At 33.4% G+C, this 144,179-nt stretch overlaps 1 protein-coding gene across 1 annotated transcript; it reads left to right on the top strand.

The window, feature by feature from the left end:
* Positions 1-49,901: 49,901 nt before the first annotated feature.
* On the top strand, positions 49,902-118,081 carry LOC129219130 (transcription factor SUM-1-like). The gene is made up of 3 exons (XM_054853450.1): positions 49,902-50,561; positions 94,140-94,215; positions 117,948-118,081. Exons 1-3 carry the CDS (start codon positions 49,902-49,904, stop codon positions 118,079-118,081), a joined length of 870 nt encoding a protein of 289 aa, XP_054709425.1.
* The last annotated feature ends 26,098 nt before the right edge of the window (positions 118,082-144,179 follow it).

Genomic DNA, 144,179 nt, shown 5'->3' with positions numbered 1-144,179 from the left:
AACACGCTTTTGTAGCAAAATGAACTAAAAAGTAAAAAATAATCTTTGAATGATAAGTATATAAAGTAATTGACCAAACATTTAATTTTAATGTAACGCAAAAAAGCGTGGGGGGCTTCTTAGCAGTTGTCCAGAATTTTTTCCATCTGTTATCCATGCAAAAATGTAAATAGACTTATAGTAACTTGTTTGTTCATTTTGCTACAAAAGCGTGTTTTTATTTTTTTTTTTTTTACTTTTTTAAACTATTATTTTATTTTAATTCATTTTGTGTCGAAGCAGCACCAAAAGTCTTTAGTCGGCAAAATCACCATTTTTGGGGACCTTTAATTCTTTTAGAGGCATTGATACTGTTTTATAACAATTGAGAATACTTCAGTAGAATACAAAAAGGAATCTTGCCTTTGTAGCAAATAAGATTTTACTGTTAATTTTTCAAAAAACTTGTTGACATCTCTAAAATAATAAGACGCACATTTGTTCTAGTAAACAAATAGGATGTTCTCTTTCGATGTTATTATCGTTGGAAAAGCTTTGTGCTACATGATATTCAAAAATTCGTTCAAATAAATATTTATCTAATATGTTCAAACCAAACCAAACACGGTGGTGCAACTGCCAATGGGTTCCAATGCTTAATGTGCTCATCTCAGTTTTCCTAACCAAGGGCTTTGGGGTTTAAGAGCAGATTCCGGTTAGGTGATCAAGATAACGTGGAACCCCCAGGGTTTAGTTCCCAAGCACGCTTGGTACTCATTTTATCTATCCATTGAAGAGATGAACGAGTGAGTCGTCCGTGCTCAACCCGGGAATCGAATCCGGATCTGCCGCGTGGAAGCGCAAAGTGCTGCCACTGAGTTTAATCCATCTAATAGGGTCTGGTGGGGGGTAAGTGGTGCGTATGCATAAGCATATACTCGTGTGGGCACGTATATAGACGCATTCACATAAATGCACCAATAAATACGTATATGAGTATCTGCAAGTATTTTTTATCTATACAGATATACATTCAACTTTACACGTATATACTCGCTTTTACTCGTATATATACGAAGAGTTATATACTCAGATAGACACGTATATACGCGTACGTACTCGAGTAGACACTTACATACAAGCATATGATATGCAAGTATATAGGGTGAGTTTAAACTCTTGGACAAATTACTAAAAGGTGTTAAAGGGGAGGATAAGAAGAAAAAATCATTTGGAACATATGGTCACAAACATAATGCTGACGCGCTACATGCACGCAAAGCGAGAAACTGATGAATGCGAATCAGGTAACAAATTTATTGCACAAAGACAATTTTACACAACATTTTAGGTCTTAAAGCAATTGATGAAATTTGCGGCCTGCAGCTGTAATCATGCGCCGCAATCACAAAACAGTCTCTGTTGCAATAACGAGACTTTTCATCAGTCGCTGCGCCTTTGTTGCGATGCGTGTATTAGAGCTACTACAGGTCGTAACTTTTAACAACTGCTCTAAATATTTCTTGAAAACTAAAATGTTCGGTAAAACCATCTTTGTGCAACAAAGTATCCTGTTTGACGGACCTGTTTTGCATCCATCAGTTTCTGACTTTGTGTGCATGTAGCGCGTCAGCGAGCATAAGTTCCTTATGATTCTTTGCGTCTTATCCTCCCCTCTCACACTCCTTAGATTTTTGCCCAAGAACTTGTATTCACTCTGTAGGCATACATGTATATAAACGTATATACTCGTGTATACATACATATACTGGTGTATACGCGTAAATGTACGTATATACGTCTATACAGGTGTTTACATGTCTACATACGTATATACTCCATAGGCGGATTTACGGGGGTGCTAGGGGGTGCGCCGCACCCCCAACAATTTTGGTTGGATTTTCAAAGAAAATTTAAATGATATATATTTTATCAGGAGAAAATACATATTTCTCCTCAGGAATTTTGTAAAACAACTTATATTTTTCTACAGCTAAATGCAAGTTAATTTACTTGAAAGCAAGCCCAAAAATAGAATAATAGGCAGCTTATTGTGAGACCCGGTCACCACACATCGCCAGTGCGAATAAAATTGTGCTACACGAATTAAAAAGAAGTATTTCACCATTAAAAAAAGAAATTTGATAAATAATTACATAAATCAAATAAAAACATTCCTTTAATTATTTTTCAGTACTGTATTATATGATAATTTTATATTGTGTAATTTGGTATTTATTGGTATATTATTACAATTTTCTTTTTCTTTGAAACAATCATGGCTAATAAAGTCAAAAAATATGGCTATTGTGATGTACTTCCTCAAAAACGATATAAAGTCCCATCATTCCAGTAAATCATTCCACACACATCATTCCAGTAAACAGTACAATAAAATCACTCTGAAATCAACTAAAAACCTACGTTTCCACTGTAAAATTTCAAAATCTTCTGAAGGGGGTGGGGCAGTGCTATCACTGAGTTCCGCTACTAAAATAAGTTGCTTTTGTTGCCTTTAATATGAATAATAGTCTCTAAAATGGCTACCAGACACAGAAAATAATTTCTAAAATAGTCTCCTATTTTAAAAAAAAAAGCATTTATATCATTTTAATGCCATGAAGTGGGACAGACCAACGTGGGGTAAATTTTCTCCAAACAACCTTTAAAAAGGAAAACTTCAAAAAATATTTTCCAAATTTTAGCCCAACCCTGAATAAACACTAGAGAGAAACCAGTACCGACACATTCTAACATATTTTTTTCACTGTTTGACTGTTAATATTAAAGACAACAGTAAAAGACTGACTGTATAAAAAGAACTCGAAGCGTCACATTCATTTTTCCGATCGAAAGAAAATTTGCTCTCGTTTAAAAAAAAAATGAATGTATAGTACGAATAAAAGAAATTAAGAACCAAAAAACAATAATTAAAAAAAAAAAAAAAAAAAAGAAGTACATTGAAACCTGTGTAAGTTGACCACTTGCGGTGCACTCAACTTAAACAGGTGGTCAACTATCAGAGGTTGATTTATATGATAAGGGCTATTTCCGTGCCTGAAAAAAGCGGTCAACTTAGACAGGTGGTCAACTTATAAGGGTGGTCAACTTCGCACGTTTTACTGTAGTTCAGAAACAGAAATCACGATTGCAAAAACTAATCCTTTACAAAAATCGCACTCACAAAAACGATACCGTTATGAAAATTGCGATCTTTTACGATCGCGAAGAAACTTGACGAAACTTTTTTTATACAAAAAAATAAATTTCACATTTTTTCTGTTCGTGAATGTTTTATTACATTTCATTTTCCCACTTTTTAAAACGATTGTTTTGAAATATTAAATGCGGTAAAGTTTTTCCCTTTTTTCCCGTGGTAACTTAGGGGGTAAACTTAAAAGTGATTTTTTAATTTTTTTTACAAATTTTTTCTCCTAGGAGAAAAAAAAAACTAGGTTTTTTACGAATTTTAGTTACACTTACTAAAATAGTCGCTGTATTTTACAACTGATTGCAAAATACTCGCTTTTGTCATCAAAATAGTCGCCTTTGCCTTCAAAATAGCAGCTTTAGTCGCCAGTTGCAGTGTGGTATCCCTTCCCCATCCCCTGTATTGCAATGGCGTAGCTATACAGTTTCTGTCGCCCTGGGCGGTTCCTCTATTTGCCACCTTTTCATTGAGACATATCTAATACATTAAAGCATTGAAAATTATCGTTCAAAATATAAAACTTCATTTAAGGCAGCAAAGGGAAACTAATTTAATCCGCATTCGTCCTACAAAAATAAAAGGGGCGGGATCAGGCATCTATCTCGGAGAAATACTCTGAATTTACATCAAAAATTGCAGTTAAAAGTAACTTTTGGGGGAATGGGGTTCTTTACCGAACCTTTATCAAAACTGAAGTCAGTTTAAGCCTTTGGGGACGATGGAGAGTCAGCTTTTATTCCATAACAAAGTTCCAATAATTTGCTTTCCCTGCATTAATTCAGCACTGGCAAAGAAACATATATTATAGAAATATATTTGATATTTATATACATAAACAGATGTTATATTTCAGAAAGATATTCAATGTTACATATTTGAATATTTTCCGAAATTTAAGTTTTAAAAATACAATTTAAGTGTTGCTTTACAATTTAAGAACATTAAGTGAATGAGGAAGGTTCAAGGGCTCACTAAAGAAATATTTCAACTTTGAACACTGAAATGACCGTTCAGTCATACCAAAACCTTAAATTTCAAAGGGGGTTTTTTTTCTTTGCCTCCAGTATTAGATTTAAAGTATGATTCCCTTATTTGATTTGTTTTTCACACCAAAAGTGCTGAATCGCCGCCCCGAAAAGTACGCCGCCCCTGGCGGACCACCCTCTCCGCCCCTCCCTAGCTACGCCACTTCTATATTGGTTGCACCCCCAGAATTCACAGCCTAAATCCGCCTATGATATACTCGTGCTTCCATATATATATATATACGTGAGTAGACACGTACAAACACGCACTGGATGTATCCACGAATTAACTCGTGTATACCCGTATATGTATGTATGTACACTGATATATGCGCATATGCGTCTACTATACACGTACAAGCTCAGGTATGCACGTATATACTCGAGATAAAAGTGCATACACGCATATGATGTGAGTATACACGTGTATACTCGTGTAGACACGCATACACTCCTGTAGGTAACCACGTATACATGCTTATATACTCTTGCATACACGTATATACTTCAGTAGAAACGTGCATGCATATATTTGATGTACGCATGTATCTACTCATTAAGAACGTGTTTACTCATGTTTACACAACACATATATACTCCTGTATACACACATATACCTGTGCATATAATTGTAACTATAAAAATAACCTAAATATACAAATATTAGGATTATTTATAATGGTTTTGCATCTATTTTTAACCATGACCTCTTTACTCCATTCTATGACCACTTTCCCCCACCCCATGGGGTAAAGTGGTCATAAATACATTGGAAAATGAAAGTGTTATAAAACTACTTAAATCAATATTTTTATCCCTAAAATTCAATGTACCTTAATATTCTTTAATAATGCAATGCAAAATAACAACAAAAAAAGTTGAAGTGTTTAAAGAATTTATTGTATTTTTTATCCACCTAAGCTGAAAACTAACGATTTTATGACCACTTTACGCCACCAGACCCATATGTTCTAACAGTCTCGATCTAATTGTCCATTCAATATGTTCAAGTAATTAAAAAAAGTTATTCTCACTTCAATTTAAAAATCCCACTTAAAAAATCCTCAACTTTGGTCAAGTAAATCCCCTGTTACTTTTTTCCCTGGCGTGAATCCTGCTTCTGGTAAAGCAGCTAGTTTTACTTTTGTCTTTTCTTTCCTTCTCAAAACGTGAAAATGCTCGATGGAATTGCTTTGGCGAACCATTTTCTACAATGCTAAATATTTGGTGAAAATACGATCGACTAAATTTGAGTCGTTTCTTCTGATTTTGAATGCGTAAAATAGGGTTGTAGACGATTTAAAAATAAAACCCCCAGGTTGGCGTCTCATTACTTTAGGGTTCATGTAACTCATACTTTAGGGTTTAACATACTGGTCTCTGGATATGTTGATTGCTCAATGGTCGGCGAAATGTTTACTGTAACGTGGATCAAAAAGTTCGATGATAGTTCGTTCTTGGGATGGAAAAGAACAATTACTGAAGAACGAGAACTCCACCCACGTTATCCTGTTCTCTAGTTTCAACAAATCAAGACATTGAAATGAAATTATTTTATTCTTTACTAAAAAGTAGTGTTAAAGCTTTTCCAGAAATCCTAAAAAATAAGAAGCAAAGGGAAATTGCTTGTTGTTCAAAAGCTCGTCACCTTTGAAAGTAAATACCTGCGTAACTATTAAAGCTGCGTCAAAAGTAAAACACCTTCATGAAAGTGATTTTACTTTTTATGATTTATTAACCGATGATTTTGTTAGCACGTAAGTTTCTTTTGAGATATTAATGGAAAATCTGACAGAAAAAAAAGCATACCTAAAATCCAAGTTAGTGACGTGTCTCCTTGATGTTACCTTAATATGCTTAGGAACCCTGGGTGGGGTGGGGGGGGGGGGCAATAATGGAAGTAAGGAGTGGTGGGGGAGATCACTACAGTCAACTGAATTGATAAAACCGGCGACGGAATTTCTTTCAGCCGAATTTCCTTCAGCTTTATTGAGTATAGCTTTTTCATTTTAGGTTTAAGGTAAAAATTTATTTATTATTTTATCTGATATATTTTGCATTCATTCTGTGGCTATAAGAGAGCCCCACAGAACGTGTTCGTATCTTAAATGAGTCTTTTCTGAGTTTTTCAGGCAAACGTACCAAAAAAAAAAAAAAAAAATCATTCCACTCTGAGGATGAGTTTTCTAGTGGTTCCAGACGCGTTGTCATGGAAAGGGAGGGTCGTAACCTGACTTTTCTTTCGGGGAGGGTTTTACCAAACACATTTGTTGAGAGATCTTTATAATAAACAAAAAGCATCATTTTTTTAAAAAGGGGCAGCCAACTTCATTTTTAAAATTTAAAATAAAAAAAAAAAACCTTATAGCAAGTCTTTGAGTGAAAATCAAAAATTTCAGTATTAAAAACAAGAGGAGGGTTTCCAACATTTTGGGTTGAAATAAGTAAGTGAGAATGTAGCTAGTTGATTTCAGGACTTCAATTCCGAAAGATTTCCAGGGGAGAACCCCCGAATCCGACTAAGGAATTTTTTTGAGTGGTTAAAAGACTGTCCCATTGGAGGGGGGGGGGGGAGAGCTGCATCCTGTCCCTGCAAGCATGGTTCTACCGTAGGCAGCTTGTACGGAGGGGCAAAGGGACCCAGTGGCGGATCCAGCCGATTGTTTTGGGAGGGGCCATCCGAAATTTTTGAACAAACTCCCCAGGACCGAATTTAGCTCCATGCCGCCACTAGGCAAATTTGAAATCTGTCGTCCCCTCCCCCCCTAAAAGAATCCCTAAAAAATATCCTTGACTCAAAAAAAAAAAACGTAAAAAAGTGTTCCCCAGGTTCAAACTGTCACAGTTATGAAGAAATGAAGGCGTTTCACATTCTGAGGCTCCCCGATGAAATGATCACAGTGATCTCCAGAAAAATTTTTTATTCGGCAAATTTTGCTGACGATTCAGCAAACACCATGATTGAAAAGCATTTGACTTTTAGAAGATGTGTGAAAGTAATCATTATTAAATTACATGAAAAATTTGTCTCTTCTGTGGAAAATGAAAGAATGCTAATATTTTACTTTCAAGAATAACAATTTAATTCAAAAAATGTGCATTATTATAGCAAATTTGCCGCCGCTAAAAAGTTTGCCGTCCTAGGCAGCTGCCTACTCTGCCTATTGGGAGATTGGGCCCTGATAACTCCCAGGAAATTTTATTAAAATGATGTTTTAAAACTCAATTTTCGGGGTATCGAGACATTCGGTGAGGGGGTGGATTTAGGAATCTCCCTCGAAAATGTTTCAAAATTTAAATTTCCGTGTAATTTTTGAAAATTAGGAAACTAAAAACGCATTTTGTCTATTTTTGATGTACGGAGAAAGGAAATGTTTCGGGTGCTGACCACAAAATACTTTTTGAAAATAAAGCTTAGAAACCAAAATAGTCTATCATTATACATTGAGAAGTTAGAAGAGGAAGGGTGCTCTTCTAACTCTTCAGCTGCCCAGCCTAAAAATGCATCTTTAGGTAATGTTTGCTTACATTAAAGGAAGTGTGAAGGTGCTTAGAATCCTTCCTTCCTTCCTGGAAATATTTTGCCTTTGAGGCTCTAAAAATTCGATTTTTAACTATATTTATACATATTTTAGAAAGGGATGGCAGATTCGTGAGCTCCTCTAATAAACCTCCTTTTAAAGCTATCATCACGATATATACTACGGAGGGAGGGGGGTCCTATCAAAACTCTTTTGTAATTGAAGTTCCAAAAAAAATTCATTAAAGTTGCTTTTAAGCAAGTTAAGTGATAAGGGCTGGATAAGCTAGTTTCCGCTGACATTTTTTCCCAGTAAACACTTAAAATGCAATTTTTTGCTACATATCAAGGCATTTGTGTAAGGGCATGGGAAAAGGGGGTTCTCCTCCTATTTCGAAATTAAAGTCGTAAAAACGAAAATTTAGGCGCTCTTTGGTCTTGTGAACAATAGGTATACTCTGAGAACGGCAGCATTTGCAGATCGTTCAAGTGTCTGTAGTTGGAGTCAAGAAATGATGTAAAAGATGGAGAAAATTTTTGGAAATATAAGTTTTGTTTTGAGAATAGGGATATAAGGTATCTCCCAATTTAGGTCTATACTTCTTTTTCAGTAAAATACATGTGTTAAATTTTGTTATCTTCTCATAATATTTTTTTTTCCTTAAAAAAATTCCTACAATCACAAGGCTTTGGGAGGGGCCATGGCCCCCATGGCCCCCCTCTAGATCCGCCCCTGAAGGGACCCTCACTTCCAAATCCTAAAAGTAAGGGGGCCTTGCCTTTCCACTTTTTTAAGTTTCTCAGCTTAGAAAAGTGGAGGGGCAACGATCGATTTAGGATTAACGATTGATTGAAAGAAAAGGGATACAGTTGAACGATTCACGTGTTTAAAAAAGGAAGAATTGATTATTGTTTCATAAAAATTAAAATAGGTTTTTGCACTGGGGAACAAGGACCCTGTCCTGTGGCTACAGTGACTCTCGGTGTCGATTTTTGTAGCCGTGTCTCCTATTTTTTAGAAAAGACATTGAATCAATACTGACATTAAAATCGAATAATATTGCCCAATTTTTCAAAACAATGTTAGCATTAGAGGAGGCGCCAACCCAACATCCCCCCTACTCGTATATCTACTTTGACCCCCACTTTTTTGATGCACCAACTGCCTACGGATTCTGCACAGGGGCGCCCCAGAATTTTTGGGAGGGGGAGAATTCTCTGTTAGCCGAATAGAACTCCAATTTTTGAAGATTTATGATAATTTTGCTGAATGTAATTCCAAATTTCACCGAATGATAAGAATTTTGCAAAATAGAACTGCAAATTTTGTCGAACCGTCAGACAAAATTTGTCGAATAAAGAAATTTTTGGAAGATCACGGTGACCTCCCGTTCCCGTGACCTCCCATCCATTCCCATTGGTACGTCTCAGTCGCATGCGATCCACAGGTTGCTAACCCAACCCTGCTTAAGATCCACATTTATTATCTTATTTCTCTAATAGATGGCGCTACCGGCAAAAGTTTAACAGAGTTTTGAATTAATAGCGACTGGGGCTCCTTCGGATGAAAGAGGGGATTAAAAAAAAAAGTCCTCCTGGAGACCACAGAAACTTGAACTCAGGATTAAACATGCACACATGCACAGCAGAATTATTGAATGGGGTATTTTAATTACTACTTATTACTTTAATTTAAAGCAATACATTTTCTCAATAAATGTTACATGAATCAGAAAATGCAATGTAAATTCAATTGAATGTATCATACGTCCTTTTCGCATTTTGCCCTCTGTCTGTTAACCTTGAAAAGTTATTCACATTTTATCTGTATAGCCATGGACGCAGCCCGCTGCTAGGCTGTACACATGCGCCTTACTAGCTTATGAAAAATAAATAGTTTTACTATTTAACATTAATGTTTGCGTCTGCGGCTCTCCATGTCTAAAAGATCCAGTAACATCTACATTAGGGTGTAATGAAAGAACGAAAGTCGTTTTTTCAAGTCGCACACTCTCTTATATTTTTCTTTTTAGGTCAAAATAATTTTACAAAAAGTTTCAAAAATTTGAACAACGGCAACCCGTGCTGACTTGTGTAAACCAGCCCTGCCCTGTGTAATAGGCCGAATAGAAAGAAGTTTTTATTTTTGCAGTTCGAAATTTCATGTTGATAAAACGTTGCCCCTACAGCCCCACATATACCACAAAAATATTTATTCAAATTAACACATATTTAGGTGACCAAGCATGAGGCCTAAAATTTATAATGTTCTTCAAAAAACTGATTTTTTCGATTTATCTTTTTTAAAAAATACATATATATTTTAATAAAATATCAAGTTCGGAAATCAATAGCGGCCACATTTTCAAATCATCATTTGCAAATGAATAGAAAAAATAATGTACTAAAAATGAAAAATGTAACTTTAAAATTGAAAAAATCAATATCTCGAGAGCTATGTGGGAGACTTAAATCTTGCAAGATAGCAAAAATTGTTATCTAACGCTAATTATCGACTCTACTTTTTATATTTTTCAGCTTGATAACTTCTTAAAAATTGCTTTACGCTTTTAAAGAAATATGTAGAAAAAAATCAATTTGTAGAAGAAAACTACAACTTTTTGGTCTCTTGTTGGACACCTAAATATTTTTTGATTTGGATAAATATTTTTGTGGTACATTTAGGGCTACGGGGGCAACGTTTTATCAACATGAAGTTTCGCCCCCCCCCCCATTTTTGATTTGGTCTAGTACACAGTGCTGGTTCACACTTTTAGGCGCAAGTCGGCACGGGTTACCGTTGTTCAAATTACATGAAACAATTTTTACAATTGTTTGGACCTAACAGGAAAAATATAAGAGGTGCGACCCGAAAAATCGACTTTCATTTTTTTTTTAAGGATACCCTAACCTACATGCTTCAAATTTGGAATAAAACTTTGGATCTCGCGGATTTGCATATTGGATAATGTTTTTCCTTTTAGGTTTTAAATTAGTTTCTTTTTTGTAATTAATTTTTTAAGCTAAAATTTCACGCAAATTGCTCTTTGAGGGAATAAAAGATTTCCCACATCCCTTAATACTCTAATTCATTCGAAGGAGCTTTTTTTTTTTTTTTTTGCCCAAGATGAAGTATGCTCCAATTTTCTCAATTACAGTACACTCCCAATTATCCGTGAGCAGATTATTCGCGAGTAATCGACAATCAGGAACAAGTATTTTCGCAACAAAAAGCAAATACCAATGGCTGTTTTTTTTTTTGTCAAAAAATTGTGAATTCAAACTTAGTTGTTTTTGTTTTATTTATTTATTTGCTTATTTATTTATTTATACATTGCGCTTTCTTCATCGTGCATAGATTTTTTTTTTTATTGATGTTACGTTCTGTTGGGCAAAAATACAAATCATTTTTGTTGTACTGTTTTTATTTTCACTGTTTGTATAGAAAGTATTATGCATTAATACAGCCAAGTTTTTGAAGAAGAACAACTTTTACCTTATTAGTCCCTCATTTAAGCCTTTTCGGCTTATTCGCGATTTTTACTATCCGCGGATAATCGGTAGTCATGAAAAATAGAACATGAAAAATAAGGGTCTCAAATTCAGCGGAAATCTTGGGCTGAACTTAGTTTAAGCAAGGAGCTAAAGAGTTGCTACAGTGTTACTGGAGACCATGAATACGAAAATTACCTTTCAAACGTACAAAACTGCCAGTCTGCGATGCGCAGGAACCCCTTGGCAGATATAGCTGTGTGAAATTTTGTTCGAGTTAGTTTGGTTTCTCTTCGAAGCTTTTTGTCAAAAAGCATTTTGTTTTCTGCGTATTTTCATCAAGTTCTTGTTTCCTTCAGGTGGGAACGGGATTTAAATATTGTTCTAATTATAGTTAGCTCTTTCTTTATATTCTGTTTTCTACGAAAGGGGAAGTAGGATTTGAATTTGTAACTGTAAATTGTAGGATAAAGCGTATTTTTATCTGATTCTTCCTGACGGATGGTTTAAATATTCTCTAACTGTAACTAAATAAGATTACTAAGCCATCTTTGGGTGTTGATGAGCGCTAGCGAGCAAGTGGCGGATCCCCCTAGTTTATGCTAAAAACATTAAATTCATTTTAAGCCTCCCCATTGGACAAACTACAAAATACACCATGAAAAATATTGAAAGCGATGTCCATGAGCTTTGGCATGGCGTGCACTTTCACACTAGGATGGGCTCAGAAACACTTAAAAAAAAAAAAAAAAAAAAAAAAAAATCGATGATGGATAGAGCGGAAAGGGCGCCATTGGTGGCGCAAAGTGCACATACAAAATTTTAATTTTTTTGTACAATTTCTTGATCTGCCGCAATTGGGTTGAAGCTTCGACCAAATGATGTTTTTGATATTTTCAGCAAAATTAGTAAAAAAAAAAAAAATGTTTTATATTTACGATGTTTGGTAGCGCGGAAAAGGTGCCATTAATGGCACTAAATCCTCATAAAAAAATTCGAGGTGTATGGTATAATTTCTTCTTTTGCCAGAACTGCGTAGAAGTTTTAGCAATTTCTTGTTTTTTTCAAAGTTTTTAATAAACTTTGTCGAAACTTAAAACAATTTTTTCGTCCTATTTATCTGAAATAATTATACATTTTGTTACATATGATGCATTTTTAGACGCTTGGTATGTTGTAATTTAACTACTTATTGCTTATTAACTTAAAAATTTGAAATATGCTATTAGAGAACTTTGTGCTCGCACCCCCAACAGAGAGTTTTATCTTCACTGCTTTAGGCAATAAAAGCTTTTCTCGATTTGAATTTCTTCATTTTAGAGCTTTTATTTCTACTACAGTTTCACTAAAATGAAAGCATCTCCTCCTTTATAAACACTCGAATTTATCGATCCTTATTTCTTCTTTCGATTACGGCATATGTTTTCAATTAATATTCATAACAATGTTTTTATATCTTAATTTTTGTCAGTTCCCATTGCACCGTTGTGAAGTCTCAAGTTTGCCATATTATTTACTAGTCTAGATCCCTTTGCGTACCCTAGTCGTTTATTTAGGCGAATCATACAGGCATATTAGTTCATATTACGAAAAGTGTGAGAGATCGTAAAGCTTCTTTGGGTTTCTAGGTACATAAGTGCAAACAAATAGTTTTGTAAGTAGCTGTGAGTCATCTAGACTACGTAATAAGCCCTGGTTGGCTGCCTTGATACTCTGGAGAGCATAGTGTCTTCAAACTCTGGAGGGCACAGTCCAGTTGAAACAGTTTCAGAACTATCAATTACGTCTTTTTGATCTATATATGCTGATATTTTCAATATTTTCCTTTTCTTTAACCCATTCAACATGACAGAGATAACCTAGGATGGTAGACTGTTAAAGCTACAGGTCGCATTTGGCACCTTTCAAGGGACCGAAATTTCACTTTCAGCTAGGGTGAAAAACTGGCATCCTCAATCCAACGTGCAGCAGGAGTGAAAGATGAAACCATGAACCCCCCCCCCCCCCCGTGTGTGTGCGGTTTTGAATACAATTGTGCTCTATTTATTGCTCTGATTTATGATATACGAAGTCTTGGTACGTTTTTCACATTGAATTCAGTTCTGATTATAACACATTGTTTAAGGCATTTGAACACATTTCAGATTTTCCAACATAGTTTAGAAGTGTGAATGACTTCAATCCCTCTTTACGCTCTCTAACTCCTATACATCCACTTGGATTGCTCAGTAATTTAAATCATACCGACATTTACTACAGCAGGATTACAGCAATGTGAACTTTTTAACATTAAAAATCAAAACAAATTTTTAACGATCTATTCATTCTAACATAGGGACAGTAGCGTAAGTTCAAATTTTCGCCCCCCCCCTGCAAAATATGATTTTGGACCTCCTCCTAAAATTGTATCAATCTATTCTTTTAGTACGACCACGAAGTCCATTTTATCATCATGAAGGTCAAAACACTGGGGATGGGAGGGTCGCAAAGTTTGGTGCACTTCGAATTTTTTTCCGTCTTATATGTATACACCTAGCTGCATGGCTCTGCGTTGCACGGTCTACCTCAAAAATATACGTATATTCGGCGTTCCAAGCATTTTATGTTATGACATAAATTTTCCCGTTTTCATAACATTTTTTAATTGCTGCTCCGCACCTATTAGTCATAGCATAATGTCATATAGCCTATAGCTTTCCTCAATAAATAGACTATTCAACACAAAAATAATTTTTGAATTCGAACCAGTAGTTACTGAGATTAGCCGCGTTCAAACAAACGAATTCTTCAGCTTTATATAATTAGTTAATAATTAATTCATCAATAAGAAAAATAAGACAATGATAAGTTTTTTTTTTTTGCAACTCATCTTTAGCATCGTTTATAATCTTCTCTGAAATTCAGGTAGAACTTAGCTCGATTTTGAGGAACCTCGAGATTTGCCCAAGCATTTTATATTGTGATTATAAATATTCCCGTTTTCATAACATTTTTTATTGCTGCTCCTCCTCCTATTAGTCATTACGTGATGTTATATAGCCTATAGCCTTTCTCAATGAATGGACTATTCACACACAAAAAGAATTTTACTTGAATGAACTTTACTTATTACTTGAATATGAGCGCAGAAATCAAGAGAATTCGTCTCATACAGGGTCGTCATTTAATTTTTTTTTACCGGTGGGAGAGAGGGGGGGGGGGGGACAAAGGGTGTATATTTTTTATCGGGAAACAGAAAAACATGCCCACTTTTATGTAAAACTCGCCAGCAGAATTTCTTCCAGCAGTTTGCGAAGCTAATTTAAAATCCCAAAGATAATCTGGAAGAAAAACCGATACTAGTTTAATAGTTAAATCTAAACAAGCACCGAGAAATATTTAAAAATAATTTGCTTAACCTTAAAAATACGCGGGCTCATGTGCAGGAAAAAAAACGGCATTTGCCTTGAATGCGTAATATGCAAAAGCTCCATCCAAAAACTGCAGGTTGTATTTTTTTTTCTTTTTCAAAAACGTGAAAATGCTTGGTAGATTTTCTTTTGTATCCCATCTCCCACGACGCTGAATGTTTGTTGTAAATACAAGGAAGAAAGTACGATTTGCTAAATTTTTGAGTCTTTTTTTTTTCTGATTTTCGTTGGAGAGGCGGGGACGTGAAATGCGCTTGTAGATACGATAAAAAATAAAACCCACCGCATGGCGTCTCATAATTATAGGGTTCCAATCGCCGATCTGTGGTCGGCGAAATATGCTTTCAAATCTATTGGACGTGGATTTAAAAAAAAAAAAAGGAGGGGGGGGGGGGAATAGCGACTCTGGTCTTGGAATGTTTCAGCAGAACAGTGACAGAAGAACATTAATGGTTATTCTCCGCAAAGGGAATCCTAAAAAAAGGAGGTGAAGGGAAATTGTTATTCAGAAATTCATCAACTTCGAATGTAAATATACCTGCGCAACTACTGAAACTGCAGAGAAAAAACGCCTTTACGAAAGTAATTTTTCCCGTTAGTTTTTGCAACCGTTGATTTAGCTAGTTCTTGAAGTATAATTAAAGAATTGAAAAAAAAAAAAAAAAAAAAAAATTGTATACCTAACATCTAAGTTGATAGCGGGTTTCCTTGACATCAGCTTGGAATGCTTAAGAAACATGGGGGGGGGGGGGGGGGGGGAATTACGGATGAAGGAGAGGTGGGGGCGATTGTAATCCCGAAATGAATTGAAAAAAACCAGTAGTAAAAATTCTTGCAGCAGTCTGCAACGCACATTAAAAAAACCAAAGATAGTCTGCAAAATGAACCGACATTAGATTAACTGTAAAAATCTAATTCAGCACCGAACAATGCTTTAAAAATAAGATGTTAAAGTTAAGAGCCACTAGAACATGCTACCAGTGCATTATATGACAGAAAATACGTACAAATCTTTGCTGGCTGAAATGTTAGATTATTTTTAATTAAAAAACATCCTTTTTTTTTTTGCCTCAGCTAAGAAATAGCCGACAGAACCCATGAATCTGCAGCATCTCGCTTTTTCTGCAACCGGCTGTAAAAAACATTAATTTTTGAAATCTTGGTGTTACAATTAACCCCCCCTGATCACGCTAAATGACGGGTATGCTTTCATATGACTAGAAAAACGTTAGCTGCATGAAATTACTTGTAAATTCAACTTTTGTACAGGAATAGGGAGGTCAGGGGGGTTTCACCCTGAAAACCCCAAAATTTATGTTCTAAAAACGCAGTTTTTAGACTATCTTTGGTTATGTGAAGAAGAAAGGTTCAATGGCATTTAACTTCCAAAACGCAATTTTAGAAGATCTTTGATGATGTTAAAAGAAGTGTTTCTGGGGTCCCGGAAATACCACAAAAATTTCCCTCCTAAAAACGCAATTTAGCCCACCTTTGATGACGATAGACTGAGAGGAAGGTTGGAAAATCCCGCTCCGGAATTTTTTAAATCGAAGTTTCAAAAAAGTAATTTGAGTAATTCTCTCTCTTTCCATTTTAATTTCAATCTGAAACAAATTTTTGCTGCCCATGTATTTTTTTTTCCGGTTTGCTGTGCTTTTTGTAATGATATTATGTGCTTTAACAGAAATGTTAACATTCCGGCTGGCGCTGTAAAGCTATCACGTTTATTTTTAAACTGAGACTTGACATGGGTTTCAATAATGTAGCAAATATTTTTGGTTTCCTTAAATAAATAAGTAAATATGTAGCGTACATTTCGGCGGTCTTTTGTTAGGTAATCTTAATAAAACACACAGATTCTCAGATATTTCTAAATAATATTTTAAAATTGCATGTAGTTTTTAACTTTACAGAAAAAAAATCGTGTTTTTCTTCATTTCCTCCCTCAATCATTTTTTTTTGCTCGTTCAATTTCCCCTTTCTCCTTTTCCTTTTTAAAATTTTATGTCTGTAAAAATCCCCCCCCCCCACTTTTTTTACACCAATAAATCGAATTTGAGGCCATTTTTTAAAAATGGCGGAGTGAGTCTGATGTACGGAAAAGTTTATAATAAAAGGAATAAAACTGAAGCTCAAAAATTTTAAGGCCCCTTTCGACTTCGGACCCGCGCCGCGTTGCTGGGTCTTGCGGTACGTAGTTACGCCACTGCATAGGAAAAGCATGGGTAAGAGAAATCAGAAAAAAATAGAAATAAAAGCTAAGATACTACAATCGATTCTTACAATGACAGCAGCGAAAAATATTAAAGTAAACACGATATGAAATTCGTGAGTCTTCATTCAAATACAGAGAGAGATTTCTTTATCAAACGGGGTTCTTCTTTTTTTGTTTTAAACCTTTGCTCCTCAGCTAATTATGACTGCATTGAGCTGAAAAAGAAATTGTAAACACTGAATGGCTGCGTCTGTTTAAAATGTGCTAAGGAAGAACTGGACTTCAGGACATCTCCTCATGGACTTCATCCTTAATAGTAATTCCAACACCCTCTACACCAGGCCAATGAAAACTCTCCATTTCTATTCGTTCTTGCAACAGTATTTTTTTTTGTCTTTTAATTTGTATCCTCAACTTCCAACAGTAGTTAGACCTACATAATACTTTATGGTTTACTTTGATGTAAGTTTATCAAATACATAATCCCCAGCTTCAGCAGTTTTTGTAGCTGAACTATCAATTCCTACTAGGTCATCATAATTGTTCCTGTATTTCACAAATACAAATGTTCAATCAAGATTGCTTTTGATTTTAAAATCCCCATTATTATAGGGGGACCCACTAAACCCATATAGAGGGGACCCGCTTACCCTTTATAGCAAAAATTTACGGGGTAAATGAGACCCCTCCTCTTAAAACACTTGCTAATAATATTTTATACAAAGCTTCTTGTAGCTGTATGAATTTTTAGTTAATCTATACGTAAAGAATTAATCATCATAAAAAATAATAAAAACTAACCTGGAAACACTTCTTTGAAAAATGGTGTTTGAACTCGGAAAAAAAAAAAATTCTTCTGAATTTTTTTTTTAACTAAGTGCTATGACCTAGAAAAAATTTCACGAAACCCAAATATATGCAGAACCAATCACTGTGATGAATCTTAAAATGATCAGTGCAAAAAAAAGTTTGAAAATTTTGTCCATAGTTCAGCTTCAGGGGGCTGACCCACTCACTCCAGTGATCCACTTCCCCCAACTAATCCTACATAAATTTGAAAGAATAAAAAAAACTGGAATTTTTCGATTTAAATCGCATTTTATAAAAATTTAAATCTGATTTTTTTCTAAAATGAACCCCGAATTATCTGGCATGCCTTAAAATTCGAAAATTTCCGCCATGCTGGTCAATCTAACGGCATGTCGGCTCTTTTCGGCTAGTTAGCTAAAGAGGGGTAATGCAGTAAATTGATTGCGTGGAAAATTGAATATGTGTATTGTATTTATTTTTATGCATGGAAAAGTGAATAACACAACTAAGAATTTATTTTCAAATATTTCCTATATTTGCATCAATATTTATTTTATAAACGAACTGAGTTAGACCAACTTAAATATACATAATTGATGTTCGGATTGCTGATAAACGTAAAAACTAGACTGTAGCTGATAGAAAATTTTTAAGCTGTAAAAAAAGTAGTTGTGTTCGTAGCTAATTAAAATTTTATAATTTGAATCTACAAATTATAAAATTTCTATATACAAACTACAATTAATTTTAAATGAAAATTAAACACACACCACTCACACACGCACGCCCACAAACATAAATTTATTTGTAGTTTTAAAGTTTTTACTTCTGTCGGCACTACCATGACTGCTATTTTTTTTATTTCTTTATTTTTTTTTATTTTATTGATGGAGTACTAGGAAGCAGTGTGAGGTACACAGCAGACTTTTATTTACATTTTTCACAAGTTGACGAACAGGCGAATTTGGAGTTCGAAAGCAATTATTTTTGGATTCCGACATTGTTAACACAAATATCTTTTCTCAATATTCCAACAAAAAATGTACAGTGACCAAGTAAAACGTTTTTGTAATTTAAATTTATAAATTTTCTGTTTACATTAAATGATTTACTGTTTCCGCTTGTTTCCAAACCTATCTGGGCCGATTCAAGTGATGTCCTGAAATGTAAACACGAAATTGCTGTCCTATGCTCAGAGGTCGATAGCATGTCGAATTCACGCCTCATTACTTCCGGACTACTGTTTATACAAATGAAATAAGGTGACCCGGGTCTCACGTTATCGATCGGTAATGCAATTTATTGTATTTTGTTCGGAAAACAATTTACGGAATCTTCTGAAGATAAGAATAGAAACAGCAATGTAGGCAATAATAGGATATGGAGTTAATAATTTAAATGCAGAATTTTTCCTTTTTCATTTCTGAAATTGACATCAGACAGCGTTGAGGAAGACTAAGAGTGTTACCTATGTTTTTTGAGCGAAATAAATTTGCATGTTGCCGAAACCATCCCATTCTGGTAGAAAAAGAAAAAAAAAGTAAAAATTAATTTGAACTTTGACATCTTGAATTCAAATTATGTTTTTCGCAGTCACGAGTGTGTGTGTATCTAGGCGTGTGTGTTTGTGTGTGGGGGGTATGTGTATGTATGTGTAGGCATGTGCGTGTGTGGGTAGTTGTATGTATGTGTAGGTGTGTGTGTATGTGTAGCTGTCTGTATGTATGCGTGTATGTAATAGAAACAGCAATGTAGGCAGTAATAGGATATGGAGTTAATAATTTAAATGCAGAATTTTTCCTTTTTCATTTCTGAAATTGATATCAGACAGCGTTGAGGAAGACTAAGAGTTACCTATGTTTTTTGAGTGAAATAAATTTGCATGTTGCCGAAACCATCCCATTCTGGTAGAAAAAGAAAAAAAAAGTAAAAATTAATTTGAACTTTGACATCTTGAATTCAAATTATGTTTTTCGCAATCACGAGTGTGTGTGCATGTAGGCGTGTGTGTTTGTGTGTGTGTGGGGGGTATGTGTAGGTGTGTGTGTGTGTTTGTATGTGTGTATGTGTAGGTGTCTGTATGTATGCGTGTATGTAATAGAAACAGCAATGTAGGCAGTAATAGGATATGGAGTTAATAATTTAAATGCAGAATTTTTCCTTTTTCATTTCTGAAATTGACATCAGACAGCGTTGAGGAAGACTAAGAGTGTTACCTATGTTTTTGAGCGAAATAAATTTGCATGTTGTCAAAACCATCCCATTCTGGTAGAAAAAGAGAGAAAAAAAAGGTAAAAATTAATTTGAACTTTGACATCTTGAATTCAAATTATGTTTTTCGCAGTCACGATTGTGTGTGTATCTAGGCGTGTGTGTTTGTGTGTGTGGGGGGGGGGATGTTTCTTTGTGTGTGGGGGGTATGTTATGTATGTGTAGGCATGTGCGTGTGTGGGTAGTTGTATGTATGTGTAGGTGTGTGTGTATGTGTAGGTGTCTGTATGTGTGCGTGTATGTGTGTAGTTGTGTGTATGTGTGTTTGTGTGGGGGTATTTATGTATGGGTAGTTGTGTGTGTGTAGGTGTATGTGTGTGTAGTTGTGTGTATTTGTGTTTGTGTGGGGGTTATGTGTATGTATGGGTAGTTGGTGTGTATGTGTAGGTGTGTGTATATGTTTGTGTGTGTATGTGTAGGTGTCTATGTATGCGTGTATGTGTATGTATGGGTAGTTGTGTGTATGTGTAGGTGTGTGTATGTGTGTTTGTGTTTACGTGTAGGTGTATGTATGTATGCGTGTATGTGTTTGTGTGTGTAGGTGTATGTGTGAGTGTAGGCAAGTAAGGGACGCAACCTGGAGACGGTTTTCGCTGGAGGAGCAGCATCGTGAGACGGCCGGCCGACGGTGGTGCTGCAGAGGGAGGCGGGGGGAAAATAAAATCATAGGAATTCAAAACTGTCCAGTGAGAACAAGAAGCAATCGTGATTGCTCAAAAACTCGAGTAATTATGAGCTTATCCTCAGGTGTACTATACTTCAATAGATAGAGAAAATAATAATCAACAGAAGAAAAAAAAGGGACCATGGGCTTAGTTATAAACAGATTTGCATTTACTACAATATTTTTTGATAACCAAAATCCCTTTAAATTAACATATCCCAAGTCTGTTTTCGAAAATTTGAGGTGTTATAGAACTGTCTGAACATTGACTCGCTATTTTAACCAAGGACTATTAAAAGGTTTATAAAACAAAATATACACAATGTACTTGTTAAATCATAATTTTTTAGCTCTAACCCTGGAATGACTTAAAAAAAAATGGCGTGGGACATAATTTTCCCCGCTCTCAATATTGCCCGAAAGTGATGCACAGAAGTGAGAACTCTAATGGGTCCTAAACCCCCCTTCCTATAACTATTGAATATTTTTTTGAATAATTATAATCCTACTTATTTTTCACGTAAAATAATTCCAAACAAAGGTAACAATAGTTTTAATGTTAATACAGTCGAGTCCCGACTTACGCGAGGGATGCGTTCCAAGACTCCTCGAGTAAGTTGAAATCTCGCGTTGTCGAAAAATATATGCATACACATTTTTTAAAGCATACCAAATACATTTAGGCACTTATAAACACCCCTCAAACTGCTCTAAAGCATTCCTTAACCATTACAGTTTCTTCCATAAAGAACTGAACTTTTACTGTATTTAAAAAATAAAAAACTGTTACTCAACATGAAATACTTAAGATGCACAAAATGAATGACCAATGGGAATAAAAGATAAAATAAAACAACACGGTACGCACTGCGTGCAATAAAATTAAAATGATGCACAAAATAGTACTATACAGTAGATACAGTAGCAATATTTACGATTAAAAAAATGAGGATACTAGTGATGATTTGATGAGGATACTAGTGATGATCTGATCTCCAAGATTAGATCGTTATTCTTATCTAATACATTTTTAAATACGCTTCACCTTTTATTTAAAACGTTTTAATTTGTGGCTACATCTCCTCTACCTGATCTTTTTATTAATCCACAATGCAAGAGCGCGCGTAGCTTCCATTTTCATAATTTTTACTTTGCTAGACTGCTCTGCAAGCTTCAATATTGAAACTAAGTTCTTAACTTTTACGGACATCTTTTTTGTTTTGACTTTTAATTGTACATATGGAAGATTCACTCATACTTATTGTCGCGCTACCTTCGACGTTTTGTAATTGTTTAAGCATATCGAGAATCTTAGCCTTTTTAACTTTTTTTATCAGAAACTTTCTTTTTCTTCACATTTTCAAACTTTAGATGAAGGTGACACTAAGGTGCCATTATGGTTATTTGATGCACTAGACTAGTTTGGCGTGGGAACTTTGGCTGTCAGTGATGCTCAAAGGGACGTAATAACATTCACGATATCAATATTTAGTAGCCAATAACGAAGCTGATACTTCCTTCTAAAAAAATGTATGTTGTGGGCGAAAAATTCGCGTTAACTCTAAAATTCGTTACTCGTGAAAAATTCGCGTTATAGCCATTTCGCGTAAGTCGGATCGCGTTGTAGCGGGAGTCGACTGTAAATGAAAAAATGAAGTTTCTCTTTTCAAAACTGAATTGCTCGGGAAGATAAAATATCCTCTAGTTCTCAGGACTGAACTATATTCATTTGCTTCCTATTGTTCTCTGTAGCGTATTTTTGTGAGAATTTTTTGTCTTTTCTCCCTATTTTGCTAACAAATGAGGCCAAAAGTTATCTCAATGATGAATTTTATCATCAAGTTATACTTATAAAACTTATAAAACTAGGCAAGACTTACAAAACAAAGACTTATAAAACTTTTGCTCACTCTTCTTATAACGGATTGCACAATGCAAAAGATCCTTTTCGACTTAGAGGGATAGGTGGGGAAAAACCATCCATCGGCAGTCTCATGACTGCCAATTTTTTTGACTAGCCCAGGTTAAACACTGCAACCGATTCGTGCTTATTAGTCGCACTTCTCTCGAACACAAACATTCTCTCCGAATCTTTGTTTAGAAATTGAAGTTGTCGGGTTGTTGTTGAAAGCGCAGGGGCATATGAGAGGGTAAAAACAATTAAAGAGTACATTTCCCTTACCATGACCAAACTTTTTTTTGCAAAAGATTTCTTACAAATGACCAGTCAATTCTGAGAACAGGTAAGACCGTTTTGCCCACCAAGGGGAGGGGGGGGTCATGGCGCAGATAGCGCCATTGAAATTTTTAGGGGGGTTCTTGCTTTTGGGGGGTTGCTATATTTAGGGGGGTGCTCCCTCGATATTAGGGGGTGGGGGTGGCACCCCTGCTTAAGAGCTAAATCGCGGGTTAGTCTTCCACCTTTTTCAATGACGGTCAGACCTTCCCGTTTCTCCCACTCGCGCTTTGCAATAATCAACGGAAGGAGGAGCGGGAAAGCGTTCTTGTTTGTCGCGTTGCATTTGCGGCGTTTTAGCTTCTTTAATGATTCAGATAGTTCCTCGGGAATTTTGGGTACATGTTTAGCTCGCAGGGTGGAAATAATTTAACCCGCTTCGTTTACAAATACGTATTGTTACTCATTTATTTCTATATTTAAAACTAATTAAATTCATTTTGTCTTTCAACCTTATGAAGCTTGAACTTTTCTTCTATTTTAAGTTAAAAAAAAAGATAAAAAAGAAAAATTAATTTGAATTTTGTCATCTTGAATTCAAATTATGTTTTTCGCAATCACGAGTGTGTGTTTGTATGTGTGTGTGTGTGGGGGGGGTATGTGTGTATCTGTAGGCATGTGTTTGTGTCTGTGTGCAGTCATGAGTGTGTGGGTAGTTGTGTGTATGAGTGTTTGTGTGCGTGGGGGCGGGGTATGTGTATGTGTGTGTAAGCATATGTGTTTGTGTCTGTGTGCAGGCATGAATGTGTGGGCAGTTGTGTGTATTTGTGTGTATGTGTAGGTGTCTGTATGCATGCGTGTGTGTATGTGTTTGTGTGTGTGTAGGTGCGTGTATGTATGTGTGTATGTGTAGGATATGGACGCAACCTGGAGACGGTTTTCGATAGAGGAGCAGCATTGTGAGGCCGGCCGCCGCGACGGGTGGTGCTGGCAGAGGGTGGCGCCGCGCAGGTGGGAAAAATGATAGCACGCCAAAAACAGTCAAATGAAAGCAATAAGCAATCGTGATTGCTCAAAAAAAAAAAAACACACACACACACACACAAATATTTAAAAAAACAAATTGATCTCGGATTCAATACCCTTTACGCTTATTTGAAGTGTATTCATACGAAGTTTAATCCTATTCTCTCAAAACAGAATCTTTGTGATGTTTTACCCCATCCTATTTTAATATTAAATATTGAACGAGTAATTGAATTTATTTATTTTTCATTTTATTTTCATCATCATTATTACTATATTCATTCATTCATTCATTTATTTTTTGCCGCATAGTTTGGAAAAATATTGTATTTGCGGGTAAGTTATTTATCCTGCATGTTTTGAGCCATCAAATATTTAAATTATACCACAAACCCGTTCTAAATTAAATAATGAGTAGAAATTATAAATTAGTAATGATAATAGAACTCATTATTTTATCAAATTCAAGTGCAGATTGATCATACGAAAAATAATTTTTAGACATTATAATAATGCATTTTTAGCTTTTACTGCATAATTGCAGAAAAGTGTAATTTAACGAAATCTGCTTTTTAAACATAAATATAATCTGTACCTTTTTCTCTTAAAATTCCACATTTTTATACTTTCATGTATAATTTTGTAAAATGTTTTTTGTGCAGCATTTCGCAAGATTTTTTTATACTTAATTTTATCGTACTAAAAGTGGAGAAGGAACAACTTGCCCCTTCTTGGGGCTAGTTGTTCCGCGGGTGGGGCAAGTTGTTCCGATATTAACACGACCAATGTTTAACGATGATGATTTCGAGATGAACATCGTTTCGAGACTAGTAATTTGTTAAAGGTATAATTTGTGATAAAAAATTTTTTTTTGAGTAAAAAGAAGTGTTTATTTAAAGGCTATAATAAGCAATACTGTCCGAATAATCAGATGTTTTTTTTTAAACTTAAAACAAACTAAACTTATTTTAAATTTTAGCATTGATAATTTGTATTTAAAGGCAAAATGATTGCCTTTTAAGTACAAAACAACTACATATATGCATTAAGGCACAGTTAATAAGTACAGTAACATTATAATATATTAACATGGTAAAATATAGTAAAAATAGAATAATTTAGAAAATTTAAATAAAATATTTAACAGCTTTTGTAGCTAATAAGCTTTGATAACTAATTCAGTCTGCAATCATAACAGAAATCTATTTTTGACTATAACTGATACGATACTTTGCAGACGATCCATAAACGAGGTTAGTGCAAATGATAACAATGAACTCCGAATTATTCGTAGGCGGATATTGTTATTGCGGATGTATTTATTTATTGTTTATTTATTTATTTTTGTGCTTATAAATTACTGAATATAGAAAATACTCATTTTAACTTAACATGTACAAGATCTATTCTTAAACATTACGATTTCTTTCTTCCCAAAGACATCAAGACTCTCCTCGGTCACCGAAATCTGACTAGCTGAAACCCAATTTTTTTCATCTACACTCCATATGCCTGTAAATGAGTGACCGAGCCAGTTTTGCTAGAAAAAATTCTCCTGATTTACACTTACTTGTGTTTTTAATTTACGCCTCCGATAGTGAGAGTCCTCCACAAATTTGATTTAGGCTAAACTCACAAAGGAGCAGCTACAGTATCTGGCTATCACGAAGGCCAAGCAGGTAAAGCCCATAGACAGATCCACTTGCGTAGGATATGATCTGTTTAATGAGACATCTGCCTTGTCTGAGCAGTTTTGAACTGTTTTACCTCTTTGGCAACTGTCTTAAATCACCGTAAAGTGGCGCAATCAACACATTTCGCAAATTTCATATTTTCATATGAAAGTATGAAAGATATTTTGGTCTTCAAAAATTTCATATTCTTCTATCTGTCTATAAGAGGACGACCAAATATTTTCAATGAATCACCGGTGAGCGCCGACATTCTCCAATTTCTATATTTCTCGGTAACAAATATATACATATAATATTTATATGTGTTTTTTTTTTTTACTACACAGTCGCTATAGATAAATAGGGGCAAGGAGTTAGTTCCTTGTGACCAGTTGTTCCTCGGAACAACTTGCCCCACAAAGAAGGAACAACTAGCCCCACAAGCACAAGTCTTTGAAAAAATAAATTATAGGTTTGATAACGAAACGTAAATCGTTTCAGCGCAGTATTTTAGATTGCACAATAGATATTTGCATAGAAACACCAAAAGAACTAAACACTATCATTTAAATTTCGTGAAAAAGACCAAAAAGTTCAAAAACGAAAATATTTACAAAAGTGGATCAGTGATGCACGTGCTCAGCTTTTAATATACCGGACGCCGCTGGTCTGGCTAATATGGTGGCCATCGGTGCGCTGCAACATTCCATTTTACCAGATATTTACAAAATACATTTATCCTTTTTCTTCATTGAGTTATTTCAAAGGGAACAACTTACACGTGGAACTTTTAGCTCCACGCTCCCCTATTTTAAAAAAATTGAGTGAAAAATAAAATATCAAATTCATTAAATTACAGAGGATATACGTTAATTTTCGATTTTCCGCCGGATACCCTCTAGTACAACCCTGCCTGAACATTAACGATATTTTTCAATCATTTAGTTTGAATCACTGCTGTAGTCGTAAATACTATACTCAGTGGCGTATCTAGCATAGGTGACACCCGGAGCGGTAATTTGTGATGTCACCTCCCCTTCTTACAAACGCAAAATTTTTAATTTTCCATGCAAACAGTAAAAAAAGAAAAAAACGTAAGGAGGTGTATGAAATTTATGTCCCCTTCATTATTTTAAACGTTTCTCAAACACGGGTGTATTGAAAATTTGAACCTAATCCTGAGTTTAGTATTCATTCTATAATGTGGGATTCAGTAACAACTACATTAGTGTTTTTAAGAGAATTTTAATTCTTTTTGTAAAACTTGCCCTAGACGCATATGTGCAGAACGTCGATAGGTCAAAAAAGTAAGGAGGTGTATGAAATTTATGTCCCTTTCATTATTTTAAACGTTTCTCAAACACGGGTGTATTGAAAATATGAACCTAATCCTGAGTTTAGTATTCATTCCATAATGTGGGGTGGGAAAGAGGGGAGCCGAGGATTTCTCCCCGGGAAATTTTCATATTTGAGGCCCCTAGTTTCAAAACCGGATACTTGTAGGAGCGGACAAAAGCTCAACTTGTAAAAAGTCCGGTTTTAAAACTGAGGCAGACCTTCCCGCCCCATTTCAAGGGAGAAAGAAGCGGTTTTTGAACCTAATATTGAGCAGGCAAATAGGCCTTATGATTCTCTACAAGATAAAAAAAAAAAAAAAGAAAATCGAATTTTTTGCAAGTACTATCCGGTTTTGAAACTAGGGGCCTCATTTCTAGTCTTAAAAACGCATATTTTAGCTTCATATTTTTAGAAACTTGCAACTCCTTTTAGGTTGTCAGCTCGCAGATGGGTATCACCCGAGGCGGACCGACCCCCCCCCCCCCCGTAGCGACGCCACTGAGTACTGTACACAAAGTTTTTAAAACGAGAGGGTATTCGCTTGAACTTTGGAAGGAAGATGATGGGTGACAGTTTAAAATGTAAAAACTAGGAGCCATTTTTTTTTTTAAATTTTTTACGAAAAAATATTTTGAAAAGCATTTGTCTGTAAACTTTGGTTTACTTATAATACGTAAGGAAAAATAAATGATGAGGATTGAATCAGAAGAGGAGACACATGTCTATCAGCTTTTGCAGGGCGATATTCTTTTTATGTTCATCTTCAAAAAAAAAAAAAAAAAAAAATCATTTGTCTGAAATATAAAATTTTAAATTCATCAAAATGCAGAGAGTATACGTTTATTTCCGAGAGAAACCTGAAGGTTAACTCGGTTATACCGCCGTATACCCTTAAATGCAACCCTGCCTGAACATTATCGCTCCTTTTTATTTGTAGTTTAAATGCCGTAGGAGTTAGTCAGATGCAGATTTTCTTCCCTCCCCAAACTATCCAAACGCGCATTCCAAAGTTTTTCGGAAGAGAATGGGTGAGTGCGGGAGAGTAAACAAACCTTTCTTTCCAATCAGATCATCTCTTCCGCGCATGCGCTGCACCGCGTCTCGCCATCGAGGTAGACCATCTAATCCCGCGCAAATTTGTCCAACGAACATCGAAACTCCGCCGCATCACACCATATGTGCTCTTCGTGCTCCCCGGAAAAAGGAGTCTCGCGCACTTCAGTGAAAGATCGAGCGGTGGTTTGACAAGAGTCCTGATACTTGCAGTCGTAGCGTACGGATACTTGAAGATTGATTATGGCAACTCGAATGAAATCACAGATTTTCGCTTAAGATTTTCAGGTAAGTGTAAGATGTTCCCTTTTTTGAGGAGTTGGATAAAATATTATTTTGAGGTAAGCAGAATTTTGTAGCCGTTTTTTTTAGTTCGGCTCGGGCCTTAGATAAAAAGGATTACTATTTTCTCAGGTGAGATTTTTTCTGTATGTGATTATTGCGACTTTGTTTGAAATGTGTGAAAAGAGATAGTTTAAAAAAGTAGGTTAGTAGGTTGTCATGAGGAAAATGTCACACGTTTATTTGAGTAACATTAAGCTGTGAAAATATCGCATTTGTTTACGTAACATTATTTATTCAAAACATCACATTTATGTTTGAAATGTGTGAAAAGATAGTTTAAAAAAGTAGGTTGTCATGAGGAAAATGTCACACGTTTATTTGAGTAACATTAAGCTGTGAAAATATCGCATTTGTTTACGTAACATTATTTATTCAAAACATCACATTTATTTATGTAGCATTAAGTTGTGAAAGTAGCACATTTATTTAAGTAACATTGCTAAGTTGTGAAAATATCATATATTTGAATGACATTAGGTTGTGAATTTTCTTTTTCATTTATTTATGTATTTTTCTATTTTGTTTGAAATTGATTGCATTTCTTGATATTGTATTTGTTATTCATGTTTTTAGTCCACATCATGCCTCTGATTTTAGATGAGAGGTTGCATAAAAAAATGCATTTCAAATCTCTTAATAAATGGGGGGGGGGGAGACACATGCTCATATATTAAATCTGTCAAAGCATAACCATGAGAGTTTTTCAGATTTTCGCATAAGACTTTAGAATGTCATTCATTATTTCAAAATTTAGTTGGTACTCAGTAGTGTTGTGCAGTAGGTAGGAAAAGGGCAGTAACTACAAATTTTTATTTTATATACATGTTTTGCAATTTCGTCATCTATTATACGTTAGCTTTATTGTACAAGCTTGCTTATTTTATTTCCGCTGAAAACAAAAAAGGAAAAAAAAAATCGCCAAAAAAAACAAAAAGAAAGTCTGATTCCAACATTTTCTTATTGTTAGTATTGAATTCAAAAAAGCATTTCTTCAAATATCTCGAAAACTCATTTTCGCAGATTCTGCCATTTGCCTGCTCACGGTAGTAATGCATTCTAATTAAATGAAAAGTAAATGAAAAAATACAATTTATTACTTTAATTTGTATTTTATTTAGCTTGGCTTTTGTTTTTTACACTTAATCATTTGTCTTAAAACTGCTAGCTAAAAACCGTCATTTAGGCTGATTGGTTACACTGTACTGTATGTTCTCAGTAGCGTAACTAGGGGTTGACAGGAGTGGTTCTCGGCAGGGGCGCAGCAGCCAGGGGGGGGGGATTTCAACTAATCAAAAAAAAGTAAGCTTTTTTTTATCATAAAATTTGAAAAATGCTTTAAAAAGATGAAAAAATGAAAAAAAAAAAAAAAAAAACTCGCAAGAAAAAGAGCTAGAGACACATACATCACATTTCCTGAGAAGGAACATTGGGCATCATTGAAAACAATTCTAAAAAAGAAAATTCGAAAAAAAAATGCAATGCTGCCTCCTATTTGTTGAATCAACTAATCAAAATGTTCCAAAGAAAAAAAAAATTGGAGGTCACAGTGACCTCCGGTGACTTCCCATGTGGGCGACCCGGGGGTGGGGGCGCAATTTCTTCAGTTCGCCAGGGGCGCTAGACCCCATAGTTAGGCTATTGTATACTCTACTTTTTCTTTGCACGCAACCAATCCAAATGACGACTCTTTAACGGGCAGTTATAATTTTTATTATAATTTTTAATTTTTTTTTTTAAATGTCAATTTTTATATATTTTGCAAAATTTCAAAGGGCTGGCGGGGGTTTAAATATATTTTGACTTCCAAAAAAATTTTTGCACGGACATTTGACGCCAATAAACAACTTTTCCCACCACAGGCGATTTTGATTTAAAAAAAAAAAAGTAAAATTCACCCACCCTACTGTATAGCAACACCTACCAGAGCTACTAGTACCACCTCTTATCCTGAAACGGAGGAAGGTTCTCCTGCCATTTGTAATCTCCAAATTTTAATATATCACGCTTACTTCTCTTTGCTTCTCAGCCTCATATAGAAGTTTAGGATTTTCAATTTAAGTCAGGGGTGCCCCCCCAAAGCAAGATTCCCCCCCCCAATAAGGAAAAAATACCACTCAAAACATCCCACTAAAAATTCCATGACCCCCCTCTCTAGGTGGGCTCCCCTGATTTAAGGTAATCAATCTAGTTGATCAAAGTAATGCTACTCGCATGTATTTTTGTGCTCAATTGGCGAAACATTTACAGCTGTATACATCAGCCGATTAGAACCTCTGCCAGACATCCGAACCGTCGATTTAAGCTTTCTGATCGGGTGAAGACGACTAAAAAGCGGTGGATCGGATGTCTGACTAAGGCTTTAATCGGTAGGTCCATTAAAGTTTATGTAACTTTAAATTTAAAATGAAAACTGAAAGTATCGTTTTGAGAAACGAAGATCAAAATGTTACGTTGCTGCATCGGAATGATAATGGATTTTATTTTCTACTAGTGGTATCCGCACGGCTTTTCCCGTAGTAGAAAATTAAAGGTCTTTTGGTTCGCCTGTATTTTTACAAATGAGGCAGTGAGAAGCAAAGGGATGCAAGTGGACATTTTGAAGTTTTGAGTAAAACGCGTTTAAAGATGAGATCCTAGGTAGGCTTTCATTCAAAATTTTTTTCTAAATCAAGCTGTATACCGGAACCTACCAGGGCTACTACTACTATATCTTGCCCCAAGATAGAGGAGGGGTTCACCTACCATTTGTACTGGTTATCTCCAAATTTTAAATTTTGCCACTTGCATCGCTTTGCTTTTCACTGTCTCAAATAATGTGTGGTGAATTTCTCGCCAATTGGCTTGCCCATGTTACGGTTCCACATTATGATAACTTGGTAATTTACTCATCCATCTTATGATAATTTTGCTCGGGAAAATGTTCTTAAAATTGGAATAGAAAAAAAAAATCGAATTTTCGAAAAATTGCTTCGAGGTGCACACCCCCATGCTACAAACTAATTTTGTACCAAATTTCATAAAAATCGGCCGAATGGTCTAGGCGCTATGCGCGTCACAGAGATCCAGACATCCTGATAGAGAGAGATCCAGACAGAGAGACTTTGAGCTTTATTATTAGTAAAGAAAAAAGAGCAATTAGGAAGTTATTTTTAAAAGCAAAACAACAAATTTCAATTTGAAATGGAGTTTTCTTAACTATTCAGTGGTTGATTTTCCATGTCGCAATAGGGAAGGAACCCTTACGGCATTAGAGCCCAAAAGGGATTCTAAATGACGCAAGAAAAATGTCAACGTCAGACCCAGGGGCCCCCAAATGCATCGCGACCGTCGCAATACGACGAGCACCCTACAGTAATCCGCAGCAGCTAACATTAACATTTTTAAAGGGATTTTATTTACATCCCGGGTGACACCCAAAGTGGGTTAAAGAGCTTATAAAAAATAAAAACTTCAATTCTTAAATTACCTTGCAATTATATCTAAAACTACCTATAATTTATGAATTTCTGCGAAAACAGAGCACTATATTTGCGATGAGGAAGTAGTTACATTTGCGTTTAGGGCAAATTTTGTAGAAAATGCATTGATCCCCTTTCAATTTGCCCTTTCGTTACACCACAAAAAAAGAGTTGCTTCTGAAAATTGTCAAAAAAAAAAAAAAAAAAAAAACATCATGATTACGGAAAACATTAAAAACTTTTTTTTGGAGGTGGCGCAACAAATTACCGCCCCGATTGACACCAGTGCTGGGAACGTCACTGGCTATGAGTTAATGGAAAATGAGTGGAACCACGGTTTTCTTATTATAGCTAGTTAAAACTTAGACAAAGAATGATTTACGCGATCTTCAGGTACTTAAAAGCTTTCTATATAAACAAGTGTAAACAATGAATTGATCAACCATGTTCACCTTCATATGGGCAAGTAACATTATTTGCAGCAAATTTTCAGCAAAAACTTCATGCACGTACTTCGGAATAAGTACAAGTAACGCTTTCGGACTGTATTTTCAACAGACTAAAGCACTGCGCGTATGCGATTTTCAATGGAATTAGTTGAATTTGTTAACGCACGCGTACAAGACAAAACTAATTGATCACATTCATCTACTTATACGAAATCTGCAGAGTTAATAAATTATAAAATATGAGCATTTTTACATGCTTGAAGGGATAAGTACTCTCTCCTTCCGAAAATCTGTGAATTACAAAGACAAAAAATGTCAAAAATGAAAAAAAGCAAAAATAAAAGTTGATATTTTGATTAGAGGAGAGTCGGTTTATTTTCATCCTATAATTTTAAGTGAAACAATGCGGGATTTTCAGTGAAATTTAAATGCCTTGCTTTTTTTAGAGATAGTATAAGAAGGAGCTTCACAAAATTCAAATAAATGTTCCCTTGTCAGAAAAATAAATCACCTGCCGCTCATGATGCTTGCTACCGCGATGGCAGAAAAAAGAATGAGTAGTTTCTGTCACTTAAAAAGCTGCCGATCCCGCACCCTAATCTATCACATCTCCTTTACATCTTACTTAGCTTTCCTACGATCATCTTCATATTGTATTTATGTGATTGCCTTCACTTCTGAGAGTCACTGTATAAATTGAGCGTCGAAACGCATTGTATTTCGAAAGGAGAAATTATTTTCTTCACAACATAATTTTTGATGAGACGATAAGGGGCTGTCCATAAATGAAGTCACAATTTCACCATTTTGCACAAACCCCCAGCTGTAACAAAGTAGATAGGTTAATGTCACTTCACCTTACCTCCTCCCTCCCTTCGTCTCATGTCATGTTATTTTTTGTTAACATATTCTTATAAAAAAGCGTAATGTCACACTTCTTGTTACCTCTCCCTCTTCTTTGTCACAAAGTGTCCCAATTTCGCAAAATTTATCCCCCCTGAAAAGGTAACATCATTTTGTGGACAACCCCCAAAATGATTTTAAAAGTGATGTTTAAGAAAGCCCTGGGATATAATATAAGATACAATGAAAGGAACATACCATCCTGTAGGCAGGCCAATGATTCGCTGGTATTAAACGTACCCCTAAAGGTGCGTAGCAGAATTTTTTTGGGATACGCAAGGGTGCAACCAGGAGGATGTTTAGCGTGAAATTCAAAAATCCTTAGGCTATACTCGCAAATACTTTCTAAGTGTCTATAATTTCTTATAGACATTAATAAAGTCCTTTAAATTTTTAGTAAAGCCAAAAATACCCAGGCACTTCAAAAAAAAAATTTTTTTTCGACTTTTTCGAGAAATACCAGCAGAATGTTCTGTAACTTTTCTGACGTAATAATATATAATCTAACTGTTTAGGGGAGCATGTTTCCCTTCCAAAGATGTTCAAGGATTCTTTATCTCCAACTGTCACGACGTCTGAAGTATGCATAGGCAGAATCATTTAAGCTTGAATCTAACATAATTCGACTTTTGGAGCAAAACGATCGTGTATTTAGTACCATATATTCACGACCTTAAAACTTTAACCTCTACTCAAGGGCCAATTAGTTAAAATTTGAGAGGAAAGAAGCTTCACTTTTTCTTATGACAATACTACTACTAATACATCCTGAAAGTTAAGTGAAATTGAAGGTGTCAACTATCAGGCTCCTGTAAACTTTGTCCAGCTTTAAAAACAAAATGACTCTTAATGATTAAGCTTATAATTTTTGAGAAATATATCTAATTACCTAAATTTGTTAAGCGTAACGTGTAAGTCATTTTGATGCCAAAAGGAAAAGTTGTATAGCATTATACAAGAGATAACATAATAATGATCACCACTTAGTCTAGGGATTCGGAGTCGAAGTCGGACTGATTTTGAGATAAAAGAGGTGGAGTCGGGATTTGAAGGTTTAAAATTCCAGGAGTCGGAGTCGGTCATTTTCCCTCAAAGTTCACAACTGTGCCAGAGATTACGATGGATTCAGATTGCTTTCGGGGTAAAGGAATCGGAGTCGAATGCTCTTAAATACCCGGAGTCGGAGCTGGAGTTGGTCATTTTCCCCCTGCCTCCATAGCCCTGACTGTGAAGTGACTTACTTCGAAAAGATTGATGCTTCAATGATGATGAGAGTTTACGTTCCTCAAAATACATTAGAACAACAAGTATTCAAAACTCTTTCAAACGAAAACTCGTTTAACCGAAGTCGGTTTTCTTGAAATTCATTTTTGGTAAGTGAACTACACTACTGGCCATTAAAATTGCTACACCAGGGAAAAATGCAAATAGCAAAGTAATATTTATTGGACACATTTATAATGTTGGAAATAACAAATGATTAAATTTTCAAGAAATTTGGGTGAATAGATCCTGAGAAATTAGTACCTAGAACTACTACCTCTGTCAGCAATAACAGTGCTTATACGCCTGGGCATTGAGTCATACAGAGAGTGGATGGCATGTACAGGTACAGACACTCATGAAGCTTCAACACGATGCCACAATTCATCGACCGTAGTGGCTGGCGTTTGCTGACGAGCTAGTTGTTCAGCAACCATTGACCAGACGTTTTCTATTGGTGAAAGATCTGGAGAACGTGCTGGCCAGGGCATCAGTCGAACATTTTCCGCATCAAGGAAAGCCTGCACAATACCAGCCACATGCGATCGTGCATTATCCTGCTGAAACGTAGAGTTTCGTAGGGGTCGAATAAAGGGTAGTGCCACGGGTCGTAACGCATCGGAAATGTAACGCTAACTGTTCATAGTGCCGTCAATGTGAACAAGAGGTGACCGAGATGTGTATCCAATGGCACCCCACACTATCACGCCAGGGGCCATCAGTATGACAATGCCGAATGCACGCTGCCAGTGTGCGTTCACCACGATACCGCCAAACACGGATGCGACCATCATGATGTTGTAAGCAGAATCTGGATTCATCAGAAAAAATGACGTCTCGCCATTGGTACACCCAGGTTCGTCGCTGATCACACCATTAAAGGCGCTTCTGTCTGTGATGCAGTGTCAATGGTAGTCGCAGCCATGGTCTCAGAGCTGACAGTCCATGCTGCTGTAAACGTCGCCGAACTGTTCGTGCAGACACTTGTTGTCTTGCAAATGACCCCATTTCTTGACTCAAGGCTCGTGACGTGGCTGTACGATTCACTATGGCTATGCGGATAACATGCCTGTCCTCTCAGCTGCTAGTGATTACTGGCCGTTGAAAACCAGCACGGCGATCTGTATTACCATCCTGAACCCATTGATTCCATATTCTGCGAACTGTCATTGGATCTCGACCGACGCGAGCAGCTATACTGCGGTAGGATAAACCGCAATCCCGATAGGCTACAATTCGACCTCTATCAAAGACAGAAACGAGCTAGTACACATTTCTTCTTCTTACACGAGGCATCACAACAATTTTCCAACACGCAACAACGTTCAAATTGAATTTGCACGTGAGAAATTGACTGTACAATTTCCTCATTTAAACACTTTGTAGGTGTCGCTGCCGGCGCCTACGTTGTCTGAATGCGCTGAAAAGCTAATCATTTGCATATAACATCATCTTCTTCCTGTCGTTAAAATTTCATGTCTGTACCATGTCACTTTCTTGGTGTAGCAATTTTAATGGCCAGTAGTGTATTAAGACCACCGGAAGCAACCATTTCTGTTTTTGGAGTCAAATTATTTAACTATTAATAACACTTCTCTCACTTCATCTCTCTCGCCCCCTCACCCAAAATCCATCAGTAAAATTTTTTTTAACACTTTAAATAACTCTAGTTTTCCGATTGCGGTTACATTCGGAAGCGTTCGAATGTAAAAATAAAGTATTTCTGTATTAAATAATTATTTCTTCATTATGTATTCATGTTTTCAATGAAATAACACAAAAGTAAATTAAAGAAAGAAGGTGAAACTTACACGACCCCTTAACAATCATTTTAAGCGTCCTTTTATCCGGAAATTTCAGTTTACGGAAGGTGGTCCCGTCCCGATCACTTCGTTTCATCGAGGTTCGACTGCAATCGTCTTGGTTCTTTCGCGTTTTTTGAAACTAATATATATTTTATTAATATATATGGAGTTTGTATTTCTCAGTTTCTCATGTTGGTATTTCTGGTAATTCTCAGCGTGTTTCACATGGCGGAGTTTTAGAAATTTAATCAAACCTGTGTTGTTTTATCTTTAGTTCTCACAATGTTTTTTTTTTAGAATGCGCCATCTTTGAAATGCAGCACACCAAGTGTTCTGCTTTGCAAATATTCCTTCAATAAAAACAAAAATCAGTTGTTTTTATACATTTTTTAACAGTTTGATTAACGACTGGTTGAGCAGTCCCAACTAGAAAAGTACAGTATCTGAAAATTTTGAGGGTGGAAAAAAAAAATCTGGTTTTCCGGGGGAGAAATGTCTCCTCGAAAACATTCAAAAATTAATTTTTTACTGATAAAAATACATAAAAGTATAGTTATATTTTCTTAGAAAACTTCTTTAAAAATATGCTATTTTGTTTTCCTTCTTAGCAGGAATATACAAAACACTTATACTTAAAAATAAATAAATAAATAAATAAATAAATTGCTTTTCTGTTGTCTGCAGAACTTTTCTTGTTCAAAACGCCAACAAATTTTAATACGTATGTGAGTACATATTTACACACTCAAGCATTCATATTCCCATGATGAGAGCCTGCTTGGTTTTGTGGAAACATAAAACGGCTCGATCCCCTGTGCTTTTACGATTTTTTAGCATAGTATCTCGAGATGTCAGGAAGTAAAAATTTTGGTTTTCAAATGCGAAAGAATTATTCAAACATGATTTAACATTTTTCAAACTTAGTTTTCCTTCGAAGTTTGCTCCCTACTAAGGGTCGGTGAACCACAGTAGGGGAAGCCCTGTAATAGAGCAAGATTTTCAGTCTACTTCATTTTTCTGTAGTAAAATAGATTACAAAGGCTAAAGCAGAGCCTTTTTTACTGCTGGAAGCTCCATTTAAATTAGGCATTAAAGAAGACCGCACATACTAATAAACCTACAAACGCAAATTTTGTGATTACTATTTTTTTTGCAGAATTGTATCGCTTTTGCATCATGGAAAAATAATAGGAAAACCCATTAAGACGGTTATTTATTATTTAACATAAAGAGCTGCAATAAAATACATTTTTTATTTACATAACGGTAATAACTTGTTACCTTTTATTTTAAAAAGTAAAATAAAATAAATGAAAAAAAACTAAGATTTCAACATTACTTCAATTAAAAACAATAAAATACAAACACTTAATATAAAAATATTTCTGAGAAATTTATTTAAATTAAAAAGTTATTAATTAGAAAAATGAGAATTTAAGTCAAAAAAAAAAAAAAAAAAACTACAGGAAGCAATAATCTGTTAAATAATTTTAAAATCCGATAAGAAATTTAGTGAATTATTGCTTTTGTCCCTGGCTTAAAGGAACTTTATTTTCTTACTAGAGATGAAAAATTTGCAGAAAGTTTGAGGCGGTGAAAAAACATTTTTTTTTTTCCAATTTGTTTCTAGAAAAATGGGGGAAAAATAAAAAAATTACTTTTTGAAAATTAGAATGTAGTTTATTAGTTAGATTTTCTAGGAACAGATATGTATGCACCAAACTTTTAAACTTATTTGAAAAATTAGCCAGTAGCTTTCTTTGTTCAAAACCCCAAAAATTTTTCAAATATTCTAAATTATTCAGTAGTTAATTTTAAACAAGATGTGGTTCTTGTAAATAGTTCAATGTATTTTTTCGACGATGTTTTTCATTTTTTGTAAGTTGTGAAATTTCAAACAAAAAATGCTTTTTTTAATTTTTGAGTTACATGCATATATATATATATATATAATATGTGTGTGTGGTGTGTGTGTATACATATATGCACACCCATTAAATGAAAATATATTTAAATTTTTACTTAAACATTTCCACTAATTAATAATATTGATATACTAATTTCTGTTATTTGTATACATAACAGTTTTAGTGAGTAAAGCAGCAAATGACACTTTGGTGTATAGGGAAATTAATTTACCGAACAGCTTGCATTATCACAGTTAGTGTTTTTATGTGTGATACTAAACGTAAATAACTTTTTAAAAAAAAAAGCATTGTAAATTTCTGAATTTATTACTTTGCGTTAGAAATATTAAAATTCTCAATTTTTCCCAAGAGGAAATAAACGAAGAAAAAAAATCGCCCCCCCCCCAAATTTCCGGTTTCTTTTTCTGGCAGTTCCCATCTCTAGTTCTCTTTTTAGGCCGACAACAGACAATATTTTGACACGGATACAATTTCTTATTTTGAGCACAAGCTGCATCATATTATGTGTAACAATTTAATTTATTTTCAAATTGTGGCTATTTGTAGAGTTAAACATTAATGATAATACAAAAAATCAACTTTTGTAAAGGTCGCACGAGAAACCTATGAAGGCAGCATAAGGCCTCAGCACACGTTCCCCACCTCTGGGCTCAGAAGTGTCCTGCCCCCCAAGAGCAAGGGCATATCCCCCAAATATCATACCGCCATATAAGACCGCCAGAATGGTAGTTTTCCCAACAGAGAAAAATATCCCTCAAGCCCCCAGTCCTTGCTTAAAAATTTCAATGGCGCAGTCTGCGACTTGACCCCTCCTAGGTGGGCACACCTGTCTGAGCAAGAGGGTAAAAATAATACTTAACTATAAAATAAATAAATACTTTTGTACTTAAAAGTAAAAATAATGAATTACAGTTTAAAAAACACAATGTTTGCAAAAATGTCTTTTTGTCACATGTCTTTACATCTACTAGCTCACTTTTTTTGCATTGAAAAGGACGCTTCCTGTAACTTGCAACTCTAAAACAGTGACCAGGGGCGTACACAGAAATTTTGTGGCCCATCACAAATGACTTTTTCGGGTCCCCCTTCATATCGTTTATCCTTACTTCCCGTATATACATTCACTCCTCATTTTAAAAATCCCGGGCCCCCTTCAGGTTCTGGCCCGGGCCAACCGCTGGTAATTTTCCCACTCTGTGCGCGCCCCAGCACGTGACTGCAATGTTTTGCGAAGTTTGTGCTTTTATAATGTTGCTGTTTACAGTTTTGATACACAACTCCATTTCATGGGGAAAACATTTTACTTTGCATGTTGCTAATTAGCACGTATTTTGTACATTTTATCCAACCTTTAAAATTTCAGCTGAAAACTGAAAATCTTGGAGGTCAAATAAACGATTGTTTTGAAATGACGTGAACTACAAAATTTGGGAAATTTTTTTAGGGTAGAGTAGATAATTTTCTAAGGTTTCTATGATAGTAATAACAGTCTGCCAATTTTCCAATCACCAATTTTCGGATTGGTTTGAGGAATGACCGAAGAACAATTGCGACTGGGTAGAGAATTTTCATCCATTCGGTTTACATATGAGAAAATTTCTTTGGAAAAGTTTTTTTTTTCAAGAGAGCTTTTTTTCTTTTGGGTACTAACTATACGATAAAAAATATTTTATCTGTCATGCAGTTCTTCTAAATCTATACTTTATATTGGATCCTCTCCAGATCAACGCAGAGTTTTTGTGGTACCTGGTGATTAAAAGATGCTTTAAATTTTAAAGCGTTTCAAAACGTTGAAGTTTAAATTTAGATCACAAAATGTGAATAAATTCAAACTCAAAGCTGCTTCTACAAATTAAATTTTGTATCTATGAAGACACAATTCGATTGGTGATTCAGTTTTTGCAGTTCAGCAAAAATTTCAAGGACACCCAGGAATAAAAAAACTGTTGCGCAGTCGTTGAATTTCAAGCAGTCTCAGAGTTTATTCTTACTCTTGTGCCTCTTGGTTTTTTTATTTTGTTACCGCGCTCTCTATTGGCAATCATTTCTTTTGGAAAGTGAAGATGTTCCGTTTCAAAAAAAAGAGAGCATTAAGCTCTATGCAAGTTTGAATGAAATGTATGAAAAAACAAATTTACAAACTAATTTCAAATTAGGAAAAAGTAATGCTTCAAAAGGGTTGTAGGCAACAGAAGTAGCTGTCCGTTAGCAGCTATGACTTGCAATAAGATTAATGGTTTTAAAAAGACTCGTGATCTTCACTGGGGATGGATAAATTGACTGGGATCTGCTTAGTCGGGATCAGAGCTTGCTTTGGTATTTGTTGGTATTTTGGAATGAACTTCGATTAAACGCTGCTTCAGCAGAGGGAGATCTTCTGCTTGAATGAAGTAATAAGTCTACTGTTAACAATTTTTGCATTTCAGCAGATTTCGAGGACATGCAAAAATCAAGCTCAGCTCTGATCTGATGAAGCTTGTTGAATTTAAGGCTCATCTTATTTTATTTTCGCTCTTTTTCTTCGTTATTCTTATTTTTATTGCTGTCGCTTCTTGTTGGCAACTGTTTCTTTTGAGAGGAAGCAAAACTCCGTTTGAAGAAAAGAGTTCTCGAAAGTCGACGCGAGAAGCCTGAATGAAATGTCTGAAAAAATAATTAGCTCCACTAAAACAACTCATTTTTTTAACTCCCCTCTGAATCAACGTTTTAAATGAAAACAAAGAAAAGCCATTTGTATATATCTGAATGCTCATTAAAATGAATTGGATATCAAAGTGTTGGAACGACAAATGCTCTACTGTTTGAACATCAAGAATTGCTTAACTTGACGTTTAAGTCCCAAAACTTTTTTCTTTCTGGAGAACATCCACAATGGAAATAAATGCCGGCTATTATTCAATGACAAACAATGATGAGATCATTAAATGCAATCTAATTTGTATGGTTGTCTGTGAATGCGACGACTGAAGAACTTACTGTTCTTACGATGGCATAGCAGGCAAGAAATTTATTTATGTATGTTTTCAGTGCAAGTAAAGCGTGGTTGACATACCTTTAAGCTATTTCGTTTGAAATATTCAGAAACTTAGATAAATGAAATTTTGAAAACAAATATGTGAACACAATTTCTGCTCAGCTGATTCGCTTAATACAATCTTGTAATTTTGAAGCTGCATTTAAACTTATGTTTGCCAAAGATAACAGCATCTTAAGAATTTCCCTTAACTACAAGCAGCGGGTACTAATATAAAACCATCGTTGATAATATATATTAATTTAAATACGACTTACCACACAATTCTTTAATTTTCCTCTCTCGTTAATTGTTCAAAACGTAATTCATTTTACTAACATTGATTCAGACATTTACGCAGTTAAAACCGTTGTGGCGTTATGAACGATGTTGATTTTAAAATCGTCATTGATTGATAGGTTCATGAAGAAACGTATAGTATTGCGTGAAATTTTATTTTGCTGCGTAACATTAGAAACTAAAATTAGAAATGTAAAAATCTGTATCTATTAAATATCTCTTACTCTCTCCCCCACCTTCACCTTTGATTACAATAAAACTTTTATTACTGAGCAATAAAATTCAAAATATAACATTAATTGTTTTTCAAAGTTTTATTAGGGCTTCTTTTTCTTTTCAACTTTTCAGTCATATTTTAAATGTTTATTTTACACTAGGCAGGAAACAAAGTATTTACATCGTTCAACGACCGCATACTTTTTACCCCCTGACTCCATCGACAGCTAATTTCTGTTGGGCTGACGTGAGAGAATCGTTCTGTCGAGTATAAATAACGAGTTATTACCAATTACTTCTGGCTGAGCAAGATTTTGCTGTCTTGTTACAAGTTGCTGATGGCGTCTACTTCGCGTGATGAACAAGTATATGTATTCAGTCATAGATGGTACCATTTGGATATTATATAGCAGTTGACAATCTATTGTCGATATTATATACATAAATGCATATTGCAAGCTGAAGATTCAGCTGTTGTCGGCACTACGTTTGTTTTATATGAAACAAAACTTGATTGCCGACGACAGTTTGCATCTTAGCATCACTGCTAAATATATTTTATATGCAATGCATTTCGTTGAAAGTTGTGGAACAATAATTTCCGTTGAGAAGAGCTCTTAAATGAAGCGTGCTGGCACAAAATCTTTGATAATCAAAAAAATACTGCAATATAGACGCAGTTAATGTTTTTAATTTTGCGCTTTTAACGTCTGTTGAATGTTTGTGATATTTATAGGGTAGGTAATCGTAGTTTAAATTAAGCTACTAGCAAATGACACTGATGACGCTACTGAAATCTAAATAGAATTCTATCACCTATGTGTACAAGCGGAGAAAAAATGCTTGAAAAATGATTCGAAGTTGTCTTCACTCCTATTGCATTTGATGAAATAGGTCTGGTTGATACAAAAAACTAGTTTTCGACTCGTTTGATGATATTGATTTGACTTTTTACTGAGGGATGAGAGCGGCTTATAACCAAAAGCATCCTTCACTGACGAAAACTTGATGCATTGGCTGCTCGTGGATCGAGTCCAAATGGTAAATTCTTCCTACGCTTTAACAGCAACAGCGCGCAAAGAAACGAGTTCATCATAAAAAAGTGCCAAGGATTTTTTTTACAATGTTCCCTTCTTTTTAGAAAGCGGAAATCTTAATTTGTTTTAGGATAATTTGGCTCTTGCTTCGGAAGGTATGTCCCCCCTTAGTAAAAAAAAATCAGAAAAAATTGCATTAAGTTAAGACGATGGAGGTCGTAAAGATCGGTCAGCAAAAAACAAGCGATTTCGAAAACCAGTTCCTTTACGATAGCAAATAGCAAAAATTGTTTTCTTAACTCACTTTAATTTGTGGATTTATCTTTATTTTTAATTTTTGAGAAACAACAAAAAGTATAATGTATTTTGCATCAAGTATAGTAGATTTCTTCTTGCTTATCCAATTAAAATGCTTTGGTTATGAACACGGTTACGAAATGCTCAAAATGTAATATTTTAGAACATATAAGTGATATTAAAAATAGAAGTAAATAAGCATAAGCTAAAATGAGGTTCGTAAAATGTCAGACTCTGCATACTTACATAATTTAAAGTTGATTTTTATTTTATTCGACTTTGAAGAATGCTCTGTAAATTGTAAGTTTGAAGCATACAGGGAATTAACTAGACATTGATGTCCAGTTTTTCTACAAATATTATTCTTCTGTCAATCACTATACGGGTCATTCCACGTCAATTCACCCAGTCATTCATTCGCTAAGCCTAATCTGTATGCATATGTACATTTTTTTAATCAGTTGTCTCTGACACAGAAATCATTCAACCTGTTCGAAATTTCACATAATTTTTGAAACGAGGTAATGTGTGCATCACATGACTTCCTTTTACACCAATTTAATGTTATTTCCCCATTAATGGCAATTTTAATGTGATTCAAAATATCATCAACAGTAGCCAAATTAAAACCAAATTAAAAAAAAAAATTGCCAAATTTGTCGCCAATTTGGCGACAAAACTTGGCGACCAAAAGACTGGTGACATATCGCCAAGTGTCCGCCAAATTATAACACCACTTGAGTTTGCATCGAAATTAACAATGATTTCCCTCCAAAAAGCAGCAAAAGACCCCTTTAGAAACACCCGAATGCAACCAAAACGGGAGGCGCACAACTAGACTCCACTAGGAGTCTACGTACCAAATTTCAATTTTCTAGGACATACCGTTCTTGAGTTATACGACATACATACGCACATATACAAACGTCACGAGAAAACTCGTTGTAATTACCGTTGGCTCTCTGTTTAACGACTTTCAAGGGACCACAAAAAATCGTCCTTAAGTAGAAAGCGTCCTTAGATAGAATGCTTTTAACACTGTAGTGGACCACTGGGACAGTGAAAACCAGTCGTTAAATAGAGAAAGTCGTTAAATAGAGCGTCTTTAAACAGAGAGCCAACTGTAACTCGTTAATCGTCAAAATGGATATTTCGGCCGTCTATACGTTTTTAGGTATATATGCACGTGTGGTCGGGTTGAAAAAAAAAAACTCAACACTCATTCGTGGGCAAAATGGAAATTAAGGTCGATTTCTGAATGAAAATTTTTTCGCGAATACAATACTTCCCTTTTTGTAACAGGAAGTAAAAAGAATGAGGATTTAATAAAAAATTATTTGTAACTTGGAATTTTTTAAATTATTTTAATAGAAGATAAGTAAAACATGACAAGCAGTTTTTTTTTTTTTTTTGTGAAAAACATAAAGTTGACAAAGGTGGATTTTTTCATAAGAAGCAGAGGTGCTATTTAATAATGTAGATATTTAATTTAAAGATAAAAATGTCTTCTATCGTTGCAAAGAAAAAAATCATGGCTAATTTTATTTTTGATTCATAATATGAAATAGATGCATATCTGTAATGTTCGAAAAGGTGTTACCAGGAGACTGTGTAACAAACACCATATAAAGTACGAAATATAAAATGTTTAAAGTTCAAAGTGAACATGATTTTCGGAATTTTATTGATCATTAATTCGTAATTAGTCGAGTAGGATAATTTTGCAGGTAATAAAGCAGTCGCCGAGGTGTACCTGCACTACCGTGTGAAGGTAAAGTGCAGTATGTGGAGAAATAAGGTTTTGAGATACTTGAAGAAACGCGTTTTGGATTCCGCACTAATAACAGGAGAATGTTAAAATTCGACGGTTTTCTTCGTGCTTAATTTTCAACCAAATGAGCAAGCTTGCACAATAAAGCTAAAGTGCAAAAGATGAAAAAATGCAAATGAATATGAAGATAAGTAATCAGTAAGTCGTGATATAAGGTAGTGAGAAGCAAAGAAACGTAAAAGTGCATTATCAAGTTTTTAGTTTAACGCATTTAAAGTTCAGGTCCTAGGTAGGTTATTCATTGATAAGTTTTTCTAAATCATGCTGTAATAGCAGCACTTACCATGGCTACTAGTACTATCTCTTGCCCCAAAACAGAGAAGAGGTTCCCCTACCATGTGCACTGGTTGCCTCCAAATTTTTAGTTTTGGCACTTACATCCCTTCGCATCTTACTGTCTCATAAGTACTTTGAATTTATGGAACATTTACTGTCAAAAACTATGATTTTCACAAGTATATGAAATCGGGGAACTTCTTTATTTTCTAACCTGTTTCTCGGCATGTCATCCGAGGCTGTTATGAGATAGAATCCTGGTTGGTGCCTAATAAGTTGATATATCACAAAGTTGTCACCAAATGGTCAAGTCCATAATCAACTGTCTAATAGGCAGTTTACAGTTTTTTTTGTACCAGCTGTATCTAGCACTTACACTCCAAATACTAGTATTAGTACTAATCAGGCCACGTTCAACACAGGCAATAAATAATTTTCCCTTATTTTCAGTTAGCTTTGATTTCATTAAAACTAACAAAATGAAAATTAGAGATTCTGCATAGGGATATTGAACCGTAACTGGGCTATTCATTACTCGTTCATCGTATATGGTATAAATTAGTTTTCAAATAATCTTGCATGGTTGACTGATTCGTTTCTGACAGTTAACTATGCCCACACACTGTAAAAAAAAAAAAAAAACTGGAAACGTTTCTAAATATATGAGGCAGCAGCAGTTCATGACATTTTCAAAAACGTTTCTCAGTATTTCGGAATCTGCTTTCTGTGATTTTCAAAAACATCTCCGTGTATTCTCGGAATCCTCTGTCTGTAATTTTCGAAAATGTTTGAGAGTGTGTCGGAAACCTTTTTCTGTAATTAAAAAAATATCTCCGAGTATTTTGAAAATCGTTTTCTGCATTATTCAGAAGCTTTTTGGAGCATTTTAGATAATTCTCAAAAACGTTTTTGAAATTTACATGCACCGTAGCTGCCCTATAGATTGAGAAACGGTTCAGAAATTTTCTCACAGTACCTTAAGTGAGCTATTCATTATCGGTCCATTTAACCGAATATTAGTACACAATACACGCTGTAAAAAATCCGGAAACGTTTTTGAATATATGGGGCAGCTGCGGTTCATAAAAATTTCAAAAACATTTCTCAGTATTTTGGAATCCGCTTTCTGTAATTTCCAAAAACATCTCCGTGTATTTCGGAATCCTCTTTGTGTACAATTTGAACAGGTTTCCGAGTGGGTCGGAAACCTTTTTCTGTAATTTTAAAAAACGTTTCCAAGTATTTTGGAAATTGGTTTCTGCATTATTCAGAAGTTTTTTGGAGTATTTTAGATAACCTTCAAAAACTTTTCTGAAATTTACCTGCACCGTTGCTGGCCCAAAAATTTAGATACGAAAAAATTACCTGAAGTTTGTTAAAAGAAAAAAGTAAGTATCAAAATGTATAAAAAGTACACAGATGGAAACACTATTTAACCCCGCCCCCCTGTCAAAGGCAGTAGTTCATTCATAAAATGCTATGAAGAGCTTTCTCTAAAAGAAAGCAAACCCCTAAAAATGTCAATGGCACAGTCTGTGCCGTAAATTCCCCCCATATGTAGGGGAAAGGGGGGCACATGCGAACATGATAGGTTTTTACAAGGATAACATGACATATATACCCAAGTATCTCATTATTTTAAACATGACCTGACCCATTTCTTAAGCACACAGTGAAAATCAGATTTGAGTATAGTGAAGCACCGTTTATACGTTTCTCTTTTATACGTTTTTATCAATTATACGTTTTTTAAATTGGTCCCTGTAGAGTCTAATACGCATTAACCTATTATACGTTTTTTCATTTGTACGCTTTTTTCATACAGTCCCTTCAAAAACGTATAAACGGTGCTTCTGATAAAAGTCGCGTGGAAAGACGTTGAGGACATAGAGAAGATCCATGCAATTTAAAGGAAAATAAATCTAACATTAAATAATTAATAATACTTACCTGCGTCATGAACGAATGAAAATAATAAAACAATCCGAACTTCTCTTAATGCGTTTTAGTATGAAATAATCTTGCCGCAAATAATTTTAAAATGTTTCGTACTCACGAAACGAAATACGTTGAACTAAGCTATGAAAATTTAGTTTTCGTAGTTGTTTTATGCGTCACAAAAAAAGAAAATAATATCGTAGTATACTACTTGTGCATTCTTAGTTTCCATCACATCCTTCACGGATTCACAGTTCTCAAGAAATCCGATTTTAGATCAAACAAAAGTAAACTAAGGATACACACATAGTGAATTCATCTGAAGTTAATACTGACGGCGCTTCCGTCTTTAAATTTCTTTCTGTTTTGCTTCCGTTAGGTTTCCGGGAAAAAACACCATATTTCAGAAACGTTTCTGAGCTATTGTGTAACGTGCTTTTGAACAGAGGTTTCTGGTATTTTCAAAAAAGGAACTCCATATTTCAAATAAGTTTCTGAAATTTGTTGCAGTGTAGCTCAAACTCGCTTTTATAGTTCTCTTTTTACATCCTTCACACGTTATATATTATGTTATTTAATTTGAAAATGTGATGGCAAAGTATTCCCTTTTTTTTGTAACAATATCAGTAAAACTTCTTCACACCCTAACGAAGTAATAAGCAAATACTAAAATAATTGAAGAAAATCCACGCAAAGCGTATTTTTAGGCAACAGAAAGAATAACTGCTTGTCACAACTGGTAGAGATTTACATTTCGAGCAAATTCTGTACAATAGGATGTCTCGAAAGTTTGAAATGACAGCATAGAGAAAACCTGTAACAACAATGAAAACAATTCTGTTTTTCCAAGCTGTCACACACAATTTGACATCGCGTAGCATTCAGGCCACATCGTGTAACAACGTATGACGACATACTCTGATATCGCTCAGAATCGTGCTGCTTACTATAACATACAACGAATACATACAATATTACGTTACATCGTTTGATAGAGAAAGACATCACATGGTATTAAGTAATTTTGTGTGGAATACAAGAGCAGAGTATGACATCGCGTAATTTCGTAAGACACGCTTTGGCCTTGACGATGCAGAGTTTGACAAAGAAAAAAAAAAGAAATGAGACAGGAAATAAAATTATGGAGTTAGGTTCAATAGAAGTAGGAAGAAAAATTTTTGAAAATAATGCGGAAGGGTTGCATGTAAATCACCAAATACTGGTTAAAAGAAAGGACTGTGTCCCCTAATTTGTGCTTTTCGTGCTACATTTATTGTATTAACTTTTGTGTGAAATTCATTGGCATAAATCTTCCCGAAGTCTTAAATATGTATAGTTTTTCAAAATGTATTGCAAAAATCTTCATATTGAAAGATCTTTTCCTTTGTTTCTTGTCATGTAATTATTTTATGTTCGCAGTTTTAAACTTCATTCTTTAGTGCTTCCAACGTTAGTGTTACAAAAATTTATTTTAAAATTCGAAAGTCTTACAAAATTTCAAATTCTGCTATGTGAACTTTTCTTTCTTCAATCTCAACCGTACATGTGTTAATTTGAAAATGAGTCATGTAGGTTATTATTTTGTCAAATTCAATACACGTGTATTTCGAAGTTTGCTGATTACATTCAATATTTATGATTTCCAGGTCTGCCATTAAAGAAGCCATGGTTGCCGAGATGCGCAGTTATTTGCACAATGGTGAAAACCATACATCTGGATCTGAGCCTGTTCCGATGTATACACCAACTACTTCCGTCCCTTTGTCGCCTCCCAGTGGTCAGAGCCCACCTGCTCCTACTATACAAGGAGAAAAGACATGTTCAGAAGAAAGTTTAAATACTTGTCCTGAAATTTCAGCTTGTGCAGCTTCTTCAAGGAACTGCTCAACTGATTCTGCACGCATGTTTAACGAAATGACTCGTGTAAATGAGCTTCGAAATCAATTTAAAGTACCAGAGCAATACTATTCACGGAATATCTATTCTTCTCAATTGGAACAGCCTTATATACCCAGAGCCCATACATTTAGCACTACTAGTTCCTCATACGAAACTTTTTACAACTGTGGTAGTAATATTTCGTCCAATCCACTCAGTTTCAGTCAAAATAACTACAAAGAAGGAATGAAACCAAAGATATTTTCTGAGCTTACACCTGAATCTGCAAACAAAACATACACCGAGCTTAATCATTATTGTGCAACAAAACCAATTTACAGCACATCCAACTTTTACAGCAACATTAGTGCTCCATCACATTCCTTATCCTCCAATGTTGAGCAATTTTCAAGTTATTCCCACTCAAATTTTGATTCATTAACACCTATTCAATCTCATCATGCTGTATCTGAGAAACCTGTAGATTTTGTTAAAAGTGCTTCAGCGTCCTATTCAAATTTGAACACAAGCTCTCTTTTAAAATGTTCGTATCTTGATGGTGGAAAATCTGCCGGTGAAAATTTCAATTCTTTGCTCAATTTGAGCAAAGATATTGCAGTTCCCTCTGGTTGCAACTACCAACATGATGAAAGAATTCCAGAATTAAACGAAAAAACTGTTTCAACTAGAGTAGAGAATTGTTTTGTTGCAGAAAATGATGTTGTTCGATATAAATACAGTGGTTATGATCAAAAACCTGATAATCAAAACAGCGATTTTGCCAACGATGTGAAACTATGCAAGAAGCGTAAAATTTTTCCAAGCCATCAAAACAGCAAAACAAAATCTGATCCTAACATTCCTCTTAAAAATGCCGATAAAAGTAACGCTAAGCATTTTCAAATTAACAAAGTATTTCCATGTGATGGAAAATTTTCTTTTGACAAGAAAGAAACCAAACTAACAGTTACAGAAGGATCAGCCATCTCCCCAAAAAACAAACTCGCTTCACAGCAAACATTTTTACCAAACGAAGAATGTGCATCGAATTTTCAATCAAGAAATTCTCACAGTGGCCTAGATAACAACAATTTCCGCGAAATGTGGCCAAGTGATCCCAGTAACGATTTCAAGAAATCAGAAGGCAAGAAAAAGTCCGGAAATCAAAAGTACGTTGGAAAGGAACCTGAATTCAAATCGCATTCTTTCAGTGATAACGAAAGCAAAACGATATGTTCCCCTGGTACCCTAAACGATGGCAGTTCGAAATCAAACGATGTCGTGAACAGTGATTATTCTTCAGACGGGGATGAGGGATGTTCCTCTGCGGCTTCTACCCTCAGCATGTTCCGCAGTCCTTCCCCATCTACTTGCACCGGTCTCCCAACCGGTGATTCTCCCGTGGATTTACGGCGTGCGGTTGGCGACGCGACCGATGAGCAACATGTACCTCATGTCTTTGCACCAGGCCAGCAAGCCCAACCTAGGCGATGCTTGCTTTGGGCCTGTAAAGCCTGTAAGAGGAAATCTGTGGTCGTAGACCGCAGGAAGGCTGCTACCATGAGAGAAAGGCGACGGTTGAGAAAGGTGAACGAAGCTTTCGAGACGCTGAAGAGGCGGACAAATCATAATCCAAATCAGAGACTACCTAAAGTTGAGATCTTGAGGAATGCTATTGAATACATCGAAGGATTGGAGGAGCTATTGCATGGGTCTTCTAGTCGAGAGGGAGATTGTGATAGCAGCGGCAGTGACTATGGGGTAAGTGTCGAGTTTTTATTATTTTTATTATATCGAATTGAATTTAGTTTTAATAATATTTGAAACTGTCATTTTATGACTCATTCGGCTTAACAATATATTTTTAAATTTGAAGCCATCAGATATATACGTACAGTTTCAGATTTACCATGTCGCAATTGCAAAGTGCTCCGACCATAGTGTCCCCGAAGGGGATTCAAAAATGCACATGAAAAATCTTCTCAGTTATTCTGTAATAGCTAATGGGCCCCTCAAAATTGCATAGCGATGGGCCCCCAAATCAGTAAGTTCGCCACTGGGTTCAGAAATAAATTTCTGTTGTTTTAAATTTGATACCGAAAATGGTTTTACACAACTAATGTATGTCATTCCAAAACGTATTTTCGTTTCAAATGTTTTTTTTTCTGGAATAGAGGATTATTTTTAAAAAGTCAAGTCATTAAATTTTTATCTTAAAATAAATTGTTAATGGTGACATCTGCCCCAATTGTTCAATTAACGACAACCAAAATGTCAAAGCTGGTTCTTTCAGAAAATATCCTCATGTGTTTCTGAATTACATGGAATCCCTTCTTCAGTGCAATTAAATGGAATTATGTAACAAAAATACTGAAATCTTAATTGCAAATTTGATCATTATTAAGAAGAATTTTTCCAGTTGTAAGGTCAAACCAGTTTTAGTTAAACAACGCTATTAGTTTTAAGATTTCAAAGCTGATTTAACAATTTTTATTTCATTGAAACGAACATTAAAAAAGTTAATATTAGTTTTGATAGTGTTAGTAACATTTTTTACACTAATGCATTTTCATTTCATTTTATCTTATTTAAATGAAACTAAATATTGAAAAAAATCTGTATTTTGTCATTCCTTGATATTTGTTTTGAATTCTCTGGGATCGCCTAGGCAGTAAAACACTTAATCAACACTGAAAAAGGTTTTAAATGACAGCATGGGCTTTCTGATTAAACGAAATCCCAAGATCGAAAATAAAGTTTCTGCTGAACTTGATATTTTATACTTCAACATAGTAAATGTAGAAATACATAATATTGCTAGTTACTAAGCAGGCGTGAATGATTTTATGTATTTCATACTCTTTTTAACAACAATTTTCCAAAAGAATCTCATATTAAAATGAGTATCCTTGCATATCTGCTAATTTAGCTTTTTTTTTTTTTTTTTTTTACAAAAAATTTAATGGTTTTCGATTTTTTCAAATAATAAAAAACGAAATCATTCTATAGAATAATGTGTAGTAGTTTTTAAAATATTAATGAAAACTAAAGTAACTTCCTATTTTAATAAATCATTAGAAAAAATGCTTCTTTACACTTGTAATCCTTATCATGCAATATTTCTTTTTCGACATTACACTTTTTGGAATAAATAAACTGTAAACTACAAGACAAAAACTGGATTCATAAATTGCCGTCGCTCTGAAGTTTCATCCCGCTGATAGATATATTTTTTAAACTTTCAACATAATTTAATATTTTTGCAATTTATTTATTTAGCTCTGAATGGGCTTTATGTGGGCACTTGCAGGCTTTGCGTACATGTTGAACCAAATCTTTCTATAAACTTCAGTTTTGTGTTTTATTGGTTCCTTGTTAGACACAGGATGTTGCTGTTCTAGAAATTTCTTGACTGTGCATATTTAAACTACGCTGAAAATTTTCTAAATTGTCTGAATTAAATTGCAGTGACAATTAACAGATATATTTGGTGCATTCTCACCGGCTCAAATATTGTAATTGTCATTATGATTTTCCTTCCAATTGGTGCTTGTTTTGAAAGAAATGAAAAATAATAACCATTAAAAGGCTAAAATGTATCAACGAAACACAAAATGATTGTAGTTAAGATCAACAAAATGTTTAAAAAAAAAGGCCTCGTTTACTAGTCCATTAATTTTTAGAATTGTGTTGCGTAGTTTTGATTTTGAATAATAATAATAATAATAATAAAACGATTCGGTAAGTTTTAAAATTGAAGGGCTGATGGCAAGAATGTGATATGCCACATGAGGGAATTTTTCAGTAAGTAAAAATTCTATACTATGCAATACTAAAACCAGACATGAGGCAGTGAGAAGCAAAGAGATGCAAGTGGACATTTTCAAGTTTTGAGTAAAACGCCTTTAAAGATAAGGTCCTAGTAGGCCTTCATTGAAAAGTTTTTATAAATCATGCTGTATAAAAGAACCTACCTAGGCGTCTAGTACTATATCTTACCCCAAGACAGAGGAGAGGTTCACCTACCATTTGTACTGGTTATCTCCACATTTTTAATTTTGCCACTTACATCCCTTTGCTTCTCACTGCCGCATATGTTTTTCTCCAACTAACATAATCCATTGTCATGTTTGTTTCAATTTTATTCATGAGAAACAAAAATTTTGATCAAAAAGTCACTCCTTGAGGCTTGTTACATTTCTGCCAAGAGCCCTTCAATTATAAAATGATTTTGCGATTTGGGAAGTGAAGGCGAAAAAACCATTTTTTTTCCAACTTTTCGGTGCACAAATGTTGTCATACGCTTTTTCAGGAATTGAGGAAACTTTTTATTCTTTAAACTTTTACTTGCTTCGGGATATAAATATTCTAGTGAAGCCCTACACTGTATCCTGAAGCAAACACCTTTTTTTGCATTGATAAAAAGGGTTTCTTGCAACATTGAGCCTGAAACATGTATATGGCATTTCTTTTGCCACTTTGTGTCACTATACATTTAGTTTCCGCTCAAAGGCAGCGTTTGCTACTTAAAGTTGTAGTTGTTAATGTTTGAGTCGCTAAAAAATAACTTACTAACTTTAGCAGCGTAAGCAGGAGTACTTTCAGCGTAAATTGTTTCAAATTGAACTTTTTTTAAGTAAACGCAAAAGATCATTGTACTGAACTAAGCAGCTCGAGATGTTAAAATTTTTTCCTTTAAAATATGTTTTCATCAATAATAATAATGATTAAAGTAATAAGAAGCACAGACACACCGTAGAAAATGCAGAAAAATTTCGCAAACAAAACAGTACAAAAACTGAATGCATGAAATGGTCAAAAAAACTTGATCATGGAATTTTTCTGTATTTTCTATGATTTGGCTTAAATAACTGAAAGGACGGTTGAAAACCAGAAGCTTATTGTGATTTTTTTTCTCACGTAGGTTGTACAACGCATGTCGAAAACGAAGTTACATAAAAATCCAACGGTTCAATATTAAAATAACATATCAATATTCAAAATAACGTTTCAAAACGAACATGCAATATAATCGATAAAGCGACAGATATAATCAGGGGTGTTCCCATAGGGTATACTCCATTTTCGCCGCATACTCTCAATTTTTTTTAGACATTATGTATATGATCGCATATATTGTGCATAATTGATTACTGGGAGTTTTTCCTCAGCAAAATTGATGGGAACATCACTGGATATAATGATAGGGAAGATTCAAGTGATTTGAAAAATACCACTATAATTTATTGAGTTTAACAGCAATTTATAACGACATTACAAATTGACTGTATCCGCTCTTTTATAACTCGGGTTTACACTGTTACTTATCTTTACATTAACGATTACTTAATAATGCTTAAAATAAAACTTCTTGAAAGAAGATATATTTAAACATAACATTCCCAATCTTTAACAAAATAATCAAAGTAACAAACTCAGAAACGAAAATACATCTAAACATTCCTCTTTTTCTCCTAAAACTCCTTTGAATATAAATAATCGTAAAATGCATGATCTTTTGCATTTGAAATCAAATACTTCTTCCCTGTCAGTTTCTATTGGCGAAATTCGGTTTAATGATGTCAGTTGTGGAAAAAATGTTTTTCGGTAATTGAGTCTGGCTGTGTTTGTTTTGCTACTGCAGCAGAAATAAATTCCCATTAGCTTCTGTATTTGCCCCTCGGTAATGCCGCCGATGTTAGTTATTTTTGGCCCCGTTACTAATTCAACCCCTCCTTCGTCGTGAGATACTACGGGGACCGAGATATATTTTGGGGTATGATAAATCGTAAACTCACGGGAATTCACTAGACGCTGCTATCACGGCCACTTTGTTACCTGCTCCTTCATTTCTATCTTTTCTTCACTTTTTTTGTGTCACCTTTGTTTCTGTACATCAGAATGATTGAATACCTGTTAACTCATTTTAGCGCAGATGCATTCAGTGATAAAAACAATGCTGGGTAAACTATTTAGGCTAACAGTATTAAAACAACGTTTAAAATTCTAACAGCAATACGATTGCAGACAAGTGTTTCAAGGTTTCAAGCAGTTCCTTTTTCAGCGCAAAGAATTGAGCTTATGGATGAAAAAACACCTGAAAGCCGGATATCGGATATCATTTTTGTTTCTGTGCATCAGAATGGTTGAATACCTGTTAACTCATTTTAGCGCAGATTTCATTCACTCATTTTGCACATGCAAAAACAATGCTGGGTAAACTATTTAGGCTAAAAGTATCAAAACAACGTTTAAAATTCTAACAGCAATACGATTGCAGACAAGTGTTTCAAGCAACTCCTTTTTCAGCGCAAAGAATTGAGCTTATAGATAAAAAAACACCCGAAAGCCGGATATCATTTTTGTTTCTGTGCATCAAAATGCTTGATTGCCTGTTAACTCATTTTAGCGCAGATGTATTCAGTGATAAAAACAATGCTGGGTAAACTGTTTAGGCTAAAAGTATTAAAACAACTTTATAAATTCAAACAGCAATACGATTGCAGACAAGTGTTTCAAAGTTTCAAGCAGTTCCTTTTTCAGCGCAAAGAAATGAGCTTATGGATGAAAAAACATCCGACAGCCGGATATCGAATATCATTTTTGTTTCTGTGCATCAGAATGGTTGAATGCCTGTTAACTAATTTTAGCGCAGTTGCATTCAGTGATAAAAACAATGCAGAGTCAACTATTCAGGCTATAAATATTAAAACAAAGCAATAGCAATACAATAGGAGACAAGTGTCTTAAGGTTATGGAAATTAAGCTTACAGTTAGGTGTAAAGAAATTAGCTTATGGATGAAAAAACATCTTACAGACGAATATCGGATGTTTTTTTTAGACATCCGACATCTTCTAAGAATTAAGAGGTTAATGGGGGAAAAAAAAAAAAAACAAAACAAAAAGAAAAACGAAAGCGTGAAGAAAAGGGGGAATATTAGGAAAAATACCAATTTGACTACGGAAGTTTTCAATTTTTAAGGCTTTAAAAAATAAAATAAAAAGGGTATTTTAACTACACATTAGTTTCAGATTGTTTTGAAAATTAGTTGTAAGGTCAAGGTGAACATTTATCACCATTTCATAGGGGATGTATTTTTTGACTACTGTATAAAAAATAATGAATTTGAAGCATATTTTAAGAAATTAATTTAACTTTAATACATGAAAAAGTTTGATAGGAAAAACAATGCATTTAAGCTGATCTTTGCGTTACAAAAATCAACTGAAACTTATTACCCAAAGAAATAATTGTGAAAAAACATCAGTAAGTCAAGTCAGCTAAGTCAACCAGGGGCCCGACTTGGCTTCCTACAGCCCGGCGAATAAGCGAGATAATAGTGACGCATCATTAAAATGTCATAATTTAGAAGAACATTTTTTTAGAACTGTGAGCATATAGACTGTTAATTTAGGCTACTAAAACCAACCAATAAACATATTATCATAAGTGTTATGATTTAAAACAAAATCCCTTAAGCATTCCCATAACTGGTCATTTACCTTACTAGAAAATCTCTAAGAAACTGTAATTTCATAAAATTTTCCTGTAAATGATACAGTTTCTTCTTAAGTAACGTTGTAAGATTACTGAAAAAGAAACTGTATCGGTTACTAGAAAGTTTTATGGAATCTCAGTTTCTTATAGATTTTCTAGTAGTTACTGCAGTATTTTTTAAAGTCGAGATGAAATTCATAATGGTGTTACTGATACATCAATTAAATATGGATTGCTTAGAGAAAAAGCCTTAACATTTTAAGACTTTAAATTAGTCAATCAAGTGAGTTTAACTAAAATGATGGAAATAAAATAGAGAGAACAAAAATGCATAATTACAGTCTGTTTCTAAAATCCAGGGGAGGGGAGGCGGGGAGAACAGGCCCAAATGACAGGCCTGTTCTCTAGGGCTATGTACTTGATTTAAACTCAGGTTAGCTAAAATAGTAGAAACGGTTGAAAACTAGAAAACGAAATTTCCTGAACATTCCCAAATGATTTTTTGATCGTTTAAGGGGGTCCGGGACACAAAAATCCTCAAATTTAGCAATTTTTTTTTATAATTGGAAAAATTGCTCCGTTTTTTTCTGCTTAAGAGGACGTTTGAATCTTGTTTCTACCTTAAATAGAACGAAAGTTATAGTTATTTTTGTTGCATGCATCTAACGAATGTGTACATAACTTTAAAACTTTAAACGCGTTTTTCTCCATGATGCAATTTTTCCCGATTTCTTGCATTCAAACTCTTATAAGTCAGGAACCGATAGAGATAAAGTAATGAAACTTGGAGCATATCTTTTTCAAGCAATTTACTTTAATTTTTGTTCGGCGATTTTGAAAAAAAAAAACGTTTACTGCAAAAATTATGATTTTTTTTAAAAAAAGTATCTTCGAATTTTTCGAAATTTTTCTTCAAATATTTTTTATTTTTTTATTGAATCAATATTTTTAAAATTGCCGAATAAAAATTAAAGCTTAGATATTTGCATACTTTTTTGAAAAAAAAATTGAAAATTGACCAACAATATTTTGAGTTATAGCAATTTAAAGCAACCCCATTTTTTTTGAAAAAAACTAATTAAATTTAAATAAAAAAATATTTTTTTTCATATTTATTTTATGATTTTGCTTATTAAATAAATGATGAATCAGTTTAAAAAATTTCAAAACTCTAAAGTACATAATAAAAAATTTTTCAAAATGTGTCCCGGACCCCCTTAAGTAGAGATGAAATAAATGACTATATTTATGATAGTAAAAAAAGTGCACCAGATAGGTGCAGAACAATACTAAAGTAGCCAGGCTTTATTGTAACCTTTAAAAAAAGAATAAAGTAAAATGGTAAAAATTAAGGTTATTGAGAAAATAAATGAGTCAACGGATATTGTATATGTGTGTGTGTCAATTCTTTTGTTGTGGTAAAAATGGTTAAGACATAGTTAGATTCACCATATTTAAATGCAAATAAACTAATATAACTACAGTCGAGTCCCGACTTACGCGAGGGATGCGTTCGAAGACACCTCGCGTAAGTCGGAATTTCGCGTTGTGGGAACAAGTTATTTTTAGTAACGTTTTATAAGCATACCCAATTGTTTCAGACGTTTGTAAACACCTCTCATATTGTTTCAAACCATTTATTAACTATATATTGCAGTATCTTTTACAAAGAACCGTCCTTTTCTGTATTTTAGAAAAAGCGTTATTATTTGACATAAAATTCTGTAATTTAGCACAAAATCAATGATTAACGGGGGAGAGAAACTTAAAATAAAGCAGTATGGTATTTACAGTATGTACACTACAGCATTATTATAGCACTTAACAGTATAGATATAGTAAATATATTTATAATTTAAAAAATGAAGAAGGTTTTTGCAGCGCGATCAGAATGTTATCAGAATGTATTTTATCAACGTTCATATGTAAAATGAAAAAAAAAAAGTTAAGAATCGGAGCGGTTATTTGTATAAACTAAAGTAAAGCGTTGTTTGTTTAGACTAATACAGTGAGTGAACTTCCGCTTTCAGTGATGCTAAAGGGATGAAAGTCCATTCACAAAACCAATATTTAGTGTCAACGAAGCCCATTCTAACTCTCCGCCGCTCTTTTCCGAAAAATTTCATGTTGCAGGCGAGTAATTTGTGTCCATACTAAAAAATTCATTACTCATGAAAAACTCGCGTTATAGCCATTTCGCGTAAGTAGGATCGCGTTGTAGCGGGATCCGACTGTATATTATTTGCTTTCCTTTTGAATTGCCCCCTTGTTCCCAATAGAGTGGAAATTTTCAGCATAAGGCATTTTGGCCAATAAACCTGCCTGATGAAAGCTCAAAATAACAAAGTTTAATGCTCTTTTTTGGCAGACAGCACTCTTAAAAACTTTTTGACTCAAATTGTGTTTTCGTTTGAGGACATCTAGCTTTTTATACTTTTTCAGCCAACATACACAGCGGCTTACACAGTTGGCTGAAAAAAAGAAAAAGAAAGAGGGGGGGGGGGAGGCTAGTGGGCCTCGAACGAAGCCACTATGCCTCAAAGGGTTAAGAATGATTGTTCTCTCGTAGATATATTTAATAAATATCTTTCTGAAAAAAAAAATACAGAAATCAATGATGTAATATAAATAGATAGGCTTGCTTAATTTCTGGAGTGTTCAACCGGGACACCAGAATGTTCCGCTCCTCCCAGCGTCGGGATATTCAAAAGGGTATATATTGATGGCTGGGTTTCAAATTGTTTTACAGAGTATTTCATTAATGCTATGAATAAATAGTTAATAATTATGAACCTAAACCATTAGGGGCAATAATAAATGGCACGAGCAGGTAAAATATCTCATTTCTTAGATGTTAATATTTATAAGTTACTTAAATAAGAACAAAGACTTTGAATGAGGAAAATAAATTGAGCAATATTTACATGTTAGAGAAAGGGGAGCACATGTGAACATAGTATGTTTTACTAAGATAACTTGAAGCAAAAAATCGTGAAAAATTCTCAACTAATGCAAGTACCAGTCCTATCACTTGGCCAAAATATTAGAGTCATGAGCCAGGTATGTTTATGAGGCGATAACTTCATTGTTTTATCAGGTATTGTATATAATTTTATCATCGTATTCTTCACGTGAAAAGATATTTTAAACAAACTAATAATCTAAACTTTATTATTGCAAACCATTGTGTGAACATTCACGAAAATTTATGACAATATTTATTATTTTTTTTAAATTAAGAATTCTTTGTTTTCGCAAGTTAGTTTTAAGGCAGATGATTCGCATTAATTTAAAAACCTTACTTTCAGTTTTTGTATTATTAAAGTGGAAATATAAATGCTACGAAATTAATCCAATTAAATTGTAGTTGATGTTTCATTTTTTTGTATTTTGGATGTATAAGTCATTTATCGATTTACACTACTTATTTTTAATTTTAATCATTAATCATCATTATTATTATTAGCTTGTATTTGACAGTTCAAAAATGTTCTTAAATGATTAAATGATTACTGTGAATTTTGGTCTAGCATTAAAACATTTTTTAGAGTTGATTATACAGGTTGATGTACCAACATTACAAAGTTTGATGCGTTAAAACATCGATGTTTTTTGGTCGATGTATCAATACCATCGATGGTTTAAATTTGAACATCGATATTTCAAAACATCCATGTTTTTTGGGTCGATGTATCAATACCATCGACGATTTAGATTTGAACATCGATGTTTTTTCATTGATATCGCACCTTTAGTATACATATACCTTGTGTTGTTTGGAATGTTTATCGATAAAACTTCTTGTCCATATTCTAGTCGAACTATTCATGAGTCAAGTATGCAAAAATTCTAAAAACTAATCCACTTTCGAGAGATTCGTTAATACCGCTTTGATTTGGCTGCATTTTGTTGAAGAGTTGGGCAATGAATCATCTTAGGGCTCTTTCTTGTTAAAATTAAGTTCAAGGTACAAATTAGGACAAAACTCTTCTACCATGACAATAGGGACATTGACCTTTCTTTGGTATCATTTACCTTTTCTCATCTATTAAGGAATAGGTGTCAAGTTTGACAGTGGAGGAGGTGATTAGAGGATAATGTTAATATTATAAAGAGAGGATTGTAGGGTTGTTGAAATTAAAATCCAACTATACAATGAGCTATGTCAAATCGCTGACCGTAAAGATAAACTGAAAATATTATGCTTTACTAAATTGGTTAATTATTTTTTAAAGAAACTTTGAACTTTCGAACAATTTAAAGAAACACGATTGTAAAAAAGAAAATGTAAAAAAATGTGCCGAAATCGATTCGTGAAAAAAATATAACTAACAAAAATGGGCTGTAATTATTACTCAAAACCGTAAAAATAACAAAAAACACCATTTTAAAACTAATACTGTGTTTTTAATCGACAATTTAAAAAAAAGGAATATTTTTTCGTGTATCTTTTTTTTTTTTTTTTGTTTTTTTTGTTACGTAATTAAGGTGCAGGGGAAAACCTTTTAAAAACTCTGCGTAGAAAATCCTTGAGCAATGGCAAATTCTCGAGTAATGGCAGTACCAGTCCAACCCCTTGGGCACATTTTTAGAGTAGTGAGACATTTTATGTTTCTGTGGTGGAAACTTCTTTGTTTGAGCAGGTGTTGTATTTAATTTTATCAGTCTTTTATTTATGAAAACATGTTTCATACTAATTGTTAAGTTAAACTTAATCATTGCAAACCACTGTATAAATATTCAAGTAAATTTATGACAATGTTTATTTTTTTTTTACTTAACTAACAATTATTCATTTTTGTAAGTAAGTTCTAAAGTAGATGGTAGGACACTTGTGAACACAACATCTAGGGGCACAAATATGAGCAGTTCCCAAACCCTCTCCGCAATATTAATGTAAGCGCAGGATATTATGTGTTAAAAAAAGTATAAATATTTATAATTATCATTGCTCTATAATCAGTAGGTAAATTTATTGTCAATTATCTTTATTATTATCATTATTATATTATTGTTATTATTATTAAATATTTATTTCTTTTTATTATTTTTAATTTTTAATTTTTTTACAACTAAATAGTTGGTCAACAATTTAGTGTTATTTTATACAAGCAGTAAAAATACAAAGTATTTACATTTTAATTAAAAACTGAAGTTTGAGATAATTTTAAAATACATTATCATACTCTGTAGGAACATTAAAAGCAATATATAATAAAAATAATATTTACATAATAAACTATTATTTTTACCAAATAGTCGTATAAGTTGTTTCTTGTCCATCCAGTGATCACAGTATAGGTTGCAAAACATTCAATGAAATCGGCATTTACGAACGTGTTTCTGATTAAAGAACTTTTCTTTGAAATATGATGCTTGTCCTGCATTTTTAATCGTGTTTGTATGTGCCTCAGGCCTGTTCACATGTTCTTCCCTATAGGGGCACAGTTGAACAGTTGGAGACATTTTTTAAAAATACAAAAAGATAAATAAAGAATTTTTAAAACCTTCAAAAAATTCCGAACACAAAGTAAAGACGTCATGGGGACATTTTTACTCCGAGATATTGATAGTATTTTTAGAAAGAAAAAATGGAAAAACTATTCACATGTGCCTCTCGTTCCTCTACTTTTCATTGGCTAAGACTTGTTGTTAGAAAGTCTTCGTTGGTTATAAACTTTTTGTAAAACTTCTCCAGCTAATCCGATCCGATATTAATTGTACATGCCATTGAAACAAATGACAAAATAATTATCCTTAGTAATACTTCACAGTTAATTATTTTCAGACGTTTTTAGTCATCTGTAACCAAATTTGTCTTTTACCGGGAAGTGACGTAAAACGGTCAGGACATCGGGATTTCGTTTGAAAACCGATGCATCTAGCAAGCGTATATATAAATGATATATTAATAAGGTGCAAAGATAAAAACGAACTTTAAGATTAAAACACACTCAGAAAGAGTAGTGGAAAATTCCTAGAAAGACCCCAGAACCTGATGAAGAGAAAATGACAGCTATTTTAGAAATGTAACTGTATAATTTGCTCGACAAAATTTTTGGCTTTTGGGAATCATAAAGCTCCAAGGATATCACACGCAATTGAAATTTTAACATATATTTCAAGATTAATTCCTGATGTATCCTAGAAAACCAGTATTTTATGCGAACAGTAAAAGAAAAATGTTATTTGGAACTAGGATAAAGTGCCTGAAAATTCTTAATGAACTAAACGCTTATTAGTAAACGAACCTGTCTTTTGATATTATAAATACAATTATTATGTCTGCATTCGAGACCAGATGGACTCGGTGAAATCTTACTACAAAATAATTTTCCATTAAAAAATGCTTTAAAACATTACTATTTTTTTAAATTTTAAGCATGTCTTTTTAGTTTGTGCTTTGTTACAGAACAAATATGAACCCTTTGAAAAGAAGAATTGATAGAAAATTACATTCTTTACTCAGTGCATTTGGTGCATACAAATGAAAATGGTGGCAGAATTTCTTATAATTTAATTTTACATCTCTTAAAAAATGTGATTTCAGCAGTTTTTTTTCGCAGGCCCGTCATTTCGAATTTTTCCATGTGAGGAGAGGGAGGGGGGGGGGAGCTACTCAATACAAATTTTTAAAAACCACAAAAGTCACGACATTTATATGTAAATACATTAATTTCTAAAAGTCAGAGGGGCATTTGCGCCCCCTCCCATTTGGTGGGCTTGTTTTTTCGCTAGCCCAAAAATTATTTTAAGCAAAAATACCCTCTCTGCTGTTGCATTAGGACCAAGCAAATATAAAATATGGTCAATAGTTATGCGTAATTTCGTACGGTTTGAATTATAATGCTTCAATAATTTTATAAAGCGTAATAGAAAATTCCAATACGCATAATAGAAAACGCTTAAACAATTCTCCACACACACACACACACACACACACACACACACAAAACAGCATTACGCAGCTCTGGGTGGACAACGGAGAAGGCTACCTCAAAACGGGATTTATCCGGTTTAAAACGGGATGTATGGTCACCTTAGTTATGCACCATCTTAGAATTAGTTATTTTTATTGTTATCTGAAAAAATGGATAGGTAACTTAAATCCTTACGCATTATTTTAAGCAATTCTAACGTAGCGCAATACCGATGTCCGAAGTAGTAAGTAATTCGGATTTTTTTAATGGGCATTCGAACTTGACTCATGATCTGTTTAAATCTTACTTCTCTAACAGAAAGTATTTAATTAAGAAAAGTTTTTGCTTGAAAATTGACTTCGAGAGGGGAAAAAAATCGTGACATAGTTTCCTATTAAAAATGTTAGACACAAATGGCTCCAAGGAAATTAATCGGTAAAAAATATTTTTCTGCTTAATAACTCATTACTGGGTATGGAAATACGTGTACATGAAACGAAATAAGTCAAATGAGTGTTTTCAATTTAATCTAACGCTTAGTCAGTGCACTCGGCAAAATTGTATCTGCTTCCACAATTTTGCCGAGTAATGCGGAAATACAGAAGTAAAGCTTCTCTCATTGGATTTTTGCATGATTAGTTCTGGAATTCGCTTGCAAAGCTTTAGATACAAATTACACGCGGTTGGTCAGTTTCATATAATACACGCATTTGTTTAAAGCGTATTGACTAAAAAAGATAAAAAATAAAAACATTTTTAACTGGTCTGAAAACCACGTGTTTAAACGTGGTTTTATATCTGATACATAATATTGATTTTATATCTGATACAATGAGTTCGGTAGATTTTGCTGAGAATTTTACTTATCTTATTTGAAGAACAAAAAGATGCTACTTTACAATTTCAAATCATATAAAAATAACCTTTAACTTGCTTGCGTCATGAGTTTTGGTCTTAACATAGGAATTTGATTTTCTTAGAGCTTTCTCGAATCATTAGAGAAGCGGATTATCCGAAAAGGGAATCCATTTCTTGGTTATTACAGATAATCCGCTTCCGAATAACGGATTGTTCTGTAACCATTAAAGCTGTTGTGCATGGGTTTGCAAACATTCTTGAACAACTGCGTTTTATGTTATAACCGAAACATGAAAACATTCGTCATTAGTCCGTTTGTTAAAAATTAAGGGTCTAGTTTTCGTCCTACTTTCGTTAAACGTTTTCCATCATTACCAAACCGTTTTATGTTTCGCTTTCCCTGTGCCAAATACATTAATATTTATACTTCCGTGGGTAGGTGAAGGGCAGTAACTGCAAAATTTTCATTTATTTATTTATTTATTTTTTTTTTTTTTGCATTTTTGTCATCTGTAGTACGTTAGCTTTATTGTACAAGCTTGCTTATTTAGTTTCAGCTGAAAAAAAGGCGCGGGAAAAAAAAGTCTAATTCCAACATTACCCTATTGTTAGTATTGAATCCAACAGTCATTTCTTCAAATATCTCGAAAACTCATTTCTGCAGATACTGCCGTTTACCTCGCCACGGCAGAATAGTTATACTGCCGGGGGCAGGTAAAGGACAGTGACTGCAAATTTTCCATTTTTTTTTTCACTTTTGTTATCCATTGTACGTTAGCGCTATTGTACAAACTTGTTTATTTAGTTTCCACTAAAAAACAAAAAAGCGAAATAATTGTCATATTCCAGCATTTCCTTATTGTTAGTATTGAATCTATAACGCGTTTCTTCAAATAACTGGAAACTCATTTATGCAGATACTGCCGTTTACCTGCCAAAGGCAGTATAAACCTTAAAACTCTCAAACATAGGAATGGACAAATGTAATTGTACTTAAAAATATAAAGGATTTGCAATAGAGCTTAAAAATCACAAAACTTGCTAAATAAATAAATTAGTTAAAATAGAAAATATATTAATTAGAATAAATAACTAAATAAATTAATAAACCTTCACAAGAGTTTTGCTCGGATAAATTCACGCCCATAAGCTCACATCTTTTAGTTTTGAAAAAGAAGTGCCCTGTAATTCCGAAATACGTGAATTAATTCTCCTTTTTGTAAATTTTGTACTTCTTTGTTGTGTTATCATTTTTATGTTTAAAAATACTTGATTCGCTCACGACTAATGATGACTTAGATCGTATTCAACGCATCTTAAAGACCTAACGTATATAATATAAACATATTAATGCAAAAGATACACGTTTGAAAATTACTGTGGGATTTTTAAGTAATGAGTGTTCTGTTTGCGTAATTTTTCATCTTTTTGCATTCGTTTTCTCCAGGAAATGAGAAATAGAGTAACAGAAACTCATATCAGTTTATAAGCTCCCGGTGTACCATCATTAGTTCCGTATGCTCCAAACTTACACAAGGGTAGCATTCTCACGAGGTGGAAGTTGGCAGGAACTTTTCACACCACTGTTATGATAAGGGAATGCTGCTCACCAGATGGATATAATTAGCTTATCGTTAGATTTTTGAGAGTTGGTTCTATACATAATTTTGCCTCTTATCTCATGTCACAAATTGTAAATTAGAGTTAAAAAAGTAACACTTGTTTTCTCTGCTTTTTTTTCGTCTTATCAGAAATGGTTGAAGAAAGGCGAGGGAAAAAAAGTTTACGATTTGATGTTGTGTAAGACACGCTATGGGGGTAGTTATGAAAATAACAGTTCAAGTAAAGAAAAAATTTTTGACAAATAATCATAGAGAATGATAAGTGCTTGTTTATGCAAACCTGTGAGGGGAAGGATTAATTAGAAAGGGTTAGTGACACTTCTTTTGCTACTTTGTTGCACATTAGATGCAGGCACTTTACGTTAAAAATCGTGGCTTATCAGTTATGCATCTGAAGTGCTTTACAATTAGAAAATTGATGATGAATCATAAGGAATGATAAGTGCTTGTTTATGTAAAACTATGGTGTGAAGGATTAATTAGAAAGGGTTAGTGACACTTATTTTGCTACTTTGTTGCACATTAGGTGAAGGAACTTTGCGTTAAAAATTGTAGCTTGTCAATTACGCATTTGAAGTGCTTTATACTAAGAAAATTGATAGATAAATCTTAAAAAAGGATAAGTGCTTGTTTATGTAAAACTGTGATGTGCAGGATTAGTTAGAAAGGGTTAGTGACACTTCTTTTGCTACTTTGCTACACATTAAGTGCAGGAACTTTACGTTAAAAACTTTAGCTTATCAGTTATGCATCTGAAGTGCTTTGAAATAAAGAACATTGACTAATTTAACCAGCATGTTGATACAATTATTTTTTATTCAAACTGCTCAAAAATAAATTGTATCTTTGAACGCTCCTTTTGGTGCTTTGAGAGTGAAATTTAAACTCGCAGCGAGAGGGCTGATTGAGGGATGTCATAAATTAGAGCTGTTGGAAAAGTTTTAAACTAAAAGAACCGAATTTTCGATGTTTTGTGTTCCAAACTTTTTTTTTCTTTAGATAGCACCCTTTTGTCCTCGTCTTTGCGATATTTCTAATCGCCATACTACGGATGCCCGTTCAACACTAAAAATATTTATTTTGCATTTCTTGGAATAGTAAATGAATGGAATTAAGACGAAGTCTGATAACTCCGTGAATATTTATATTTTGATGATGAAATTGATACATTTTAATATTGTTAATATATATGATAAGTTTTCAAAAAGTGAGTCACCACGTTTGAAAGTTTGGGACGCAGTCGTTTAAGGCTACATTTGAGTAACTGAAGTTTTTTCAATAAAGTAAAGATAGTTCAAAAACAATTTAGGCTTCTTTGTCCAGAAGTTTTAATAATTCTGTTGATTCTCTTAGTGCAACAGCTATTGATAAATAAAAGCCAGTTAGTAAAATCTTTTTAAGTTCCACTGGTAGGCTCTTTAATGCGTTGACTTAAACTAACCTCATCAGCACCTGTTAGAACTGGTTAATGTCCCAAATATTATGGGTACATAAGGCTTTAGTTGGAGTTAGTATTTTAATAGTTAAGATATTCTACCAAAAGGAATATAGTTTTCATCTAGTCTTATATATTGCTGTAATACATCCTTATGATAATACATCAAACTCCCAATTATCCGCAGAATAGGAAGGCACAGTAACTGCGGATAAGCAAATCCGCGGATATTTTGCAAAACAGGTAAAAAAAGCGATACTAGAGTATATGCAATTGCATAAAAAATTCAATAACACTTGTTTACATTTAAACTATAGCTAAAACGAAAAGAGCGTAAGTAAAAATGTGTGCAGAAGCTAAAAAAGAATCTTGTATTGCAAACGGATTACACACATATAAACTCTGCAAACCGCTTCACTTATTAAACGGATCAAGCTAGAGTACACCAAAAACTTATAAAGAGGGGGGGGGGGGGCGGAGGAGTATTTCGAAGGAAGCTGGTCCGGTCATTCGTTTACGTGTGTTAGTAGTGTAGGTCTAAAATTCAGTAAGTATTGAAGACCTAAAGCAGTAAGCTTTGTAGATTTAAAAATCAGTAAGCATAGTAGATCTAAAGTAGTAAGTAGTGTAGGATTAAAAATCAAATTTTAACTAGTGAAGTTTCTCTGACCTTGGGAGGTTTGATGTCATTGGAAGTAATAGGAATGCTTTATAAAAATTATTAAACAAAAACAAAAAATCCGACTGCGTAAAAACCAAAAAAACTAAAAAGAAAAATGTATAAGCCCAGTAGTTTAGAATTTTACTAAGTATTACTAAACTACTCCATTGAAATAGTTTTATAATCGATACACACATAAGACAAATCATAAAATCAAAAGCAGAATAGAAGCATCAACAGTCAGGGCCATTCAAATTTTACGGGGCTCCTTGATTTTGAAAGGAATGGGACCTGACTGTTGATCTTTCTATTCTGCTTTTGAATTTATGATTTGTCTTATCTGTGTACGATTATAAAACTATTTCAATGGTGTAGTTATTCAGTAGTATTTAATAACATTTTAAACTACTGGGCTTACACATTTTTATTTTAGTTTTTTTTTTTTTTGGTTTTTACGCAGTCGGGTTTTTTGTTTTTATTTAATAATTTTTTATTTTACACTTTTTAGTTAATTTTTATTGACTTAGTTATTGTGATTATACGACGGCATATTTCGCAATCTTGTCATTTCTTCGAGAGAGTTTGTATCGTGAGGTTTATTAAGTAACTTGCGGTCGTCTAAACTACTGATAATTAGTCCCTCTAGGAGCCTTACTCGGCTTAAAGCTACATGTGTTTGACCTTCTGCAAAAATGCGCGAACTTAAGTCAATCACAGCTCACAGTGGTTGGAAGCAGCGCGCTACAAGTAGCGACGCTGCTGTAGTAGCTACATTTTTAGTAGTTTGTAGCGTAGCGCACTACTTTAAAAAAAAAAAAGTAGTGTAGTGAGTAGTTCGATACAAAAAAATACTAATTTGTTGCGATTTCTGGAAACTATTTTTTAATAAAGTTTTTTTTCCTAAAGAAGCAATTAGGATCAAACGAATTTGACTCGTGCAAATCTTACGCGAGTACATCAGCGGATGCAATGAGAAATAAGACACATAAAAATACGAGATGATCTCAAGCATATCATTTTGACGCCATACGTTCTATCTGTTTGACGTCATTAGCTCGTTTGCAATCGTAATTTTCATATTTCGCCAAAATTTGTATTGAATAGAGCTTGACTTAAAAAGAACAGTATATGAATTAGCCATAACAGTTATTAACTCCATTGTTTTTTCTGGCTGCTGAGAATGTCCCGTGGATGAACGTCTTAAATTTCAAGGAGATAATTGATCTAATACTCTAAAAGCACTTATTTTCGCCAAAATGAAGATACCGGTGATTTTGTGAGTTAAAAATTTCGTGAATTTTATATGAACAGACCTAAAGTTGAAAAACAAAAATATTTCATGAAGCTTAAATTTTCGTAATTACGACGGGCACGCGAAAATAAGTGCTTCTATAGTATTCACCAAATAAGGAAGTCACTGTAAATGTTATAGAAGAGGATGATATTGAATTGCCCTGGCCGGCTTACAATGAATACGAGCATTACAGTGAGTCCGTTATCATACATAAGAGTATGATAACGGGCATTTTTGAAAAAAAGAAAGAAATAATGGATAATTCTTAGTAATATTCCATATTCAGATCAGCGCTTCCTAGATGAGCTAATTTATCAATCTAAACCTTTTTTCGTTCAATCCTCTTATGGTGTGTGTGTTTGTATTAGGGTGTCCCCCAAAAGTCGAAAGCTGGTTTTTCAAGTCACACACCCTTTTATATTTCTTTTACGTCAAAACAATTGCAAAAAAATTTCATAAAATTTGAACAACGGCAACCAGTGCCAAAAGAAAATACTTTTTTTAGAAACACAAAATTTCTGTTGATAAAGCGTTGCCCCCATACACCGCATGCACTACAAGAACATTAATTCAAATTAAAAAACATTAAGGCATCCCACCCTTGGACTAAAATTTATAACTTTCTTCAAAAAATTGATTTTGTTCGATACATATTTTTAAAAATGTATGGTAAATTTTACGAAATTATCAAATTTAAAAATATCAACAGTAAAGTAGGTAATTAGCGTTAAACAGAAATTTTTGCTCTCCTGCAATATTGAAGTCTCCCACATAGTAGTCAAAAATATGGTTTTTCAAGGTTAAGTTAAATTTTTCATTTTAAACATATTATTTTTTTATTATTCATTTGCAAATGTTGATCTGAAAATGTGTTCGCTAATTTTGAACTTGATATTTTATTTAAATTTATGTGTAGGTCTTTCTCCAGAAAACGTAACTTTTGAATACAAATATTTTTCAATTTCGAAACCGTTTGTTTTCTTTTTTTTTTTATTCTTACATGATAGTGTTACATACTAGAAGTAATCAGAAACAATGGCCCAGCTAAGTTCCAATTATTTTACTCATAAATAAAAATTAATAAAAAATGCCTTGTTCACGGAAATAAAAAAAAAGAAAAACCTTTTAATATTTAAAAATTGAGACCAATTTAATATCAAAGTAATTTTGTTAATTGTGCAAACAATCAGCTATTTTAATGATTAGTGGGAATATAATATTAAGCTCTCTTAATTAAAGTACGTCTTAGTTAGTAGTTTCAAATGTATGTTAAAAAATAGTATTTAGTAAATTTGAGGATATACTGGCAATTTATATTTTTGGTAGATAGCCTATTGTTGATGTATTTCCTCTCCATCATTTATTTTCTCCTCAGAAATAATGACATTGATAAGGTTTGTCACGGTGTTGAGGAATTTTCCATAAATATAGGCATAATAGATACATTTTTCAGGGATTTTTTTCTTCGTTGCTACAATCTGCACATGTTAAGCACATGAAAACATGTTCACTTCTTTTTTTACATTAATTTACATCCCTGAAATTCAAGTTCATGGAGGTGAGAAGTCAGAATAATCACACTAAGTTTTTAAAGCAAAATCTGTCTTCTTGTTTTTCGACAAAAATCTCATAACTTCAACTATGGTTAAAAATAAACAAGGGAGCTCCATTGCATCATCATGGAAAATAAAATTTGATGTCATTACTGGGTCATTCCATGTGAAATGAGCAAATCAGCTGTGGCTGACTTGTCACAGATTTCAACGAAATTTTTTATTTAGGTAAACCATGCATATCTATGAGGAAATGCAAAGTATGGAAGTTTAAAAACTGTTTGTTGCTTTGTTATTAAAATTAGAAGTTGATGCTTACGCTAAGTCTAAACTTTTAGAGTTCATTGCTGCAAGTTTGTGACTCAATAACTCCATAAGTTATAAACGTACACTTAAAAAATAAATATGTCCGCATTTTATAAACATATTTCTATTGGGAAAATGCAAAGTAAAATTTATTCGGATCTTTTTTTGAATCTGAGATATTAACAAAGATTGAAATTTTGCCAATTTACTTCAGATTTCAAATCACTCTTCTAGCTCTTTTAATGAAAAAATAACAGTAAAAATGATTCAGATTGAAAAACTATCTAGAACTAACTATCTGCTCTAATTTAGTAATTGTTTATGAATTTCTTGATGACGAAATCGTACTTCAAAAAATCGAAAATTTCCGAAAATTTCATTTTTTTCTCTATTTCAGATGTTTTTTTGAAGATGAGGGAATGTTCTAAATTTATTCAATTTATTTTACGTAACATATTGAAGTGTCTTTTAGATTCTACTAAATTTTAATCATTGGTATCAGCGTATTTTTTTCACTAGAGTAACTTGAACTAAGGTAAAATTTCATTAGTTACTTCTTTTTATTGTAAGTTTAGCAAAACTAACCATTTCTTTCGTGTTTCATTTTCACAAAAGCATGTTTATGATGTACTTGCCGAAATGTACATTTTTAAAAAATTGAACTTGCTTTTGCATCATTTAGTCGTTTATCTAGTTCTTTGAATTCTCGTAATTTCACATTAAGGTCAATCCACACAGGTTCCATACAGTTTAAACTACACATTCATGTTCAAATCTTTCTAAGTTATCAATTTAAAATAATTATTTTGAAAATTACAATATGTTTAATAATGTATTATATAGGGCACACTATACGTAATTTAAGAAGGTGCAATGAAGGTTTCACTTTTTATTTCTGTTTTAGTGTGTGAATTGACTAGCACAATTGCTCAATTTCAAAGACCTGTATCTTTTTTACAAACCAAATACAAAAAACAATATGTATAGCATGTATTGTACTTGAATGGAATATTCAATTAGCCAAGAAACTTTATTTTTAATTCCATCCCCTTTTGGTTTACATGGGTCTAAAAATGTCATTTTTGTTATTTTTCTGATTTTTGAAGGGGCTATAATCTATAAAGGGTACACAAACACACAGCAACAGTTACATATTCTTTTTAGCATGGTTCCAGTGATTAGTTTCTGCCATATTTCATTTTGTGTTTACGTCCCCTACGCGAGTTATCCCCCTTTGAAATGAGTAAAATTTTTACATTTAACCTGAAACTTTGACCTGTTGCCGTTATTTTAATTATTAATTTACAGCTACGTAACTCAGCACGTAAGACTATCAATTTATGCACTTTAACATCAAAGAGTTAAATTAACTGTCATAAATGTAATTCAAATAGATTTTGGCCAAAATGCAAAGGTCTAAAAGTCCCATTTTTGATTACGAAAGTCACTTTTGATGACCTCCAAAAAACCAAAGGTCCAGTTGAGAGCAAAAATAAAGTGGTTTTAAACATCTTTCATATGCAGCTTTTAGGGATGTGAATTTCAGAAACATTAAAAATGGTCGAGCGCACCCATCCGTCGAACCTGTATGGATTGACCTATAAAACACAAAGAAAAATGCTATTTTTTTGAATTTTATTTTACGTTTCGAATTTAAAAACCAGTTTCGAGTTTCTTCAATAAAATAGTAGAAACACAACTCTATATTCTTGTAAAATTTTAAAGTTGTCTGAATTTTCCCTTATTTGAATTTTTGTGTCTATGTGAAGGGGAAAATCATCATTTTACAAAATGTCACTAAGTTTAAAACTGATTTTGATGACAAAGGAGTTAAAATACAACTTTAAAAGTACGGTATTTCTTTTATGATACTTAGCACCTTATTGGGTATAAATTTCATTCAAGCTAATGCATTCCTTAAAGATTGAGATTAAAAAATAAAATGCTTAATTATGGGAAAACTGAAATATTTTCAGTTTTTGAAACTCAGTTAAAAGTTAACTATAATAACTTTGAAAATTTTACTGATATCAGATTAATTGCCCTACTCCATAGATTGCAACAACATATAACTTTTATGTTTTCATTAAATAGTTAATAAGATACAAGACTTCAAAAAGACAACATTTAGCATTTATGAGAATGCTGTTCAATTTGACCAATTTTCAATCGCATGTAACTATTCAAATAAAAAATATTAAGCAAAAATATTTTAGATACTTTTATATAGGCATAAAAGGAACCTGTATACCAAGTTTCATAAAAATCTGTTACCATGCGGCCACCACTTTTTTGCGAATTTTGCTCATTTTGTATGGAATGACCCTACTGCCACGTGTTAATGAGTAACGGCATTTTGTGTTTAGGTAACGGAGGTGATAATTTATTGTGACATGACTCCTTGTCCTACTAAAACGAACTAAAACACAATATTAAAAAATTAAATATACTTAAACAATTAGTATTTGAGAAACTTATGAAAGGAAAAATAAATAAGTATATACTTTTAATTAAACAAGTTATTAAGCAACATAAACAGTCACACCAGGTTTGTGACAAGCCACGGAGGTGAAAATTCACATGTTGTGAACCAAAAATATACTAAAATAAAAATTATCATTAAAACATTGTTGGCAGGTTTAAGTAGATATATTTTTGATGAAATTAAAAATCATTGTTAAATGAATTGTTCCTTAAAATTTTTACTGTAAAAGCCGTGTGACAGAACAGTTACACTTTTTGAAGAATGACCCAAGTTTTTAAAAGATACATAGGAAAAAAAATCAATTTTTTGAAGAAAATAAGCCAAGGGTATCTAAATGTTTTTAAATTTGAATAAATATTTTTGTAGTACATGTGGGTAGTGGGGCATAGACTATAGGAGCAACGTTTTATCAACAGAAATTTCGAGTTTTAAAAAAAAGTTTCTTTTTTTTATCGATTTGGCCTAGCATACAAGTGCTGGTTTAAACTTTCAGACGCAAGTCGGCACGGGTTGCCGTTGTTCAAATTATATGAAACATTTTTTTTAAATTGTTTGATATAACAAGAAAAATATACAGGTAAGAGGGTATGCGACTTGAAAAATCGACTTTAATTTTTTATGGGACACCTAGACCCACTTAATTTTTTATTTATTTTCCTTTTTTTTTCGAAAATTAGCGAAGTAGCGACTACATTTCAAAAGTAGTTTGTAATTGCTACATTTAAAAAAAAGTAGTTGTAGTTAACTACATTAGTAAGCAAGTAGTTGTAGTTCGCTACAAAAACAATGTAGCTTTTCCAACCACTGGCCCCAAGGTACCTCACCTAGTGGGGCAAGTTGGAACGCTGTAATAACTTTTTATATTTTTATTAAAATTTAATTTGATGAAATAATGGAGAAAAATAAAATTTAATAGAAGCCAAAATGTCTACATTAAATGTTGAGTTACGTTTGTTGAAAATTGATTTGAAAATCAAAGTTCTGAAAATCATTATTTAAAAAGCGTCCCAAGGTGCCCCTGCCCCACCTTGCCCTAATATATCATGAGAAGAAAGTAAGTGCAATAAGTAAGTACGTCTTTTTTTAAAATTTTGATTTAAAAAATTGTCAAACTTACACGTTTTCCCAACACAATTAGTGTCTTTATCAGGTTTAATGATTCTATTTTTACCAACCGCGCTTTAGTATAGATCGTGTTTCTTTATTGCTTCCTGATAAAGCAATAATAATAAGAGGCCAATGCAAGGAATGATAGTCGTCAATATAAGCCTTCTTTGGCAAATCCGCTTCTATCCTTTGAAAGTACTATGAATCACAACAACATCATTTAATCGCATTCAAAAAAAAATTAAAACTTTTGAATTCAAAACTGTTGTAATATCTACACATGTGGCAGTGAGAAGCAAACGGATGCAAGTGGCAAAATTAAAAATTTGGAGATAACCAGTACAAATGATAGGTGAACCTCTTCTCCGTGTACTAGTAGCACTAGTAGGTGCTGCTGTATAGCATGATTTAGAAAAATAAATCAACGAAAGCCTACCTAGGACGCAATCTTTATACGCGTTTCACTCAAAACTTGAAAATGTCCACTTACACCCCTTTGCTTCTCACTGTCTCATTTCGTGATGTCGGAAAAATTGTCTCCCAATTAGTAAATTAATACCTAACTATTTTTATTCGTATATAAAACATTTTGTCGTGCCAAGAAAAATTTTCTATGTGGCAATTCTGCTACTCGTGTTGGCTGAATGCCGAATATATTTAGGCATCTGTGAGCATTGAGCGTGAGAAACTAAAATGCAGTTTCCAATTCTAATGAATCAAGTTAAAATTTTATCCTTCTAGACCACCCGCATGAGTTTCAAACGTGCTCATTTTTACGTCCTACCCGAATTCCTCTGTCTCCTAACTCAGCTGCCATAAGCACAAAAATCGCGATCCTCCCTCTCTTCCAGATGTAACGAACCAAAAATATGGGTCACAGATCATTCTTTGGATACCCGTGTCTGCCATAGCTGCAGTATAAATATGTTTGAAAGCGTATTCTTATTAAACGAGATGCTACAAGACAGTGCTAAAGATATTAATATGGCTAATGTGTGAGATATTCTGGATTCTTCGACGGAAAAGAATCATGCCAAGATTGTTAGTCTCCATAAGTCGAATAATCTTCTTGATTCATGAAACTAAATGTGATATACATGCAATATACACCAGACAGCATGGATATCAAATCCTGAGACTGCAGTTTCGTTCTTATTAGAATTCCTCAGTCGGGAATAGTGAATAACCGAGCTGGAGGCAGATGTCATCTGCCTCCAGCAGCAGCCAATGAGATGGCAGATGTTATTAAAATCTGACAGCTAAATGTGATGTCTTTAATCTGTCAGGAAAGGTTGTCGTATTTAAGTTTCCATGTTGTTTTACTTAGTCAGATTTTAATATCAACTTAGCTTTCGAAAACTTAAGTTAGCTAACAATGCTGCTTAGTCTGATGGCTGCTTAAAACTAAGAAGCAAGTTCCTGAAAATATAGATGCTTATTTAATCATTTCAATAGAAATTAAGGTATCTTTATAAAACTGAACTAGCTTAAAATAATCTGCAAACAACTGTTAAAATATAGGAATTGATTGCAAATTTTAAAACCATATAGCTCAACCTAGCTCGTTTATATCTACGAGATATCTTGAATTATTAATGCTAACTTAAACTTTTAGCTTACTGTCACTCTGTTATCTTATATCTAGTTGTTCGGGAATTTCATGTCATAAATTTCATTGGAGAAATTGGCAAAACCGTAGCTTTAAGCTTTCAAGTGAAATTAAAAGACAGACATTTCTGAGATAAAAATTAGTCAGTATTGTCCGTTTTTCAGGAGAAGGTACTTCGCCCCGCCTCCTCGAATGCAGCGTTCCATTTTACGCAGGTGTGATCGGTAAGAAATCCACGCGCTTCTAAATGAGACAATCAAACAGCCTTAACTTGGGCGTGCATTTGAAGGTGCAAAAAAGCCTTAGTATCTTTTACATCAATTGCTTCACTTGTCTGTTGTCATTTTAGTTATTCTTACATTTTAAAAACTGCTGCTTTTACAACAAAATGCTATGATCCGAATATACCTTCTGCCGAAAACAGCGAAATTGAATCATCGTATATCACGTGACGAAAGAGGAGTCAAGTGTCTTCTTGCAGAAAACGGACAATATACTTCCTAATTTCTCCGTCGCCACTTTTAATAGAATTTATAAAGTGACATCATTACAAGACAAACACCAAATTGAGTGTTTTCTAAACAAAAATCAACGTTTGAAAACTATAACACAGAAAATATTAACTTAATTACTAGCTGCTACAGAAAGTAAGAAGTCATAAAACAGCGATGCTTCTCAAAACCGGAAGCAACATTATTTTACAATCTTCGGAAGGAATCTTCTTTGGCATTTGTCAACTTCTTGTTTCGAACTGCGAGTAAAAATAAACTCCTCCACCAAATAGATAAATGTCGACCCTCAAGGATTGGCGTACGTTTTGGAAGATGGCCGTGTCGATAAGGCAGCGGCAGTGCTATGAATCGCCATCAAGAACAGTATTAAAGCCAGAAGCTCATCTCACATCCAAGCTGCTAAGATAAACATCAACTTTTCTGCTAGGGATATTCTTGAAACTCACACCAGGAGCTGTTGAAAAAGCTCTTTGTTTCCATCGACTGCCTACTTTAAGTGATGCTTCTGTTTATTTGAAGAAAAGTTGCCTTCCGTGTGCTGATATAAGGTTAGCAGATCACATTTCGTATTAAAACCATTAATCAAGGATGCAAGAAAATTTCCTGCTTTAATAATTTGAACTAAGGTCTAGTTCTGTTGTCATAATCTTCTGCTCAATAAGTTATGGCTCAATACTAACCAGTTACAAAACTGTCACAAAAGTTCATTTTTCTTTGAACATGATGCTGCAAGTGTCATTAATAAATGAACACGGCAAAAAGTAGATGCTGATTATTATTGCTTGTTTTCAGTCAAACAATGCATTTTTCGTTGTAAGTAACAAACCTTTAATAGTGATGGAAACATATAGAATTCTGTGAGGTGCAGCTTGGACAAAATAAGACTTTATAGCAATGGTCAGTTTTGGAGTCAAAAAAGTTGTATCAATGCATCTATTCTTCAATCGAAGATATTTATAATGAAATGAAACTTGACATTCTTCCATATATAAAAAATACCCGATCAATTATTATTATACTGAAGAAAAAACTAGTGTCATCCAGAAAGTTTAATCTTCTTTACTCTAGTACTTTCCTCAGTTGAGGCAGATATTTGCATTAAGTGAGAGCTGGGAAACTCGTTTCTTACAGTTTATATCATATTATGTATAATAGTTTACATAATGCGCTCGCGTAAGAATAAAGATCTAGAAAAATGCCATATTTTGAATAGTTGATAACTTCTACTTAGGGCCGACGCCGAGGGGGGTGCTACCCCCCCCCCAGGTTTTCAGAAGTAGGGCCGCCAATTTCATTTTAGCGATGCAAAAAACGAAGAAAAATGGAAACTCTTCGTTGTTTAAAAAAATAAAATAATAATTATAAATGAACAATTGAAATAATAGTGCCGAAAAGCATTTTTTCTGTAAAATCTGAATAGAAAATGTAATCTTAAAATACAATTTAGGAACATTCATGAAACTCTTTTATTAAGATTATCTAAGTAAGGGCCGTAGAAATGTACGCTTCAAACATTTTTTAACGTAAAAAAAGTATTCAGTGCACTATTCACTAGGCCACAGAATGGGTATGTCTGACTAGTTGGAAACTATGGGCCCGGCTCAAATTAAAGTATTGTGCATAGAGTAAAATTAGCATAATGGGAGGGGGGACCGGCGACAAAACTCACATGGTGCACGTTTTGTCTTTCGGCGGCCCTAGTTATACAAAACCATGCTTTATGGTTCTTCAGTTTTAAAAACAAAAAACAAATAGGAAAGCTTCATTGGAGCCGCCGAAACATTCCCATATGTAATATTTTTCATGAAAAATATGTCCTGCAAACCATTGTTAAGTGGAGAAAAATGCATGGGTCGCCAAAATGTATTTCAAATAGAAAAAAAAAACTTAATGCAAAGAAAGATTCAAAGTACTGCAATGAATACTCATACTAGAAGTTCTAAATGTTTGAATGAACTAAAAATCGTAAGTAAATCATAGCTTGATCAAGAGATGCAGGAGGCATATTTAAAGTAAAATAAAGACCTAAGGTATCGCAGAAAATTACCACATCCGTTCAAAATGTTACAAGTTCTTTTTGAGACCGCAGACGCTTGTATTTCAAGGAAACAAAAATATTAGGGTGGAAATTGAAAATTTTACTATAGAAAATCCAAGCAAAAAATCGTTTTCGGCAAAGGAAAATGGAAAGAAAGTCATGCCACAATATTTTTTATCAATAATTAAAATTTAAAATGGAGATAAGGATATTGCCAAACTGAGGGAAGAGCGGAGAACTCCAAACCCTTCTTTTTACTTCCCCAAAGCCGGCCTGGAAGTGAGTTTTTAAAACTTAGGTTTTGAAACAAAATCCGGGAAAACGTTCTCTGACCCCACCCCGGTCTTACGTCATTAAAGATGGCCGAAACATTAACATGAGTATTTAGGACTGCAATTTTGAAAAAAACATGAGAGTGCTCCCAACGTAACCCCAATAAAAGTCCTCTCAATTACTCATTCAACATCAATCAAGATGGAATAAATTTCGTCTTTTGGACTTTAATTTAAAATCACTCCCTGAGGTCCCCCGAACTTGTCTTCCTCATAATATTACCGAAGATCCTCAAAAATTTCATTGTTAAGACTTCAATTCAGAATTTTTTTCGGGGGAGATCTTCCAAACCCTCTACTCCTCTAACAGTGTTGACAATCACCCACGATTGCGTTAATTGAATTTCAATTTTGAAAATTTGCCAGGGGAGGACTCCGAATCTCACGACCCATTAACATTACCAAAAATCTTCTAAAACTGCGTTTTCTACCGATCAAAAAATTTTCGAGAGAATGTTAATCTCTCTCTCTCTCTCTCTAGCCAACACCATCGAAAAACGTCTTAAATCCCGCTTTTAGTGCTTCAATTACGAACATTTCTGTCCTCCTTTAACATCACCATAGATCATCTAAAACTGCGTTTTTCAAGTATCTATCTTGAAACTCTCTTAAACATAAATCAATTATAACGTACAATTCTGTTTTGATAACTTAAATTTGGAAAAATTATCGGGAGGCTTTCCTGGACCACCTCTCCCTTTCCTCCACAACTTAAAATATAGTCTAAAACTGCGTTTTTATATGCTGAATTTTGAAAAAATTCCAGGAAGTAGCCCTCCCACGCCCCCTATTTCTGATTGAATATTGTCCTTTAATATGACTATCCCTGCTAAACCAGAAGCTGAATATTCTCTCTTTCTCTCTGCATATTGGAACATGCGTTTGAAACAATTAAGGGGCCGCCAAATACATACCCCCCTCCCTGATTTTTGACCTAGCGATGGCCCTGCTTTTACTAATGTTTTAAGAAGATAAGAACTGTCATGCAACGTGTCTAAAGCAAAATATCAATAGTCAAAATCATCAGAGTGCAAAGCTTATGTAAGATACAAAGAAAATTAATTCAAGACGGAAATCATTCGCTTTGTTCCGAATAATTTTTTGATTTTTTACCTCGTTCAGGGTTCAATTTCTCAAACTGAAAGCATCGAATAACAAAAACACTCAGTACAATTCAACCCAAATATAATTCAGTTTTCAAAGTTCAGTTCGATTTAGAAAAATATATTTAAACTATAAACGCGTAACTAGTTCAATTAAGCGCAATAGAATTGACTCAATTTAGTAAAACTGAATTCAAATAAGGAGATGACTTTTACAATTTAACTTTCTTCATTGACTTACAAATAAAAACACAAACCATTGCTATGCTTCTAAAAAGTAAAGTGTATTTACCACTGTTAATGCAGTTATGAACAACAGAGCTTTACATTGCCATTTACAAAATTCAGATCACAAATGAGCAAATACCATCTTTTTTTTCATTTAGCTGTTTTTGTACCAAATTAGTGTATAAGTAACTATTCAAGTAACTATTCACCCAGTACCATAGTTCACTTTGACGCAGAAAGACAATGGAATGAATCAGGTTCTTCTCAAGTTTTCTGTAAATTTCTGAAGCTTTGAAAGGAAGTAGATTTCAGAAAATCAGATGTAATTGACCTGCTTTATTTGCATTCTTAGCTTTCAAGCAGTATCAACTTTCTAAAATGGTTAGACGTTTTCCATTTTTAAGAAGAAAGATATTTTATTTCTAAATTATTTTAGAAAATTGGTAATGATTTTAATCTTTAAATGTATGTTTTATTTAAAGATGTTAAATTTAGAAACTCTATTTCGGGCATCAGCATTAGGGTACTTGATCTAAGTTACCATGTTTTTATTCAGTCAACGACTTTAGTACACAATAAGCACATTTATGAAAGGCAACGAATGCACTTTTTTGAGAAACGAAAACAATATTCATACATATCTAAAAATACCTAATCAATCTGAAGTTAACAAATGATGAAAAGTGAAAAAAATAAACTTATTTTTAGATTTATTTGAAAGCAGTTTCCGCTCTCTCTCTCTCTCTCTTTAAACACGTTCCTTAAAGTTCCAGAGATTCTAGCGCCGAGCAAGATATGATAGATCGCAAGTTGCGGAAGAATATGAATGGTGAGAGTAAGTAATCTTCCCACTTCCCACAGCGGTTGCCTACGGGGGGTAAAGGCATATTTTTGTAGCGGCAGTGTCATCTGGATCTGTTTCATGAGGTTTCAATTAAGGACGCATCTCAGTAGCTGGGCTTAAAAATCATGCATCGACGAACCGTGACCCTCTTTGACCCGAGCAGCCATTTGTCACTGGATTCCTCGGCAAGACATGCATCTCGGCAATGAATATGACGTCGGGAAAGATTACCAAGAGCGTGAAGTTCCACATTCAAGAAGCCTTTTCTTCACTGATTATAATTTTGCTCATGGTGGATTTGGTAATCTTCGCTGATGGATAAAAAGATGTTATGGACGCTTTTAGCAAATGGATACATCTGTTTCACCTTGCTTGAATTATCTACAATTATCTGGGTACGAAGCAGTTTAACATTGCCGTTTCTACAACCAGTCATTAAACGTATGGATTTCTGAAGCTTTGCAGCAAAAGAATAAGTCTATTGATGAAGCTAATGGCTAAGTTCCAAGAATCTGCAACCGCAGCAAACTGAGGATAAATGGTATTTCGTAATATAACCTCCATTATCATTTGTCATAGCAAAAGATTGAGAACTCGATGATTTTGCTCAAATTTTTCAAAAAAGAAGTTTTTTATTATTTAAAATTGTATCGATGGCTAAAGGAAAAATTTAAATTGTGCTACTACACACAGCAAACCAGTGTTTCTCAAAAAATTGGAAATACAAAAAATGCTCCAAAGCACCTTGGTGGACATATTAAGTGAATGTATGAAATACCAAAAAAATATTAAGAGGCAAGAATAATAAAGCAACAACACTCCTTGTCCATTAATTTTCGTATAAATTGCAACAATTAGACAAAAATGACAAAATTTTAGCACTTGATCTATTTCATTCAACCTTGAGACAATCTTTGTCAATGTATTTAATAATATTTTCAAGGTTACTAAGGGTACTACTATTCAGCTGTATGCCAAATATCCATTAATCATACAAATCCTGTCAAGTTCGAAGTTATGATTCAAGGCTTACATTGCCACTCTTGTGAGTCTCAGATGAGCTCTACGTGGGGTTCAGGTGGAAGAACAAACTGGGAAACTTACCTAGACTATGATCTCTTATGTAAGACATGATACGGATGCGCAACCACGAGGGAAGTGGTTGCGGCAAGAGGGATGAAATTGTACATTTGAAATAACAATGTATTGCTTTTTGCTTTATAAAGCATAAGGTGCTTAATTTTTTATGCATCTTTTAAAATTAAGAGCTGATTTAGACATGTCAGATTTTACTAGTTTTTTTATTTGAGAAGAGTGGAAGGATCTAAAAGTTATATTTGACGCAGATGCAACGAATACAAGACTTAATACAGGAAATTTAAATATGGAAAAATCAACTGCGCATAATTTTTTAAAGACTATGCCATAAAAATTTATAATGCTCTTTTGTGCACTAAGAGTAAGGTAAAATGCAGAATGGTTTCTAAAATTATACAAATATCATGTCTTGATGAGTTCGCAAGAGAAATATTTCTTTTATTCTCTTATAAACTGAAACCTTTAACTGGAATGCTTTAGGATTATGAAGTTTTTTGACTCATTTTTTTATTTGACTAGCAAACAAAATCTTTCTCATAATAAACCTGTGTAAGTAGACTACTTGTAGTGCCGTGCTTTAGTGCTCAAATTAGGCAAAGGGTCAACTTATAGAGGTTGACATACATGATATAGGACTGATTATGTACCTGATAAAGGTGGTCAACTTAGAAAGGTGGTCATCTTGCAAGAGTGGTGCATTTTACAGGTTTTACTGTACATAAAAACATCATTTGTATATAAGCTATTATGAACCCATTGTTATGCAACATGATGTAAGAAAACAAGGCAGTAACATATTGTGAGATGCAATGTACTGTTTTAGTGTTCTGTGTAATTATTGTTGTTCAAATTGGTCAGTTCATTTTATTAAAAAACTCATTTCAACAGCTTCCCCGTACTTTTCGATATTTTCTACTGTATAGGGTTGCTAGCCTCATTTACTGAAAGTTCTCAGAAATAATAGTCACTCTAATTTTAAGATTACAAACCGAATCGGTACCCTTTGACCTACTTATTCAGTGCTCAAAAGTAAAACTTATAGAAACTAAATTAAAAAAAAAAGCACTTTAAGTTGGTATAGACATGAAATTGGAAGCTTTAATTTTAATTAATGAACAAGTTAATGTTGATTAGAACTTTCCACAAATTCCTGATACAAGAGTTCTTCGGCTTGAGTAGCTGACTTTTTTAGACGCACTGTGCAATGAAATCTGTTGTTAGTTTAAGCACGCATTCAGGGATGAAAGCCAAGCAAAGTTTTTGCTTTCGAAAGATAATTTGAGTTTTGAGGGGTATCGAGAAAGAAAAAACTATCCCTGACGGTGTGAGTAGTTGACGTCATGTCAAAGCGTCAGGTCAGATCCGCGATGATACCTAACCCTTGACCTCGCAGCGACAGTTTGACATCCAAGTGACACAGTAACGACGAGACGTGTTGATGAAGCAAAGCTGAGGAAGAGACCTAGATTGGTCCTCTTACCAATTATTTGCTCCCTTCCAGTAACGGGTTACGTTAGCTGGGAATGGGGAATAACAATAATAAATAAAAAAGCATCGGAATTCGGAACTGAGTGGATTATGTTTCATTGTATATACATTCAGAAGTATTTGAGCAATAGAAATGTTTTTTAGTGATTTTACTTGTTTTCTTTATGATATGAATCTTTAAATTGAAGAATGGTAAGAACTTTGTTGTAATAATCTGCAATCAATGAGGCTGTTCAGAGTAATGAAGCAGACCATACACAGAGAAATCAACTGTTAAAAGAATTCCAGTTCATAATTAATGCAAACATTTTAAATATTTTGTTGCATTTGCTTATTGTTTCTCGCAGAATGACTTTAAGTTTCACTAATTTCATAGAAGAGGTCTTTTTTTTTTGAAAATGCTTTTTTTTCAAGTTTGCAATGTTTATGTTTCACAACTTAATGAATTTCCAATGTATTACTAAACTGGTATATATGATGCGTCGTCTGAGCATGTCCTGCGCAAGGATATGAAAACTATTCTTTAAAGATATGCTTTTCGTTGTTAGGCACTTTGTGCTATTACTTTGGCTCTCTCTTATTTAGCATTTTTTTTTTTTTTTGACGACTGACTTCCTTTCAAACATACGATTGTAGCAAATGTTGCAATTAAATTCTAGTCTAAATCTTTTAACTAAAATAAAAAAATTTCGATTCATTTTCAGTGCAAGTATTTCTCAAGCAAAATCAGTATTTATAATCTACGGGAGAGGGCTTTAGCTCCGTTATCTCATTTTCATTTTTGAAAACTCCTTGCGCTCGCTCTCTGAATGAATGGATAAAAATTAAAATAAAGAACAAAATAAGACTATTATTTGAATTAAAAGAGCAACTAAACTTTCATCCATGCAAAATAGCTGTCGGAGTTGAGTAACAATTCTATATTTGTAGCTAATAATTTTAGGACAGCAAGAATTTTTAATGAGGTTCAAAAACAAATAAATAACTAATTAAACTGCTTGTGAGTCATTCCACAAAAAAGTAGCCACTTTGTCCCGCACGTGACGGTTCATATATTTTCTTAAAAAGCAATAATTTATGAGGTAATGGCAAAAGTTTTTGCTTTAGAAACCACACATACGTTTGTAATTTGTTAACCAACAAAATTTTGTTCATTCTCACTTTAAAATAGATCTTTTAATGAAATATGAAGCGTCACGTGCAGGACAAAACGATCTTTTTTTGTGGAATAGCCCTTGTGCTCCATAAGTTTTCATAAATAAGTTCTTCTGAGAAATCAGCTCATTACACTTTGAAAGTTCGTAATATAATGGATGATAAAAGGCTTATAAATTTGAACGGTTATAGTATCTATTTAGTTCTGCTTTACAATCAAAATTCTATAGTCCGTTAACATATTTCTGGTTAAGAAATAAAATTAAGAGTTTTATACGGTCGGTAAAAAGTTCTAATTTGCTTCCTTTTTCAAAACTTTATTCGTTGGGCTATTTATGTTTATAATACTTTATTCCGTTATTTTTTTCGAACTTCAGAATACTCGAGCCGTTTGATAGAAAAGAAGAATAATTGACAAAATTATGCATATTGCATGAGCTATGTGTCACATTTTGCAGTAATTTATTGCATGCGTGGAAAATTTGATAACGTATACTTATATTTAATTAATACATTTAAGTTAAATACCACTACGTAGGAGTGTCGAGATGACAAATCAAACGCCACCCCCTCTCAGCCACAGTTAAGCTGTACAATTAAAAAAAAAAAAGTCTGAAAGGTGGCAAAAAGAAGCCTTGAACAAAAATGCATGATATAGCTCCGCTCAAAAATAAACATTAAGCTCTAACGTGGAAAAAATTCCAATAAATTGCTCAAAAAATTATTTTTCTTGTTTCAATGAAACCGCTGATTAAAAAACTATTGGTAAATATTGTGGAGGAAAAATAATAGTAAAAACATATTAGAAAACCGAATGAAAAAATAATGTTACAAACTTTTTTTGTTACTCATTTGCATCATTTTGATCCAACAAATACGAGGTTCTGCACAATCTTTTTGATTCAAGATGTGCCAAGTTCATTGCGATACAAAACTCGTATCTCGCTTTAATATTATTACTACCGGACTGTCCATTTAAGATAGAAGCATTCTTAAGACTTTCAAAGCTTTAGCTTTAAAAACAATCTATGTAAAAGAGGAATCATCAATAAAATACAAAGGAAAATTCCTTAAGGACATCTTTTGCAGTTATCTTTTCAATCTTTTATTAAAAGAAAGGGGCAAGCGTAGAAAAAGGATTTTCTTTAAACGCAAAGAAAAAAGAAAGAGCTGTGTTTTGAATCCTAAAAGGTTAGCCGACATCCTTCATTACCGCTTGGCAATGTTTTTGAATACACTTCGGGTTTGATCTATTTTGGGTAAAATCCGGACTTGAATCCCAAAATCAGCTTGCAAAAACATGTCGCAATAGACATGGAACTAGACATGTCTGGAAGTCGAGGTACTGAGGGATTTCGCCGGAAAGATTAAGCCACTTTGAGGTACGCCGCCATTAGCCGTTTTGTTTGCTTAGTTAAATCTCAGCTCAAATAAAGCCGCAAACGAAACGAAACACGGGAATAGTTTCTTCGAGGGATTACGTCGTACGACTGAAAATAAAATTGCTCTATTTGACCGGAAAGTTGAAATTTAGACAAGGTTGAAAGCAGACTAAGCCATTTTCAAGTACGCCGGCATCAGTTAAGAAAACAGAGGGACAAATAAAATAAAACATATTTGACATGTATCTACAAATATATATATACATACATACTTAGGTGATAGCGTAACTGTGTTTTATTTGTAGAAATTAGAAGAACACATATTTCAGCATTCAAGAATCTTTTCCACCTTTGATATTATGCATACATTTGTACAAACATCAGGTTAAACTAAAAGGCATTCTCGGAATTTTCACTAAAATATGCACATGAATCAAACTATAAGAAGTTACAACACATGAAAAAAATCTCCGAATCGCGTAGTCTTGTTCAATTTTCAACGTTTCGTTAAAAATTCTTTTATTATTATTATTTTTCGTTTTGATGTTACCCTTTTGTTTTAAAATCATAAATGTCCTATTAGATTTTGATTATAAAATATGCTCATGACCTAACAAAATAAAGCCATTTAAATGCATTTATTATGGAATTTAATTGTTTTTGAAGAAATTTTGTAAAAGCTATTTTAGGAAAAACATATATTTTGGACTAAGAAAAATGCACGGATGTAGGAAAATGTAAAATATATTATACAACAACCTAGAATCATCAAAAACCAGTTCACTCACGACAAACAAATATTTCTGGTCTTTTTTCGTTTTGTTTTTGGGAAAAATAATCTTCAGACTGCAAGCCTATACATATATTGGGAAATCTTAAAAGAATAATGTCCACCATCTGTCTTTACTCACTGACGCGTTCAACGCCTTGTCGTTTAAAGCACTAAATGTGCGAGTAAATAATCTCACAACACCTAATCTTAAAGATATCCGTGCATCTGGTTGATCCTATATCTTTCATTCCCACCGTGTTTCAGATCTGCACTTCTCCCTTTCGAACAATAAATTAGACGACAATACTTAATCTTGATGACAAGGCAAATCCTCACCAAACGCCTTCGTCTCTCTCGCTGTGTTTCTCAGCGGGAATAAGTAAGATCTGTTCACGGAATAAATGCCACTCCAAGACCCCAAAGTGATGAAAAAGTTCTTAGTACAAGCAAACAATCAACTCTTATAATGGGCTAGAAATTACCTCTTACGTGGAACTAGTAAAAACCTCAACTTCCTTGGGCAAGTATTGAGAGATACAGACTGTATTGCTGTCAAAGGAGCTTCCTGTTTTTATGAGTAGGAAGCAGTGGTAGATGACTATCTTCCACGTTTTGAGTTGTCAGATTAGCATACGTGTTTGTTGTTTATGCGACCATCTCACTCAATAAGGGAAGTTACATTGCTGATAAGTGGAGGTGGGGGAATTCTCACACTTTTGGCGCAAACCGGAAAGAAATTTGAAACGAATGTAATTTTTTGAACTTCCTCTCATTAGAAGATTTAAATACTTAATTTTTCAATGTCTTTTGACAGACGATATTCACTTCAATACAGCACCGAAAGAATGATAAGGAAATAACGGAGTATATATCGTCGCCTCAGATCAGCCAGTAGGATATCTTAGTGTTATTTCTGGGATTTGATGTCTTAGTGTTGTTCTGAGGCGACGGTATATAATAAGAATAGAAAGGGCAACTTTAATAATTTAAAATAAGCATTCATACAGTGAAACCTGTGTATAACGATACTGTCTATAACAATAAACCTGTCTATAACGACATTTTTTTAGGTCCCAACAGTCTTGTTGTAGGCAGGTTTTACTGTATTACCCCACACAAGGAATTATTTTTGAAGTGTTTACCATGATATTATTTATCTGCTGCAATGTAGATTTGAAAGTTATTTGACTGAAATAAACAATTGATAAAATGAATTAAATGGATATTTTTGATTAAAAAAACATTCGTTTTATTTTTACCCCTAATTAAATAAAGCAAAAGAGCAAAACACATTCATTGTCTTTAAAGGTTTCATCACTGATATTCCAAATAAAGCATGCACGTAGGAAATCTTTAACATTTTATTAAATGAAAAACATATAATATCGTAATTAATTCATAATTATGACGACATATCATTACTATATAATATAGGTTGACATATATTTCGCCCACAAAACACGTGAAAGCAGTTTTTAAACGACAAGCACGTGTGAGAGATGAAATATTATTTGTAAAATACCGTTTAACTTATTGAAAATAATTAAGTAACGTTAAGTAAGACATTAAAGATTGAAAAAAAAAATGAGAATTTTAACTCAGAAAAACACCAGAAATCTTCAAGAAATAATGCTATTTTGTCTTCTTTGTTTTTGAACCGCCAAATGTCATTGTTTTTGCTAATTTCACAGTGCTGCTACGAGTACATGTTTGGAAGCACAAAAACCCAGAATATATAACGTGTCCAGATTAAAATTCATAAAAAAGTATTAGTTAGTAGTAATGTAATAGTATCAGCAGATAAATGGAGTTGTAAATAAATTCTTTAGACGTATGTAAATGCTACTGAAAATAGTTTAAATAAAACCTCATTAAAAACAATGTCCATTAATTATTTGGTTTTATATCTTGATATTCTAAAATATTTTGCACTATTATAAAATATATTTACTTTATAGTGGGAGGTTAATGTTGGAGGTACAAGAGGACACTGTCTCACTGTACCCTCAACAACATGTCCTACTGTACTCCCAAAGCAATATTTTTAAATAAAGAATCAAAAGTTGATCAACGTTTATTAATGAAACAAAGAAAATTACATGCATGCAATCAAGAACGTTTCAGCTTTAAATTAATGCACCGGTATTGACTATTGAATAATAATTTACACCTGAAATTCAAAGCAGTAAAACTTAAATAGATAACAGTGATAGCAATAATAAAAAGTTTACAACTTCCCTATAAGAGGAAATGTGGCAGTGAGTAGTTTCTCGGCATTGTTAAGCATGCTAACTAATTTTTTTTTTTAATTTTAAATACATTTGAATTATAAGGAAAATTTCATTTGTCCCTGTGCATCCTGTGTCCCAAATTTGCCCCGGTCTCCCCTATAGACTTTCATTACAAAGTTTGTCTAAATCATGTTGCACAGCAGCACCTGCCAGGGCAGGGACAAAACTGATGAGAGTTTCTCCTACCGATTGTAAGAGTTATCTCCAAATTTTCCTTTTTGGCACTTACTCCCTTTTGCTTTAGGTTTTTCACATAGCATTATGCAAAAAGAAAAAAAAAAAAAAGAAGATACGGATGCTACAGCAAGTCACCATTTAAAACTCGAGCCACTGATCGAGTTTTTGGGAAAGGAATACTATCTCGTTCTTCATAGTTTTACTTTTTTAAATCCTAAAAAAACCGCGATCGTTTCTGTGTCGATTTTAGATGCGTAAGATGATTTTAATTCTCATCTATAAAAAAAAATCGGAAATGTAGTTCTTTATGGACTAAATTTCCAGAATTTTCTAAATTAGGATCTCAGGTCCTCATGTGCATTGAGCACAATATGCAATAGCTCAATTTTATTTGATTTTTAATATTTTTTAAGATTATTTATTGCGCAATAACATCAACTTACTTTTGAAATGCGAAACACACGAAGACATGAAAATTATTTCTACCTATAAATGTACTTACTTTAAAATAAATTCATTAAAAAAAATATTCCCTTCCATCTCAATATTTTAAGGTTTACTTCATCATCTAACGGTACACTTACGTACGTAACATATGCATTTTGAATTGAAAAGAAATTTCTGTAAACCATTAGATAGAATCCTTTTTCTTATGGTTAAAAAACAGCAAAAGGGGGAGCAATGATGAATTTTGTTTTGAATAAGTCCCTCAGACACATTTGTAGAAACGTATTTCACCACAGGTTAAATTTTACCCTTTATTTACTGGAGGAGCATTTTAATTTTAAAGAAATCAAATTGCTGTAAAATAACACTTCCAATGCAAAAGGGCCACCAAAAAGAGAGATAGAGAGAGAGAGAAGTAAAATATATCAGTAGTAGGTTTATTTTGTTGAGTTCTTTCTGTACTAGTGACATCTCTTTTTGCATGACTCTTTTTGCATGACTCCTTTTGCATTTATTAGGTAATTTGAAATAATTCCATCAAAAGCCCAAAATGAAATACGAGATAATTTCCATAATAATTGCACAAAACTGTAGATTTATTAAAAATAATATTACCCACATTCGATTATATAATCTAAGATGTTATTCAGCCTCAGACTTATGCGAATTAAAATGAAAACTAGGTTTTAAAATCATGATAAAAATTTCCTAATGCTTCTCTTGAAAAACTGGCCGATTTTGAGTTGAGGCGTCTTTCATTGGAAGTTTGAAATCCTGCTGAAGTTTCACAGCTCCAATCTATTTTAGGTTAATGACCTTGGTAATGACTTATAATACAAAGTTTGTTGTATGGTGACTGGCTGTTGCATATAAATTAGGTAATTAAAAATTTAAAATGTTAAAAAAAAACTTTCAGAAATTTAATACAAAAAATCAACATAATTAAATTCCTCAACAAGGGATGAATTTACTTGCAACCCCTGCAAACCAAAATAAACGTGAGAAATAGTATTTTACTAAACTTCAACATGAGATCTTTACATTTGAAATGGACTTCTCTAAGAAGAGAGTAGACAGTAAGAGTGCAGAAGACTCATATCGTTCAGACCAGCCATTTACTTATAGATGTTAGTACCAAGCAAATCTTTAACTGAAAGTTTTCAAATATATCTCCAACCCCCCGTGCTTAGTCAAATAAAATCCATAATCAAGTTTCCCCTTTCATAAGCGAACACTCCCAACTGAGACAGACACAAGGAATAAAAATTTCATTAAGTTCTCAATGTATGAACTTACTGAAGCAAACTCAAGGATTCAAGGAATAAAAATTCCAACAAGCTTCCAATCCGTGTTCTTACTGAAAGAAACTCGGAAAACAAAAATTCTATTAAGTTCCCAATGTGTGAACTTTTTATGCTTGCAAAGGATTTCTTGACGCTCAGATAAAACCGCCAAAGACGCATAGTAGCCATTTGGTAGATGTCAGTTTCAATCGGAAGTCGTTTTGCTGAGACAAAATCCACACATTTCCACCTTGCTATCCTTCTCGATACGTCTGCTGTATCATTAACGCGTAAGAACACGATATAAGGGTGCTTTTCGGAAGTCCCCTGTTGACAACACGCACACAGCTTCTTAGCTGTATCTTCTTGCGTATGTCACTAAGAATTTTTGTTGCCATTCATTTGTGTTAAAGCTTTCGGATTCTATGGTTTCCGCCTCTTTATCTCAAGTACACTTAAGACTCGCCGCGGTTGAGATAGTTTTGTACTTGGGGCCCGTGAGGATAGGATTCTTAATATGGCGAGATATTTTACAGAGGAAACGCGGAAGAAGCTTTTATTAGTGTTGTCGAAAGGAAGTGAAATCCATTAGTTAAGGGAAAACGGCCGTTTTTCTTAGATATTTTGCTCATTTTGTTGCGTTTTTCCTCCTCCCTGGAAGCAAGGTTGGAATTCAAGCAGGGCCGCCGAGAGCCAAGGTGGGCCTTTAGTTTGTTTGGTCGACGGGCACCCACTTCCACCGTAAAACTTATAAGATTTATCCTAATCTGATTCCGAGTCGGACCACCAAAAGGCCAGGCCTCTGATTTCCGACTAGACTGACATGGCCTCTAGCTAGTCATGAATATGAGTAACGGTTGCTTTTGAATTGGACAGCAGACTACTGCTACATAATGCATAAAATCATATTTAAATTTTTAAAAAGATATCTCTAAAAATGAAAATAAAAGCTGCAAAACAGTTCATTAATTTTTTTAAAATTAAAAATGGTATTTGGAAGCCATACATCACAGAAACATCAATTATTTTTTGTTTTAATTACATCAATGAAAATATTTTATGTGTTATGAGAGCTGTAAAGAGCTGTTTTATGTCGTGGAAGTTTTAACACCCTAATGTATACAGTATGTGATATGAAATGCAATTCATGTATTGAAAATATGCAGGTTAATTCAAATTCAATAATATAGTTTTAGTTAAGTATATGAATAAGCATTATTTTAGCTTCAAACATCAGATATGTACCAGGACATTAATTTAGTACAAAGAAATTCTAAGAAACATTCTGAAAGTAAAACATTTTATAAAAGTTTTAAAATTTGTAGGACAGAAGAAATAATAAAAATCGGAACAATTTGAGGCTTTAACAAAGTGAAATGCAACTGATGAAATGTAGCTAAATTACATTACTGGACTGCAGCAAGGTTGCTGAATATGATAATTATAAGGCATTAAAAATAACATATATGATATATTAATACGTGTGCATCTTGTTTCAGTTTGTTTTTCTTTTTTTCCGATTACTAAAAAGGCTGCATTTCTGGCAAAAGAAGAACAGGAGCCCTATATCCATCAGAATTTATATTCACGCGTAAAAGTCTGAAATTTCGTCCAATCTGTAAAAATTAGGTGCTGAACTTAAAGGGTAAAACTGGGGTAATTCTTTTAGTCGTCAGAGGCTGGTAGTAACAATTTCATTGCTAGCCATTTTTTAAAATAGGGATCATTTTTTAAAAAACAAAGTACTAAAGGGCGATTCTCGAAAAAAATGTCCCGTGCGTAACACTAAATTTTTTATTTTACTCAAGTAACTATTAATTAAATATGGGAGTAACTGTTATACTTTCATAGTATATTATTGCATGTATTATTCCCCAACAGCATTATTTTTTAAGGCTTTGTTTAGCTGGAAAAAATAAAAAACTTTACGCACGGGACATTTTTTCAAGAATCGCCCAAAATGATATTAAGAAAAAAAAAATGAAATTAATAATTTAAAGAAATTATTTTCTAGCAATTGTATTTAGAAAGAAATCCTAAACACTGTTATTACTTCATGGTCACTAATTAATATTTTTAAGATAGCCATTAACAGGTGATTTTTTAATTGCCTTTTTTTTTCATTTAATCGCCCTGTGGCCGGTAGTAACCGCTAATTTTGCCCTTCTGCTGTGCTCCCAAGTAAATTAAGTTCAAATTACTATTGTTGCTGAAGAAAAATGTACGCCCAAATACAATATATTTGGTGGAAAATTAATAAACTATTAGTAATAGTAAAAGCGCGCAATGCAATATTTGCTCAGATCGCAACAGAAGCAACATAATTACTCACAGTCAACCGGCACAACTTTGCCGGCTTTTGAAAGCCGAGGGTATGAAGTTCCACTAAAGTTTAAAAAACGAGCTAATAGATGCAGGAGAGTTATCATTGCACAAAGAGCTACCGCATCTATTAGCTGATTTTATCCATTAATAGAGCGCCAAATATCATCATGTTCTAAAATCGCCAAGGATGTCGCACTCAACGAAGTTATCCCGGCTGACGGTATATTCAAAGTAAGTACTACTCGCATTGAGTCAATTTTTACACTAAAGTTTACTCCTTCGTTCAATATTTTTCTCATAAAATTTTAATGCATTTCAAAGGACATTAATTTTCAGGAGAGTCTAAAAACTGTAAGGTGAGTTGTACAGCATGGCTTTTGAAATTTAGACTTTAGTAAAATGTAAGGGTAAAAGAAATTTTATTGTTATTAAAAAAATGTCTGGACGATGTTTGATATGTTAAGATTATATTGATTTTCGATTACATTAAACTGAAAGTTTCTCTTTTATTTTAGACTGTGAACAGCCCTCCTTATATCCGTGATCAATTCCAAAGATATCCAGAAAGGAACCAATTTTCAGCAATGAGTGGTAAGTTTCATAACGAAAAAGTGAAAGTTTTTTCATAAATTGAAAGCAAAATATAACGTTGTTGTAAACTTCAATGTTTTCAATTAAAAATTTCTAGCAGTATAATAACAAAACAATTTCAGATAAAGAGATAAGAATTGTATTTAATTTCAAGTCTGTTGCAGTTTATCAGTTTTTTTTTAAATAAAAGTTTAAGTACATGTATTGAAGTCTATGGGCTTGGCGAGAAGTAATTGAAATATTGCCATGTTGGCATGTTTTTGGCGGCTTATTTTTGATCCAAAAATTTGGCGAGAAATTACCTTAAAGTGTACAAACTCAAGAAATAAATAAAACTTTAATATAGATCTTTAGAAAGAACAAGAGAAAAAGTTTTAAGTTCAGGTGATCTTCTCCCTCCAAGCTTTATCTGTGAAGGAAAATACCAACTCCTCAAGAATAAAGAAAAAGACACAATATTATTCTGTTAATTTGACTATTTACACAAAAGCAGGCACATTATAAATTCTGCATTCGATGCCCTATTGTTTTTTTTCAAAACTCAAACTTTTCATATTTAGTACCACAAAATACAAATATTCCAAAGAAGTGCCCTCAAGGCGGAGCTCCAAATTTTAGCTCCAGTGATATTAATACCTTATTGCTCAGAAAAGGAGTTACTGATACTCGCTAACCATTCCCCCCCCCATTATTGATCTCTGGTTTATATACTCGTTAGTATGCAGTGGTTGACTACCCTTTCAATGCCAATGCAAAACCTGTTAAACCACTGCTTTTTACGAAAACAAACTTTTCAACTGGGATGTTTAGGAATAAGGGACTCAAATGTTTTGCGAACCAAAGTTACCGCAATTCATTTATCAATTTCTATAAAAATCATATATTTTTTGATATATAATCCCCATCCTTCTTTACATTCTTATTTTTACTCTTTTTGCTTGTGATAAAACTCATGTACCTTAATTTGTTCGCGCTTTGATTAACACCAAACATCATTTTAGGTATTTTAATATTATGCACAAAAAGGGGTTTGAACGGGTATAAAGTGGAAAAAAATTTCAGTAAAATAGATAGTTGGAATATTCATACTATCAGCAACTAAACATTTTATGAGATTAAGGTTAAACTACAAATTTTAGAAAGGTATCCTGAATTCGTAATTCAGTTGTTAAGCAAAATGTCAATCATAATAATTTCAATCTTTTTTAAGGAGTAAATAGAGACAACTTTTGACCGTGAAATAAAGTTACATTATACAAATTTGTAAAATGCGGAGAAATAATAATAATAAAAAAAAAAAAAACGTTACGGTTTCAGACGCTTAAAACATGCAAGAAAATGTGTTACATTATACCTCGTGGAAAATCTGCAGCAGTCAAAATTGTTTAATGCTCTATGAAAAGAAAAATGTGATTTCAAAATCAAAGCAATTTTTTTTCTTATATGTTTTGAAAGTAAATATTCCGTTGAAATTTCAAATTTACATCAGAAAAATATGTTCTATAATGTTAAATGATTCATTTGAGATAAATAGTATGGTCATTTTATCACGCTATTATTAATCTAACTTTAAAGTTGAAACTTATGTATTCTTGTTAAAATCTTTGAATTTTTATATGCGAGCCTTTAATATAAAATCATCTCTTTTTTTGGCATATTTATTTTATTTTTAATCCCAGTACTTGAAAAATATTTCAAAAAGTTTAAAGTTAGTATTTTATTTACTTAAATTATTTAACTATCTAAATGAATCGCTGAATTTATGCCATTAATATGGTATTGAAACTTAATTTATGTACGCGCCATCATAATTTTATAATAAGAGAGGCCATGTGCTTATCTATCTGTCATTAGAAAGACCATTGCGAAGTCCTTCGTTTTTCGTGAATTGCGCATTGATTTTTCTACTGGTAGAGATACCAGTCCACTGCCCCTAGTCTTATGTTATCCGGGAAAATTCTTGCAAATATTTTATTTTCTTATCCTGAAAGGATGCCTTGGGTTGAATATGATTAGTTTTTAATTTGTGAACTATGGCAAAGCCATGCGGTATTGAAAATAGCCGTTCAGTACTTCTCACAAAAGTACTGCTTTAAAAAATCCATTAAACATTGAAATGAAACCTTCTAAAAAAACACACGAAATTCGAGACTTTATAGATATCATCTTGCTACCAAGTGTCAAAATAGAATATTTTGTGCGAAAGTATCCCAAATAATCAAAAATAAAAGTACAAAAATAAAAGGAATAGTTTAATGTAATTCGTTACTGTACGTAAGCACTTGGGGGAATAAATGTTCAAAACTCAGAAAAATAATTCATTCAGTTCTAGTTAAATTTAAATCCTAGTGTTAGTAAATAAATAACATAACCATTTGCTTATACTGAAAAATATATCTTCAATAGAGTAGCACATTCGTATATCCGTAGGCTAAGCCGCTTGGAGTCGAAAGGGAACTCGTTTGCCATGAAAAACGTTTGGAGAATTTGGGTCTAGTGATTTTTAACAACGCTCTATTCACAGAAGATCCGTCTGAGCTAAAAACGATGTTATTCTACTTATGCAAAAGATTTTTTTATTTTTTATTTTTTCAAACGAGAGAGGTTCACAGTTGCACACTCCAATGAAAGACCGCTAAAAATATTGTTGCTGGAGACTTGCCCGCCCCATCCGTCCCTATTGATTATTTGCTTTTAAATTCAATTTGTATTGTATTGCAACGATAGAAAGGAATTTTAAGTCAAAGCGTTTTAGACTATTTTGGTTTTTGTTTTTGTTTTCTTTCCTGTTGAGCACTGACCGAAAGCTGGCAGAATAATTAGACTATTGCACTGCTCAAGTTGAAATTTTAAGTCCATGGTATTTTGAGCTTGATTTGGTACTTGAATGCTGGTGAAACCTTTTCATAATAGGCATACAGTAATCGTTGAGCAAAATAATAGTGGGGTTTAAATAATAAATTGTGCTATAAACATTCTAGTGTCAATATATTTCTTCACTGACTTTTGGTTTTGAACTTCATTGCAAATTGGTTTTGTTTCATTGCACTTAATCTGGATTCAGAAATCTCAAAACAAATTTCTATTTGAACTGAAAGTATTGAAATTAAAAACGCTGTTTGTTAAAAGGAAAAGAGCTAATTTTTGTCTCTCAGAGAGAAAAAAAAAACTGTATTAAGAGATTAACTGTAGATTAACTGTAAAAATATATAGGTCATAAGTTTTGAAAATCCCCACACTAAAAATAAATTAATAATTAAAAAAAATGAATTTGTATAGTTACTATATCAATGTTCTTAAAATTTATCAGGGTAAAAATTCATTTAAGCATCATTATCTTTTGCACTTCAACGATTATGAACGAATAAATTTAAAAGACTAAAATTGTTGAATGTAATCGCTTTCTCCATTGGTTTAAAAGAAAGAACTGTGCTTACATCTTATTGGAAAAGACATTTGCAGCTTTCCACGGAGTTCGCAAAATCTCTTCTTTAATCCACCATCGGACTTTGGAGAAAGCTTATTGCTATTTGAGAAACATCATTGGATACTGAAAATCTGCCCTCTATTCTATTTAAAGAGCCGCAGTCTGTTTATCAGGGCTTCTTCACTACTTTCTCTATGTTTTGCTGTATGTGTGTCCCCATGTTTCGTATTAAACGTATTTGTTTATGTTCAGCTGTCTGAATCTCTGCTTTACACAACCTTTCAACAGCAGAGCGTGGTTAGTTCTAAGTTTTTCCCAGCTACTAAATCACTGCAGTAGCGGAGTAACATGGGGGACGAGATAAAATATTCCGTTGAGCCTTTTGACGGAAGGAATTTCTTTCTGTGGTGCAGGAGAATGGAAGCGGTTTTCGCAGCAACGAATTTAGAGATGTTTTTGGAACGTGAAGCGGATTCTTCGAAAGCTCATGAACTTTTAGCGAGTAAGAAGGCATATGCCTTGATGTTATCATTTCTTAGTGATAAAGTTTTAGTTTCGCTTTCGGAAGAAAATACTTGTGCTGAAGTAATTGCAAAATTGAAATCGATATATGTTCGAGAAGGAGCGGTCAGTCAGATATTGGTTAGAAAGAGACTTTCAACTTTGAAAATGAAAAAGGACTCATCCATGCAGGAGCATATTGATGAAGTGAACAAGCTCATTGCCCAACTAAAATCGTGTGGCGTGAAAGTGAGTGACATGGACAGTATTGTCTATCTTTTGATGTCTCTTCCAGCAGAGTATGACGCATCGAAATCTGCAATAGAAAATCAGCCTTCGGAGAACTTGACTTTAGAGTTTGTTTGCGGTCGTCTTCTGGATGCTGAAGCGCTGATAAGAGATCGTCGAGTCTCGGAGCCCAAATCTTGGAAAACAGAGTCATCGAATGGTGCAGCCTTTTCTACAAATCATCGGGTAGTGTGTAACAAGTGTCGCAAAACAGGGCACATTGCGAAATTTTGTAGAAGTAACATAGTTTGCTACCAGTGCGGAAGAAAAGGACATTTTAAGAGGAATTGCACAGTCCAGACGGGAAAGAATACTTCATCAAAGGATGGAGCAGTTGCAGTGACTTTCGTTGTTGGCGAAGTAGAACATCGGTCATTTATAGTAGATAGCGGATCTACAGCTCATATGTGTGCACATCGGGAATGGTTTGAGGAGTTAAAACCATCCTCAGGAACTGTGTCATGCGCTGCAAAAACCAGTAAACTGGAAGTAAAAGGAATAGGAACTATTCGCGGTGTATTAGGTGACGGTGTGCAGGAGATCCTACTGAAAGATGTGTTATATGTTCCAGAAATAAATGGAAACCTCATTTCAGTGAAACAGATACAAAAAGCTGGATACACTGTGAGCTTCAAAAATGACGAAGCAGTTATTGAAAAGGGAAGTACAAATTTCGTTTTGTGCAAGCTGAATTCAAAAGGTCAATATGCAAGTGATTTTGTTCCCTTCATTTCAAATTCCTTTGTTGCAGAAAAAGATGGAGGTGAACTGTGGCATCGCAGGTTAGGACACTCCGGAAACCATGTTCTGAGCAAACTAGGATTACCAACAAGTGAAAAATTTTGTGAAAACTGTGTGTTAGCGAAGCAGTCCGCGAACCCTATAGGAATAGGAAACCGAAGAAGAGAAAAAGCTCCCATGATGACAATCCATTCTGACCTATGCGGTCCGGTCAACCCACCAACTCAAGCGGGTGAAAGGTATGTTTTAACATTAGTTGATGATTATTCTCGTTTTTGTGAAGTTCGTCTTCTTAAAAAGAAAAGTGATGTTCCGGTGGAAATCAAAAAGTTTCTCAAATTGAATGAAAGCGTTCGAAAAATTCGTTGTGATAATGCCCAGGAATATGTTTCAGGTGAACTTAAAGTGATAGCAAATAAACTTGGAGTTACGATAGATCCCTGCCCCCCTTATACTCACGAATTGAACGGAATTTCAGAGCGGATGAACAGATCACTTTTTGATAAAGCCCGTGCACTTTTATATGATGCAAATTTACCTAAGAACTGTTGGGGATATGCTATTCAAGTTGCAGCATATATTCATAACAGAATCCCTAGTTCAAGCATAAATGAAATGTCACCCTTTGAACTAAAATATTCCCAGAAACCGGATTTAAATCAAATTAAATTATTTGGTTGTGATGCTTATGCCAAAATTCCTGATACTCGCAGACAAAAATTAGAACCGAAATCTAAGCGAATGATCTTCATTGGATATTCTAGCATTGGATATCGATTAATGGATCCTGATACGCACAGAGTTACTGTGTCACGTAATGTTCGCTTCAATGAAAATAAAGTATATGTGCAAGATAGAAGTAATTCACCAGACAAGCTTTCGAAAGGAGAAGAAAAAGACGAAGAAAAACACGACAGAAATGTAAATAAAGAGTTAGGAGAAAACGAAACCAAAACGCCCGCAGCTACACCCCGACGATCAAAAAGAAAAAGTAAAAAGACAGAACAATATGAAGCAATGTACACGTCAGAAGAGACGTTGACCTTTTATGACATCTCAAAACTACCGGAAGAACAACAAGCCCAGTGCAAAGTCGCGATGGGGGAAGAATTGCGCTCCATCCAGATAAACAAAACTTGGGAACTGGTAGATCTCCCTGATAACGCGACCCCCATAAAGTGTAAGTGGGTGTTTAGGAAGAAAAGAGACGAAACTCTCAAAGTCGCAAGGGGAGACCAGCAGAAGGAATGCGTAGAAACTTATTCGCCAGTCATTGGGATGCCTTGTTTACGATTAGTTCTTGTTTCGATTCTTCAAGAGGATTTAAAGGCTTATGTGATGGATGTGAAAACAGCTTTTCTGAATGGTGAGTTGCAAGAAATTGTTTTTATGGAACAACCGCAAGGATTCAACGATTCATCTGGCAGAGTATGCAAATTAAATAAAAGTTTATACGGATTAAAACAAGCTCCTAGACAATGGTTCTTCAGATTTTCGCAATTTATGTTAAAAATTAATTTTAAGCAGTTAAACTCGGAACCGTGTATTTTCATCAGAATTGTGAATGGAAGAAAAATAATAATTTGTTTATATGTTGATGATATTCTTATCGCTGGATCAGATGTTTCAGAAATAATAATTGTGATTAAACTTCTTCAAAATGAATTTCAGATGTCCAAACTCGAACCAGCTTCTGAGTTTTTAGGAATTCGTATGGAATTTACTTCTACTAAATTAGTGCTAGATCAAAAGGAGTATATTCTTAAAATATTGAAGAGATTTAACATGAGTGAGTGCAAGCCGAGTGCAACACCTTTAGAAGCAAAGTCAACTCCAGCTGACTTTGAGAAAGGAACTATCTTCAAAGGACCTTACCGTGAACTAGTTGGATCTTTATTGTATCTTGCGATGACAACACGACCCGACATACTGTTCGCTGTGAACTGTCTCAGTCAATTGCAGGAGAATCCAACAGAATCGGCTTGGAATGGACTTAAAAGAATTCTGCGATATTTAAAAGGTACATCGGATTATAAAATTGTGTATAGTAAGTGTTGTGACTCTAATGTTGATTTATCTATGTATGTTGATTCAGATTGGGCATCAGATCCGCGTGATCGCAAATCAGTTTCAGGTTACGTTATTTTTTTATAAAAAGTGTCCAATTTTAGGGAGCGTGAAGAAACAAAGTTCAATAGCTGTTTCTTCTACTGAAGCTGAGGTACTCGCAGTTGGTAAGTCTTTAATAGATCTAGTGTATTATAAAAATATTGCATGTGAATTTCTTACTGTAAATAACATTGTCATATATGAAGATAATCAGTCTGCAATCAAATGTATAACTAATGAAAATAGTTCTGGTAGATTGAAACATATTGATGTTAAGTTAAAGTTTATTAGAAATATTTTAAATGTTGAAAATATATATATTGAATATGTTTCTACTGATAAACAAATTGCTGATATGTTTACAAAGGCTCTTCCAAAATTTAAATTGCATGAACTTATGTCATTGTGTTGTTTAGTAATAAGCGATTAAGGGCGGGTGTTGAATGTAATCGCTTTCTCCATTGGTTTAAAAGAAAGAACTGTGCTTACATCTTATTGGAAAAGACATTTGCAGCTTTCCACGGAGTTCGCAAAATCTCTTCTTTAATCCACCATCGGACTTTGGAGAAAGCTTATTGCTATTTGAGAAACATCATTGGATACTGAAAATCTGCCCTCTATTCTATTTAAAGAGCCGCAGTCTGTTTATCAGGGCTTCTTCACTACTTTCTCTATGTTTTGCTGTATGTGTGTCCCCATGTTTCGTATTAAACGTATTTGTTTATGTTCAGCTGTCTGAATCTCTGCTTTACACAACCTTTCAACAAAAATAACCCAATATCTCATCCCGTCTCACATGTGGTCTAAGTCATGCATAATAAACTATTTGAAATTAGCATTAACACACACTCCTTAATAGCGCAACCACAAATTTTACTCCTTTCGTTCTATGCCAACATATAAAACATTTTAATACATTTTAGTGGAAATTGAAAGGCACGAACAGCTGCGGAATTCAGACCTGCGTGCTGTAAATAGGCACAACTAGACATCAATTGAGGCAGTGAGAAGCAAAGGGATGCAAGTGGCAAAATTACAAATTTGGAGATAATCATTACACATGGTAGATGAACCTCTCCTTTGTCTTGGGGCAAGAGATGGTACTAGTAGCCCTGGTAGGTGCTGTTATACAGCATGATTCACAAAAAAATTTCAATAAATGCCTACCAAGGACGTTATCTTTAAACGCGTTTTACTCAAAACTTGAAAATGTCCTATTACATCCCTTTGCTCCTCACTGCCTCAATTGCAAAAAAATGGCCAAAACCAAAATAGCAGAAACCCAAAACGGGAAAAAGTACCCTTTTTCCTTTATTTGCACATCCTCCAGATATTTGTAGTTAATAACTTGTTTAGAAAAAAAAGTAATTGTTTTAGAGGTATGGGCGCCGAGAGCCACAGCTCTTATCAGTTTGGTCGCCGAACTCCCCCCCCCCCTTCCATAAAACTCATAGAACTTTTGCTATTCCGAATCCGAGTCAGCCCCCTCTAAGCGCCGGACCCCTTGTTTTCACCAATAGGTTGGCGTGGCCTCTCGTCCGCTTTGTTGATAGGTACCTACTACTTAAACTAAAACGGTTAAAAACATTTTAACTCTGGATGAACTAATAATTAAAATGTAATATTATATCCATACTTTATCTAAATTAGAAATAAATGCAATATCCACACGAGATAGAAGAGGCGATTAGTCATTCAATAATAACCAGGCTATAAATCTCAAGATAGAAATGCTCTAATCCAACTAATGATGTAAGATGGTAATAAACGTCATATAAGTTGAAAATACAAGTTCCATTAAAGAAATTGCATCCAGATAATTTAAGTAGGGATTATGTGCTTACATGTTTTTAAAGTAACATTTTCCATTCGTTTTTTATGCATGTTTGCGTATGAGTAAGAGAATGTGGGACAAAGTGAAATGGTGAAATACTCACTACTATTAGTGCCACCTATCTTGAAATATTTTACCTTATGTAATAGTACATGTAGTCGATTCCAGTCAGGAAAAAAATACCGTCGAAAATTAAAGCATGTGATAATGCAGGCAATTTTTCACAAATTGATACTCATATTGTAATATTTTGATGTAACTAAAAAAAATATTGCTATAAAATGATTAACTTCTTGTTAGTAACATTTCAAATATTAATGGGACTTTCTAATACTCGGGGCAGTATTTATTTAGTAAATATATAGCTTATTTGTAGTTTGAATATTTTGTACAATCAGTCAAGTACATACGGGGCAAAGTGAAAAAGTACTTATTTACTAAAGCACTTATGTATTTATTTATTAAGGGGTCACAGTACCTTTCAAGCACAATCTTTTAATTTATATAAATTTTATATTTCTTTGAAACCATAACATGCCTACTTATTTCGTTATCAACAATTTATTTTCAAAATTTAAAAATATTGCCTACTTTTTTTGAAAATTCAAAAAATTGAGGAAAATTTCAACTTTTTAAAATACCTAAGGCTTTTTTATTTTTTCACTAATTTAAAAAACGCTTTTTGCAAAACGATCACTATAATCATCTCTAAAAATCTGTGCATTCATTTGCTTATGAGTTCATTCGAAAATGTTTTGTGATTAATTATGTAAAAAATCAAAGTTTTTTTAAAAAAAATTTGATTTTTAAAGGTTTAACATGCTCTAAACACTAGAGTAATTTATAAAATGCTTATCCCACGCACAGTTTTGTCAAATATGTTATCCCAATTGCAAAAAGTATTACTTTAAAGCTGTATCTTTAATAGAAAAAAATCCTTAGGGATTCTAATAACATGAAAACACACACACACACACAAAAACATTATCGGGGAAAAAGCAATTTGAAATTTTTCTTTTGCATAAGAACACATAGGGAGTATGGCCTAAAACCACTCATAACTTTTTAAATATTTGAACTAAAGCATTGAAACTTTTCCCCTGCGTTCAGAATAGTTTTTTGTTTTGAAATAAGCAATAAAATTTTTTTTGATCGTTTCATCATTTTTGAGGTACTGTAACCCCTTAATAAATTCATTTACATTCCTTCATTTCGTATTTTACTTACTTATTTTCTTATTCATTCACTCTTTCACTCACATTTATTTTTCTTCATACATTAATTTATTTATTAAAATATTTCTTTAATAATTTCTTTAATATTTAATATCTCTTTAACATTTCTTTAATATCATAAACCTTTTAAACTAAACACCGCTTACGATTTTTTTTTAAATATTCAAGCTGAAAGACATTTCGTTCTCCTCTGAAGCAAGTGGGAATATTAAAAGAGGTTATGGGACATTTTTTCTTCCTTTGAAAAACCTATTTGAAATAAACGATTCTATTAAATTCCCGACTGAAAATGTTTTCCAAATTGTTTGGACCTGTAATGACCCCTTGTGAGTTGTAGCTGTTATATTCCGTTATTATGGCTTTAAATTAAAAAAAAAGAAAATGGAATAGTTGCCACTGATGCTTTGCATAAGAAAGACTTGGAGGTTGCGGATTCAATGTTTGTTTCGCACGAAAATATCCGGTCCGTTCCCGCAAAACTAATACAAATCCTGTTCATCACACTTGAATTGTGTTTAGGAATTTTAATATTAACCACCAATCCTCTCATCAATCATTTTTCTATAAATTATCCATTTATTTGAGTATAATAAAAGTTCCCGCAAAACCAGTACAAATCATGTTCGTCACACTTGAATTGTGTTTAGGAATTTTAATATTAACCACCAATCCTCTCATCAATCATTTTTCTATAAATTCTCCATTTATTTGAGTATGATAAAAGTCCCAATGGTAATGAATATTTCTTTAATACTGTTTCATTATCTTTTTCTTTATTTACTCAACCTTTTATTTACTGATTCATTTGATCAAAAATATTTTTTATAATCGAACAGAAAGTATTTCACTGGAAAAATATTTTATTTTTCACTTCACCTTTTCCTTTTTTGAAGTGAGAATGTTACGCGGCATCTTATGAAAATTCCACGGGAGAAGATAATTAGAAAACTCAATTATGAAATAACTGACTGATCTGTGCGAAGCATTTGCCCTCGACAACAATAATTCAAAAAAGTTGAGTTTTTAAGTGCAATGTTACGAATAACAGCTAAAATTTGACTTTTTATTTTTCCCTGATGGCGGTGAAAAAAAATCTTTAAAATCATGTCTCATTATGTATTTTGCAAACAACGACCGTACCCCTCCCCCTCTGCCCCCCCCCCCAAAAAAAAACTCATTTGAGAAAAATTACATATGATACTGTGACTTACTATATTAAAGTTTTCTTTTCTGACTTTGATATAACACGCAACCGTGGTTCAGAATTCTGCCTCCAATGAGTTATAAAATTATGCAGGGTGGCGCAAAAGTAATGTCATAATTTGAATTGACCGCCATTTTTGCAGATGGCGCCTAATGTCACTGTGCTTTGATATTTATGATGTAGATATATAGTGAATTAGTTGTCAACAAGCCAGGGAGCGATACTCAAGAACGTGGATTTATTGTTACTGCCTATTTGAAGAATTTTAAATCTGTTGTTTAAACGCAATGTTAATTTTATCGTCATTTTGCCTGTCTTCGTGTTTCATGTGCTCGAACAATTAAGGGGTTTACCACAACAAACCATGAACCTTGAAAGTCTTGAAAGCTAACATTGAAAAAGAAATAGTCAATTTGGAGACAGATGTTTTGCGAGCAACAATTGAAATTGCCGTAAAACGATCAAAATTATGCATCAACTCGAGAGGTAGCCCTTTGAGCGATATTTTTTTTTCCAAGTAATGTCACCAATTTTACTTTCAAATAAATCTTTGATGAAAACAGAACTTTTTTTTCATTTATAACAAAATGGCAGGCAATTCAAATTATGACATTTCTTTTGCGCCACCTTGTATATTCATGGAAATTAGGATCAGAATTCTGCTGAGGAAAATAAGTTATTAAAACGACATTTTTGGTTCATGGGAATTTAAACTCGCGACTTCCGAATTATTAGCACGCCGTTTTAACCAACCGAACCAATGGGCCTCTATTTCCAATTGCTATACAGTAAAGCATTGCGTAATAAATAGAAAATAAATAGTTTTTTTTCCCAACAAAATTGCCAAAATATAACTTTTCTGTTTATTTTTCTTCAAAAGTGGTCTAAAAAAATCTTTAAAATGATGCTCCACTTATGAAGTTTGATCAAGTAGTTATGGCATTCCCACAAAAAAAAAAAAAAAAAAAAAAAAAAAAAAGCCTTTGAGAAATAATACATATGATTGATACATTTATATGGTATTTGGGAAATGCTTCTAGTTGTCAATTTCCGAATTGGATCTTTAAAGCTAATCGAATTCTGTAATCGTCTTCTTTTGGTGAAAGCACTGTACATGAGCAATTCATAATCCCAGATGAAGTTCAATGCGGACAAAGTTGTGGTGGCTTTAATATTGTTTAAACCAGAACACACACGATTTAAATGCATAATGCAATAGTATAATTGCAATATGCGTAAGGAATCTCGGAGTTCATGTACGAAGGATTCCTAAAACGTTTTTAGGATTTTGGAAATTCTTAGTACTGAAGATCGGTAAATTTTGAAACGAGAATGTTACGTGCCATCTTATGAAAATTTCACGGAAAAGGAACATGGAAAAACTCAGGTATTAAGTACTGTACACAAAGTATCTTCGAAAACGCGCCTTGAAATTCTGTTTTCATTTCAAAAAGGTAGTATTTTTAAGCGAATTATAGCCCCCCCGCCCCCCATCACAATTTTTTTAGATAATGCATTCAGAAAGACTTAACAAGTTCAAGATGTAGACAAAGATAAAATATTATTATTATAATCTTCAAGAATTTACACTACGCTCCTTGGCATCATATGTAAAACATTTCATACTTCTTGTTCATTTCAAAAAGCTAGACTTTTTAAAATGAATTATAAACATTAGAAACTTCTAAGATGATCCGGGAAGACGTTACATTTTCAGGATGTAAGAAAAAAGATAAAATATTATCATTATAATCTTCATGCATTTACGCTATGCTCCTTGGCATCATATGTAAAAATCTATTTCAGACTAGTCCACAATATATTAGGGCAATATATCTTATATGAAAGTAACCCTATACTATGGAAAAACGGAGTTTTTGGCAAATGCACAATTTCGACATTAGTTTTTTAGCTCAAGCACCGATTATACGCATTAACGTTGGCACACAACCGGTTCCAGTACCTAAACTTTGGAAACCGAAGCTGCAACTTTCGTCAAACGGCAATTCCGTGTTAAAGTCGCATCCTACGCTTATCGTACACTGGCAGAGATTCCAACTTCAGCAGCAACAGATGCGGTGTGAAGATGATGAATCCTTCAGATCCGGAGCGTTGAAGTTCGATTCTTCAGATGCGATGAATTTTGTTGAGATTTAATAACACCCCCGAAGGACATCATTCCGCCGTCCAAACTCCTCGAATTTCGACTGTTGGAAAAATAATGACTAGAACTCCTCCAAACATAATTACCATTACTTTTGGAAAACTATGTGCCTCATTGAAGGAGGAAAGGATTCTCCTAGTTCCTTGATTGACTACAAAAATTCTCTTATGCTTCTTAACTTATTGTTAAGAAGCATAAGAGATACTGCTTATTATACTTCAAAACCACCACTTTCTCGTTTATACCTTCATAAAGTTGTTTTTGTTAAGGTTAAGAAATTGAAACAATATCTTAAAAAAAGAAGCTATCAGAAATGAAATTATTTTTTCCCAAAAAAATGACATTTGTTTCGACTAATTTCCCTTGCTTACTTTAGAAGAATGTCAGTCTTGCTATACACCTAGCTATCGGGAAAAGTGGTGTACGTTGGACATAGCTGCAGCTTGGTCCTATAATATTTTCAGCTTTACTTTTAGTGACACATTCAGTTTGCATCTTTTTCACGATAGTTCTCAAAGTGTTGCTAAACTACATGCAAAACTGAAAATTTGTGATAATATATGTTGAAAACTTAATGAACGCATTAAATGTAATTTTCCATGTTTGCTTCTCTGCTTCAACTCAAAATGCAGATTCTGAGTTACACTAAGCTTACTAACTTAAAATGTATATTTTTAGCTATAATAGTGTGTGATTAAAATGAGGCGAGACCTGTACACTCAATGTGGTAATTAGAAATTTTGTTGTAGATGATCGAGTAGTGTACTTTAAACCTATGAAAAGAGGTGTATCTTGGATAGATACGAGGTGCACTTAGGTACCTACAGTTGCTATAAAAATCACCATGCTATCTCTTATTGCATTACTATTATGCTTTTCAGAGCAGGGAAGGATTTAGTGTCAAGACTAAAGATAATTTTAAGTAACATCTTTAATTTTGTGTTAAAAACGTGACTTTAATAATAAACAATATATATATTTAATGTATTTATTTATATAGTTAAACAATATATATACATTTACTTATTAATATGCTTGTCAACATTTTCAAAAAAAAAAAAAAAACCACGAGCAAGCTAATTGTTACTAAGTTCTTTTTAATAAGTACAGTAAATAGAAAAAAAATTCCTAAAAAAAGTAAACTTTTCGGTGATTAATCACTGTCATACGGGTGTACATAAGTACAAAACATGTTTACATTAGATTAGTTTATAGCTAAGTAACTTGACCATGTGATGTTTTTTTGGACTTTAGATGCCACGTAACAAAGTAGGAGTTAATAAATAAATGAATCTACAGGGTTTCAGATTTTAAAATCCTGATCCAAGGTACAATGCCCTTGGGATCAAGTTACGCCTCCGGTGGTGTGTACTCTTTGGACATATTTACATTTATTTTTTCAACCTTCAATAATTATGCACTTTCTTTGTATTAACACATAGTTCTTATCAGCGGTTTCAGTATAAAAAATAAAACAAATGTCCAAATATTAAAAAAGATGAAAATTTAGTTTATCGAGGTAAAAAACGTGAAAGTTTTTAACCTCTTCCCTCTAGAGTTTAACTTTGGTGCCAACATGAGTACTATTAACTAAATGAGTGGTTTTATAAAGGGAGATAAGGGGAGCTCTCTGAGAGTCAATCTTGGCCCTAATTAAGAGATGAAGATGAACAGTCCTTTTTTAGGGGTTAGTTACATTATTTAAGCTGTTATATTATTTTATTATATTGAATTTGTGTACATTCACCTCAACATAATACGAAATATACAAAAATATAATCCAATTAAATACATTTACTACTATTCGTTTGTGTTCAAACAATTGCTTTTATATTCGGTTCCCGAGGAAAAAAATAATGATGGCTGAAAAAAACAATTATTGAGCAGTCTTTGATTTTTATAGCGTGTTTAGCCGTTGAATGTTTAAAAAAGTTTAAGTTAAAGATTATTATATGTTTCGAAATGTACTTACGAATAATTTAAAAAATGGACCTTTTTTTTTTGGTCAGTTTAAAGATAACAAAGCACAAAATTTTATCAAAAAAAAAAAAAAAAAAAAAAAAAAAAAAAAACCTTAGTCACTCATGAATATAATTAAAACCTTCGATTAGATTTTATTTTACAAAACTCTATACATAAATCATTATGTGAAAAGGAAGGCAAGAAAAGCCTTAAAATATAAACGAAAAAGGAAAAGAAATTTTCAATCCCACTAAAACTATCTCATATGTGCTTTACTATATATTAACTATTTTAACTAAATTCAGACGTCGAATCAGCAAAATTTAATACATTTAACCGTCTGGACGAGCAGTAGTTTTTGTTATATACTCACCTAATTAAATACGCCTTCAATATCAAGGGATTAAGTTGGCAAGTATGTGGGTCATTGCTTTTTAATAGTTAGTTGGTCTGGTTTAAAAATGATAATTTCTCGGGAATGTGTTTAGCCTTAGTTTACTTATAGAATTTGCCATAAATAATTTTGAAATTTATGTTCAAATCTTAGACGCGAAAACACTTTGACAGATTTATTAGTTAGTTAAGTAAACTGCTCCAGTTTCGGGAAGCGAAAACATTTTCATAGACAGCATTTTCAGTATTTATCGTGTTTTTGTTTCAATCAAGTTTTTGAGGCATTGATTATGAAGAAAAAAAAAAAAAAAACTTGTTAATGAAGAGTTTCATGTAAACTCAATGTATTGCTAATTAGTTTTCTTCCAATTATGAAATGGAGTGCGGTGGTTAAACTTTTGTGTGAAAAAAAATGCATTTGCATCATGTGCATGATCTATTTATTTGGAAAGAATACTTAATTTTTATTTGCGAACTGCTTTCAGCTTACACAATGTTACTTTGAGATTGCCTGGAAAAAGAAATCTTCAAAAATAAAAATTACTTATATTTCAATAGTGCCGGCAGGGGTTAGGCGTTCCTTTCTTACGCCCAAGCTCGTGGTTTCAAACCCGGCCCAAGTCGGCAGATTTTTAAGATTTAGAAAAATTGAACTCAGCAGGAAGGAAAACAAAGTTTGTTTACTAAAAAGATATGATGTCTTAGTTTACTTACTCAACTGAACGCGGGTAAAGTGAAGTTTTAAAAGAAGGTGCGATAACGAAGTAATTCTAAAACGTGACTATAACTCAGTGTAACTATTTTAAAGAGAGGATGATGAACTTATGCTTGTTCACTAGGTGACAGCAAATGTAGCTCTTAAAAAAGAACATGAGCACTGTAGTTACTAAAGAAGGTAGTGACTAAAGGTTACGATAAAAATTGTTTTAAAGCAAATGAACAGTTTAGTTTCTAAACGGGAAGAGGACAGAAATCAGTTTCTAAAGAAGTCAATGCGAAACTTAAATCTTATAAGAAACACAATACTGAAGCTTCGTTTTTCAAAAATCTCGGGTTTGGTTTTTGACTGAAAAAAATGGACAGTGGTTAAAAATCGATATTCATCAATAATTAACGGTTTTCAATAAATGAATAATTATCTGAAAAACAAACAAGCAACTGTAGGGGGAAAAGAACCTTCTATAACGAACGTCCCTACGGTTCCGAGTTTGGTACGAAACCTATATTTTTGGTACGAAGGATAATTTTATTAAAATAAATAACCTCAAGTGAAAGTAACACATATATGAGGTAGTGAGAAGCAAAGGGATGTAAGTGGCAAAAGTAAAAATTTGGAGATAGGCAGTACAAATGGTAGGGGAACCTCTCCTCTGTCTTGTGGTAAGAGATAGTACTAGTAGCTCTGATAGGTGCTGCAGTACAACACCCCGGGCTATTGCTGTATAGAAAGAAAAAATCAATGAAAGTCTACCTAGGAAGTTATCTTTAAACCCGTTTTTCTCAAAACTTGAAAATATCCACTTACATCCTTTTGCTTTTTACTGCTTCATATGAAAGATACAAGGAATAAGCTTGTTTCAGATATTGTTTTCGAACGGTTAAACTTTGATATTTGATTTTAAAAAGTAAAAGGTATTGAAATGCATGGCATAACCAGGAATACCAATTACTTGCTCAGCTTCGTGCATTTGGAAGGTAGCAAAAAAATCTTCTTATAGTTTTCGACTGTTCTGTATTTTATTGTAAACTAAGAAAGTTTTGCCCTTTTTGGCAACGACGTTGTTAGATACGTAGCTAAACTTAAACATTTTAATAAACAGAAAGTCATCAAGTTAAATCAGAAATTTGTATACAAAAAAGAACGTTGACTGTAATGAAGAGACTGGGTATAAATTCGTTGCAAATGATTAATAGCTTCGCTCAAGCAAACTTTCCTATTTCACAGCATGCAAAGCGTAATAGGAAGGTCCGTTAAGCTTTAGAGTGATCTGCTTCTTCGAGTTATTAAATTTGTTGACTTTTGGGAGCATTTCTTTATGAAAATAATATGTTACTTGTTCGGTAAGAAATGAAAAACGAACCGTGGAATTTCAAACTTCGTCATTAACTTTCATCCGCCGACTGTAAAGTAAAAAGAATAAACGAAGAGGTGAAGTGAAGGTAATAAATGAACCGAAGGGAGAAAAGAAAAATAGTAAACAAAATATATGAAATTCGGAGTAGATGGGAGATTGCCAGCTGTCTTGGTAGTAGAGCACCTTTAAACTCTCTTTGGCATCTTTTGCTACTTCTTTGTCACTGAGCACTATTAATAACGCAAGCCTTCTTAAAGCGAGAGATTAATATCCAATTTGTCTTTATCTCTTCCACTTACAACCTTACAGCTATCCAAGCATTTCAATTATTTACAGGTTGCTCAATTGTGTGACTCCCAAGCAAAGGTTAAGTTATTTCGTATTTAGCAAAACGTTGTGCCTTGCGGCTTAGACAATAAACCATTAAAATGCCTTCAAACTGCTGATTACTGCTTCCGAGCTATTCTAATGTTTCAGCGGGAGATTTTTTGAGATCAGATGCCTCACACATTATCGATCTAACATAGGTGTTAATCCAGAGATGTAAGTTCTTTAAATAAGCTTGCCAGATTTCTGAAATGTTCACCCGGGACACCGGAATCTCCCCCCCCCCCCCCAGCGTCGCGAGTATTCAATAGGGTACAAACCCCAGGCTGGCTTTTAGAGTATTTTACAGGGCAGTTCATTCTCAATGCTATGAGTAAATAGTTACTAAATGTTACTAATTATGAACCTAAAACAAGGGCAATAAGAAATGACACAAGCAGATAAATTCATAAATTTTGTTTCTTGCATGCTAATATAAAGTTATTTTAGTAAGAAGAAATACTTTGAATGAGGAATAAAACATTTAATAATATTTACATGTACTTTTCATTTATAAGGACTTTAAGAGAATCTTTTTTCTTTTTGTTTTAATCTTGTTGTAAAAATCCTCACAAGATAATCCGATATGAATTTTTCTAGTCAATGTTACACATAATAAAGTAATTATCCTAGGTAATCCTCCCCTGTTTTTGATGACTTTTTTTGTCATCTGTAATCTGTAATGAAATTTATCTTTTACCGGAACATGACGTAAACTGGTCGGGACATCAGGATTTTGTCTGAAAACCGGGACGTCTGGAAAGCCTATCTTTAAAGGACCTGATAATTCAGCTAAACTAAAATGATTAACTTTGCATTGGATGTATAAATTGCTTAGTTCAACGCTGTTTAGTACAAGTTTTTAAGGGAAGTTGCGTGCTCGTGTTTTGAAGTTACAAAGAATCTCTTCTTCAGTGCAAGTGAAGGTATGCAATATATTCTTTCTTGCATAAGCGACAAACTGTGCCAGATTCTTCATTGTTTATATTCAGCAATATGTAATTCATCTTCTTCTAAACTCTGAGCCTAAAAAATCTTCCGCTGAAAGATTAGGATAGCTCAAAGCCAGTAATCAGCAGTTTGAAGTCATTTTAATGGTTTATTGTCTAAGCCGCAAGACACCAATGTGACTCATTGAATTGATTTATTTTATATTACTCTACTGATAAAAATTCCTTTGAAAATTCCGTTAATGCTCTTAAGAGCAGTTTTCACCGAGACGAGATTTAATAACTGATGTGTAGTTAGTTAATGATGTAAAAATGAATATTTTATACGCAAATGCATGCCAATCGGTTCCTAATTGATATTTTTCGTCTATTCTCTGGGTTAAGGAACTCCATGCAACATGACAAAAGTAATGGCTCCAACATGATCTCTTTAGTTTCTAAATTTGTTCATAATCAAATACGCAGTGTTTAAAAATATACTGTCATTATAATTTGCGTGTATATTTACGGGTAATAACAGTATAATACTGTTATTACCCACAATATGACGATATTTTCAAAATGGTTACCGACATCCCGTTAAAAGGTCTCATTTGCCAATTGAGAAAAGAAGCTACTCAAAAGTAACGGTCTAAGAATTAGGTCTTCAAGCAAGTCCTCTTTATACTCCTGTTCATTAAAGGATTCCTTCAAAGAATTCAGTCAGAAAAAATTAAGACCAATATCGAAAGATTCAGATCGTGAGGAAACTACCTACACAGTTCACCGGCGAATCAATATCTGTGGATGATTGTCTTTCATAAACCTCGATTATAAACAACTCGACTTTCCTTCGGAAACCACTGTCATAACGTCTTTAAGATAGTGACGGGCAGACATCTGAGGAGGGTGAGGGATGAAGGAAAAAAATAGGGATCAGATCCAGGGGTCGAAATGCACGTGTTGCTCAAAGGCACTAAACTCTTGAATATGCCAAACGTCGGCGCAGATGAAAGAAAAGAAAAAAAAAAGAGGTGGGAGGGGGAGGGATTAGTTTCGCGAAAGGCAGGAAAACTGAAATTTATTGCTACTTTTGGCGTGAGAAAATGCAAATAAAAAATCAGTTGCACAGTATGCAATGAAGACAGCGAATGCATTGCGAAAAATACCTTTGTCTTTTTTAACTAGAAGCTTAATTGATATGTTATATCTCAATTCAGTGATGTTATTACTATTTCTGTGATAATTAAATAAAAATAATAAGCCAGAAATGACTTTTCAAAAAAAATCTTTATACATTATATATATATATATATATATATAGAATCTTTATATACTGTATGTAGAGGCAGCCATCAAAAACTTTCTGTTCTCAAAAGCGTTAGGATTCAGAATGAAGAAATAATATATATTCAGACAGTGCCAAATCTACGATTTTCCGAGCTGGGGCAAATCTTGAAACTGGCGCTCGTACCCATCTTTTTTCAAGTTTTTATATCAAGTTAAAAAAAAAAGGGTGAATTTGCTATTCCCCTGAAGTTGCTGCCCGGGGGAAAGGTTCCTTACCAGATCCGGTACTGTATTCAGACCTTAGTTTTTTTTTTGACCAAAATATCTTCTGAAGGGGATTGTTTTATAAAAAATACCCTCTGAAGGGTGTATATTTTTTATCGAATCAGACCTTTTATGTGCATAAACTGTATTTGACATACTACTGTATTCGAATTTGCATTTACGTTAAAACCAATAGCTCTGGGGCGTGTCCCCCCCTTCGCTGTGCCACTGATTAAGAATGGTGTTAAGAATTAAATACTTTAAAATTGGTTAGGATTTATTTCCTTTAATTTCCATCAAGTTTATGTGCTTGAGCATCGCGTGTGGGTAGCTATAACGCAATAAAGCCATTGTAAAAAAAAATCTGTGTTTTATTGCGTACTTGTTTCAATATTTGTATGCACTAAATAATATTCCTATAATAATTGATCATCATAAAAATTATACATAAATGAAATAATAATAAAATAATTTTTTAGCTTTGTGTATGGTGAGAGGAAGTCAGGAGCTGGGCTTTACTTCAAACAAAATAAGTGAAGTAGCGCTATAGCTTCAAAAACTTATTTTCATTCGCAAAAAAACTGAATTCCGTCTAATAAGTACAAATTTACAAGTCAAAAAGAAATATAGGAACTGAGCTCGCGTGAGCGACCTCCCAAGCAAATTAAGCCTTATGGTTAGGAGCGTTATTTTGACTTTCTCTAACTACACCGTATACCATCGGGCTAGCCCCAAGTATATCTATATATCTCTCTACATGAATTTACAATAGCAGCAAGCTCTATCGTGATAAAAAAGATTATTGCATAAAACAGTACCGTTTTTTGTTGGCCACAATCTGACCACCCACTAGCTTGTCGAAGGATAACTAAAACGATTGTTTTCCTTTCTCCTTTCTGGAATGAAACTTCCAAACATTTCCAACAACTCTTTCCCAAACTGAGCAACCTTCTGGAGAGCAATCTTTCCGTTACGAATGCAAGATAGAGTTCCTTGTCTCGAAACGTCACGGATTTTTACATCATAACCGACGGCAAGCTTTGAAGGCTTGTCCTCTCTACCTTGGCCGCGGAGGAATAAAGAACGAATCTTTTCGGGCTCGGGCGGCGTTTCGCTCATTTACCCGAGAACATTTAAAATATGTGTTTTCGGGATTGAGAAAACAGAACTCAATGAATCCCTTCAGTCTGGAATATCTAGTTTTGTGTAAGAAAAAGTTGCTTAGAAGAGCATCGAGTGCGGGAGGTTTTTAAACGAAGACTATTTTCTTTATATGGTTGGACAGGAAACTCGTAACTTGTAATAACTTGTATGAAAGTGCAAACTTCTTGGGTTACGTCTTGAAATCGAGTTAGGTTACTTCTCTAGGGAAAAATAGGATGAATAAGATTTTTTCAATGGATTTTTTTACGCAAAACATAGTTTGAACGCTTACTTTTTTTTAAATTAGTTTTTAGTCTCTACTTAACGCGTTCAGCCAAAGTAGGATATCTGTAACGATAATTTCGTTTGATGTTGATATTTTAGAAAGCAGAAAATTAACTTCCTTAAACCACCTTGTCTTAATTAAATCAATTAAAAAAATAAAAAAAAACCTTTTAATGTAGATATTTTGCTTATTTGCTTGAAATGTGAGGAAAAAACTGTTGTTTTTTACTTTCTTATTATCTGACTATGGAGATAAAAATGTTTAATATGTTCAATTAAGAAATATTTTGAATGTTAATTTATCTAATTGCATCAGGAGATGAAAAAAAAAAAAACTTTAAAAACATTGAAGGTATGACTTTTAAGAATATTTTTTTGTACTGTTTGTTCTTGATGATTTTTTTTATTTATACATAATATGATTGGAGGAAGGCAGTTATCTTGCTGCTCACTGTGTTCGTCAAGCGGCTGTGACTTCCGTTATTTATTGTAGCCATTTGGTGACGAAATTGGCGGCTATTTGGTCCTATTCCACCATATTTGGTACCATCAGTGTTAGCTTGGCGATATTCTGGAGAGGCAGAACATAAAACATCTGCACGTCCGGACAGACATTCAACAAAATTCCACGATAAACAGACAGACGAGCATATTTTAATATTATAGCTGAGCCTAAACCGTTCAGTATAGAAGCGTTTGGTTTTTTTTTCCGTTTTTAGATTTTTTAGATTAAAAAAAAAACTTTCGCCGCATAATTTTATGTCAATGCTTTATTGGTTGTAAAAAAATATGAATAAGTTTAATAAAGTGTGCGATATATCTGTTTAACAGTTATAAACACATTTAACAAAGCGTGTTTTATGTATTTATTTTTTAAGTATTTTTGTCCAAAATTAACTGGAAAAAGTTTGTTTTGACATTTACATGCAAAATAACGAATATCTATTCAAAACGTTTTGTTCCGACCTACATTCATGCTTTTTACTCTTATCAAGTTCTTCATATGGGCGGAGCCCCTACAGCCCATGACAAGCTTTTTATTGAAAAATTGAAGTGTGATCAGGTTTTTGCATTTTTAATTACGTGACATCAAACAAATAATGTTATTAGTTTACGTTAATTATGAAATTATACTGAGTTCAATTCACATCATGCATCAATTCATCTACCTCCGAAGATGGGACACTTCTATTTAAGGGACAAGTTGTCCGGTCCCCTTAGTGTCCTTTATTGAGATGTTCTACTGTATATATGTGTATATATATTTTCGATTTTGGCTTAGTACGACTTCGGTTACGGGGACTAAAAATGGGAACTGTTTCGAACATTTATTTTCTTTATTGCAGTTAAAATTATTTTTTTAGGACAGTACATCAATACACTTATTATTAGTTTTTTTTTTTAGCCCAGCGTATTCTTGCTCCATATTCATTTCGAATAAGTCGTATTCCAGTCGGGTTAACTGGGGTTTTACTGCATTGAAACTTTTTTGTATATGCTCTAAATTTTATGTGTTTTCCAGATTCAGCTGAAATCGCTGGAAACAATGTTTCCAGTCTCGATTGCCTTTCTCTCATCGTCCAAAGCATCAACCCATCAACAAATTCTTTGTTATCAGCAATAACGATGGATCCTCAAAGTCCACTGCCAGAATGATGAATGTTACTTGAAGCATCCAGTGCAAGATTTTAAAAGTGTAATATTTTAAATTTTTTGAAAAAATGTGATATTTATGCAAACAGCATTCAAGATATATATATATGTTCTGTATGGAAGAATATCTGCTAAAACATCATATTATGTAGATAAATGCTCAAAATGTTTACAAGATTTCTGCATTTTAAAGTTTTATTTTCGAGCTAAGTTATGTTTGAAATAAACTGAAGCACAATAATGGTTGGGCAATACTCTGTTACCTCCTATGCACGCGATTACTTTCAGAACTTTAGACACGAAATATGCCTAAAGTTGTGAAAACGAACTTATACGCAACTTAGGAGAGTAGGTCTTTAACACACATTGTTTGTCAAAATTCTTTAAAAAACAGATACCTTGAGAATGTGTTTTGTTTTTACAACACACTCTGCAAGTTGTGAAAACAAACTGAAGTTTTGTCTTCAGTTTCTTTCACAACTGAAAAAGCAAAGTTTACTTAGCGAATTTATTTTTATTTTGAAAATTATTTATTTCTTCTATAATGTATATGTGCCGATTTAATTTCACTAAAGATGTGTCACTAGCACAGGTAGAAATGTATCCTGGGGTTTGATCATAAGAAGCAAGATTTTTCTCCAGGTAGGAGATAGGGGTTGCGCCTAGCAGTTTTTACACACATACATTAATATATTTTGAGCTCGAAAAAAATTCCTAAACCAAGGAATCTGGGTGTAAGCTCTTTCCCCGGGGTGGTCCTGCTTCGTGTTAATGCCTTGAAAAAGTAACGTAATTAATCATAATTTTTCGTACAAAAAGCACCATAAATTTTAAAAGTTTGAATAAAAAACCTTTCCATTCATTTGAAATAAACACCTATAGATTTTTGAAAATTGACTATATGGATTAAGAAATAAATAAATAAAACCAGCTTCGAATATTGAGCTTAGATAATTTTATACGCTTTCAGTTTTATATGAAATAATTCAATTGTTAATCGTATGGCTTCAATATTAGAAGTTTTTATTACGAGTAATACCAATCGAGTTTCAGAAGTTGCTTTTATTCTTTTAAACACCTTTTAAAAGTAGCCGCCCCACTGAGTTTTTAGGGCTACTAAGAGTCATCATATTTGTTTTATTTATTTTTATGTACTATTTTTATTTTTCTTAAAATGGCATTCTGAAACTCTAATAGTGCTGTGCAATACCATTTGCACTGATGCGACGTTTTGTGCATATATTTGAAGTTATTCCCGGAATTTTAAACTTCGTTTTTAGTTTTAATATATTCGAATATAAAGAACCCTTATGTATCATAATGTGAAGTATTTACTTTCTAGAAAGTTCACTTGTGTAACAAATAATGATTCGCATGTGTTGCCGGTGTGAACGTACAGTCACACCCACAACACTTACAAATCGTTACTTTTCAAGTCGAAACATTTCTTTAGAACGTTGATGGGCCATTTCACAGTATTTCGTACAAATGTAGAGTCTGTAACATGTGACACTTTTTATGCCATAACCCTTTAAATTACTGTTTGATTAGCAAATTATTTTTATTTGAGTTTGTGTGTTGGTAGGACAAATTGAAAATAAAATAATGCGCTAATCAAACAGTAAATTCAAAAGTCATGGCAAAAAAAGTTATGTTACGGACTCCACATAAATGTCCAAAATACCGTGAAATGACGATGATACTTCATACTGTGATACACAATGCTTCCTTATATTCGAATATATTAAAACTAACCAAAGTTGAAAATTACGGGAATACAGTGCAGATATACCTTTCAAAGTGTCACATCCGTGTAAAGGGATTGAGTAACTGACTTTTGCATATTTAATGCAAAAATCAAAATAAAACAAGTCAGAGAGAAAATACATTGTAAAAAAAAAAAATCTCCCAGATGAAAAAACACCGCTAGCTCAGCATGAACTAATTGCTACCCTAGACGAGAAGGGCAAATCTCAAATGTTTTCTTAAAACGTTACTTTTCATTGAAAAATCACATATGGAGCGTAATAGATCTTAAATCCCGATACATCGTTATTTAGCAAAATTTAATATGATTCAATTACATTAGATTTATCTAAATAAAACTACGTTGGGCAAGTATGGATGGTTATGCTTCAAACTAATCAACAAAGAGGAGAGAAGCAATTGTGTGTGTTTAACAAGTTAAATAGTCAAAATTAACTTTTTGAGTTATGCTTTTATTTCTTAGGATTGAATAATAGAAGGTTATCATTGCAATGCTCAAAACTGATTTAATATATTTTTGCTGCTAAGCATTCCGTAAAAAATATTCGTTTATGCCGTTTACCACCAATTAATTGTTGCTCTATTAAAGTATACATCGAAAACTTGGAGGCAAAGTAACTTCAAATCACATAATTATTTTTTTTTAATATAGATCATTTATTACTTCGTATCATAAGAAGCTCAGAGGATTCTTTTAGTTTGAAAGAAAAATTCTCCTCAAACAATTACCACAAGTGCGCGCGCGCACACACACAGACACGTGTAGTCTTGTTGTTTTGAACAACTCAAACGAAAACGTTATATATGTATCATAAGAAGCTCAGAGGATTATTTTAGTTAAAAGAAATATTCTCCTCAAACAATTACCACACGTGCGCACGCACACACACAGACACATGTAGTCTTGTTGTTTTGAACAACTCAAACGAAAACGTGAAAAAAAAGTATTTCACGAACGAGACAGATTGGTTTTTGATTTTGCAAATTATTTAGAAACAAGGCTTTGAATAAAAAGAGATTTCTTTGAGTAAACTGTAAAAGCATAATTATATTTAAAATAAATACTGTTTTTATTTGCTTAAATGAAACAACATTTAAAATCTGCAAAAAGTTATAATGTAGAAAATGGTATACTATTTATTTGGTGTATGGAAAATTATATTAACCAAGAATCAGTGTAATATTGTATGTGTTTGTTTGTAGTATTTGTTGTAGTTTGTGTGTCAATTTGTTTTAAACCAGATTAACTTTTAAATGTATGAACCGATGCTTGAAGAAAAGTGAAGGAAGGACAAAAATTCCTATTCAATCTGTTTTTATCAATCCTACAATTTATTCAGTATGTGTTGTTAGTATTATAATTTTTTACAAGCGCCTTCATTCAGCTCCATTTCCAATCTGAACCTCACTCTAAAATTGGTTGACAAAAGCCCCCTTTAAAGAAATATATTATTTTTCGTTGTTTAAGGTACACTGTTAAAATTTCAGGAAGATTTTCTGGTAATTGTTACTGTAAAATTGCATCGCCGACGCATTGCTGATTTTTACGGTAATTTATACCGGAGAAATAAGCGATCCCAGCGCCAATTGGTTGCTGCGGCCTACCGAGGATACCGTAAAATTTTACAGTAACATTTGATTTTTACGGTAATAGTTACTGGCAACATGGATGCCAGTAACAATTACCGTAAATTTTCCGGAAAATTTTTAACAGTGTACACGGCGAGTTATTTTTAGGTAATAGGACGAGAAAACAACTTTAGAGTTACTAAACCTTTAAGTTGGTAAATAACCTTTATTTTGTAAAGATTACTTACCAACTGAATTGAAAAAAAAAGGTAGTCTCACAGAGCAAGTATTTTTCTAAAATGTACTAGCGTCCGTCCCCGTATCAACGCTTTTTCTCAACCGATTTAATAACAAACCTTTCATTTCATTCGAAATCAAAAGATTGTTGGGACGAGTGCTTCTTACAAAGCGGAAAACTACGAGTCCAATAGTCAGTGTGAGTCATCAAAAATCGTCGATAGTTTTCTATAGATAGATGTATTATATTAATCTTCATTATTGGTATTAATAATAGCAGTATCTACTATCAATTGGTTGAGAAAATCAGAAACAAACTCTACCTTTTTTTTTTTTCTTAATTTAGTGCTATGAAACTGAGACTGCCTGAAATAACTGAATTACTTTTTTATTCAGTGTAAATGTGCATTTGTATGTTAGATTTTGCAATGTTTAACAAACAAATGTGAAGAAATACTAATAAAAACATACCGAGGTAAATTTTAGTTTAATCATTAAATCCTGTGTGCCTACAGCTCTGAGTACAATTGAATGTTTTTTACATCATTTTGAGTAGTAAGTTTGCATATTTTGTATACAAATAGGATACAGTTTTAGATGAAGCTTAAATAAAATTAAAAAACTTCAATTGATCTACACCAATTAAATGTTTATTAATCAAATACTTATTGAGTGGCACCCAAGTTCAAGTACTGATTACGATCTTGTCGAATGCCATCTTGTACTGAAAGCCAACTTTTTCATTACGTTTCAGATACTGATAATGGAATTTATATTTCCAAAGAGATTTTGTAAAGTTATATGAATGTGTCTTATTTGTATGAAAATTATATATATTTTGTATATATTGCTAAAAATGTGCCTTTAATAGTGAGTTAAAATGTTTGTAAATTATGTATTTTGAGGTGAATGTCTTTTCCTTCTAAAATAGATGTATTGAAAGTTAATCAAAATAAACTATTTCCCGTTATGTTGTTAAATATTTGTCTGAATTTTCACATGAAGTGACAGTTTCAAATATTTTCATTATGGAAACAGCTCCAGAGAAGGATGTATGCTACACATTTGAACAAAATGTATCTTATGTTTATGATCTAAATGTATCAGGACCATAGAATCAGTTGGGGCAAATACAAACAAAATGTAAATGTTTTAACTTTAGATCCTTTTCTTTCCTTCGGATGAATTGAGAGGTAACAGTATCAGCTATTATGTTCACTCTTTGAGAGTAACTGTGTGGAAAAATTTCGACGCTGTGGCAGTTTTTCATCGAAAGAAGTCATTTTTACATTTGCCCCAGCTTGTTTCCTTTTACTGCTGAGACTAGGGGGGTAAATGGAAGCAGTGGTTTCTCTCTCCATGAAGTTGATTTAAGTAGATAATCGCACACAGTTTAGAAGCGTTAGAAGTTCTACAACGGTAATGCTGAATCTGCTGCACAGAGATAGTATGCGACCCGATGAATTGTCCAAATGTCATCAGGGCCGACGCCAAGGGGGGGGGGGGTGCTACACCCTCCCAGTTTTTTAGAAGTGGGGCCGCCAATTTCACTTTAGCGATGCAAAAAACAAAGAAAAAGGGAAACTCTTTGTTGTTTAAAAAAATATAATAATAATTATAACTGTACAATTAAAATAATAGTGACAAATAGCATTTTTTCTGAAAATTTGAATGGAAAATGTCATCTTAAAATACAATTTAAGGACATCCATGAAACTCTTCTATTAAAAGGTTATCTAAGTAAGGGCCGCGGAAATGAACGCTTCGAACATTTTTTAAGTCAAAAAAAAAAAGTATTCAGTGCACTATTCACTAGGCCGCGGAGTGAGTATGTCTGGCTAATCGGAAACTATGGGCCCGACTCAAATTAAAGTATAGTGCATAGAGTAAAATTAGCATAATGAGATGGAGGACCGGCGACAAAACTAACGTGGTTCACGCTTTGTCTCTCGGCGGCCCTGGTTATATAAAACCAAGGTTTTTCAATTTTCATTGAAAAAAGATAAATAAATAGGATAGCTTCATTGGGGCCGCCGAAATATTCCAATATGTAGTTTTTTTGATGAAAAGTATGTCCTGCAAATCGTTGTTAAGTAGAGAAAAATGCATGGGTCGCCGAAATATATTTCAAATAGAAAAAAAAAAAAAAACAGTTAATGCAGAGAGAGATTTAAAGTATTGCAATCAATACTCACACTAAAAGTTCTAAATGCTTGAATGTAAAAATCGTAAGCAAATCAAAGCTTGATCAAGAGATGCAGGAGACGTATTTAAAATAAAATAAAATGGAATAAAGACCTAAGGTATCGCAAAAAATTACCACATCCGTTCAAAATGTTAAAAGTTCTTTTTCTGGGGCCGCAGACTCATGTATTTCAAGGAAACAAAAATATTAGGCTGGAAGTTGAAAATTTTACTATGGAAAATTCAAGCAAAAAATCGTTTTTGGCAAAGGAAATTTGAAAGTAAGTCTTGATACAATATTTTTATCAATAATTAAAATTTAAAGTGAAGATAGAGATATAGCCAAACTGAGGGAAGAGCGGGGAACTCCAAACCCTTCTTTTTGCGTCCCCAAAGCCAAAAAAAAAAAAAAAAAAAAACCCCAAAGTTTAAGGGATGTGAGTTTTTTTAAACTTAGGTTTTTAAAAAATTCCGCGAGAGCGTTCTCAAACATCACCCCTGCCTAACGTCATTAAAGATGGCCTACCACACATGAGTATTTAGGACTGCAATATCGGAAAACATTGAGAGTGCTCCCAACGTAACCCCCGAAAAAAGCCCTCTCAAATACTCATTCATCATTCAAGATGGAATAAAGTTCGTGTTTTTGACTAATTAAAAAAAAACTTCCTGAAGTCTCCCGAGCCTGTCCTCCTCCTAATATTACCGAAGTTCCTCAAAAATTTCATTGTTAAGACTTTAATTCAGAAAATGTTTCGGGGGAGATCTCTTAAACCCCCTACTCCTCTAACAATATTGAAAATTGCCCACGATTTTGTTAACTGAATTTCGATTTTTAAAATTTGCTAGGGGAGGACTCCGAATCTCTCCACCCATTAACATTAGCAAAACTCTTCTAAAACTGCGTTTTCTACAGATCGAAAATTTTTGGAGAGAATGCTCCTCTCTCTCTCTCCCTCTCTCTCTAGCCAACACCATCGATTAACATCTTAAATCCTTTCTTTTAGTGTTTCAATTACGAAACGCTTCTGTGCGCGAGCCCCTTCAAAACTCACCCCCCCCCTTTCAACGAAGGTTGTCTTAAATTACGTTTTCGGAGTATTAATTTCAAAAAACTGGCGGTGCACATTTTAACAAAAAAAAAAAAAAAAAGCCTACAACCGCGTTTTTATGACTTCAATTTAAAAAAACTTCGCGGGGATGGCCACCGCATCTTTCTTTCCCTCAATATCACCATAGTTCGTCTAAAACTGCATTTTTCGAACTATGATTTTCAAATTTTTCCCAGGAGAGAGCCCCCGGACCCCCCTTTACCTGTCACAATCAGTAGGAATTCACAATTGTATATTTGGAGTTTGAAATTTTGGAAAAATATCAGGAGATAACCTCTAAGTCTCTTCCTCCCTTAACATCACCATAGATCGTCTAAAACTGCGTTTTTCAAATAACAATCTAGAAAAATCATCGGAGGAGAGACCCCGGACCCCTTCTCTCTCCTGAACATAATCAGTCATTACGTACAGTTCTGTTTTGGGAACTTGAATTTGGAAAAATTATCGGGAGAGGCTTTCCTGGACCTCCTCTCTCCTTCCTCCCCAACTTAAAATACAGTCTAAAACTGCGTTTTTATATCTTCAATTTTGAAAAAATTCCAGGAGGTAGCCCTCTGACACCCACTATTTCTGATTGAATATTATCTTTTAATATGACTGTCCCTGCTAAAACAGAAGCGGAATCTTCTCTCTCTCTCTCTCTGCATATTGGAACATGCGTTTGAAACAATCAAGGGGCCGCCAAATGCGTACACCCCCTCAGATTTTTGACCTAGCGACGGCCCTGAATGTCATCAGAAGATTTAAAAAGGAAAATCTTCCAAAAAGGAAAAAATGTGTGCTAAATTTATGTAAAATACACACCAAAGTGTTGGTTACATCAAAATTAAAGCTGCCATCAGATAGGAAGAATGAAATTTCATTTACCCAAGTGTACAGTACGTATGGGAAAAATGGAAACACCTAAATGGAACATTAAGCGTAACAGGGAAAGGAAAATTCAAAACTAAATGTTTTAGTAAACTTCCACATGAATAATACAGTGCAGGCAGAAAAAAAATCTTTACATCTGGGTGGCAATTAAAAAACCGACATGCAAAATTCTTGTCATGATTTTACTTGGCATGCTCATCTGGTGATGTGAGAAGACTGGTACACTAAAAAAAAATTCGTAAAATTTACGGAAAAAAACTGTCAGCCAGGACGCCAGTTTTCTTCCGTTTATTTTACAGAAATCTTCCGCATTTTTATTATTTATTCAAGCTGATTTATTATTTTATGAAGATTAAAAAATGAAACTATACTTTCATAAATACATTTCAATATTTACTATACTACTACGAAATACATGTATACAAAGGTAAATTTCCGAATATGCCTCAGTTACAGATGACAAAAAACATAATAATAAAATATTGATTAGAATGCAATGAAATGGAAGTTGCAAACGATTTAAGACTTACTCGCTTTAAATAAATATAAGATCAAAAACTCGAGCACGAGAACCAAAATCCAAACACGCGGGCGAAATTTCGATGATTCGAAGAAAAACAAAGTATAACCGGTTCCAGATTAAAAAAAAAACAGAGAAATCCTGTATTTTATTACGAACAGTTTTTTTCTGTAAAAAATACGGATAACTTCTTCAAAATTTAGTTTTTTTACAGTGTATGTTACACTGCACTCCAGTCTCCTGGCCAGGTGTCTCACATCATTAGGGTGAGTATGCCAAGTAAAATCATGACAAGAAGTCATGTCAGATTTTTAATTGCCACCCACATGTAAAGATTTTTTTTGCCGGCACTGTAAAACTAGTTTTAATCCAGTTACTACGCATTAGTAGAACTGTTCGAGAGAAAAATGTGTGATAATTAAATTTAAAAAATATTTTGGCAATAGAGTTTGTTTCCATCTACTCCATGTATCCATTTACCCCAACTTAATGAAGGGGCACAAATTTTCGACTGTACTTAGAAAGAAAGGACTATTTACACGATATACAAGAGAGAAAAAACGGAACAACAGGCAAATTCAGACAAAATGCATTTTATGCAGTTACTTTTACCAATTGAAGTTTCAGATAAGAAAAAGGACCCTCACAGTAACAGTGCTGAGGTTTTTATTTCAAACTAATTTAATCAAACTTCCCTACACTAAAATAAAAGAAAAAGGCCTGAATGAAAAGAGATTGCTAATGCACAAACATTCAGAAGTAGAAGAGAATCTTCTCGATTCTTTCCTTGTAGAAAGAAGATTTTAACTCGGACGATCAACCTTTTATGCATTTAATGGACTGAGCATGGACTGCATTCACGGGGATCGTTAAGATACCTACAGCTTTAACTCCCGGAACGTTATTTGACATAAGTGTCCTCGAAGTTCAAAATTGGTTTTATAAATTATCAAACACAAACAATTTCAAAATTTCAATTTTCCACCAAGTTGCCATTTTATATATTATACAAATAACTTTGCTTTAGCTACTAGGATTATTTCAAAGCTATGCCTAAGCAGATCATTTTGGCAACTCAACTAGGGAACAAATCTAGGTGCCCTGACGATAGTAATATTTTGAAAAACAATAAATTTAAATACAAATCAGCAATAAAATCTGCATCAGCAATTAACATTTGAAAGATAAAAATGTTTTGTTTAAATAATCTGCTGTAAATTTTTACCTGAAAAACCGCTACTTCTTCGAAGTTCATGGTCTTCAAAGGGTTAAACCGCTTGAATATGGTTAGAAGAAGTACAATGTCTAACAAAATTCCTCACATTTGTCGGGATTTAAATCCGAGATCCAAGGTGTGGGAGCACCGTGCTGAAGAGCCTACGTCACAAGGTGTCAACGCAGTCTTTCCGCTACGGGAAAACTCTCCGGTTTCCCAATCCTACCAGAAAACTGGAAAAGAAATTCAAAGGTGGAAAATGAAAAATGGCGTGAAGAAACGGTTAGAATAGTAGTATTATGTCGCAATAGTATGTAACACTCTGAAAATGAGACAGTGCACTTTGACTAAGAATTTTAACATCTTTTATAGAAAATTTGATATTTCCCCCCTTTTTCGTCTAAATTTTTGGAGGTATTGCTTTAGGTATAGAACTGTATTGTACTTAAAAGTACAAGAAAGATCTGCAAGCCTTAAGTACAACCTCAAGTTTATGTATATTTCAAAAAATCCTGGGTCGTAATAATAAATGTACCGTCAGCTTTGAGAATAAAGTCTGAGTCCAAAACTATACATAATTCTGATACTTTCTCAATTTAAACAATTGAAATCGTTATGGAAGACAGCAAAAATTTTTTTCACACCCTAAAGTCTTACAGTAAGTTTATTCATGTAATTTTAAAATTGAGTAATTGGTTTACATCATGAAATAACTAACTAAATGATGCCCGGCTTCTGGTGTAGGCGACTTGTGCCACCGCTTAGAGCGGTAGATTTTAGGGGCGGTAAATTTCATGATAGCAAAAAGTAAGGAGGCAAAAAAAAGGAAAAAAATGAAAAACTCAAATTTGTTACTTAGTTTTTTCTTTCTTTGCTGCTCCAATTGCAGCAAAACGTTAGTTTGCTTGATGATTTAAGAAAAAAAAAATATGTTATTAAGACTAGGGGACCGCACTTGTCAACTTCTCCTGGTGCGGCAAAACTACTAGAGCCGGTCCTGCTGTAAAGTCTAATTCAGTGTAGTGACCCCGGTAGCAGAATTTTTTTTTAGCAGTCTGCGAAACAGATTTAAAAAAAAAAAAGTTTGCTACACAAATCAACATTTGAATAATCGTAAAATTTCAATCGATTAACCGATAAATGCTTAAAAATAAGATTGCTAATACACGTTCATGCTACCAGTGTGTCACGTTACATATCCCAGAAAATGCCGTAAGCATCATCATCAACTGAAATCTAAGATATTTTTTCTTATTTTTCTTTTCTCCCGCAGCTAATAAATTGTCTGCAGACGTTCTCAGCGTTCGCTGCGTGGCGCAGTTTCTGCTACCGGGGCAGAGAGCCATCAATTTTTTGTTGTCTTAATGACTGTTCATAGGACACCGATACTATGTTCTATCAGTCAATTACATTGAATGTCCCAGATCTAAGTATTAACGTATCCCATTTAAACGCAATCAAATGTAGAAAAAAACTTAAATACACTAAACTGTTTTACATACAATCCTTCAGGGTAACTTTGAGTCACAGTTTCTTGTATGTTAAACTTCACTATTCATATTTTAGTAGTTTTAGTGTATTTGTTGGCGTAAAACAAAAGAAAACTCCTTAAGCATAGTAGAGTTATACAATAAATAAATATTAATCATTAAATCCATTTAAAAGGAATTACTAACAAATGAGGCAGTGAGAAGCAAAGGGATGTAAGTGGCAAAATTAAAAATTCTTTTTACTTCCACTTATTGGAAAATTGTTCATGAAGTAGGCAACATTAAAAATTATTGCAGTTGTGCATGGGTGCAAGGTAACTATGGGGTAATGGGCTCGAGGCAAAGCAATTTTAAACACAATACTTTGTACTGAAAAACTTAAATGATATGCGAACTTATTTATCCATATTAGTACTTAATGTTACGCAGAAAATCATGTACTAGCTTTCAAAAAATAAAATTAGACTTTCTCTCACATGACGTGAAAAATTGAACTGTGGATCATTCGATGAAGATAGTGATTAAAAAACTAAATGCCTAAAACTGAAATCCAACCACATCTTCAAATCTCTATCATATAACTAGTATGGAAAAGAAAAATGTGAACAGTAATCAGAATTTAAAGAAAGGCTTTGCGTAGTCTTGAGAGGCAATACTCAATTACTATGATAGCTAAACGATCTGAATTACTGTCAAGTTTTCAACGACAGTAAAGTTTTACCTAACATTCAATGATTCATTAAAAGTCATGTATTTAATAAATTTTTCGCCCCACATTCTAAACTATTAATGGTTGAAACTTTAATGAATACAAATTTCTGTTGATGGTTCTTTCTCTCCCCCCCCACACGAAGAAAAACAAATATAAATAAAAATATAAATAAAATTTTTTCCCCCTTGGCAGTTCTTTACATGAGAGCTAAAAAAATAAAATACAAGGATTATTAATGTCATGAAGGGAAAAAATCATTTTGAATCAAATTCTCTTTTTCACAAGTGAAGAAAAAAAGTAAATCATTACTAAAGCGTAAATGATAACTTTATTTTTTCATCTATTTCATCGTAGGTTTTTTAAAAATTTCATATTTATCATTTACTTAACCTCCGAACCTCATGTCACTCATCAGACCTCGCAGTAAACACTTGCAGTAGAAATGGGTAGTTGAAAAAGATTGCTTAGCCTTGAGCTGCAATACGCACTATGGTACAGTTTAAATGATCTGAATCATTGTCAAACTGAACGATGGTAAAGTTTTGTTTAACATTCAAAGGTTAGTTAAAAGTAAAGTACATATTTAATAACTTTTTCTCCCCTTGTTCTGTCATAATCTATTAATGTTTAAAATTTTACTGAATCCCAAGTTATGTAGCGAGTTCAGACAAACTCAAAAAACTTTTCCCTCCCTGGCAGTTCTTTAGAAAAAAGTTGAAAAAGAAAATACAAGGATTACTAATGTCATGAAGGGCTTAAAATCATTTCGAATCATATTCTCTTTTCTTTAAGTGAAAGAAGAAAATGAAATCATAACTGAAGCTTAAATGCTCACTTTATTTTTTCATCTATCACATCACAACGTTTTTTAAATTTTCATATTTCTCATTTACTTAACCTCAGAATTTCATGTCACTCAACAGACCTCGCAGTAAACACTTGCAAAAGAAATGGTTAGTTGAAAAAGTGAAAGACGAGCTGGCTACTGTCCATAAAAAACAGAATTTAGAGGAGGGTGCGGTTTGCGAAGAAACAGTGAGTGCAGAAGCTAGTTTGACAGAACGCCTTTAAAATTTCTGTTTTACCCTTATGTCTTGTGACTTCTTCTTTTTAGTCGTCACATTCAAGTTTGATGATTCATGTTGTTTCTCCTCCTTTTAGACTCTACAATAAGTAAACACAAAACTGACAATAGCGGTTACTGTGAGTGAAAAGACAAAACGTTCTGTAAAACTACATTACTCAAGGTCTTAAAACAGTAACACGAGACAACTTGTGGAGAAATAAAAAATGGCATCATGGCTTTTTTTCTAATTGTTTTCTTTCGGTTTGAAGTGTGAAAACTCAATCAAATGATTATTAATTTACTATATTTGAGACAAAGCTAACTTGGCAGCATTGTGAAGGCTATAGAAAGTTTGATCACACCATTATGCTCACTGCCAATTTAGCTTCGCCTGAACTTTTTTTTCTTTCTAATGGGGCTGCGTTAGAGCCATAACCTTCTGTGAGCCAAGCGTCATTCCCTGCTAAAGCATTCATTCTTTCATGTAGCACTACTATCGGCAGATGCTATTACCTGGAGAATTTTGAGTACCAGTTTTCCCCCTAGATGGTGGCATCTGGGCTCTCCTCGATACAAAATTTCAGAAATTTAATTTTGCCAAGAGCACTCCAAGCCAAACGAATTACTTGGTGTAGTCATATGCCGCATAATCATTCGACATGGATACTGTCGATTCTAGAGAATCCATCGATTGGAGCCAGGGAGCCAGGTTTTGAGCCTAAGCCATTTGGCGTAAGAGACCGCCATCTAACCACCACACCACTCTGTCGTCGCTTTGCTCCCCCCCCCCGCTATAAATGGGTTTGTAGTTTAAAAGCTTGCACCATAAGATCCGCGCAGCAGCCAGAAGTGTTTTCTGGGTGGAGGTTAAAAAAAAAGTTTTTTTCTATTTCTGATGTGAAAATATTAGTTAGCACATTTAGCCAAAATGGAGTAAATATTCCTTTACATCACTTTAAAATAATTAATAATTCATAAATTCATAACGATATGATGATCACAAATACTTTAAACGAAGAAAAAAAAGAGTAAAAAAAGCACAATAGATGAGGCAGTGAGAAGCAAAGGGATGCAAGTGGACATTTTGAAGTTTCGAGTGAAACGCGTTTAAAGATCAGATCCTAGGTAGACTTTCATTGAATTTTTTTTTCTAAATCAAGTTGTATACCGGAACCTACCAGGGCTGCTAGTACTATATCTTGCCCCCAAGATAGAGGAGGGGTTCACCTACCATGTATACTGGTTATTTAAAAATTTTTAATTTTGCCACTTGCATCCCTTTGCTTCTCACTGCCTCATTCAAATTCCTTTTATTTCAATCTTACACCCATTTTTCGTGGAATTGTTTTTAAACTAAATATAGTAAAACGTCCTCTTCAAATAGATCAATATCTTTGTGACTGTACAGCAGATCAAAGTCATTAAAGCGTTGTTAAAAAATTGTCATATACAATCCAAGAGAAGAACGCCATAAGCCTTAGAGGCGAAACACGTTTTATTTAGATAGCTATTTCAAACTCGCGCAAAGAAGCATTGGGGCTTTTGGAAAAACAGACATAACTTCTGGTTAGCTTAAAATGGATTTGTGTAGTGCTGCAGGTGCTAAGTGATCATGTTCCCCTTTTGCGTTTCAGTGAGACTATTTTAACCCTCTTATACCAACCAGTAAGGGTGCTTATCCTAAATAATGCTTGCATGTTTAAGAACCGGAAAGTAAGGTGATTACTTTCTGCTCAGTAAGCTAATTTGCTAAACTGATCGTGTTTGAAAAGGTTTTGACTTCGCCACTGGAAGATACGAAATCAAGTAGCATAAAATTTCGTGAAAAACTGCTTTATGAATGAAACAAGATCAATATATAATTTACAATATGTAAAAAATATGTTTCTATTATTTTGCTTTGAATATGTGATGTCGGTCTTATTTATAAATTATGAACAATTATTGCAATAATGTAATCAAAATTTATGAAACAAGACTTCATTCCTCCATTAGGGAAATGTGAGGCAAAATGAAATAAAGATAACTTTTCAAAATGAAGGAAAATCAATGTATTAAAACAAAACTTACATATAATCATTATTTTTCATTTTTGGCAATAAATTAGTACCTTCAAAAGAATGTTGAAAACAATACTTTTTTTTTTCTCATGGGGTAAAATTGTAAAATACCAATATTTTTCTACGGCAATATTTTCTATTATGTTTTCTATTTGATTATTAAAGCTATTTTTGCTCAAATGAATGGGAAAATAAAAGAATAAATGAATAGAAAATGAAATAATAAACTAATACATGAATTCGTTAATTTATGTATGAGAAAAATATAAATAAGTGAATGAAAGAGTAAATGATTAATAAAAGTAAGTGAAACAATGAATAAATAAGTAAATAATTAAATGTAGAAATGCAAATGAATGAATAAATAAATAAATAAATTCGTAAGTGATTTCATAAATGACTGAATAAGTGAACAAAGTGAACTACTTCACATTACCCCACCCACTTTTCCCCGCATGCATTACATTAACTGTTCAAAATACTTAAAATAAAAATAAGCTTAATATTAAATAAATAAATACTGCACCAAATATTAGTGGGCCTCAATCAATTTTTAAAATGTTAATAACAAGAAAGTTACCATTTTATATAAGCAAAAATAATTGTTGACTTTTAACAAAATATTACAATATAAGTATCAATTTTTGAAAACTGCCTGTACTATCATATGCTTTGATCTTCAGAGATAACTTTTTTCTGACTAGAATAGAGTACATTTTTGACTATAGATAGTTAAAATATTATCAGATAGGTGGCGCTAAAAACAGAGGAAATATTTCACCATTTCTGTTTGCCCCACATTCCCTTACTACGTTTCCTCTGCCTATAACTTCCAGTCTTTTTGAACTCTTCAAAACTTTTAGCTCTTTTTAACACTCCGTCGGGCGCAATATGTTATAGAACACGATCGGGCGCATTGAGCCTGGGAAACACACTTTGATCTATTGATCTTCTCTACGCATGTTTACATTTTCTTACGAAAAATTTTTCAACTACAAACACCAAAGAAGAGAAATAAAGCAGTTTTTCATGATTTTCGAATGTAACATAAGTTTTTTTGAGAAAATGAACACATTTTTCCATGAACTATTGAGGGGGCGTAGCTAACTAAAGAATTCGAGGTGTGCCTAATAGATCAGTTGCGCCCGACGGAGTGTTAATAGAAATCAAGTACTGAATAGATCGTCACTAAAAAAGACGAATGGGCGTATCTCAACAAAATTGAAAAATGAGTTATGGCCACCACAGAAATGTCCAAATTCAATTTTATAATATGACCAATGGGCGTATCTCTACAATAAATAGTAAAAATGTTACAGTCCCTCACATTGGTGGCAGTTCTCAAGCGATACAGTAAACTGGAAATCTTTAAATCAGTTTTCCGCAAAATACTTGAAAGTGAGATACGCCCATTCGTCTTTTCAGCAACGAGATGTTCCAGAACGTTTTCGTTTTTGCGTTATTTTTACAGAAACAGTCATTTCCGTGTCTGCGTTATAATATAATGCATGTTTTATGACTTTTATAGACTTTTAGGAATTTAAATATCTTTCAGAATAGAGTTCAACAAGATATTAAAAGTTCCATATTTCATTAAAAAACGCATTTTATGCAAGTCGAATGCACCAAAATGTCATCCTCTCACTTGCGTCAACTGTTAGCAAAAAATAAGCAGAAATTATTTCTAAGCAAATAAACAATATGTTTAGATTTTTGTGCCTTCCATTTCCTAACACTGGAAAACATATGCAAAAATGTCATAATATAACTCATGTTTATTGACTTTTACAGATTTTTAGGGATTTAAATATTTTTCTGAATCGCGTTCAACAAGATAGTAAAAGCAAAAATTTTGACATTTCCTTTAAAAATGTATTTTATGCGAGACGAATGTACCAGAATGTCATTCCCTCCTTCCCCACCAATAGCAAAAAATAAGTTTAAAATATTTCTGAACAAATAAACAATATTTTTAGATTTTTGTGTTTTCCATTTCCAAGCATTGGACAATATAAAAAAAAAAAAAACCTTAAAATTTATATATCTATGACCCCCAGTGACTATGTTCCCAGTGAGTTGCGTCCTCCCCTCACAATACTAAATTAAACCCTCAGAATTGAAATAAAAGTTTTTCTAAAAAAGGAAAAGGTTTCATAGTTTATATGGACGCAGACGAACATTGCAGCGTATTTCATCTTTCACTTGTTGAAAATTCGACTCTGGAATCATTTTGAATTCCTCGAACCAGGTAATGTTACATGCAATTTATTATCCTTTAACTTCATTTTCAAAAACTACATAAAATAAAATAATGCTTGAATACTAAATAATCAGAAGTTTCTTTCTCGTCTAAGAATATTTGAATGTGATTAATCTCAGTAATCAATCAGGTCTAATTATTAGAATCAAATTTTAGCGAACTTGTCATTCCCTTAAATATGCATAAAGTAAGAGAATGATGCTTAAATGTTATCTGCTTAAAAAGTTTTCTCTTATTTTAAATACATTTCCTTTATATCTTTCACATTCAAAACTATTTTTATTTATTTGCTTTTTCTGATTTCCATAGTTTTTTTAAATATAAAATACTGAATATTTTTACTGAATGTACACTAGCTTTTTAAAATAAACTACTTGTTTAAATATTTCGAACACTTTACAGGACACACTTTATTTTTACGAAGTCATTGTGTGTATCTATGTAAAATGTTTCAACGGTTTTTATCCTTCTCAATTTTTATGAATTTCTTGAGCTCAAACTGAACAATTTTCATGTGAATGACCCTTTTACATATTATTGCTAAAACTGCTATTTTGGAAAGCCAGGTCATTATACAGCCATTATTTGTGCATAATACTGAATTCCAAGCAAACTAATAGGCATTGTTGCATGTAAATTATATTGTTGCATGCAAATTACAACGATATGATAGGTCACCCTATTTTGATAGAATTAAGTTGTTTTCTAGCATTTTACCATTATCTTGTGAAAAGAAGTGCCTCTGGAGATGAAAACACACAAATCTAATTTTGCAATGACGCAACATCACGGTGGAATCCTCTTTCAGATTACAATAAAGAAATTCCGTTGCTGAAGCGCCTTGCTACTAAACAAATACCCAAGAGTAAAAACATCACCAGTGTTAGTCAAAGGAATTTTCTTCAGCGTCTTTGTTTGAACTGAAATAAAGACATTCCTTTGCTGAAATGTAGAAGAGCGGTACAATACAACACAAGGAGAAGTAAAAATCCACTAAAGTCTGAGAAAATTGAATCTACTTCAGAGAGCCTTTGTTCAGAGAAATGTGAAGAAGTTCATCTTTTAATGCAATTACAAGAGCAATTACTTTTTAATGCTTCTTTTCCACTGTTTAGCAAGTCAGGTTAAATTCAACTTCATAGTGTGTGCAACGTATGTTTCATGAGGAAAAATTACTTTCATTTTAAACAAAAAAATATATAAAATTATGAATTTCAAGAGGTCTTAATTTCTAACGCATGTTAACAGTACATTCTTTTTTTTTCAAACTTCAGGACTGTCTTTAAATTGTTCAATAATAATCATAATTTTTTTAACTTTGTACTTTCTAGTGCATAAAGATACATTAGTTTTTATTTGATAACGGCATGGTATTTAGGACAAAAAAAAAAAAAAAAAAAACAACACACACACAACTTTCTAAATACACTATTGAATTAATTCACGGAAAAGTCGCTACATTGCCCCACTCGTAACAGTCATTTAAAAATAACAATTTCAAAAGATAGTTAAACGAAATTTTTTGTTTAAGAAATTACACATAAGTTTCTAACTTCTGAAGCAACAAAATTTCGTTCAATTCATTTTTGAATCATCACGTTTAATGAAATAGATTAGCTGTTACTTGCCGGAAAAAATGTCCGTTTTTCCGTAAATGGCCTTATTGTGTTCACTATATAAGTCTCTAGGGGAAACGCACGTGTGATTTTAATAAAAACATCACTAAAAAGTCTTTACACGCAACAGTAATATGCACATTTCCCTGCCTTTATTTCGTGGTTAAAGTAAACTTAGTACTCTTTGTTTATGAATGTAGTATTCTTCTTGCTGGAAGAATTAGATAATAGGGAAGAAGAACAATGTATATAATTTTTAACAATATTTCTGATGATGCACAGTAATCACGTGATGTAGTAACTCCCAATTTAATGAGCTGACATTTTACTACAGCTTGAGGCAGGTAAATTCCAATTAATTGTCATTCTTTGGTTTTTCGATTTAACGGCTCTAGTCCTGAATCGAAAAATGTAACCAAATGTGAGAAAAGTCTAACATTCATATTTGTAATTGTTAATGCCACATCACAGCAAAAAAACAGCCGCCCGCCTTGTTTAGTGGTCAGAGGAGTCTGACTGCGGTGATGTGGTCCCGGGTTTGAATCCCGGCTCGGGCATGGATGTACTTTCTCTCTTCTGTCCCTGTCCTTCCTTCATGTAAAGGTATTGTTGTGTTGTGAATGGTTGCCTACCCTATAAACAGATCCTTATGACATATATGTACTCTAGAAGTTGGACTCACCCCCAAATTATGGTACAGTTGGAAAAGTGAAGCCCCAAGTTGCCAGCTCAGCTGGCAAAAAACAGCAACAGTAACAAAAAAGAAAAAAAAAAAGGAAAGGGAAACATAAACAAATAAAAAGTCTTCCGAAAAAAAGGGGGAGGGGGACAATTACATAAACAGTAAAATCTCGTTTATCCGGACTAACTGGGACCAGCGGCAATTCGGAGAATCGAAATCCGATTGGCTGTATAATATGGGTAATATAACATAATAAAGCCTTAAATAAAACATTTTAATCATTCATTACTTTAAATAATGTTTTAAAATAAGTTGCACATGATTTTTTACAAGTCAATAAAAAGAATCCAGAACATTTTTCAACGGTCACATTAACGCTTTATTATTAATAGATCTAAATGAAAAGCAAATTATTGGTGCCCTTAGGAGAAAGTCGAGGAATTCCACTCACATGTAGGGCCCAATTAAAATATCAGGAGGCCCTAGACTATATGCTTTTTTTTGGGCCCCTGTGAAGTCAACCCTTACAATTTTAATCTTTGGCTAAAACAGTTTTAGTTATTGGTTTTTTAACAAATGAGCTGTTTGGGGTCCCCTGAAAAGTGGGGGGCGCTTATTCAGTAATCAGGCCCTGCTCACGTGAGAGAAATTTTGCACAAAAACATAATTATATTTTTTCGAGGAAAACTACAAAGCCTTAAGAACAGTTGACAATCAATTTGCGTCGAAGTTTCAGTATTTTATTAACCGTTTATTTAACCACACCTTTGATTGGGCGGTAAATGGTTGAGCAATAGCGCTGAAGGTTTTTATAGAACTTTTATGTATGAAAAAAAGTTACATATGTAGTTGTGTGGTTTGTTCATATCCCTACATAAGTGTTTCACTAGTACACGAGGCTTTATGTAACCACTTCCCACGCACTCTAATCATATACTGAGTACAGAAAAATTACGTTTCGTTATCCATCTCGAATTCTATGCAAAAACAGCAGATATGTCTACATATTCTTTTCGCTCCATCATTATCATTACAGTTGAGATTCATCAATGTGAGCTGATTTCAATAACTTAGCTTCACTACTCACCAGCTTAAGTGAGCGACATTACACTTCATGTCAGACTTAAATGCGATATATCATTGGTGTAAAGAAGCTCTAAATATAAATAAAAGCATAAACTTTGAGCTAAACGTATATATTTAATAGCAGTAAGGAATAAATTACCATTTAAAAATTAGAATGCTCACTTACTTTCAAGTTAGATGTAATAGAATGTTACAATTAAACTAATTACATGAGGCTGAAAAAAATTTCCCTTCCGACAATGACTATATCCTTATTATAAATTTATAATCATATTAGCTATAGTTGGCAGTATCAATTGCAGGTTTTTAACTCTATTCATGGAAATATTTCCGTTAGCGGGATTCTACGAGCTGGGCATCACCCTACATCCCCTGTAGTTACATTTTTAAGATCACAGTTTGAAATTATTATCTGTTTGCGCACAAAATGTAAAAAATGGCTAAAAGTTCGATCCGGACTATGCAAAGATACGGTTTAACGAGGGTCGGATAAGCGAGGTTGTACTGTTACTTTTTTTTTCTATAGAGCGGCATTCAACAAAAAGACTGGCACGACATTTTATTTCTTTCTTTTTCGCTTTAAATGTCTTATATCCTCTTGCCCAATCTATCTTACCCGAACTTTTGCTGTTAATCTTTCGGAGAAGCTTGCCAAGCACGACAATTTAGCAGCTTCTCCGCAAGTGATCCATTTCCTCTGTATTTGCGTTACTTTCAAGGTACTTCGTCGCGGCTCTTAAAGATTAAAAGCTGGAATAGTATTTGTGTAATCGAAAAAGAAACAGCACTCGGAACGAAAATAAAATCCCGTTAAACTATATGGGACATTCTTGAAATGATGCTTCGGAATCGTTGAATTGATTTACTATACCAGGCATATACGCAGCATGATAAAATTCTTTACATACTTATAACAATTCACACTAAAAAATTCGGATACATAAAAATCTAATCAGGTAAATAACATTTACTTTCAGCCAATATTCGGAAGCCAACTGCAATAACATAAAACTCCGTAGAAACAGGGCCATAACTAGAAAATAATTTCGGGGAAGATTTTAAAAACTTTCTTGCGGAGCTTTGCGCTATTTGTGCAAATGTTCAAGTCGTCGGGTTATCTATTATGAAAGCGTTTTATGCAGTTAATATGCATATGAAAGACATTTCAGTTTCGGAACAATATTTTTGGAAAATTTTAAATGTAAATGAACATTTAAATGTCAAACCGAGCTTTTCGGGGAGGGGGGTGAACCCTAAGAACCCCCCTCCTTGTATACAGCCCTGCGTAAAAACATTCAATATTGAGTTTAAAGGGACACAGGAGCATTTCGTTTGCTCACTTGATTGATAAGTTAAGATGAGAATAATGCATCACGCTTCAATGTAGGTAGGGGAGAGGGTGACATGTGATGTGAACACGGATTATTTTCAAAACATATCGCCAATTTCACACAAAAATTGTTAATATGTTTTGACTCATGCTAAGCATTCGCACTCAACAGAAGGTATTCAAAAATCCGGTTTCTTAAGTTTGCTTTCTTTTTTGAATACCAACAAGAATGTAACTTGTCTCTTTATTTTCCGTTAATTTGCACTATAATTTTATTTAAAAGGGTGTCTGACAGGATTTTTCTGATTTCAATGCAACAATATAATTGTGGTTTAGAATCCTACCACCAGTGAGTAACGATTTTATATTCATATAAATTTGGATCAAAATTCAACTGAGGGACAGTACTCATTCAAAAACTATATTTTCTGGCCGATATGAGGATCAAACCTATCACTTTCGTATTATTAGTAGGACGCTCTTACCAATTAAGTTAGTGGGTTTGAGCTTAGAATGCTATAAACTTAAGAAATGCGTCATAAAGCAAACAATGTATAGATACAGATGATGTTAAGGGATTTGTAGTCACTATGGGAAGTTGTACAGCATAGTATCAAACAGAAGAATTATACAAATACAAATAAAACTTACACATACCCTATACATTATCCTCACAGTTTAGTTCAAGTTCGGTAGCATATTCCGACCTGCAAAGTACATTGAAGTATACTATAAAAATTCAATCCTCATTTTATACATCAAATTCAGCAGAATGACTTTGAGGGCACACTGCTTGTAATATTCACGCAAATACACACACAATCCTCCCATAGTTGAAACACTTTTATTATTACATCATTCCTTTGGGCTACTGCTGTACCATCATTTCCAAGCAAAATTCTCATCTGTTAGATTTTGCATAAATTTCCTATACTATCTTTTATTCAATTCTAATTTTTTCGTTCGAGCAAAATTAGATTATACAGATTATTCTTATGCATGCTTCTTTTGCAAAAATAAGTTTACTACGGAACACCAGCACGACCAGAATCTTCCATATGAATGCGAGGGGGTGGGGTTTAGGTCATAATGAGCCAGAATTTCTTTTGTTTCGATGTACAATACTGTAATTTCAAATAGAATATCAACCAAGCTTTTTAAGTAAAACAAAGTATTTTGCACCTTTGTACTTCTTGTAACTATTATATGACACAAATTTGTCCACTAAAAATTTTGCAAACAATTTTCTTTTGAAAAACAATTTAAGAAATGCAAATCAATAATAGAAGCGGCTGAATAGTAGTTCCTGCATTTACTTCTTTTATAACTTAGAATATCATGAGTCATCTTATTACTATTGAAGAGCATGTCTGCACTCATCACATCTACCACAAATATTTTGTTTGCACAAGTGTATCTACATCTTTCTTAAGCTTAAGAAACATATATAAAAAATTCTAAATTAAATATTAACATCTTTAAAAAATTAATCAACTTACCTGATTATTCATATAACGATCTGCAGTTAACAGTTTTAGGTCATTAGTTGGTTGAAATTATCGTTTCACTTGAAGGCAGTGATAAAACTAAACAAAAACAGAACACCTGCTAAAACAAAGGCATTGCCACTGCAACTATTAAAAAATTGGGCAATTTTTCTGAAAATTAAATAGAGGTAGGACTAGTACCGACACCTATTGAGAATTTTTCAAATTTCTTTCAAATTCAAGTAATTTATTTAAAAACATATCATCTTCCTGTTCTTGTGTATACCGCATAATGATTTTAGGAGCCCTTCAGTTAAGGTTATATCTGAAAAGGGTAGCAATAATTCATGATAATTTTCTTAGAAGTGCAAAAGCAGTATGTGTAAAAACCCTTCATGAACGTTTGTTACAACTTATTTTTTTTAAACTCATAATTTGGTTTATGAATTTTAATTTACGATGAAGTTGTCATTCTAACACACAACAGAAGTTGTGTGTGCCACCATTAACAGAATTTTCAGCAAGATCTAGCAAATAACGGAAGAAAATATTCAGATGGATCTTTTCATTGATCCTTGGACTTAAAATCACTTTTCAAACATATAAATAAAAACAGAAAAAAGATCCCGCGGTACAGTGGTTAGAAATGAAGCTTAAGTGCGCTGACATCTCAGATTCGAACCTGGATTAGGGAGTTGTTGTCCTGAGGCAAAGTTTTTTTTTTTTTTTTTTTTTTTTTTTTTTTTTGCCGTGGTAGCCCGATTGGTAGAGTGTCGGATTCGGGGCCGGAGGGTCCTGAGTTCGAACCTCGATGGTCGAAGACCCACCGTCGTCATTAAAGGGGACTGGGCGACGTTAAATATGCTCGTGGTCTCAATGTCCTCCAAGTGAAACGATACCTCTGGGGGTGCTAGCACCAGGTAGCTATTAGCTCCTGGACTAGTTCTAAATTCTCATTAACTGTTCGATCCGGTGATGGTGCTGCCATCTATCGGTATATAAAATAATGGAGGCAAGGCACTTAGTATGCAGTCCTCGACATAAATACAGTTGAAGTCAGTTGTGACTCTGAATAGGGATAGGGATTTTTAAGGGGAATGTTTGGAACAAGTATAGTATGCAATTAAAAATTAGGTTTTTGCAAGATGCATCAGTGAATTAACAGTTTAAAGCATTAAGGCAGCTTTAATTCAGGAAGTTATTCTGAGCATCACTGCCGTTGCCTAAATTCTGCTACATGTTGAAAGTACTCTCATTGAGACAAACGAATAATTAAAAAAAAGCAAGGAAATACTTTTATTACCATTTCTTTGAATAAAAAATAGTTGAATCAACGATAAAACAAGAGAATTTTACGTACGAATATTGATTATCATTTTAAAATGCATTATTACCGTGCACAATTTAAAAATTGTCGTCGACAATTTTTTAATCATGGGTTATTGCTATTGCGTTTGACTACAAGATCACAAGTTATTAGCATTATTTAAATGTTTTCAGTCATTGAAAGGCGAAAATTCGTACCAGAATTTTCAGTCGTTGATGTTTCGTTTCAACTCAGTTAAACCAATGTTAGAACATGTTTGTTTTTAAGGGTCGTACTCTTAGCACATTTTCTAAGGTGACTAATATTTCTTATTTCTGATTTTAACGACAGGTTATTTGCATTAGTTCGGCGATGGGGAATTATTGAGCAAAATAAATAAATAAGAAGAGAGGAAGAAAATTAAAATCAAGTCTTTCGAATCTCAGGATATGTTTCGTTATGAAACTTGTCAGTAATTCAATACTGTAACCATGATCATTTTTTAATACGCAACTTAGACTGACTTTAGGATTTGACCCTATTTCAAAATTACTGAATAAACTCGGATATCTTTGCCTCAACTCTGTTTCTTTTGGGTATCAAATGAAAAATAATTAGGGGTTTAAACTCAAATGAGAAGTATTTTTGTTAAACGAACCATTTTATTTAATGTTCAGTGTACCATTAATGAAAGGACAAAAAGAGACTTTTGTCGTATTACAGTAAGTGGGAAAAGAGTTTTTTGCATTGTATCGTTACTAATACAGAAATGTTTGTGTGTGAAGGAACTAAATAATAATATACATAGTGCACATGGGAAAATTATACTCACTCATTATACTTTATATTTAGTAATTTGTATGATGGATTTTCTTTTGAGAATTTATAGTTGATTCACTAAAAAAACTCTAGCAAAAATTATATTGAATCTAACGCATGTAATAATGCTGTGATTTAAAAAAAAAATTGTCAGTTTACCTGAATTCGAGCCAGTTTCAAGAAATTTTAATAACACCAAAGCGGAAAACTAGAAATTTTGATGCTAAAAATTTAACTGGTATAGTAACGATCATGGCATTGGAACAAGAATATTAAGTACGTTATTAATATTTTCACATTTTCTGTTTCACATGTACCTACTTTCATTCATTTAACACGAATTTTGATTCCTTTAACCCAAACTATTGTTTTCCATTTAACGACATTGTCACGGCAATTTCATATTAATTGCGTACTTTCATTCGTTTTCTTTTTCTTGTAATACATTGACTTTTTAAAAGAAAATACCCCAATAAAAAGAAAAACACTTCTATTTCTGGGAAAAATAAATAAATTATCTAACATTAGTTGTAACGAGGAACATTAAAACTTGACTTAAACGGAAAAAAAAGGCAGGAAGTGAAAGTCGAATTTAAGTCATAATTTTCACTTGATATTATTGGCCTGTTCACATGATTCGTTTGCGTTTCGATGGGCTGCATTAAAGCTATCAATTGGTTAGATATAATGCGCTCATCACATGCTTTCA

Source organism: Uloborus diversus, chromosome 3, assembly GCF_026930045.1.
Source record: "Uloborus diversus isolate 005 chromosome 3, Udiv.v.3.1, whole genome shotgun sequence".
Classification (NCBI taxonomy): domain Eukaryota; kingdom Metazoa; phylum Arthropoda; class Arachnida; order Araneae; family Uloboridae; genus Uloborus; species Uloborus diversus.
Note: the sequence above shows the minus strand (reverse complement) of the source record. Positions and strands in the feature narration are given on the sequence as shown.

Coding starts and splice junctions, on each gene's coding strand:
- LOC129219130 (XM_054853450.1), top strand. CDS start 49,902: ATGTGGCCAAGTGATCCCAGTAACGATTTCAAGAAATCAGAAGGCAAG. Junction 50,562..94,139: donor GCAGCGGCAGTGACTATGGG/GTAAGTGTCGAG, acceptor CTTTTATTTTAG/ACTGTGAACAGCCCTCCTTA. Junction 94,216..117,947: donor CCAATTTTCAGCAATGAGTG/GTAAGTTTCATA, acceptor TGTGTTTTCCAG/ATTCAGCTGAAATCGCTGGA.